The sequence below is a fragment of the Gadus morhua genome, chromosome 8 (assembly GCF_902167405.1).
Source record: "Gadus morhua chromosome 8, gadMor3.0, whole genome shotgun sequence".
NCBI lineage: Eukaryota > Metazoa > Chordata > Actinopteri > Gadiformes > Gadidae > Gadus > Gadus morhua.
In genome coordinates this window covers 22,679,708-22,823,886 of record NC_044055.1, presented here as the reverse complement: position 1 = coordinate 22,823,886, position 144,179 = coordinate 22,679,708, and the positions used below count along the sequence as shown (strand labels likewise).

Sequence of the window (144,179 nt, the reverse complement as noted above, 5' to 3'; positions counted from 1 at the left end):
CTCCATTGACACCCATTCATATTTTTCGATCTCATAGGTCCCATGAGCTCTACCGGAAGAGGCGTGACTTCGCCACTCTATATCGGCTCGGCTCGGGGTCCGTCGTCTGCTGATTACGTTACACAATATCATTGGCTGTACGCTTGAATGGGCGTACATTGTGATTGCCTGTACGTCGGACAGTTGTGATTGGCTGTTTTGTGCTGTAGCTCTGGCTGTAGTCATAGCAACCACGAGGCAACAGCGAGCACATGTGTGAGCGCGAGTAGGTCTATGTCTAGTTTCGGTTTGTGTTGCCAGATTGGGCATATGTCCCGTTTTTCCAGCCTACCGTGATTCAAAGAAGCCAAATCCGGCTGAAAATGTGCCCAATCTGGCAACACGGACGGCTTATCTTAACAGCCAAGATGATTCCAAGGGATGTTTTGTTTTTAGAAGAAAACTATCCATACAGATAGGTTGGGAATGGTCTATGTTCAAAATGAAAGATCATTACAGGCTCTTTAATTTAAGCCATAAAATACCTTATTGCTGTAGATAGCTATTGTGTGATGTAATCAGCAGACGACGGACCCCGAGCCGATCTGAAAGCCGAGCCGATATGGTACTTACACCGGTTTCCAAGCAGTTTAAAGTGGAAAGGAAGCAATCAAATAAAACACGTCTATAGCACTAGTTAAATATTTAAATATACCATAAATACAAATAAAGTCGGAAATATGTCCCGTTATTCAGAATGAAGCACAAACACGTTGCATTAATTACAATGTTTTCAGCCTGTGCGCCGCCATCTCTGTTTTCAGAATACGATGACGTCACGAGAATGGTTGGTATTAACATTCTATGTTGTTTACATAGCGGCTCATAGCCTCACAGGTAGCTTACTGCCTCAACAAAATGGATATGGACGAATTGGATAGACCCACCAATGAGGGCAGGCATCCAATTGCCTATGCTTTTGAGCCAGTAAGAGAAGTCGGAGTTTTAGTGCCCCCAACAGAGCCTGACTATGGAGGAGAAATAGATGAAGGAGAGAGAGATGTATCTGAGCGCACAGGAAACAATCGGTGGTGCTTGTGTGGGGTTTGGGTCCCTATGTCCACTGACATGGAGAGTGTCTGCTGCCATGAAATGAACCTGTAGTAATGCAGTGTAAGATATGTATATATATTGCACATTATATATTATTACATTATTATATTTTTATATATATATATATATATATATAATAATTATTATAATATAATAAGATAAGAAAAGTAAAGTACACGGGTGCAGCAGCTGGGCTCCACGCTGCCTTACAGTTCGTTAATTTCATGATACAAGTAATTGTCGTGCCATTTGGGTGTGCACGTGAATATGCGAAAATAGTGCAACCGACGGTGTTTGCAAATGGATTATTTCCGATAACAATGGATTATTTTGGCGATGGATTAGAAATTATCAAGAGCATGGAGCGAGCTAGTCTGCAAACAAGACAATCTTCAAACAGTGAGTGTACTTGTACTAATTTATCTGTTTCTCTAGTAGTAGAAGCTAAGTGTACCTCTCGTTCCTCTGCCTGGCAAGCACGTTTCTGCGCTCTTTCGCTGCGCATAAGAGCAGCGCCCGGGTCCGATCTGACGGGTATGTCCGTATCTCCAGCACTATATCCACTACAATTAAAAATAGTTGGCACAGCATCTGGCGATTGGTGGGACGGCGAACAAATCTCCCATCTTCAGAAAAAGCTCCCTCTTCGATGTAATCAGCCTCTATAAAGTGGTCGCTACATACTCTCTGCCCTGGTCCCATTGGGGGGCTGAGGCGTTTCAATGCAGCTAACCATCTTCGGAGCACTTCAGGCTTCTTGACGGGAATTACATGGAAATTAACTATTCTACCGCTCTCCTTTAACCGATAAAATTCGTTTGAACAGCCAGGGGCAATACAAAAGGACCCCCCTGTTCTTCTTCCAATATCCGACATGTTTATTTTAAAGAGCCAACCATTCTGATGACGTAGCGCCTGCGTTTTTAAAACATGGCTGCGCCCTAGAGGCGAAAGTCGTTATAAACATGTCATTTTACGGTGAAACTACTTGAATTTCAGTATTGATGAAAATCCATGTGTTTCCAAAAATGAAAAAACAAACAAAAAGTTGACACAGTTCTCAGTGCTTCATTTCCACTTTAAACCGAGTCAGCTAGGAATCAGCTGATCCTCTACGAGTCGTTACACAGCAATCAGGTTCAACCTCTTGCGCAGCTGCGTGTTAAACTCCAAAACCTCTGTTTTAAGGAATACGGTTTTAAAGCGCAGCAATGCTAACTGACAGAGCAATTGGCCCATTATGTTTGTGAGTGTTAGGCATTCTTCACTGCTTATACCACCATTTCATGAAGAGAGAATGTTTGGAATAATGTAAACAATTAAAATGATGAGTGTTGGCCATCCTTCACTGCTTATATTGCCACTTCCTGAAGAGAAAAGAGAATCAATTTAGAAAAAATGCAAAGTTTTAAAGATTGTTAAAACAATTAATGTTGGTTAATCAAAAACACAGTAATTATAATTTATTCCAAATACATGCGTGCTCTGCAGATATTAACTAGGGAATGGCTCCCCTTATCTCAGCACTCACACAGTCACTGAAACACACAAACAAATACAAAAACTGACAATCTGGTCCTAACACATAGCTAGGTGTTTAGGGTGGAAGGGAGTGAGGGGAAGAGAGAACAATAGGATAAAACCTTCAACTTGACTAACAATAGAAAGGGGTTCGGCCTCCTTCTTTCAACTAAATGAATACTACTATTATCATTTACATTTACATTTAGGGCATTTAGCAGACGCTTTTATCCAAAGCGACTTACAATAAGTACATTTGTCATAAGAAGTGCATCAATATATCGCTGTCGGTACAGAAAGGATGTTCATAGAACCAAGTGCAAGTACAACAATCGCTAGGCTAACCAATTCCCCGTGTTGCAGCAATGATAGCTGCTACTGCAGTTGCTACACAGTTAAGTACTATAATACAATACAATACAATACAATACAACACAATACAATAGAGTGTACAATGGTGGCCAGAAGGGGGAGGGTGTCTATGCGGTGTCGAGGTGGACTCTTAACAGGTGAGTCTTGAGCCTTTTCCGGAAGATAGTGAGCGACTCTGCGGTCCTGAGAGCGGCAGGGAGCTCGTTCCACCACTGAGGTCCCAAAACCGAGAAAAGTTGTGACTTTGCTGAACGGCCTTTGCTAGCTCTTAGCGATGGCGGTACCAGACGTCCAGCTGAGGTAGTTGAGCGGAGGGATCGAGCTGGGGTGTGTGGCTTTAGCAATGCTTGGAAGTAGGCAGGGGCAGTTCCATCGACTGCCTTGTATGCCATTACCATCGTCTTAAATTTGATGCGAGCTACTACAGGGAGCCAGTGGAGGTCCCGGAAGAGGGGGGTCACATGGGAGGTTGAACACGAGGCGCATTGCTGCATTCTGGATGCGCTGCAAAGGTTTAATCGCAGTAGTAGTCGAGGTGGGAGATGACCAGTGATTGGACTAGAAGCTGAGCTGCTTCCCTTGTGAGGAAGGGCCGGATTCTGCAGATGTTGTAAACTGCAAATCTACAGGATCGAAGTGATGTTTGCGGTGCAGCATAACTGATTGTCCAATACCACACCAAGGTTTCTGGCAGTTGGAGAGGAAGATACAGTGATGTTCTCAACGGTGACTGGTAAATCCATATGTGGGCAATCTTTCCCTGGGATTAGGAGGAGGTCGGTTTTGTTAAGGTTAAGCCTCAGTTGATGGGCAGTTGTCCTGGTGCTGACGTCTGCCAGACATTCCGATATGCGTGTTGCAATCAGGGCTTTATCAGATGAGGGGAAAGAGAGAAATAGCTGAGTGTCGTAAGCATAGCAGTGATAGGAAAAGCTGTGTGATTCAATTACCGAGCCCAGAGATCTGGTATAGAGGGAGAACAGAAGAGGCCCCAGTATCAAGAGAGTGGTTTAGGGTACAGACTAGGTGTGTATGGGTGGTGCTCCCTAAGTCGCAGGCCAGTGTGATCTGCAGGGAACCCATCAGGTCCCTGCCTAATAGGTTGATGGGGAATGGGGGGCGGATAGGAAGGAATGAGATCCTCAGTGTTCCAGTATGTATGTTAAAGTCAAGTGGGTTTTTGACCGGCTGTTCCATGGGTGACCCTATTGTTGTAAGGCGAACTTGGGCTCGCCTGGTGGGGGCAGACACTTGAGGGGATTCTGGGGCTGGGTGTGGGGAAAGCAGTAATAATTCGCTTCTTGGAAAGCAGGGAGTCGCCTAGTTGGATTTATAACAGTCCTCTTCTTGTGGTACAGGGGGAGAGGTTGAGATAGAACTTGGAATATTTCTCTTCTCAACGAGCAGGGGGAGGCGTTGAGATAGAACCGGGAATAGTTCTCTTCTCAACGAGCAGGGAGGTGTTGAGATGGGGGGGGGGAGGGGGGGGGGGCTTGGCTACAGAGACTACGAAGAGCGGTGGGGGAGACTACACACGTATCAATCGATAAAAGAAACTCCTCTGAGTTCCATCTGTCCGGCTGAAATATGTGGTACCTTATGGCCTTAAGGCCGCCACTTAACCACAATTTACACTCTCAACACACTCTATCTGCTCTCTGCGCTGTGTGTATATTTATTGTGGGATCCCGCTTCCCAGTGGGACAGATTCCCGGAATAAATCACTTAGTCGCGGAGGGGTGAAGCCGTACTCGGAGGTAGAACCTCAGCTTGTCGAGGCTCCACTTAATGGCCAGGGCCTCCTTTTCTACCATCGAGTAGTTCCGCTCGTTCGGCAGTAGTTTCCGGCTGACGTACATGATGGGGTGCTCTTCTCCCGCCCGGACCTGGGACAGGACTCCCCCCAACCCGACCTCAGAGGCGTCCGTGTGCACTATCAGAGGGGAAGCAAAGTCAGGGGTTATGAGTAACGGCTCCGCGCATAAGGCTTTGCGGAGCGTCCCAAAGGCCTGGCCAGCAGCCTCGGACCAGGTGATCCGATCCGGCAGGGCCTTCCGGGTCAGGTCGTTCAGGGGGCTGGCCAGAGTGGCGAACCCGGGTATAAAGCGCTGGTAGTACCCAACCAGCCCTAGAAACGACTTCACCTGTTTCTTGGTGCGGGGCTGGGGCCAGTCCCTGATGGCGGCCACCTTGCTCTCCTGGGGTCGGATGATCCCACGCCCCACCTGGTACCCCAGGTACGCCGTCTCCTCCTGTCCGAGCCTGCACTTGGCCGGGTTGGCCGTGAGGCCTGCCTTCCGCAGCTCCCCTAGCACCGCCCTCAGCTGGCGGAGGTGGACATCCCAGCTGTGGCTATATATGATGATGTCGTCTATGTAGGCCGCCGCGTAGGCCTGGTGGGGCCTCAGGAGCTGGTCCATCATGCGTTGGAAGGTGGCCGGCGCCCCATGTACTCCAAAGGGGAGGACGGTGTACTGGTAGAGCCCCCCTGGAGTTGAGAACGCCGTTTCCTCCCGGGCCGCCCGGGTCAACGGTACCTGCCAATATCCCTTGGTTAGGTCCAAGGTCGAAAGATAACGGGCCGGTCCCAGGCGTTTAATCAACTCGTCCACCCGGGGCATGGGGTAGGCGTCGAACTCGGACGCCTCATTCAGCCTCCGGAAGTCGTTGCAGAACCGGAAAGATCCATCTGGCTTTGGTACGAGGACCACCGGGCTGGACCAGGCACTGCGCGACTCTTCGATGACCAGGAGCTGTAGCATCCGGCGGACTTCGGCATGGACGGCCTCTCTCCGGGCCTCCGGGATCCTGTAGGGTGGAACTCTCACCTTCACTCCCGGCGCCGTCCGGATTTCATGATGGGCGACCGTGGTCCTCCCCGGAAGTTCGGAAAACACATCCCGATGCTGCATGATAAGGTCGTCCAAGTCTCGCTTTTGGGATGGTCTGAGGTCCTCGCCCACCGGAACCTCCGGGATCTATTGTCGGGCCGCCAGCGCCAGGGGGGCAGGGTCAGGGGGTTCCCTTCCCCCTCGCCACTGTTTCAAGATGTTAATGTGATAGACCTGGGTGGGCTTCCGCCTCCCTGATTGTCTAACCCGGTAGTTTACTTCTCCCACCCATTCAACCACCTCATAAGGTCCCTGCCACTTGGCCAGGAATTTGCACTCTGCCGTGGGGACCAGGACCAGGACCAGCTCCCCAGGATGGAGGGTTCGCAGCTGGGCTCCCCAGTTGTAGACCCTCGCTTGGACCTGCTGGGCTTGCCGGAGGTGTTCTCGGACGATGGGCCACACTCGGGCCATGCGGTCCCTCACCTGCTCTACGTGGTCCAGGGTGGTGCGGTGGGGTGACGGCTGGCTCTCCCATGCTTCCTTGGCGATGTCCAAGATGCCGCGGGGAGAAGCCGGTGGACGCCTGGGGCACCTCCCGGACTGCGAAAAGCACATGGGGTAACAGCTGGTCCCAGTTCTTACCATCTGCAGCCATGGCCTTCTTCCGCATCTGTTTCAATGTCCGGTTAAAACGTTCCACCAGGCCATTGGTCTGGGGGTGGCAGACGGAGGTCCGGAGCTGCTTCACCTGCAGGAAGCTGAGTAGTTCCTTCATTACCCGGGACATGAAGCACGAGCCTTGATCGGTTAACACCTCCTTGGCTATCCCCACCCGGCTAAATAGGAGCATCAGCTCCCGGGCGACCGCCTTTGCGGTGGCTGCGCGCAGGGGTAGGGCCTCGGGGTACCGGGTGGCGTAGTCCACCAGGACCAGGATATATCGGTGCCCCCGGCTGGTCTTGGGGAGGGGCCCCACAATGTCCAGAGCTATCCGCTCGAAAGGAGTCTCTATAATTGGCATGGGGATAAGGGGGTTTCTGACTGTGGCCCTAGGCGCTACCCTCTGGCACTCGGGGCACCCCTGACAATGGCGCTCCACGTCCCTTTTTACCCCCGGCCAATAAAATCGCGCGAGGACCCGCTCTCGGGTCTTGTCCATGCCCAAGTGGGCTCCCAGGAGGTGGGTGTGGGCCATAAACAGCACCTTGCTTACGTACGCCCGGGGAACTACCAATTGTTCCCTTATTCCCTCCTCTCCTTCCACCACTCTATATAACAGCCCCCCCCTCGTGCTGTTAAGTGTGGGTGCGACGTGCAACTCACCGAGTCCCGGGTTTGACCGTCGTGGGCCACCACATGGCTCCAAGCGTGTTTCAGGGCTTCGTCCTGGAGCTGGGCGCTGGCGAACTGTCCCGGTCGGGCCGAGCCTACCTCCCTCTCGGAAATCGGAAAACTCGGTGAGGGGGGAGCTCTCCGGGTCTTCTGGGGGGTCGGGTTGCTCGGACGCTGTGAGGGTGTCCGGGGTGTCGGGATGGGGTCCCGGCGATCCGGGTTGGGAGGGTCCGTCCCCCTCGGACTCCTGGTCCTCTGCCGTCGATTCCCTGGGGGACGACGGGCGCCATGTGACCCCGTACGCCTGCTGAGCTCTCCTTGTCCCCCGGCGAGAAGGTTCTCTCCTGTCCCGGAGTTCGAGGTTATGCCCGTAGTACGCCAGGATTGCTTGTTTGAGGGCGGTACCACTATATAGAGTGGTACTGCCTGGCGGTCTCCACTGGCAGATCTTGGTACGCCTGCTGGGCAGGACCGGTGAGAAACGGGGCCACGATGTGGGCCCACTGCTCCACTGGCCAGTTCTCCCTCTGGGCGGTCCGCTCAAAGGTCTCGAGATACGCCTCCACGTCATCGTCGGGCCCGAGCTTGGTGAGTCGGCTGGTCGGGGCGTCTCGGACTGCGTATTCGTGAGCCATAACACAGCTTCGCGGAGCAGGGCGATGTTCTCCGCCGTCTCCCGCTGCGTGGCCGCGGCAGCCGGCGCGGTCCCATCCGGGTTCTGCATGCCGGTTGGGTAGTTCGTCTTACCGGGGGTTCGTAGTGGGTTCTTCCTAAGCTTGCATTCTCCACCATATGTGGGATCCCGCTTCCCCGTGGGACAGATTCCCGGAATAAATCACTTAGTCGCGGAGGGGTGAAGCCGTACTCGGCATTTAATGAGTAACACAAAGGAAAAAAACTCATGTAACACGACTATAGGGTCTCCGTGAGCCTGTACGTAGCGCCCTGGTTCGGCCGTCCTCTCCAGGTCGCTGTCGCTCGTTTTCTCCCCCCGTTTGCAGCATGCCGGCCCCTTATACCGTGGCTTCCTGGTCTCCTCCCGCCGGCCAGCTGTTCGTACTCTCGTTCATTAGCGGCACCTACGGGAGGCTCTTTGTCGCCAATTAGTGGATGGCGGCGGTATATGCCGTCTAACACAAACCCTCGGGCCCGGCCGGGCCGAGGTTTAAGGGGCGGGATGCCACATTATATATACACAGATAGCCCTATGAGATCCTCGGATGAAAAGGGGTACTACAAACAGAATTTATTGTTAATAAAACCAGCCCCAGAGAGAGAGATAGAGAGAGTGGTGTAGAGATTCACGAAGAGGGTATGGAGGGGGGAGGGGGGAAAGGTGGGGAGGAGATTTACGGCCGGGTCTGGATTAAGAGGAGAGGGAAAGGTGGGGAGGAGATTTACGATCTTGGCCTGGATTGCGACGAGAGGGGAGTGGGTTCACGAAAAGAGAGTATGGAGTGAGGCGGGGGGGATGGTGAAGATGAGTTTTACGGGGTAAGGGGTCAGGAGGGGGGAGACTTGTACCTAAATAATTCATCGTCTTTAAAGTGCGTATTGGAAGTTAGATACTGCAGTGAAGAATCATATAGGAAAAAAATTCGAATACACGATTATTTAGTTTTTATTAATAAATCTACACTACAAGTGGCATCTTGAGCCGTTTTTGTGATACAATTTTACTTCCGCATCTCAAACGCTCGTTTCCGAGCGTGACGTAGGAATTGGTAGACGGACGTTCAAATCATCATCAACTACATAGGCAACATAACAACAATGGATAACAGTTTCGGACCACTTCCGTACAATTTTGAGCCAGCTAGCCGTGAGGGAGAACAGCAACCACCTAAAAGGGGGAGACACCATGGCAATAGGAGGGAGATAGAGTTGTGGTGTCAGGAGAATTATGGTGAACCAGGAGCGGCTGAACATCAACACGGCCACGGAGGAAGAGCTCATGACCCTGCCCGGTGTCAACCGCCCCGTGGCGCGGAGCATCGTGGAGTACCGGGACTGCATCGGGGCTTCAAGAAGGTGGAGGACCTAGCGCTGGTGAGTGGGATAGGCGCCACCAAACTGGAGATTATTAAAGTGGAGATCTGCGTGTCGAGTAGGACCAGTTCGTCGCAGCACTCCCTGTCCTCCCTGCGGAGAGACCCGGAGCATATGTCCTCCTGCAGCGGCATGAACATCAACACCGCCACCCCGCCGCAGCTCATGAGCATCCGCGGCATCACGGAGAAAATCGCCCGGAACATTGTCGCCTATCGGACCCAACACGGTCCGTTCAAGAGCATCGAGGACCTGGTTCGGGTCGATCACATAAAATGCTCCCTGATGGACAAGATCCGTTTCCAGGTGTTTGTGGAGCGCTCAAGAACTCCGTCCACCAATACCAACGGCGGGCTGACCTACACGGGTCGGTCCCATCCGAGCCCAACCTCGTTCAGCCTCCGGAGCGACGACCTCGACCTCCCGCCGGGAGGACCCACGCAGATGGTGTCCCTGCGGCCCCGCGTGGCACCGGGCCCGCGGGACGGCCGGGCCGCGGTGCGCCTGGCCACCTGGGAACTTCAGCGCTGCTCCAGTGAAAAGGCCAACAACCCTGGCGTCAAAGAGGTTGTGTGTATGCCCCTACTGGAGAACGAGTGAGTACAACTAACGTGAGAGTTTGCAGGCTCGAAAGCCTGCTCCATCCTTTCTCCGATCGGGGAAACTGTGAAATCGGAGATGGTCGGACAGGAGGTCGGAGTTGGAACAACCCCCACAGATACAAAACCTCATCTCGTAGATTAGAAAAACCCAAAAACCACAGGGCGGGGAATACAAGACCCCTCACCGCGGTAACTACTCACAACTACGCATAGAGCTGAGGCAGCAACAGCGACCGCGTCTACCAATTCCTACGTAATATGACGCGTTTGACGTATCACATAAAAAAACAACGGTTTTTGAAGCCTTGCTCAAAATAGTCACTTTAAAACTGGATTTTTCGCTGATATACTTTTTTGAACTGATAAAATCCTGCATTTTAATTTCAAAGAGCAATTTCAGAGAATGTTATGTATAAATATTTTTAAAAACATTAACTTCCAATACGCACTTTAATAACAAAATCCCAATAGACCTGAATGTAAAATGTAAGCATGCAGTCTAGTGTGGTATCAGCGGATTTGCAGATAAGATAATAGCCACTCTGAATGTCAGCTATGGAGCTACTAGGAATACAGACCGTGCCGGCCTCAGGAAAGGACAGAAGAATGTCGGAAATGAAAGATAGAAAAAGTGCAAAGAACGCCTTGTTATTTTTCTATTGTGACCCGATCTACACAGAGACCTACAGTAAAGGCTCGCACTCGGTCCGAAGTACAATCGTGCGCGATGAGTACTCAAAAGAATGTCCAGAGTGGAGCATGAAAGAAAAGAACTATGCGCCAGTGGCGGATGTTCAGGATGTTCAGACGCATTTAAATGGTTGCTGGCAGTGACAAGTATATCACACAATTAATCAAGGATAAACGCTATGTATTTTTGTTGATTTATTTCGTATTGATAATAGTTGATTAATAGTTGGCAGATATATTCAAGTGAATATTTCACGGAGGGGCGGCGCCCTAGCACCCTCTATTGACCCACCGCCACTACTATGCGCTCAGAAATGTGTTACATTATCGAATGGGGTTTCCAAATTAATGCTATGGGTTTAATTAAAACTAGAGGTTGAGTGCGCACAATGCGTGTGCGGAAACTCTAGTTTCATTGAACTTTGTAAGAGTTGCCGTAAACTATGAGTCTCACAAGGTCTTAGTTGTGATGGGGGAGTGGGGGGAACACTAACAAAGTCCAGCCATGTCATTAATCCGGTCCTCAAAAGGGTGGTGGTCTGGGTAATGTCATACAACCGACCTTTAACAAACACATAAAAGTAGGGAACCAGGTATCTGGTAACATTGGCACAAAAAATCTGAAATGAATGAAATATACAAATTAAATATGATAGTTCACCTGCTGATTTGTCAAAATTTGTCAGTTACTATGGCTTGAAACTGCAATGGATCTTTAAGGAGAGAGAGAGAGAGAGAGAGAGAGAGAGAGAGAGAGAGAGAGAGAGAGAGAGAGAGAGAGAGAGAGAGAGACTATGCAGTCTTTACAGAAAACATTATGGCGCCTATGGACAAAACCGCATACTTTGCAGATCGTTTCTAGTTAGTACTTAGATAAACACATTGTGTTGAATTCCTGTGGGAAAAATCCGGTCAGTATCCACAGAGCGTCAGTGAGCCCTGTACTGCAACCATAGCCTGCAACTGCAGGAAAAAGATTACGTACAGCCTTCAACACTGCCTGGGGAAATAAGGTTATTTACAAAAGGGTGTTGTGATTCATGCACATTGGCTTTCACCCTTGGTGTTAGAGGTATATTATATTGCATTTGTACTCAATTAGTCAAGTTGACATCAGAACCGCTAGGAGATTAAAACCAGCCAGGGAAATGTTCTCCAGGTTAAGAGTTAGAAGTATGTTTGTGACTAAAGCATGAGTCACTACCCCCAGAGATATGAATCTCCAGCGAATGTCAGAAGATGCAACCGGGGATACAACGGGGAAGGCAATAGCCTATTTATTCTAGACCGGAGGCACTCGCGGTCTGCCGCATCGTTTGGTAGCGGCGTTTAACTTAAATGTTCTGAGCAATGATGTATTCTCGTCGATATATATATAGTGAGTATTCTCCTCACGGTACAAACATTCGTGATTATTATGTCTCTTCACGATTCGTGATTATTATGTCTCATCACGATACACAAAACCATAAGTGTTATGTCTCCTCACAGTACAAACATTCATGAGTATTATGTCTCCTCATGATTCGTGATTATTGTGTCTCATCACGATACAAACAATCGTGAGTATTATGTCTCCTCAGGATTCGTGATTATTATGTCTCATCACGATACAAAAATTAGGCCTATATTGGATGGACACAGTCAATCAACATTCCCATTAATATAATTCTGGCCCTTTGCTTCTTCAATATGATTATTTTAATTAAATCTCCTACAGAGTTCTCCGCGACCGTCCAACTACACGTCTGTTATGATTTGTTATCCCAGGGCCGGGACTGCGGAGCGCCGCGACCGGACGGTGGCTCAAACAACTCTTACACCTAAATATTCCTATAACTAATCCTATGCAGATTCAGTCTTTACGACAATAGGTTTGCTTCCCTGATATGTGTGGCCTGCGGAAGAGTCTCCGAGCCTCGGCCCTTTCTCAGAATCACTTACGGGGTCACCAAATTGTCGTGTTCTTGAAGAAAGTAGTCTAAACCGGATCGCTTTTAACTCACTTTATTTGTTAAAGTATTTCGGTATGGTAACTATGAAGCAAAAGGAGGGGAATTGTATTGAACATGCATGTGAGCGACAAACAGCAGAGCCTCTTCTAGCCCCGGGCCCCGGGGCTCACGACGGGGCTGCCATGGGTTTCTGACCTGATCTCACCCCCGCTCCGCGGTTGTATCAAGTAGGCGTGGGCAGTGCTTAATTTGAGGGGGAGCAAGGGGGAGCGCGCTCCGGAAGCTCTGACGTGCGCTCCGGAACCTCTGACCCCCCCCCCCCCCCCCCCCCCGTCCTCAGCGCTCCGGGAGCTCCCACTGGACAAATTAAGCACTGGGCGTGGGCTATGTGACGTATTGGCTCCGGCTTCCGCGTCTGCTTAAAGATGCTGCCTTCTGTGGTTGGAGTAGTTATTACAGCTTGTATGTTGGTCCTGCTCCCCTTGTGGCTATGTATAGTAATTACAGCTTATGTTTGATCCTGCTTCCATGTGACTATGTGGAGGTAATGCAGCTTGTGTGTTCGATCCTGCCACACACCTGGTGAACACCCGTGGGGAAAGGGAGAGGCCAAATGGGAGCACCCTGAACTGAAAACGTTGCCCCTGGAAACAAACTGCAGAAACTGTCTGTGGTGTGGTGCTATGGGAACGTGAAAGTAGGCATCCTTTAGGTCTACCGATGTAAACCACTCCCCTCTGGCAACAGTACGCAGAACCTCTGCAGTGCTTAGCATGTGGAACCTCAGGACCTTCAGGAACCTGTTGAGACCCCTCAAGTCGAGGATAGGACGGAGTCCGCCATCTTTCTTTGTTACCTGAAAGTAAGTTGAGTAGAACTCCCCGGGTTGCAACAGGGGATCAACTTGCTCGATGGCACCCTTGTCCAGTAGGGCGGACAACTCCTGGGTGAGGGCTTGGGTTTTTGCCGGGTCGTGTATGATGGTCATCTTTGTGGTATTATGGAATAATAGTGTAAGGAATGCCTTTATTTTGTAGTAACCTGATGACGTCTGTACCGGGGGCGGGGTTAGCTGGAGTCCCGTGCATGCGCACACTAGTGTACGGTTACGGCTGGAGAGGAAGCTTAATAAAGACACACTCCAATAACATCGTTGTACGAGCCTTATTATAAGAATAACCCGACATGGTGTCAGAACTGGGCGACTTGTAAGCGGAGTGAAAGAAAGAAAAAAAAAAATAGAATAGAAAGACGACGAAGAGGAAAGTATATGGTTTACGCGGGAATGGGAGATGAGCCGGCAGCTATGGCGTAACCTACACCAACTGCTACGTTCACAATACAACCTCCAGAGCCATTCGATTTTACAAAGGCTCAAGATTGGGAGCGTTGGATAAGGAGATTCGACCGCTTTCGGCTTGCAAGCAACTTAAACGCGACGTCGGGAGAAAACCAGGTGAACACGTTAGTGTATTGCATGGGCGATGAAGCTGAAGATGTGCTAAAAGGGCTAACGCTAACTGTGGATGAGAGGAAGGGGTACACGGATGTCAAGGCGGGCTTGGATGCATTTTTTGTGCCTAAAAAGAATGTAATCTACGAAAGAGCCAAGTTCAATCAGCGTGTGCAACTGCCAGGAGAAAAGGTGGATTCCTTCATCACTGCTCTATACGGATTAGCTGAACACTGTAAATATGGACAGTTAAGGAACGAGCTGATCCGCGACAGGTTAGTGGTCAGGCTGAGGAACGTCTCATTGTCAGAAAAACTACAGCTAGACAGAGACCTTACCCTTGAAACTGCTATAACTAAGACAAACTAAGACAACTAAGACAGCAGTCTGACTTAAGAGGAGAAAATGGCGGTGCAAGCAGGTGCTCTAATGCTGTGCATGCTAAAATATACAGAAAATTTCCCTCAAAGCCTCAGGCACAATCACCAGGCAAAGATAAACCTAATGCATGGCCACAGTCAGGCTCAAAGGCCTGTTATAGATGTGGAAAAATGCCCTCGCATGGAATAATGGAATGCCCTGCTAAAGATGCTGTGTGTCACAACTGTGGCAAAAATTGACATTATGGCAAGGTGTGCAGAAACAGTGCGAAATCTCTGAATGCTGTCACTACAGAGGAAGAAGAGTGCTTTTTCCTGGGGGCCGTGGATTCTGGAAAAGACCCGCGGACGGTGCAGCAACAAGTGAGACAAAAAACATTGTGCTTTAAAATAGACACTGGTGCTGATGTCACCGCCCTGCCAGCGGAGGTGTACCATGAGATTACAGGGGGGCATGATGTGAAGCACCTGGCAGTGTCGACATGCCCATTGTTTGGGCCAGGTGGCAATGTACTCTCTGTCCTAGGTGTAGCCAGAGAAACACTGCGCGGTGGCAAAAAGACAGCCATAGGGGACATTTATGTCGTAAAACACCTGCACACTGCACTGTTGGGAAGGCCTGCCATAGAAAAGCTTCAGCTTGTGTGCAGGGTTGACGGCATCACCATGGAATCGTTGAAACAACAGTATCCGAAGCTGTGTAGCGGCTTGGGTCTTGTTCAGAGGCCCTACTCAATTAAATTACAGCCAGAGGCTGTGCCCTTCTCTCTCCACACACCACGCAGAGTACCTCTACCGCTTATGGGAAAAGTGAAGGAGGAGATAGACCGTATGGAGAAGATGGGCGTAATCACCAAGATTGAGGAGCCGACTGATTGGTGTGCCGGGATGGTGGTGGTGCCGAAAAAAGCAGGTCCTGTCCGCATTTGTGTGGATTTCACAAAAATTAATGAATCAATATGCAGAGAAAAGTTTATCCTGCCTTCTGTCGAACACACTCTGGGCATGCTAGCTGGCGCAACAGTATTCAGCAAACTAGATGCCAACATGGGCTTTTGGCAAGTACCATTGACAAAAGAGTCGGCCAAATACACCACCTTCATCACGCCTTTTGGGCGCTACTATTTTAACCGTCTACCATTCGGCATAGCATCAGCTCCCGAGCACTTCCAAAGGATGATGGTGACAGAAGTGACCGGTGGCCTGGAGGGGGTACTGTGTCACATGGATGACATCCTGGTCTGGGGACAGACACAGGAGGTGCATGATGTGCGGCTACATGCGGTGCTAGAGAAGGCACAAAAGGCCGGCATTACGCTCAACATGGAAAAATGTGAGCTCACACGCCACACAATCAGATTCCTGGTTCATGTGATTTCAGCAGATCGAGTGAAGCCAGATCCAGAGAAGACGAGAGCAGTACAAGAGCTGGATGCACCCAAAAATGTCAGCAAACTCAGGAGTTTTCTGGGCATGGTCAATCAGCTGGGCCGCTTCTTGCCTAACCTGGCTGAAAAAGACAAAGTGCTACGAGACCTGCTGTCCAAGAAGAACCACTGGTACTGGGTGATAGAGCAGCAGACCGCCATCGATCGGTTAAAAACAGAGCTGTCATCCACACCGGTGCTCACACTATACAACCCAAACAGTGCACTAAAAATCTCTGCTGATGCCTCTTCCTTTGGCCTGGGGGCAGTCCTGCTGCAGAAGAGCAATGCCATGTGGTCACCTGTGGCATATGCGTCCAGGTCAATGTCACCGACAGAGCAGCGCTGTGCTCAAGTGGAGAAGGAGGCCTTGGCTGCAACGTGGGCGTGTGAAAGGTTCAGCTGTTTCATCCTAGGAAGACCATTCGAGCTGGAAACTGACCATAAGCCGTTGGTGAGTCTGCTGGGAGGGAAAGCTTTGGATGACCTCCCACCAAGAATCCAAAGGTTTAGGATGAGACTCATGAGGTACAGCTATATACTCAATCATGTCCCTGGAAAAAGCCTGTGGACGGCCGACACCTTATCTCGTGCTCCTCTGAGAGCCGCAAGAGCGAACACAGATACAAGCCTACTAGAGGACACCAACATCTATGTAGACTCTGTCATCAGCAACATTCCTGTCAGTGGAGATTATCTGAGCAGCCTACGGGACCACCTGAAGGCTGACAGCACATGCTCTGCACTGATGGAGTACTGCACAGACGGCTGGCCTGACAAAAGCCAACTGCAGGGAGTGCTGAGACATTACTGGGCTGATAAAGCAGTGCTGACTGTGCACGATGGACTGCTGCTGCGGGGCACACGGCTCGTCATCCCATCGGCCTTACAAGGTGATGTGCTGGAGAGACTACATGAGGGACACCTGGGGGTGACAAAGTGCAGGGGCCGGGCCAAACAGACGGTATGGTGGCCAGGACTCAGCAGCCAGCTGAATGACATGGTGCTGAAATGTAGGACCTGCATTCAGGAGAGAAGGAACGTCACAGAGCCGCTGATGCCAACGGAGATGCCAGACAGGCCTTGGCAAACCTTGGGAGCTGACCTTTTCACGCTGAAAGGCAAGACCTATCTACTGGTAGTAGATTATTTCTCGAGGTACGTGGAAGTTGCGCTGCTGTCACCCACAAGGTCCACAGATGTGGTGGTGCACCTGAAATCCATGTTTGCTTGTCATGGAATTTGTGAATTTCTTAAAAGTGACAATGGGCCCCAGTTCTCCGGTAGCCAATTCAAATCCTTTGCAGCCGAGTATGGCTTTGAGCACATCACGAGCAGCCCCAGGTTTCCTCAGAACAATGGGGAGGCGGAGCGCGCTGTACAAACCGTGAAAAACCTGATAACAAAGGCGTCAGACCCATATCTTGCATTGCTGGTCTACAGAGCAACCCCTCTACAGAACGGTTATAGCCCAGCCGAGCTGTTGATGGGGCGCCGTCTCCGCACTACAGTTCCTGCCCTTCCAACCCTGCTTAATCCAGTGTTGCCTGACTACAATGCGCTGGAGGCCAAAGAAAAGGAGAAGAGGAGGAATGACGCAAGATCCTTCGACAAGAGACACGGAGCGAGAAACCTGGAGCCACTCGTACCTGGGGAGGATGTGTGGATCACCGATGCACGAGTCCAGGGCAAAGTGCTATCTACACACAACACCCCTCGCTCTTATATCTTCCAGGTGCCTCAGGGCACACTGAGGAGGAACCGGCGTCACTTGGTGCCACTGCAGACCAATGGTGGGGTAGTCAACGCTGATGAGGGAGGAGAATCATCTGCACCAGAGCCAGCTCCACCAGTGACAACATCACCCAGCAGAGAGGGCTCCACCACAGAGACTGTGTGGACCAGGTGTGGGAGAGAGGTTAAAAAGCCACAGAGACTTGAATTGTGATTTAATGATTTGTTTTCCAAAGGTAAAAAAAAGAAGAAAAAAAAAAGAAAAAGAGAGTGACATGTGATTGTTAAATTGTTCTGCTTCACTGTTTACAATTACCTGAAACCTGAGAGTTTAAGTTTTGAGAACACAGCCTGCTAAAGTAATAGTTCACAGTATGGTAATGTGTAAGTTATTTTATTTATATTTTGCATGCTTCAAACAGGGACAGGTCTTCCAGCAAAAGGGCAGAATAAACCCCTTAAGACCTGCAGAGACAAAGGTAGTCCACCCTTTGTTCTCAAAGAAAGGGAGATGTGGTATTATGGAATAATATTGTAAGGAATGCCTTTATTTTGTAGTAACCTGATGACGTCTGTACCGGGGGCGGGGTTAGCTGGAGTCCCGTGCATGCGCACACTAGTGTACGGTTACGGCTGGAGAGGAAGCTTAATAAAGACACAATCCGATTACGTCGTTGTACGAGCCTTATTATAAGAATAACCCGACAATCTTGAGCCGGCCACAGGCTGGGGGGCGGCGTCGGAACTGAAGTTTCAAGGTGGCAGCAGCCAAATAGCTGAGCTGCGGCTGGGAAAAGCATCCGACGACCGGCCCCTGACCCTCAGCGTCGGGTTCCCCGGCCTCTAAAGACTCTGGGGGAACGACGGGCAGCATATGAATTAAATTGTTTACTTGATCCACAATCAGCTCTCGCATACACAGACGAGTGCTGTTCTTCCTGAGGTCAAAAATTCCAAATTGCATATCCAATTTTACATACAATCATGCATTCACACAGCATACAACAAGAACAAAACATTGAACAAAAAGAGAAAATGAAAATCATTACTTGATTTAAGTTGGTTAATATTATTCTGAGAAAGAAAAAAATCTTTTAACACCTTGTATCAACAAATACAATTTCAATTTGATTTTAAAGGCCATTTTACTTGTTTCATTTACCAAAAAACGTGGTAGAGAATTCCAAGCTACCATTGCTCTGTAGTGTAGTGTTCTCTGTCCGGCCCCTGTTTTATAAACAGGCAGTATAAATCTCCTCTCAGATGTCTGCCGTGTAGAGTAATTGTGCATATTGTGCACACAACAAAACATCAAGCTATTAAACAGGCTTACAGGACTCTTTGCTGTTATTATATTTCTTAAAGGTTTCTTTAAAGCTGACTAGACAGTAGTGTAACCTAAGTTTAACTGGTAGCCAGTTCAACTTATTCAGCATCTCACATACTCTAGTTCTGTATGAGCAGTTGAGCACTATACGGGCAGCTTTGAGCACTATACCTGTAGCTTATTACGATTATTTTCTGATGTGTTGGACCATATGACTGTACAGTAATTAAGCTCAGATAGGACTAAAGCTTGCATTAATTGTTTAATTAGGCATCCTGGTAAATATGTCCTACAATATCTAATTGCACCCATCCCTCTACCCATTTTCTTCAACATTTCATCTATCTGACTTGTCCAGGTCATTTGGCTGTCAATCAGCACACCAATAGCTTAACTTCGGTGACCTGTTTGATTTCTTTATTATCTTGTTTTAGATGCAGTTTCGGCTCAACTCTCCGTCCCCGTTTAGAGTGTAATACTATGCATTTTGTTTTTTTTATGTTAAGTACCATTTTATGTATATTAACCCATTTCCTTATCAGCACTAGCTCTTCATTTAGAACCTTTTCAAGATCTCTTGGTGTCAGCGCTGATGAATAAATGGTTGAGTCATCTGCGTACAGAGCAATAGATGCATTGTTTAGAATTAAAGGTAAATCATTTGTAAATATTGAAAATAAAAGTGGCCCTGAACAACTCCCTTGCGGCACTCCACAGCTCATAACCCTCATTTCTGAAAACCCACCATTAAAGTACACACAGTATTTTATATTTGTACGATAACTATTGATCCAGGCAATAGAACCCTTATCAAAACCATAACAGCACAGTTTATTCACTAATAATCTATGGTCAAGAATATCAAAAGTGGCACTGAAGTCTAATAAAACAGAACCAACTATCTTACCTGCGTCTATTTCTTTCAGCCAGTCGTCAGTCATTTGGGTTAGCACTGTAGCTGTGGAGTGCCCCTTTCTGTATGCATGTTGATGAGCTGTGTTCAAGTCATTTATACAGAAATAATTTTGCATTTGGTCATATACTATTCTTTCCATGATCTTGCTCATGGTGGGTAGAATGCTTATTGGTCTACTATTCTTCCCTGAGATTTTTTTTTTATTATTCTTTGGCAGTGGGATAATTTTAGCAATCTTCCAGCCTGCTATGAGACCTGAGATTGCCCCGAGGGCAGTCGCTCAGGGGCCCGAGAGGCCTGTGCCTGCTGCTGAACAGGCTGTGGACGGGGGCGCTGAGGCCTGAGGTAGCCACTGGGGTGAGCCTGTGGTCGAGAGCTGGGCTGTGGGGCAGCTGAAGAACCTATAGGCCTGCTAGGAGGAGGCACAGATAGCTGCTGGCGAGTCTTTCTGGCTTGGACTGTTTGCTCAAGCGCCTCTAGAGCTGCAGAGCCAAACAGCTCCCCAGGTTCCACTGGAACACTGCGGAGGGTTCTCCTGCACACCTCAGTGAGAGGAGACCTGCGCTCTTCCACCAAACCTGGCGGCGAGCCTTGACGAGAGTGGACATCGCCCCAACTCTCTGGACATCAGCGCAAATTCCTGCAGAGAAGCGTCGCTGAAATCAGCATCCATTGCAACCTCCTTCAGGGATGCTGACAGAGCGAGCCTCAGGTGGGACATAGAATTGCCCATGCATTCCATGCGTGCCGCTGCGTCATAGGCTTTGGAGAGCAGGTCATCAGTAACCCGAGACTGGGGACGAGGACACCTCACTTCCGCTCTTAGAGCCTCATCAGGCGAGACAATTAGAGCAGCTTTAGTCGGCTCAACTGCTGGCATGCGGTCCAAGCCAAACTTGGGTGCATCCTGCATGGCTGCCAGGGTCCGACCGTCGGATGTTGCATGAGAGAGGGCTCTAGGATCCCTCCAGCATGCAGGGAACTCCCTCAGATACTCCTCCGATGGAGGAACGGTATAGCTGGTGGGGGCTGGGCCATGCCTGAAGCAAGCACTGGCCGGAGCCGGCTGCGCTTTCGGCTCGTCTAGCTGCAGACGGGCCAGGGCCATTCGAATGATGGCTCCCATTGAGTTGTCCTCAGAAGCACCAGTAGAGCTGCGGGTCGAAGGACGGGAGCACACTGCGGAGGCCCGGGAGGCTACGTCCTGTAGGACCCCATCCGGCTCGTACTCGGCAAACTCTGCAGCTGACGCTGCCACAGAAAGCACATCTTCCTCCGACTCCAAGGCAGCTGCCGGAGGAGCAAGAGCACCTGGCTCCCCTGCACCAGTCCCAGCCTGAAAGGCCAGGAAGAGGGACTTCATGCTTTCGAGCTCCGCCGTTAATTGGTCCACCTTGGAGGCAAGCCCGGACTCCCCAACCTTCTTCCTAGAAGTGGGGCCTGCGGTCTCCACAGCCCGACGTTTAGAGCGACCATCCTGAGCTGCATTACGTCGCTGGGCTGGGGGCAACTTTACGGCGAATGAAACGAGGCCCAACCGTTGTTCCACCTCAGCCAGTCTAGCAACTCTCACTGCCCGAGGCATAAAACTGCAGTTCATGCAGGGATCATCTGAAAGACACTCCTTCAGATGCCCGAGGCCAAGGCATGAGGGACACAAATCATGGCCATCCTCAAGCTGCAGTGAAGCCATACAGGCCGAGCATGAGTGGTCACCAACCATGTTGAGAACCAGCAAAATCACACAGGATAAAAAGCAAGAAACCACAGACACTGGGAGAGGGGGCGAAAACACAACCTTCACCAACGAATGTATGGAAAGAATCCCAGACAAGTTAGCCTCAGCGGGAACTCTGTTGGGAGCGGGAGCGAGAGCACTGCCTTCACCAGTTGACGGAAAGCGGTCAGAACTAAATGAATGATAAGAAGTGCAGTATAAATGCCGGGAGAGGGAGCGAAAGCACAGCCTTCGCCGACAAAGGTTGAAGGGATAATAGCCGAGGCAGTTAGCTTCAGTGGGAACACTGCTACCAACTACAAAGCTGACTATAACTATAAATGCAGAGAGCGGGAGCGAAAACACTGCCTTCACCAGTTAACACAAAGCATTTACAACCGAGTTGGCACCAAAGTAAAACGTACCTAAGCCGGGAGTGGGAGTACACACATTCCTTTCACCAATAGCAACGAAAAAAGGGGACACCACGGCGCACCGACACAAATTTGAAATTAAATAAGCGTGGTAAAAACGCCGGGAGAGGGAGCGGGTACATTGCCTTCACCGAAACACGAAAAAATAACCACAAAGTAAACTTAACCAGCCGAGGATGATGCATTCCATGGCAATCCAAACCTCTCGGCGGTCCGTTGCGGCCTTTGGAGGGCGAGCAGCTCGCAGCTCCGACAAGACGTCACAAGGCCACCAGCAACGAACGATCAAAATAATAATAGCCACTTAGCTTTAGCTAGCGTGCTGATACATAGATACCTGCGAAGCAAGAAGATGAAAAGGGACAGATGGGTCACAGGTGACTTTGTTGGTACTAACACTCAACCTGTGCATGCGCGAGATGGATCATTCAGTGCTTGAAGCACTGGTCAGTAAGGATGAAATAGAACCGGACCAAGTGAAAGGGAAAGAAAAAGGTGTACTTCTCTGTAGGCACTAGGGTTACCTTGCAGCCCATTTTCGCAGATACCTAAATAATGCCTCATTTTGGGATTTAGATAAGATGCATGGTTATCATAACCATCGTAATGGTTAGACTTCTTGGTAAACAGAATTTTGTACGGTGAAAGGTGGTTAGGTTGTAACATTAAGATGTACAATTTGAATGGTAAGTGGATTCAAAACATTATGTATAATATTCCTATGGTTTAGCATTACAAAAATAAGCGCGCACTACAGCTGTGGTTTAAGCAAATCTTCAGTGTAGATATTACAGCAGATCAGGGACAGAAAATTGAACTCATAAATGAAAGTTGGAAAAAGTGTTGGGTTCAGTAATGTGTCTACAAATGTCATTCAATCTTATTTACAGATAGAAAAGCAAAACTAATTTTTATAAATCAAGCAAATTAAGGAGATTTGGTTATCTTTTTTAGTACTGTTGAATCAAATTTGTCAGTTTGATTTGCAATTTGTGACTGGGAGAACTCAAAAGTCACCTTTTTTTTTTACTTGCTCTTTATCAACCCAGTCCGCCAGTTGCACAATCCAGAGTTAATTACAGGTCAAGGCTACGTCAGATTTTCCTGCCAAGAGATAATCCATATCCAGTCCAAGGGAGAAAATCACCAACTGATCTGTCTACAGTATATCCTATCAAACAAACCTCAACAGCAAACCTGCACTATAGTTTACTCTTTCATATCAAGATTATATCTATATATATATATATATATATATATATATATATATATATATATATATTTTACTTGACTAGTGTTGCACTTCAACCTAACTAAATATAAATTATTCCCAAAGTACACAGAACCGTAGTTACATTTATTTGGTACTTTACCAAGGTAATAAACAATTATTATAAGTATACTTTTTCAAAGTATACTTTTAGGAAATACATGCGTTTTCGTACTAAGTCAAACCTAAGGAAAACTTTATTTCTCTGGTCATATTGAGATAACTAAAATGGGATACTTTTTAAAAAATGTTTTTTTTATATTTAATATATTTATAACTATACAATATAAATACAAAACTATACAGACTGTTTTAATGTGATCTTTAAGCACATTTCTAGTGCATGCCATGTCCCTTAAAGGTTAATTTTGCATTTGTCATACATTAAAACATTAATGAACTTTTCTCATAGGCGGCCTATAAAGTCTAAATACTTACTACCATGGCAAACACACCCACACAAACACAAGAGAGCAGCTTTTTCTGACTTTTGGTCTTGACTTTGGTTTCCCCGGCAGATAAAATTTGTGGCCAATAGAAATGCAACCTCACAAGGTAGAGGGTACGATCTATGCCAATGTGGCCCATATCATTGTGGAGAATTCTCAACACAAGAACAACTCTAGACTATTCCATTTACACAAGAAGAGTACATTCTTGGAGTTCAGCTCTAACAGTAGGGCATACGCTCTTGCTCCTTCAAGGTTGATTTTGATTAACACCGTGATACTGAAGATTGAACAAAAAAGTTGACAAAAACGTAAGCTTCTGAGCTGGTTATCAATATTCACTCTGTGACAACCATCACGTTGCGTTGTAGGCCAACGCAATGACTTGCATCCTCTCCTCCTGTTCTTGGTGCAAGGCTTATCCTAGCACGGTTGTACTTGCACCGGTGTGAAGATGTGAGGCAGCTTAGGATCAGTGAAAAACAGAACGGGAGCCGAAGTGAGCTTCTCAATGATGGTTTGGAAAGCTTACTGGTGGGTGGCAGGCAGAAATGGACAAGGCATACTGAAACGTTCAGGAATCAATGTTTAAGGTTTCCGGTTGAGAAATCCTGATGGCCTGGGGGTTGAAACTGTTTGTGAGTCTGGTAGTCCGTGCCTGTATGCTTCAGTAGCATCTCACAGACAGCAGCAGCGGGAAAAGTGTATAGCCTGAGTGGCTGTAGTCATTTATATTATTCTGTGCCAAGCAACATGTTGAATGCTGAGCTGTAATCTACGAACAGCATTCACACGTATGTATTGCCATTCTCCAGGTGAGAGAGGGCGGTGTGTACTGTCAGGGCTATGGCGTTGTCTGTAGATCTGTTGGGGCGGTATGCAAATGTAAGGGGGTCCAAGGTGTCAGGGAGGAGGGAGCAGATGAGGTTTCTGAATAGCCGCTGAAGCACTTCATGAAGATGGAGGTCGGGGGTACGGGGCAGTAGTCATTCAGGCAGCCGATGGAAGGTTTTTTTGGGTACACAGACAAAAGTTGCACACTGTTTCAGGGAGAGGTTGAATATGGAGGTGAAAACCCACGCTAGCTGGTCGGCACACCCTCTGAGGACACGGCCTGGAAGGCCATCTGGCCCTGGAGACTTCCTAGGTTTAATCTCTTAAAAGCTCTCATCACGTTGTCTATAGTTAGGGACAGAGTAGAGTCGTCCTGGTCCTCAGCTAGCCTCACAGTAGGGATGGTGTTGCTCGCCATAAACCATAGTGGATGTTGAGCTCATCTGGGAGTGAGGCAGCAGGCTGGGTGACATTGCTGTTTTTCTTTTTGTAATCCCTGATTGCTTGTAGTCCACACCACATACTTCTTGGGTCAGAGCTGTGGTAGTTAGACTCCAGTTTGACCCTGTAGTCTCTTTGAGCATCTCTTATGGTTCTCCGCAGGTCATACCTAGACTTCCTCAGGTTCTCTTGGTCCAAAGCGCTTAAGGCAGAGGAGAGTGCTCTAAGTCTGTCCCTTTCACTACCGTTAACCCAGGGCTTCTGGTTAGGTAATGTCTTAACAGTGATCATTTGCAGAGTTGTTGGTTTTAGCTGAGTGGTTCACTCAGTGCGAAAAAATACTTAAAGTCATTGAGTTTTGATCCAACTTTTGATGGTCCTATTGCGCCCACAAGGCCATACGTTGATAATAGCCACTGTCAATCTATCTAATCTTGTGCTTACATCAGTGTTTCCGCTAGAAGAAATTGGTGCCGGTCATGTGACCGGGAAGGTTTAATTGTACCGGTCAAATTGGAAAAAAATCGGTCTGATATTATCCGTGTTTATTGCACTAAAAAAATTGATAGGCAGGCTATATAAAGAAGAAGAAGTGTGTGATCATATTTTGATTCGCCATGGTTGTTAAATACCGGTAGTCCGCAAAGCTTGCCGCCGGCTTTCCCTAGCTTGCCGCCGTTTAGTTCATAAACCTACGGTAGTCTATAGCGATCAATTTGAGCGAGTGCACGAAATGTAACATCTTATTTATTTTATCACACAGGCTACCCTACAATCAAAACCCTCATTGTTTTACATGAATTGGCTAAACAAATGACCACTGCAGCATATTTTTAAACACAATTCAAATGAATACATTCTAAAATATTTCTGCTCAATTTAAAAGGTTGAATCTCCTCGTGACTTAATGTTTGTATACAGCGTGCATGCTGTATGCGCGCAGGGTTGATGCGCTCCACTTCTGTGGAGAACCAGCGCCTTGAATGTTCCGCATAAAACTAAACCGGGTCGTTTTCGCCCGTTTCGGCTCCGTGTGGACGGGGCATTATTTCCAATCGGTCAGGTCATTGAATTTGCCTCTACATCAGAGCAGGCCGCCAGTTCCCAACTCCTCCAAACGGACCTGCGACAAAGCATGTCAGTGGGCACACAGACGGGGGAATCCCCTAAGACGGTCTTGGTCCGCACACAGCTGTCCAGGGGTACACTGAGGACACTAAGCCTAACACTGCATGAGAAGCAAAGGGATATACCTCAGGTATTAATGTGTTTTGGCTTTAGTATTTGAGAGTACCACTTAAGTTAGTATTTTTACTACTAAACACAAGATAAAAGTTACAGGTAGGTAAAACATGAAACTTCAAGCGTACAAGCCATTTTCCTGAAGAGAATTTAACAGGTTATATTGTTGGTTAACAAGGCAAAGTATATGTAGCCCGTGAAAATAGATGCCACACATGACACAATGACTTTTGGGGTTTTTGTAGCATTCATTTATTGTGGAACACATCGCTTCAGTCCTTTTGACTGAGTAACAGACTATAGCTTGTATGCTTATTGTGAGCAACAGTTGCACCTCAATTTCCAGAAAAACAAATTATATAATAAACAAATATACGGCAAATACGGCATTGGTATTGACTGTAAACAGGATATATAAAATAACATGTTGCACACACATTTCACCACATAAACATTGACGATAATGACTCAGTTCACACATTAAATTACTTATAACTCTAGCATTTCAGCAAACTTGAACTAAGCCAGGTGGACCCTCCTGTAGTTTCCAGCTGGCTTATTTTGCCCAAGTCGTTATCTCTAAAATAGATGATACTGCAGTTCTCAAACACACCACGTGGTGCAATACATCTCAATACAAACGAACGCCCACGTTGGTGACTGACACCCTAAATCCCCGGACATCCAACGCAAACACGGCCATCCACCAGAAATACTCACTGGTATCGCCATATGTGCTCCATGCAGCAACAACCGGCAGCATATTTCCACAGGCCACTCCATAACGCACACAACGGAGCCACACCACGTCTTCTCGGCCAAGGCCAATGAGTTGTCCACTGGGTAACAGGAGGAAGAAGGTCCATTGCAAACCACCCATTCCCATGCAAGTGTTATATTCATAACGAAAACTACAAACAACATGTACATCAAACATAACAATAACAATAAAAATAATACATTTTATTTTAAAAGCGCCTTTCAAGGTACCCAAGGGCACTGTACAAATAAGATACATAAAGCCATTACAAAGTACATATAATCAAGCAATCAGACACTGACAGTATAGACATAAAACACTGGGGACAGGCAGAGAGCAAGGGTACAGTATGGAGATGACAAAGGATGGACATGGATGCAAGGCACAAAGGGAAAAACACACATAAAGACCCTCAGAGGTGAAACAAACAATACATAGGGCATAAAGTGTACACCAGATGTTGGGATGATAACAAGTAAAAACAGGGAAAATAAACGTGGCAGTGCAAGTACAAATCAGGAGGCGGAAAGGAAAGCAGAACAAAAAATACGTGTTTTTACCTGTGTTTTTAAAGTAGATAAGGTTGTGCATTGGCGCATCACGAATGGCAGGGCATTCCATCGCTTTGGGCCTGCCACTCTGAAAGCCCCGTCACCAATGGTGCGAAGCAGAGATGTGGGGACTGCTAAGTAACAGGCATCTAAAAAGCGAAGGGAGCAGGATTTTCGGTATGGAGTAGGGAGGGTTGAAAGATAGGATCGGGCCAGATTATAAAGAGATTTATAGACAAGGAGAAGAACTTTGAATTTAATGCGGTTGTGGATGCAACTGTTGGAAGATGGAATGCCATGCAGTAGAGCATTGCATTAGTCAAGCCTCGATGTATTGAATGCATGAATAAGTGTTTCGGCTGCAGATGAGTTTAGTTAGGGGTGGAGGTTCGAAATGCTTTTTAGATGAAAGAAAGACGTTTTGGTGATATTTTTGATATGTGAATCGAGTCCAATATTACTCGCAGATTTCTTACTTTAGCAGAGGTGGTGGTGAAACAGCCGGGGATAGATAACTGAATGTGTTCTATTTTTTTCAAAATGTTAGATGAGAATATACTAATAATAGAATTTAAGTTTTGTCTTGATTGAGTTTGAGGAAGTTTTGAGTCATCCAATTGTTACTGGCGTTTAAGCAGCACACCAGGTTAGATAAAGATAATATCTGAGCAGGCTTGGTGTGAATGTAAATCTGAGTGTCATCTGCAACAGTGGAAATTCCGCACATAGTGTTGTATTATATTGCAGAGAGGAAGGATGTAGATTATGAACAGTAAGGGACCCAGGACAGAGCCCTGTAGGACAACATGTGGGAGGGGTGAAGTAGATGATCTGAAGGCTAAATGGAAACAAACTGTTCTCTCTCGGTGAGGTATGATTTGAACCAGGACAGTGGAACACCATTGATACCCAGCAGGGTTTCTAACCGGGTTAGCAGGTGGCTGTGGGTACCTCATTGGTTTAGATTTATAACACGCTAAGTGGGAACTAAATCCAACTGTACCGGATGGTTACATGTACTCAAAGTAAAAAACCAGCAAGCAGGTAAAAAACATTTTGAACAATGACATTTGATTTATATATACTGTATATATGTGTATGATATTTATGCATATCTTACATGCAATCTGTTCATGTCTGTTAAAGATGTGGCATTCGTCGTGACCCATTGCCACACTATGTGTCTGTGTGACACCTTGGTATAAGGAAGTATCACATCATTCAATGCATCAGGCTTTATAGAAGAGATATACATTCCAAACAAACCCAATGCATCCCCATGAAACGGTTGCGTCGATTAGGTAGACTTATTTAGACTTGGTTTTTAATCCAAGAGCATATTCTGAAAGGAAAACATCTGGCAGGCCGATCTTTCATACATGATAAATTCTTAGGAAAGATGAATGAACTTTGTCTTCAAAGACATACATTGACCACAAACAAAACGGGTGTGCTAACAAAGGAAACATCCTACGCATGTTCTTGGAGCCAAGTGGGCGCGGCCTCCTGCTGCTGACGTACAATCCCTGTGACTCGACAGACAGGTTGTCGGCCCGTCATGGTGGAGGGCCCCGGGTAGGTCTCCCTGAGTTGCGACGACCTCCAGTTCCATTAATGGACACGGGCCTGGTTGCTCCAGGGCCCAGGATCACAACAAAACCCAGGCAACGGGGGCTTGTCTGAGCGTAGGCACCCAAACCTTGTTACCTAGATCTCCTTCTGGGATAAACCCCCTGCAGGGTTTTGGACCCAGCAAGAGACTAAGGGCGCACTCACACTAGCCAAGTTTGCCTGTTCCGTGCTGCAGGAAGATTCAGCACGATTCTCCCCCCCGTCTCCCAATCACGTCTACTAGAGGGCGTATTCTTCAACGCCAGGGCCCAAGATACAGTACCTTTACAACAGCAAAACATACCAAACCATGTAAATAACTATTGCCAAAGGTTACATAGGTATTCTGCCGTTGGAATAATCTGAAATAAATTCAGCATCATTTTAAAACACCTAAGACAAGGTTTCATATTGTTGAACAAATAAACGCTGTAATCTGAATCATTTTCATCTGCGCTGTAGGCCTATGCTATTATGGTCTGTGACCCTCCAATCAGTGCCTTGCGGCTGCGGCAGCGACACCAATCAGGATCCAGGAAAATATGTAAACAGGAAGTATGTAAACAGGAAGTATGTAAACACATGGCCCTGCGCGTTGTGGATTATCATGCCTGCCTACCTGTCATTAATTAGCCATGGATATCAGGCGATTTTTGAAGAGACCTTCGAGTGCTCCCACTCCAACAGATGCCCGAATAAGGCCTCAAGTACAAAGTAAGACTGAAGATGATCAGTTCACATGAGTTGTTTTTGTGATTTATAAATCAATTTTACTTGACGAACTATTAAGTGACTACGAGCATTCAGATTGGCCAATGCGTAGTCATGCTATCCGTGTACTGCCCACGTCAAAATGAGTGAAAGTCAGTCAAGAGTTTTACTATCCATATTAAACTCCGGTTTCGGCGTATCAACTTCGCTCTAGCTTGGTCGCTATGTTAAAGCCTCAATTTGGAGATGCGAGGTTGGCGGTTGCAGCCGTGGACTCCGCGGCTGAACCGTGGATCGGGCGGATGACGCGACAAAAAACTATATTTTAATTAAATTCGGGCGGTTGGCGGTTAAACCAATACAAATATAAATATTCATAAATATTTGTATTTTAATATATTATAAATATTTTTATTTTATTATTTATTTTCTTTAAAGTTATTTTCCCAGCAAACTGGCCTGTTCCCTAGAGGAGCAGTATGGGGAATCCAAGTAGAAACAACTTGCCCAAAGGTTCAGACTTGAGACAGAAAAATTCTTGAAGGCTATAGGGATTTTAAGGATAACTCAAGCATCATTCCAGAAAACCTTGCACCACTCCTGAATATCGACCATCTCATTCCAGTTAGCACTGCTGAGTGTGAGAGGGGGTTCAGCTTAATGAACATCATAGTGTACCCCCTGAGATGCAGTCTGCACTTGGTCACAGTGTCGTCCTTGATGTTTATTCAACTGAATGGCCCACCACTAAGCCACCACAAAGTTCAATCCAACACGTATGTGAAGTCCTGGCTGGTGAAGCACAGGGGAGCCATGAACTCCAGAACACGCCCCTGCAAGGCAGGACCTGACGTGGAGGACAAGGAGGCCCTCTGGGTACTACTGTGAAAAGCATGCATACTAATACACACACATACACACATGCCATAGATAGATAGTTCTTAATCTACACATATTTTTCTTTACTGTTGAAATTTGAATAACTTGAATAAACTACAAACACATTCATTGACTGTCATTGATTGATTTAATATGACTTTAATTGATAACATAATGGAATATAGCCAGGCTAGCCTTACAGAGTCGCAACACTTTGCGTTGCGTTGTGTCGAGGTCGGTCTGATCAAAAAATTCATAGTTTACCCACCTCTAATTTGACCACTACAGCCCTGGGTACATGGTACTAAAACACAAAGTGACAAATAAACTGAAATGTTTTGCAGTCTATGTGGATGACCTGCTGAGCCTTTGATGAGTTGTTTCAGGACCAATCACCATTTGTTGAAGGGTTGAGGAAGATCCCAATACCAACCGACCTGTCGTCCCAGTATGAGGGACCCCAAAAGGAGGAAGTTGCCAGCCGTGTCTCCCGCTTTAGTCCAGGGGGAACCCTACATACTGTCCAGCCGGATCAGGAAACGCTTGGAGTATCCAGAGCACAACACACAACGGGATGACCTCCCTGACCTTCTGTCCCAAGTTACTGCGTGTATGCAGGGAACGTTCTGTGAAGTGTTTGTACATTCAGCAAAACAATTATTTACATTGTTTCGATTTTGTAGACACTCAAAGACGCCTACAGTGAAGGGGGGGACCTCACTAACCACCACCAGTGTGTAGCACCCACTTGGGTGATGCACGGCAGCCAATCGGCGCCAGAACGCTCACCACACACCAGCTTGAGGTGGAGAGTGAGGGATGAGGTGGAGAGTGAGGGAAAAGAACATTTAAACACTATCGACCATATTTAAACACTATCGATCACATTTAAACAATATCGACCACATGTAAACACTATCGACCACATTTAAACACTATCGACCATATTTTAACACTGTGGACCACATGTAAACCCTATCGACCACATGTAAACACTATCGCCCACATTTAAACACTATCGCCCACATTTAAACACTATGGACCACATGTAAACCCTATGGACCACATTTAAACACTATCGCCCACATTTAAACACTATCGCCCACATTTAAACACTATGGACCACATGTAAACCCTATCGACCACATGTAAACCCTATCGACCATATTTAAACCAACCTGGTCTCACAGGAATCCGTGTAATGACTACAGACGCTTAACTCGAAATCCGTAGCCACATCACGGAAACACGCCGATTTCCGTGATGTGGCCACGGAATTCGCTCCAATGTAAGTTAATGACACTGATGTTCCGTGGCTCACACACGGATCCACGTTTCAACGAGCGAGTCGACCACGGGGATTAATTCAAAACCCGTGGTGGTCTCACTGAAACACTTAAATTGTCCTTGATGTGTCCACGGAAGTTGCTCCAATGCAAGTAAATGACACTGATATTCCAACCCGGTCTCACGAAAAGACGTGACACTGTCACGTTATTTAATCTATTTAAACGTGATCAGGATCACGTATTTTCAAATTTTTCGTGTTAAAAAGCACAAATTTCAAACCCATGTATTTCAATTGGAAGTATTTGTCGTGTCACCAGCACGACTTCCAAACTAAGGTTCTGTGCGGGAGCGTTCTCCCCAATGTCCCTTAAGGAGCTCCGTACAGAACATTTATTGTTAAAAATTGTCTGTGATGATAACTAACAATATGACAGCTTTTGGCCACCCATTTCTACTTAAACTTGTCTGTGAACAATATGACAGCTTTAGGCCACCCGTTTCTACTTTCACCTTTGATTCTGAGAAATTGTGACAATTCACGGATATATTAAATGCAAGTGCGCTGTATGTCTTGATGTTTATTTTATCTAGCCATCTACTGTCTTGTTTTTGGTTATGTGAATGAAAGTCCGCGTCGACGCCTCGCAAGTCCAGTGTCGCGAGCGGACGTTGCCATGACATCTAGAAATCATATCGTATTTAATGGGTTGTCACTAATATTGATGTGTTGGGCTTGATTATAACTCTTGAATAATATTGTTTGCACCACGGCCTGGGGGAATACTCGTATTCTGATACCTGCTGAGTAGTTCCAGTCAGCGTTTAGATTCTCTGCCCGAACCCGAGCCCGACCAGACCCGAGCCGCGGGCCGGGTCTGGCCGATATTTCCCACCACTATCCTCGGGCCGGGCCTTTGATCGAGCTTTTTTATTTTTATTTTATCATTGGTTTATTGGCCTAATCTGAGGAGTAACCTATGCCATAAACAGGAACGTTATAGGCCTTTATTACACGGGTCTTCTCAATGCCGTGGCCCGTGGAACACTCCGTTCACTTGCATGGGTAGTAGTCCGGTGACTCGTCAACCCCAGCATCTTCCGTTGCTAAGCGACGTCACCGTCTTTGCGGACAAATTATTTCTCTGTTGATCAACACTACGAATGCTAGAAACGAATAAATTGTAAAAAATAAATAAAAAAAAGACACAGCATGTGAAGTTATTTTTTCGTTTTGGCAAGTTCCAGTCAAATTGTCTTTTCAGCCTTCCAAACGAGAGCTGGTCAATTGTGAAAAATGCATTAAACTGTAATCAGAAAACGTGGATATATGCTATTGCAACACAGTCTCACTCCGAGAACGTCAAATACCGACTGTTGGCAAAGGCCCTTTAGCGTCGGTGACTGACGGGAAAGGTACCCTTTGCCGTCAATCTTTATTAATCTTTATTATCTGAATGGGAAATGCAGCTCACGTGTTTCCTGCTTTTGTGTTATTAAACCGTTACTTTATGTAACTTTTAATGATATCATCTTGTTAGAAACACAAACACGTATATCTGAGAGCCAACCCAGTCGCCAAAAGCATACGTTGACAGTGTACGTTTTCGTGAACACTGGATTACGTCGCATTTCAACATAAAATAGCGTGTTATACACACACACACACACACACACACACACACACACACACACACACACACACACTGCATTTCGCTGCCAAATAAATAAATACTAAGGCAGAATAAAGAATAAATTAATTCATTATCATTCAACTTCAACATGCGTTATTACAGTATTGTAGCGCCGACCAGGAAGAACAGGGAGACAGGCTTTTGTCAACTAAGGGGTCTGTGCCTCATACACCGCTCGACTACAGAACACCCTCTTTTATTGACACCTTGGTATAAGGAAGTATCACATCATTCAATGCATCAGGCTTTATAGAAGAGATATACATTCCAAACAAACCCAATGCATCCCCATGAAACGGTTGCGTCGATTAGGTAGACTTATTTAGACTTGGTTTTTAATCCAAGAGCATATTCTGAAAGGAAAACATCTGGCAGGCTGATCTTTCATACAGGATAAATTCTTAGGAAAGATGAATGAACTTTGTCTTCAAAGACATACATTGACCGCAAACAAAACGGGTGTGCTAACAAAGGAAACATCCTACGCATGTTCTTGGAGCCAAGTGGGCGCGGCCTCCTGCTGCTGACGTAGAATCCCTGTGACTCGACAGACAGGTTGTCGGCCCGTCATGGTGGAGGGCCCCGGGTAGGTCTCCCTGAGTTGCGACGACCTCCAGTTCCATTAATGGACACGGGCCTGGTTGCTCCAGGGCCCAGGATCACAACAAAACCCAGGCAACGGGGGCTTGTCTGAGCGTAGGCACCCAAACCTTGTTACCTAGATCTCCTTCTGGGATAAACCCCCTGCAGGGTTTCGGACCCAGCAAGAGACTAAGGGCGCACTCACACTAGGCAAGTTTGCCTGTTCCGTGCTGCAGGAAGATTCAGCACGATTCTCCCCCCCGTCTCCAAATCACGTCTACTAGAGGGCGTATTCTTCAACGCCAGGGCCCAAGATACAGTACCTTTACAACAGCAAAACATACCAAACCATGTAAATAACTATTGCCAAAGGTTACATAGGTACATGGTACTAAAACACAAAGTGACAAATAAACTGAAATGTTTTGCAGTCTATGTGGATGACCTGCTGGGCCTTTGATGAGTTGTTTCAGGACCAATCACCATTTGTTGAAGGGTTGAGGAAGATCCCAATACCAACCGACCTGTCGTCCCAGTATGAGGGACCCCAAAAGGAGGAAGTTGCCAGCCGTGTCTCCCGCTTTAGTCCAGGGGGAACCCTACATACTGTCCAGCCGGATCAGGAAACGCTTGGAGTATCCAGAGCACAACACACAACGGGATGACCTCCCTGACCTTCTGTCCCAAGTTACTGCGTGTATGCAGGGAACGTTCTGTGAAGTGTTTGTACATTCAGCAAAACAATTATTTATATTGTTTCGATTTTGTTTGAGAGAGTTGTATCTCCTTACATTTAATAACAAATGACTCTATCCTAAGCCTCAAAGGTCCATAGTCCGCTCTGAGGATGTTGTTTATGTTCTGCAGGCTATATACGGATTCAAGCAGTGCACCATGCATGTAGGGTGGACTGGAAACTGCTTAATTCGTACCACAAACTAATAAAATCAAAAAGTCCTGATGAACAGCAAAAGTGTTTTATAATGCAGCAAATAACTCCTGAGGCAACATCTTTGCAAAGGGCATATTCAATAGGATTTTGGATTCTTATACTTTCTCGGTTGTATCTTCATCATTGAATGCACTATTGCTAGACGCTTTGGACGTAAGCATAAGCTATTTTATGTAATGTATACAATTGAAAACTGTCTCTTATTCCTATTAAGGCTCTTTTTTCCTGCTGCTGCAACACCCAAATTCCTCCCTCTGTTGATTTGTACTGTTCCATCGTTCCTTTCTTTCATCTATCCATTTATGTGATTTCTTTGTGAAAGGTTTTCTAATTGTAGATAAACAAATGTCAAATCAGTATTTTTCATACAGATTACCAATGTATGCATGAGTTTTAAATATATTCACACAGATTACAAATGTACACACAGATATCAAATGTTTGAGGGGGAGGGGGGTAGTGGGTATGTCGACCACAATAAAATAATTGATAGCGAAACATTCCCTGGATGGAATGATTCATTTTATTGTTGAATAACTCAAAATTAATGTGGAGTTGGTATTCATGCACCGTGAGCAGCTTGACAGCGAGTTACGCCACATCCATCGCTGCAGGGAAGGCTTTCTGCTGCTTTACTCTGTGTACTTGTTGTTGTTATTGTTGACAGTTGACCAGTTTCACTGGACTTTTTGTTTTTGTTTCATGCTAAAAGCCGAAGTCCGTTTCGGGACAAATGAAAAATATAAGTCTCGGTCCAACATAATAATAATTAATAATTTAATAATAATAAATAATAATAATTCATTGAATTTATTTAGCGCTTTTCTAGACACTCAAAGACGCCTACAGTGAAGGGGGGGACCTCACTAACCACCACCAGTGTGTAGCACCCACTTGGGTGATGCACGGCAGCCAATCGGCGCCAGAACGCTCACCACACACCAGCTTGAGGTGGAGAGTGAGGGATGAGGTGGAGAGTGAGGGAAAAGAAAATTTAAACACTATCGACCATATTTAAACACTATCGATCACATTTAAACACTATCGACCACATGTAAACACTATCGACCACATTTAAACACTATCGACCATATTTAAACACTATGGACCACATGTAAACCCTATCGACCACATGTAAACACTATCGCCCACATTTAAACACTATCGCCCACATTTAAACACTATGGACCACATGTAAACCCTATCGACCACATTTAAACACTATCGCCCACATTTAAACACTATCGCCCACATTTAAACACTATGGACCACATGTAAACCCTATCGACCACATGTAAACCCTATCGACCATATTTAAACACTATCGACCACATTTAAACATGTAAACCCTATCGACCACATTTAAACATGTCTATTTACATGTCTATTTACATATTTACATAGACTTGAGTTATATTAGACGTAAGCAAATACATTGCCAAATTGGAACAATATGTCCTGTGCTCAGTTAAACCATTCAAATCCTTTTTCGGTTTTCACCACAGATAAGAAACGATATTTTCTATCCATGTGCATTGGGATTAACTCAAATTTGGCATTCCAAAAGTTTCCTGAAAATTTGTTCTGTTTCAAGCACATACGGTTCTCCAATAATACCCCAGTATAGGTCTGACTTTTTGTTTTGTTTACATGTGTATCATTAAGATTATAGTGTAATATACAACATTGTTTAAATTTGCTACTTTTGTATTTGTTCTCCGGGGGATGGCCTAATGTCTGTCAACAATCTCCATGTACCCTGGGGTTACCTGACACCCAACGAACACTCAAGGTTACTGGAGTGTGAGCTGGACAGCCACTGACTTACCAAAGAAGGTTAGAAGACAAAGTAGACCGAGTAGACTCAGGCAGTGGTTTCACTTGTCTTTTCAATGCAACTTTTGCGGCTAGTTATGTTATCGGATCTTTTGTCCCTGTAAATTATTATTAAAATACCTGGAAAAATGTTGTTGAATACAAAGGTTGAGGTGTCTTTTTCGTCGCTGCTTAAAATAGTTTTCTGAGTAGGCCTATAGGCATTAATTCATGGTCAAGTCAAGAATAGTGGATGTGCCTAGTTAAAGTTGAATATCAACCTTAATTTGATGTTGCATTTTTAAATATAAAATTAACTTAATTGAACTTTGGTTAGTTGAACAAAAGTTAGTTGAAACCAACACACTGCAAATACATTAAATTTAATGCAATTGCAGTTTATTATTTTTTTATCATTTTAATATATTATATTAAGTATTTCTGATGGGTCATGGCCAGATTGAACCCAATCAGAATGCGACCCTGACCTATCTACAATGAGATAAAAATCTGATTGTGGAGTGTCAACAGTTGACAGTGAATGTGTCCTTCCGTGAATTGATCAAAAATGTCACATTGAAAGGATGAGGAACTGAGGCCTTGCAGTCCATTTATTTGGTCATAACTGGCAAAGAAGAGATAATGGAAAAAACCAAAAAACAGATATTCTACAAAAAAGTATGTGTACAACAGCAACATGAATGACATGCAAGTTTATCAATTTACAAGTTTGGCCTTGACCTTATCAGCAAGCATTGAAGTGTCACGGGTATCCCCATGAGGATGGAGTGTATGTATACAAATATCTCCCTCAGCCTGCTGCTGTATATGGATGTGTGTGTGTAGATATTCAAATATAATATAAGATATTTATCTCCATGTACACTATATATATATATATATATATATATATATATATATATATATATATATATATATATATATATATATGTATATGCGTAATATGAATCCACGAACTGCACAGTCATAAATACATACATGCGGTTCAGACACACTGATAGATAACCTTGAATCTATTTGCCAACCAAGCAGTGCTATCATAGTACAGTTCTCTGTCCTTCAGGTAAGGTTGCTCATGGACAACAGTCAAGGCCATTGTACCTAAGCACACACACGCACGGCCACACACACATACACAGGGTACATATTTTGATAGTGTTTTGAAACAAGGCTTCCTAGAGAGAGTCCAACAGTACTTACCAAGAGATACCAGACATGAACAGGAGGTAGGGGCGGGTTTTGAAGCCGTCAGCTACTCCTCCATTGGTGACATCATCAACTCTCCTCTGGTTCTGGCCTGAAGAGAGAAAAGTATAAAAACCTGAACCACAGTGACACTTGAAGGACATTGGAAATGATAGCGTTGAGTGTAGAGAGTCAGGCATTGGAATACATTTTTTAACCCATCATTCAAATTTAATTGTAATATGATTAGATGGCAATCACTCCGTCAGTCAACCTTCACATTTTGATTAAGTGATTGAAATATCAGTTACACCTTTCTTCCAAAAATATAATCTAAGTTCAGCAAGTAAACTAAGAAACAGATCATCAGTCTTTTGCTGGAGCACGTTCACATCTCCATAAAGATGATGCTGAGCATAGCTCTGATCTGGGCAGTCCTCGTGGGGTTCTGCTGTCTCCTCTGGCTGGCTGTAGGGATACGACGGAGGTAAGACACCTTTTATGTTTTTCTTGTAGTGACTGCAATGGGATGTTTCACCCCTGATAATAACGTGTGCAAAAGGTTGAAGTCAGTGAGCAACAATGTAGTTTAAGCACTTTATCACTGCACTGTAGTTGCAAGCACTGTCGTAGATTTCTATTAACGACTTATCTAATTCACTTCAACTAGCTATACGCAAGAGGAATCGGAGAGTCCGGGTCAAGTATAGATGGAGAGTTTATTGTAACCCGCAAACGAGAGACAACAAAACTGAGTGGTATTTGAGTGGTAAAGACACTGCAGAATGACTCTCGTCCTGCTCCTTATCATTACACAACACAAAGTTGGACTTTCATCAAATATTGATGTGCATAGCATGTTTATTTGCGTCATACTGTGTGGATGTCAGCCTATTCTTATGTTTTCTAGGTCACAACTGTGCCTTTTATACCATATATTATCTCTATGCACACAGAGATGATGCACATGTGTGAATGTCAGCATTGTCTTCAGAGAGTACATCAGATAGGAATAGAGGGAACCCACTCACTGGCGCCACATAACACCTAACATCTAGCGGAAAGGTGATCAGCTATTTTCCACTATTAAAGTATCTATATGATATGTAGGCCTTATAATAATCATAGTTTAACATAAAATGTAAGGTTAATTTCTACCATAGCACCTATTGTTATTTTATTTATGTTCAAAGTAATTTCTAAATGATTCACCAATCTGTTGTGAATAAATAAAACATATTTATTATTGTTATACTATGTGAGCGTCCCTCCACCTGTTCAGGCGTAGGGAGGCTGTCTGAGGAGGCTTTCAGGTGGTGTGAGAAGTTTATTACGAGGGCAGGAGATGAGAGGAGACTAGTGAAAGGCAATCTTTTTGCTGTTCTGTCTCACCGCTGAAGTCCCTTTACTGAGAGATAAACATCAGACAGTAGCGTAGCGATTCACAGATGGAAGATGGAACACATAGTAAATGGGTTTACATTGATTTGTATCATTTGCCAGTGCCACGGTCTTTATTATAAAAAGGCCCATTGAGTCCATCTTGCCCCCTTGTGATGAAACCTTTCCTCCACCTCTAACCTTTAGCCTCATCAGCGGTACTTAAAGCATCTTCATGAGCAACACTTTTTGTGGGGCTGCTACGAGTGTCTGCCGGTTTTAGCTGCTTGACAATGAAGCGCAAACATACACATACACTCCCTAAACCAACAACTGAACTTACAGAACATTTGATGCATCATCACCTACCAGCGCCTGTACGGGAGAACTGAACGGTAAAACAAAGATTGTACATGTTATTGAATATGTTCCATTTTGCCTACTTTACAGGAATCCTGGAGAACCACCGGTTGAGAACGGCCTCATTCCCTACCTGGGCTGTGCCCTACAGTTTGGTGCCAACCCACTTCAGTTTCTACGCAGCCGTCAGAAAAAATATGGCCATATATTCACCTGCAAAATTGCTGGACAGTACTTCCACTTCCTCTGCGACCCTTTCTCCTACCATGCCGTCATCCGTCAGGGCAGACATCTGGATTGGATGAAATTTCACTTTGCTACCTCTGTCAAAGTAAGGGGATACTCTCTGTTATACTCTCTGTACATAATTAGTCTGTCAAATTGTGCTCAATTGGTTCACAATCTTTTTGCATGATCCTGATTGCTGAAGTTGTATAATTGGTTCTTCAGGCCTTTGGACATGACAGCTTTGATCCTCGCCATGGCCACACCACAGAGAACCTGCACCAGACCTTCCTGAAGACGTTGCAGGGAGAGGCCCTGCCCTCCCTGATTGACGCCATGATGGGCCACCTGCAGGACATCATGCTGGATTCAGACACGGTCCGGCCCTGCGCTGAACGCTGGCAGGTGGACGGCATCTTTGTCTTCTGTTATAAGGTCAGTAATATAGAAGGTGTACAGTCTGACTCATATTCCAACATGACTTAGGGCACAGGAGGAAGCCACTGGTAGTGGTTTATAATGGATCGTATGTAAGGTTGGATAACAATATGACAGGAGGACTGAAATTCTTGATTTGTGAGTGATTTGTGAGATTTGTCAGTTAAAACCGGCGTAATGTTTTTTTTATATGTACGTATATCTGAATGCTTCGGGCCAAGTCATCCAGGGAAATGGTCCACTGTTGCCCACCACCCCCCTCCCCTACCCACCTTTATTGATCTTATACATGTAGTATGTAACACGAAAATTCAAATGAAGTCATGTCGGGTTTCCTTCGTAACAACAACATCATTCAACACTTTCAGAAAACAGTAACGGAACTCAAACTGCTGGCGGTTGCATACTTTGTTTGTATGTCATTGTTCATTCTCTCACTGCCTCCTTATCTCCTAGGTCATGTTTGAGTCTGGCTACCTGACTCTCTTTGGCAAGGAGCTGGGCAGGGATAAGCCTCAGGCCCGGCAGGCCGCTCAGAGGGCCCTTGTCCTCAACGCTTTGGAAAACTTCAAGGAGTTTGACAAGATTTTCCCGGCATTAGTGGCCGGTCTGCCCATACATGTGTTCAAGAGTGCCCACAGTGCTAGAGAGGTCAGTAGACATTTTCTATTCAGTGCTGCACAGGAAACACAATCTATAAGACCAATTACCAGTGTGTGTGGATGTTCCCGACATTCATTGTAGTGGTTACTTATTTGACCTGTTATTTTACAAGTTACATGTTCAAATTGCAGGCATGCACATATAACATAAAAAAAACTTATCTTAACCATCACATAATTTGCAGTCAGTTGATCATCACTATCTTCATTTTCAGAATCTCGCCAAAACCATGCATGCTGACAACCTGTCCAAGAGAGAAAATGTCTCGGACCTCATCTCAATGAGAATGATCCTCAATGACTCCCTATCCACATTCAATGACATCAGCAAGGCCCGGACACACGTGGCCTTACTCTGGGCCTCCCAGGCCAACACCCTGCCTGCCACCTTCTGGAGCCTGTTCTACCTCATCAGGTAACTGGTCCGCTGGGACACCTGTGGTCTATCCCACGGCTTGGAAGTTAGCAGCTTGAGACAATATGGGATCGCTGGTTGTATCTCCATGCAGCCATGGTTTTGTAGTGTATACCGTAATCATACGGTTTTGCAAGTCTCCATAAAAACCCCACTATGTTCGACTCTGATGATGTCATGACCTAGGGACAAAGGCGAGCGGAGGGGTGTGTGGATGTGTAGCGCTCTGTCTGGCCAGCGGTTGACTGCAGCATCGAGAGAGGCTTAGGCTTCTCCACACACCTATATTCATATTCTAGGACCGGTTGTGTGTGGAGGGAGAAGCTCCATCTGAGCAGTGGTTTATTTTGATGCCAACAGGAGTGAGGGTTAAGGGTACTAAAGACACTTCAACTCCACAAGTTTTTATAATTGGCCACAATATTAATGACATGCATTTTCAGGAGTCCAGATGCAATGAAAGCAGCCCGTGAAGAGGTTCAGAAAGTTTTACAGAGCACCGGTCAAAAGGCGGAACCCAATGGGCCAAGGCTGACCCTCACCAGAGAAGAGCTGGACAACATGCATGTTTTAGGTACGTTTAGAACACATATATGCTCTGTGCCCCAGATCTGCTCCTATGTACACCCAGTGCAGAGACTTCACTTTACCATACAAATATCTCATGTTTAAAACCCTTACCAAATATCTCATGTTTAAAAAAATCTATACCTTGTTTCCTTCCATTCCAGACAGCGTCATTAAAGAAGCCATGCGTCTATCCAGTGCTTCCATGAACGTCCGCGTTGCAAAGGACAACTTCCTGCTTCACCTTGACAACCAGGAAGCATATCATATAAGAAAGGACGATGTCATCGCCCTGTACCCCCCCATGCTGCACTTTGACCCGGAGATCTTTGAAGACCCTTATGTAAGCCTCTGTCATGATCAGACCCACGAGCGATATTATAAATGAACAATTACAAGATATGGCCACATGTGTTTCTGTTAAAAATATGTATTTGAATAGATTTAAATAAATAAATAAATAAATGTTAACATACAATCTATATTCCTCACTCTATAATACAATTTTCAATCATACTTTGAGTTAAAATGCTGTCTTTAGTAGATTTTATTGAAATTAATAATTACCTTTTTTATTTATTTCTTGTGCCTCCCTGAAGGAGTATAAATACGACCGGTTCCTGGATGAAGACGGTCAAGAAAAAAACACCTTCTTCCGTGGGGGGCGACGACTGCGCTACTACTACATGCCCTTTGGCTCCGGGGTCACCAAATGCCCAGGTCGCTTCTTTGCCATCCACGAGATCAAGCAGTTTCTGACTCTGGCACTGTCCTACTTTGAGATGGAGCTACTGGACCCACTCGTCAAAGTTCCTCCTCTTGACCAATCACGTGCCGGCCTTGGCATCCTTCAGCCAACCTATGACGTAGACTTCAGGTACAAGCTGAAATCTCACCCATGAGGGTGAGGGGAAATATTTAGAAAACTGCACATCGTTGGAGAAGAGTCTCATTCTGAATGTGATCCTGGATAATCTCCAGTACCACCGGATTACCTCTCTTCTTAACTTTGTATATAACTTCCACATTGTAAATATAACACCCATAAAAACAAGAAAGACATTTAACTCCCCTACATTTTTAACTAATAAGACTTGGCAAGTAACTACCTCCGGATGTTGGTCAATGATTCGCACTGTTAGAATGTAAATTAACTCAACACTTCTAGGCATCAAGGCCCTACTTTTCTTACCACATGAACTCTTGTCTAATAACTCCTCCTAGTCTTCTACCTTTACTATACCTTTCCCCCTCATATATTTTCTTATTTCTGATCTCAAACTGCGACAGATAGGAATGAGGTATATTAACATTACTGGCTGAAGACTCCCATTCTCTATTGCTGTTGATGCAAATGTTGCGTCGGGGGATGAAAGCATTGCTGTGCTATAAGTTCATAAACTAATACACCAATGGATTGACTTAAGGCCTATTCCACCAAGTGCCATTCAAGCCAATCAGAAGGATCCTCTATATTGTCAGGCAAAGGTCAAGCACAAAATGCTTTGTCGCTCCTTCAGATTGCTGCGACCAGTGAACGTTTCTTCATTCCCTCACGTTTCTTCCAACTCATCCAGATGGGTTTTTATTGGCATGTATATACTGTATATTTATATTAATAAAAGCCATTACAGATACCTATCTGTGTATGAACGAATAGCTGTATATAAATTAACTTATATAAAATATGTAGATAAATAAGCTTGTATCTGTTAGTGTATTTATCTTTACTGATGATTTCTAGAATTGTGCCTCAATGCCACTCAGCATGACTTTAATATTTACACATAAATGGTCATCAACATATTTTTCATTGTTTAATGATTGTGAGATCCTTTTTATATAATCCATTGGTTCGAAAAAAAGTTTGAAAGAAGAAGGACGTATGAAAGAAGTACTGCACACACATATTTGTTGTTCTTATCTATGGGACTTGATAACTTAAGCTCCTGATTACAGCACTGTACAAAGGTCTCATTAAGCACAGATTAAAGATTGTATCAGTCGTCCGTTGTTGTCCTTCATTATTTCCAGAGGATGAGGATCAATGTATGGGTGAAAGTTTACTGCTCTGTCGCTGTGTTGCATGGATAATTGGTCTATGACACCATAGAAAGAGCCTTTTCATAAAATTGTTAGGGATTTAGATTATTAGATATAATCTAAATCACTGATGATGCGTCCAGAGGCATCACTAGATGTATGTCTGTGTTGCATACCAACACAACCTGGCCCTTGGCTAGTGACAGGACAAACATTCAATGATTTGTATTTAGAGTATACACATTTTTTTGTCTACTTTATTGTTTAAAAATCAATCTTATACTGGAAGGCCACATATTCACAAACATACAGTATACGCTAACATTAATTTAAAGTACATTCAAGTTTTTATTTGGTTAGAATATATTCCAAATACAAAAATCAATACAATCCTTTTTGTTAGCACTAACATTTGAGACGGGAAAACTGTATTTTTAGATTTTATTAGCACCCTTTTTACACCCTTTTTTATTAAGGGTTTAACAATTGTAGCAAAAAGAGAAAGGAAATACATATTTTGACATAAACTAGTAACATATAAATAACGGCCTGCATGTTGGTGATCTTCATGTGCCTGATAACCCTTGAACATTTCAAGGTCACACAGATTCAGAAAGGTAGAACTCAGTGCGTGGCTGATTGGTGCTATCTGACGTAAAGGGCAATCCAACAATATTTAACTACTGCAGCTGCAAGAGTTTAAGTGAGTTCAGCTGTAGTAACCGACCATATTCCTGTCCCTTGATAACTTCTTGTACAGATGCAAAAGACTAACCACAAACTGAAATAATTCATTAAATTACGATTGCTGTATTTTTTACGTGATATTTAGAAGTGCACATATTCTGGCCTGCCTTGATTAGCGAATAAACAGCGACTTTCATATATTAGGATACAATTCTAAAGAGAGATTAAGACATAATTTTATAAACATTGTACATTCCAGGTTAAAACAACAAAAACATGAGTCCAACTTTTTCAGTTACAGTGTTTACGCATGTCAAATGTGTTGGTTGCAGCAGGAACCAGGGAAGACAAGTTCCTACATAAAACAATGCAAGGATCAGAAATAATTAGAAGCACAGCTGTTCGTTAACAAGGAGTCCATTTAACAGTAACGGTAGCCCCAACTTTTCTTAATGCACTACTTGGGAATCAAAAATGTAATGATACAACAAAGTATCAGTGTGTATTTCATGGGGACACACGTGTGTGTAGGGCCTACTTCTGTCACAATTTTGTGTCACACGCCCGCCAGGCGTGGTTCACATGCTCGCTAGGCGGTGGTCCTCCGCTAGGTGGCAGTAGGCCCGCCAGGTGGCGGTCCACAGCTAGGCGGCGGTAGTGTGCTCCAACAGCCAGGAGACGACACTCTACTTTCCGCAGAGAAATTATTTTCCGCTGTGTTGTGATTGGTCAAGTCTGAGTTGGATTCAAAATAAGACCGCGACTGTTTTAGCTCCGCGGTGATAGCCTTTCCAAAGGTATGTTGAATTTATTTGGTAATAAGGAATAGTTTGACGTGTATTTTCTTTGAGGGAAGTGAGTGGACGCATCTATGAATAAAACAAGGCGTTGACGGTCTTCTAGTCCAGAGACTGGATGTCACTGTCGTGTACCAGCGGCTAGGAAATCGGTGCTACAACCCCCCGTTCCCTCCAGAGCTCTTTTCAGGAGGTCTAATCCCATGTATGATGGATTGACCGACCAGTATTTCCCCTTTTGGGATCATCTTTGTATCGCATGCCTTTGGTTACCAAATCAACTATTTGCAGGATAAGGAACTCTGTCAGTCTGTGACTCCATGTTTCTGTTTTCTAGTTGAAGGTAACCAGGGTGGGTAGTTGAAGGTAGCCAGGCTGGTTCGTTGAAGGTAACCAGGGTGAGTAGTTGAAGGTAACCAGGGTGGGAGGTTGAATGTAACCAGGGTGGGTAGTTGGAGGTAACCAGGGTGTTTGACTGAAGTATGCTCCCGGTCTCCCAGGTTGATGATGGAGTCTTGCTTCAACACCAGGCGTGAGCAGGTGGAGCCCTTAGGGGTGGAGGACCTGAAGAAGGACCTGTCCATGGAGTTCAGCACCCTCCCATACTCTGAGGTACGGCCCTCCTGCTTGAATAATACAAAGGAAGAGAAAAATGGGGGGGGGTAAATTAGGGTGATTCCAGGGGAACAGCACTGACGGGGGCGCCCCAGAGGACACTGGTGGTATTATTAAAACTATGCAAAAAAAAAAAAATCGGATTAAATCATCAAATAAAGGTAGTTTGTTTTGTTGTGGTTTGTGATTCCATTGTACAAAATCATTAGAAAGTCTTCACCCTATTATCAACCCTCTCATTTGTCATTATTTGGTACAGCCCAAGTCTTACGCTACTGCAGAGCATTACTGATGATAATGACTACCCAATTATGACCTAGCATTACCCAATATTTAATGATTATAACTGAATTCTGTCAGGGGGCCCAGAATTCCTTGGGACGTCCCTGACTGTCATCACCAGTGTGTCAGACCATGTCTGACAATCTCTTGATGGATGGTGTATGTCATGGTCTAGGGGTTTCCTGTATATAAATGTAGGTGTTGGGTGGGGTTCTAGGTGGTGTATGTTCTAGGATGTGTTGTGTGTACTAGGGGTTGTTCGTCCTTGGTGTATTTTCTAGGTGGGGTATGTTACACGAGGTGTATGTACTATGTTATCAAGGTAATGTATCTTGGATGTTGTAGGTCGTTTACTAGGTGGTGTATATTCTAGGAGGTGTATGTGCTAAGAGCAGTGCTTAATTTGAGGGGGAGCAAGGGGGAGCGCGCTCCGGAAGCTCTGACGTGCGCTCCGCCAGCTCCGCCATGAGCAGTATAAAAAAAAAATGCGCTGCGTAGCGGTAATCAATGAAGTACGACATAACATTGCGTGAGGAATAGGTACTTTGGCGCCCCGTGCTGCAGGCGTACACCCGTGTATAGATGGAATGAAACCCTCAATGAAGTTGAGGGTTTACACCTCCCTTTGGAGGTGTATATTCTAGGTGGTGTATATTCTAGGAGTTCTATGTAGTTCTAGTTCTATGTTCATACAGTGTTTTCCCCAGTAAATGTCTTAGTCGATGTGGTCAAGGAGCGAGGGGTTGTCTCCGTTTCAATTCAATTCAAAAAGCTTTATGACACGACCATTGTTGTGAACAGTATTACCGATGCATTATTGATCTTTATTTTTTACACCTGATGGAAGTATGTTTTCTTTCCCTACGAGATTTTTCTACCTTGTTAATGCATAATAATTTTAAAAAAAATATTAAAGTTATATATTTTTTAGTGCTGTCAGTTAAACGCGTTATTAATAGTTTTTTTTCTTTGGCTCAAAACAAAGAAGCAGTAGCCTGACTGCTATGTTCAAGGCAGTATGTTTGTATGTTCATTGTTTAATTGCACTATTGGCTTTTTTTTGTATCGTCCTGTTTTGATCAGTATATGCCAATGTTGTTATCAATAAAAAAACATTTGCACAAGGCAAGCCGATGCACTTCTCCATGTTGATAAGAGCATTAAAATGAGAAATTAATGGGACAAAGAAATGAAGGGATATTTATCATAAAAGAAATTGAGCGTGAGTTAACTATGACATTAATGCGATTAATCGCTTGACAGCACTAATTTTTTTATATACATTGGTAGTCAAGGTGGGGCCCTGTTGTTGTCAAGGCGGCCGCCTTAACAACACAGTGCTGGGGGAAACACTGATGTATCTTGGGCGGTGTACTCCAGCAGGATGCGGTGGTGGACGTGAAGGAACATCTGGAGGTCTACCTGAGGATCAGACCTTTCACCACAGCAGAGAGCGACAGCACTGAGTCCCAGGTACTACAATATGTACCAATAAGTACTACTATGACCAGGTACTCCTACTACTGCATGTACCAATAAGTACTACTATGACCAGGTACTCCTACTGCATGTACCAATAAGTACTACTCTGACCTAGGGCTGCTCGATTATGGGAAAAATCATACTCACGATTATTTTGGTCAATATTGAAATCACGATTATTCAAGCGATTATTTTAGAGTTTGAAAACATGATGTATTTATTCAGCATGTCTCTCCCAGATTGTTTTTTTTTACTGAGAACTTAGAAATTTAGACAAAAAAAAAATACACAAAATGGTCTAAAGGAAAATGCTCAAATCTAAAATAATGTACAGATATGTATCCAGCTGTTCATTAATCGCCCAGCACTACTCTGACCGGGTACTACTGTGTGTGTGTGTGTGTGTATGTGTGTGTGTGTGTGTGTGTGTGTGTGTGTGTGTGTGTGTGTGTGTGTGTGTGTGTGTGTGTGTGTGTGTGTGGGGGCTTCTCCAGTGAGGAGAGGGAGGAGGATCCTGCTTAACATTGTTGAGAATAAAAATGGAGATTTCCCAGACTACTGTAATGAATTAATGCCCTTAAATATGACTACTGTAATGCCTTTGTATCTGTTATGTTCGTTTTCCTGGGTAAAGGGTCCTTATCACCCCCTAACACCTATTGAAAATGACTACTTGAGGAAGTTCCTCCCTCAGCCTCCACTGACTCCCATTCATTTCCCGGCAGTGTTGGCGGCAGGTGTATAACATGGGGTTCAATGGGGGAGAGGAGGAAAGTCCTCCTGTGTGGGTGTGACTAGCTATGGGGTTTGAATCGCGCCGAAATCTTTTCACCAATAGGCTGGAGCCCTGGCTGCTCTATGAACCAATAAAAAGGAGCCCTGGATGCGCTATGAACCAATAAGAAGGAGCCCTGGCTGCGCTATGAACCAATAAGCAGGAGCCCTGGCTGTGGAGCAGGCCGGAGGGAGGGGTTATCCCCTCAAGTCTAGGCTAAGAGAACCAACGAACCCTGCACTCAGTCTTATGCCTCGTTTCCACCGAGCGGTGCGGTACTGTTTGTTGCGGTACGGTGCGACCCTGTTCGCTTATATTGGTACTTCCACCACCAAAAGTTAGGCAAGGTCCGAAATAAACACGCCGAGTGCCACGCTTATTTTTCGGCACTCCTCTGTTGGGTTACCAAGGCGTCTGTAAGGTTGCCGAAAACGTTGAGCTAAACACGCTGTTATTCTGAAATCGCTTAAAAAAGATCCAATTTGGTATGAACAGGTCACTGATATCTTGATATCAGTGAATATACATGAAGATTGAGTCCCTCAATCTTAATTGGCTTGACACCATGGCCAACATTCTGAAACATCCATTAACATCCACATTTGCCTCAAACAATGTTAGGCTTACAGCTCATGTAAATAGTTGTGAAATAATGTTTTGTTTTTTAATTGTTCGTTACGGTGACCATTCTGTTTGACATTGTGGAAAGGATGCTAGCCAACGACCTGTGTGTGTGTGTGTGTGTAGGACTGTGTGACCATGGAGTCTCCTGAAACGGTGCTGTTGAAGCCTCCCAGGAACTCGTCTAGACTCAGCGACAAGTCTGTCCCTCAAACCGGCCAACACTTCCACTTCTCAAAGGTCAGTACCCCCTCCTACACAGAGGTCTGTACCCCCTACACACAGGTCATTACCTCCAACACACAGGTCAGTACCTCCAACACACAGGTCTGTACCCCTACACACAGGTCAATACCCCCGACACACAGGTCAGTACCCCCTACACACAGGTCTGTACCCCCTACACACAGGTCTGTACCCCCTACACACAGGTCTGTACCCCCTACACACAGGTCAGTACCTCCTACACACAGGTCAGTACCCCCTACACACAGGTCAGTACCCCCTACACACAGGTCTGTACCCCCTACACACAGGTCAGTACCTCCTACATTAGGGTTTTGACTCCGAACTTCGTTATTTGAATATAATTAGAATATCTAAAAATAAATCAATATTCGAATCAATATTAGGCAGCCCTTAATATTCAAACCTGTTATGGGAATTGTTTTTTGTGAATGTCTTTGCTTGAACGTTGTTTTCAATTCAGATTCCGAAACTTTTTCACGGCTGGTGAAGTTGTGAATTGCGAGCTCATTAGCAAAGCTATTATTGGTCATCTGGGCTCCTGTAGGTGGGGTTGCGTCCTGGATTGCGCCACTTTTGTATTTTATAGCAAAAAAATGGCCGCGTCAACACAGACAACAGCCCCCGAGGGGGAGAAAGAAATTGACCCTCCTGACCATTTCAAAAGCAAAGTGGGGCGCTACTTTGGGTTCGAAAGAATACAGGGGAAAATAACCGGTAAGGATAAAGTAATATGTAGGACCAAACTCTCATACCACGGGACAACCAGCAACTTGAGAGCCCACCTGTCTACACTACATCCCGGCAAGCTGACTGATGCACTGCCCTCTGGTGGACAAAACATTATGCAACTTAAGTTTTATACCATATAGGTCTTACTGAAGGCATTCAATGGTCAAAATATCCTTATAAATATTCGAATATATATTTGAATATTAATAAACAAACAAACTTTGAATATGATTTTTGGGCAAAAGTCAAAGCCCTACCCTACATACAGGTCTGTAGCCCCTACATATAGGTCTGTAGCCCCTACACACAGGTCTGTAGCCCCTACACACAGGTCTGTAGCCCCTACACACAGGTCTGTAGCCCCTACACACAGGTCTGTAGCCCCTACACACAGGTCTGTAGCCCCTACACACAGGTCTGTAGCCCCTACATACAGTCCAGCTCTGTTCTGGCCTGGAGGTCTTATGTGCCTGACTGTTTGATAAATGGAAGTGCTATTGTAGTGGGTTTCTGTATTATTCGGTGGGCAGACTGACTGTGTGTATCTGGTTCCTGGGGCAGGTGTACGGTCCTGAGACCAGCCAGCTGGACCTGTTTGATGGCACGGTGAAGGATCTGGTCAGACATGTTCTGGAAGGAGGAAACTCTCTGGTGTTCACGTACGGTGTCACCAACGCTGGCAAAACCTTCACCTTCCTGGGTCTGTTACATCACTCCCTCACCACACCTTAAACCCTTGTTGTTCTACCGGAGCAGCCACAAAGTTAATTTATCTGATCAATATATTTCAGATAATGCATATTTTTTGCAGCTATTTTGAAGGATTCAGTAAATCCAACGTTCATATTGTAATCAATGCATATTACATCGTTCCTAATCGTAAAGGCTCACAGGACAACAGGTTTCAGTCTGCTAGGCGGTGGGGGTGAATTACTCTATTGACACCCTCTGCTGATGTTTTCATAATCATATTACAACAATTAAACATGCTATAGTTTCAGTGGGTTTTTCTAGTCTGAGGTTTGCTACTTCGCATACATGTGCTATGTCACATCCATAACATTATCTTATTTCTCAACAGCCTATTCATGAAAAAATCTAATATATGCAGCTAAGACTGCTTTACTTTGTACACATCATTCTCTGTGCATCTACTATAAGAATTCAGTTTTGAAAAAAAAAATTGGTCCTCAGAAAAGCCATTTTATGTCACATCGATAACGCGACCTATTTGCAATGCTGTTCTGCGATCCAAATATATTTCAGAATTTTTTTTGGGGGTATGCAATCTACCTTTAAAATAACCTAAAAGTTAATGTGACTGGTTTAATTTATGCTGAACCGATGGTTTCTCTGAAACATTTTGTTGTTCAATTTGAGTACAAATGTCGCATCCATAACGCTGGAATCCCTCATGGAAGCTGCGTTTGAGGCATACAGGTGTTTTAAAGGTGTTTGAGGTATGCAGGTAGTTTCATTGTGTGTATAACCGTGAAGGGTATAAAGGTATATTAAAGGGTTATTCTGAGGAAGTGGAAGTGCGTAATAGTGTTTGTCTGGTCGCCAGGTCCCGACGGGGATGCAGGCCTCCTGCCCCGCTCCCTACAGCTGGTGTTCCGTAGTGTGGAGGAACGCCTCTCCCCGCACATGGCCGTGAAGCCACACCGCTGCAGAGAGTTCAGTAGACTGACCCGGGAACAGCAGGCTGAGGAGGCCCTGGCCAAGAACACCCTCCTCAAACAGCTCAAAGAGGTGGCCATTCTTTCCCTGTCTCTGGTACCTGTCTCTGGTACCTGTCTCACTGTGTCTGAAACCGGCCTCACTGCTTCTGAGACTGCTCATGGCTCAGTCTGCTGTCTCCGTACCGGTCTCACTGCGGCCTGTTTCTCTGCTCGGACAGCTCCAAGTGGGGAAGCACCTGTCTCACCCATCTGTCTGTCTGCTCATCTGTATGTCTAGAGTGAAAAGGCCAGTGCCAGCCAGCTGTGTTCCACCAGTCAAAACTCTTCAGAAGGTAAATCCAATGGTCTGGTTTATTATAATTGTATATCTATTATTCAATAGTTGCAGATGGTCGGTACGATGGGTTGTGTGTGTGTTGTCTGAAGGCCCCAGTGTTCTTGGCTCCCTGCTGGAGGACCCAGTGGTGCTGGATGTTGCCCCAGACACCAGCTTCTCCATCTGGGTGTCCTTCTGTGAAATCTACAACGAAAACATCCATGACCTGCTGGACGCCGGGCCCCCAGGGGCCCCCCGCCGGGCGGCGCTGCGTCTCTCACAGGACATCAAGGGGAACTCTTTTGTCAAAGGTCAGCTGTGTGTGTGTGTGCAGGTGTAAGTGTGTGTGCAGGTGTAAGTGTGTGTTCAGGTGTAAGTGTGTGTGCAGGTGTTACGTGTGTGTGTGGTTGCAGATGTATCGTTGCATGTGTGTGCAGGTACACGCCGTGTGTGCAGGTGTAACGTGTGAGGGCAGTTGTAAAGGTGTGGGAGGGTAGTTGTAAAAGTGTATGTGCAGGTGTAATGATGTGTGTGTGTGTTTGTGTGCAGGTATAACATTGTGTGAGGGCAGATACTCTGCCCTCTATGAAACTCAAACTTTTGCTAATGTAAGTGAATCTCGCCTTGGCCTACTCGCATGTTAAAACAATATGTTTTTCTCTTGTCACTCCTGGGGCCATATTCAAAAAGAGTTGTAGCGCTAAAAGTAGGTCATAAGTGGTGAATTTAGGAGAAACTCCTAAAAGATAATTGGCATGTCACTCTTAAATTTAGGACTCCTAATAGAATTTTCTAAGCAATTCACAAAATATTTTAGGCCTAAAAGTAGCACCTAATTCTAGGAGAGCTTAAAAGTCCTCGAGAGGACTCCTATCTCAGTAAGATCTATTCACAAAGAATCTGAAAATGGCTGCAGTGAGACGAAATGCTTTGTAGACAATGGAGGACTGCTAATTGATAAAGAGATATAGGGTAATTCGTGAGGGTATCAAATTTGTGGTTGAATTAGTACAGGATGCAATACCGTCCCCAACAAACGGGAATGACCAAACCTCTCTGGAGATAAAATGGTGGCAACACTTCGATATTTAACAACAGGGAAAATGCAACTTTGAAATGCTGACGATTTAAGAATATCGCAAACATCAGTGATGGTTAAAACACAATGTTAATTATGCAATATATAAATATAAATTAATATTCACTTTAATCATTATTTATTGAAAAAAATTCTATGAAAAAAATGACTAATGAAATTAATGATCCTTATTGAGTTAAAAAAGAAAACAACCTAATTCTTACACGGCTACTTGCAAAAACGAAAAAAATCCACTTTCCTTGACAGCGGTAATTATATGTTTAGCAACGGTGAATTATCAAATAACTCACCGTCGGAAGTTGTGAAGGCCCATGCAAGTGAACGTAGCGCTTCACAGCATTGAGAAGAGCTGTGTAATAAATATATATAAGTACTCTTACTTATGATTACTATCCATCATTTATCATAAGATGATTAATTGTATTAAGTTTAGAAAAGCTCAGTAGAAATTTGTCCTGGGACCAGTTGGGCTTTCGCATGCGTTTCACGTCTTTTTTTTCGCTTTCAATCATCATGATAGAAGGACTTGAACAGAGGTAAGGGCTGATATTTAAAGTGTTTAAGTACTGAAAATATGCTCAATAGTTTGCAGGGTGCTTCAAATTACCTTCTTGATAAATGCAATTTACGTATTTTTATTGTTTGCTTTCTCTCTCTTTTTAACGTGCATACAACGTCATTACTGTTGTCTGCGCAAACTTGTCATCATGTGTGTATTATGCTAACGGCACTGTCCATAAATATTTGGTAGGTCTTTATTTGTAGCCTATGTTGCGGGGATGTTGCAGATGAGTTTTCACGAGACCGCCTGGACTCAACAACCAATTCCGCACTGACCGCTTCTAAACTCGTGCACGTCAGTTAATTCACTCTTAGTGATTTATCCTTGCTATGAGTACGTCTCATTAGCTTTGTCAATTACTTTTAAGAAAAAACTCCTGCGTAAAAACGTTTAGCGCGAGTTAGGAGCACTCCTAGCGGTAAGATAAAAAGCTTTGTGAATACGGCCCCGGATGAGTAAGTCTACACGCACGTTAACAATTTACAACAGCCGAGATGCGAGTATGCGGGGTATTACTATAATCAGGGTATTACTAATAACCTAAAAGGGAAAAAGAAGAATGGAATACTCAACCCCTATGGCCGTTTGCTAACCTCTAAAAAAACTGTTTCGATACAACTGCACACCTTAATGCCATCAAAATAAATAGAGATGCACCGATATGAAAATTTTGACCGATACCGATATCCGATATTAAAATTGCTGTTACGCCCGATAACCGATATTTACCGATATCGATATTGGTATACGTATCCGCTTCCGGTTCCGGTTTCCGGTTCAATGGGATTACGGAACGCCAAATAAAACGCAACAGAAACTGTATTTCGCTACGATAATGTATATAATGATTAGACACGGCATCCTCCGCGCATTACTTCGGCTTTGCAAGTAGTGCATATTGCAATTCGAGTACCTTCATTTGAGACCGTAAAAAACCGCCGACATTGATTATTTTCAGTTAAGGTGACAAACACTCCTGTACTGCCTCTCCGTGCGTCTCTGGCTGCGTCACTGACAATGTCACATGACCAAACAAGCTGCCCATGGGCAAAAAACACACACAACGGCAACTAGACTAGGAAATAAATATCGACTGTTAATATCGGACCAGTTTTACTTATCGGGCCGATGCTGATATGTTAAAAAATGACTAACATCGGCCGATAACGATATCACTGCCGATATATCGTGCATCCCTAAAAATAAACTTATGTTCACGTACCGCAGAGCCAGTAAACATTGGCTTGTAGCACTAACCGCTATGTAAATAAACGAACAATACAAATAACAGTGATAATCATAGGTCTTTGAATGTAATTCGCCCAACACGCCTGGCCTCGCACAACACGCCTGGCCACGCCCAACACGCCTGGCCACGCCCAACACGCCTGGCCACGCCCAACACACCTGGCCACGCCCAACACGGCTGGCCACGCCCAACACGCCTGGCAACACCCCGACACTCCTGGCCACGTCGCAACACACCTGGCCACGCCCCAAAACACCTGGCCACGCCCCAACACCTTTGGCCATGTCCCAACAAAGCTGGCAACCCTCCAACGTGTGTGTGTGCTTGTGTACAGACCTGCGCTGGGTGCAGGTGAACAGTGCTGAAGAGGCATTGAAGGTGATGAAGTTGGGCCGGAGGAACCAGAGCTTCGCATTCACCAAACTGAACCAGTCGTCCAGTCGCAGGTACTCACACTCTATGGACCTCCAGCCCCTAGCGGCCATCTTGGTTCTAAATAATAGCTATCTGGACCTTAATGCGTTCCAAGATGGCTGCTAGGTGAATAATGCTACCTTTCTGCACCTGGCCTTTATCCGGACAGCATGTTCTGGGACAAGGCGTATATTAAGAGATCACTATGTGGGGTGGCTCAGCCCATTACTGCTAACCATGTAGGCAGCATGCCTCGTAGCTCTGTGGCTCTACCCGCTGACTCTCTCTGTATCTGTGTCTGTGTGCAGTCACAGCATCTTCTCCATCCGCATCCTGAGGACGGACCAGGCTGGTGTCCCCAGGGTCGACGGCATCAGCGAGTCAGTACTACACTAGAGTCCCTTACTAGTTAATATGTGGTGTGGTTGTGTTTGTGTGAAGAAGTAAGGTTACTACACATTAAGGGCCCTATTTTAACGGTCTGAAACGCAAGTGAGAAGCGCCAAGCGCAAGTAGCTTTGTGGGCGGTTCTATGGCGATGTCGCTAGTTTACCGGCGCGAATAATGACTCTTGCACCCGGCGCTAATCTAAAAAGGTTGATTACCTGTAGGTGTGGTTTGGACGTAACACGCAATAAACCAATGACGGTGCCATCTCCCATCCCCTTTAAGAGCCATGAGCGAATTTGAATCTGACGAGTTGATATTTTGCAGCACGTCTTCAGTCTCCGATGAGACAGATGCACATGAATTTCAAACTTCATATGGCTCAGTTTATGGCCAAATAATATGGCCTAAGTCATACATGGGATAAGGTTTTCTTCCACAACTTCAAATACTGAGTCCTATTTAATGTGGTTCTATTTAGTGATATTTAATGATATACACAATACATTATAAACATTGTTTCTTATCAGTATTGTATGCATTATCGTTATCGACCTGTGTTCCTAATATGCATGTGTCCCCCCGTTAATATACATTGCCATGGACTGTATTATGCGTTACGTGTTTAGTTTGCGCGTGTTAAAACAGATGGACGCGCACCCGCGCGCGTGTGTGCGCGCCCGTATTCATTCATTCTTTTTTTTTAACACTCACTCGTGGTAAAAAAATGTTTGCTCACGAGCAAATACTCATCAATCCTAAACGTTATGGGCATGTACACAATGTCTGTGTCAAGAAAATATGCGTTTGCTGTACGTTGTTTGCAGATGCATTGATTTAAAAGTACAACTTATTACCGCTGTTCTTTCCCAAAGAATATACCGAGAATGTGTGGCTAGGTAGATGAGAGAAGCAAAGTGTATGTGCGAGGTGCACAAGCAACATTATGCATGCGCCCTTAAAGTAGCATCTGAACAACGCGCCACTGACTTTACAGTAAACCAGGTATTTCCTGGTTTGTGGCGCAAGTGGTTTCTGAAACGTCAAAATAGCACCAGGGAACGTTTGCGCCAGAACATGCCTCCTCCTTTCGCCGAGCCACCCCTTGGGGCGCAAGATCATTCCCTAATTTACCGACACGTGGCGCAGGAGGGAAAATAACCTTCTGCTTCAGTTGCAAACTAGCAACGACACATGCGCCAGTGATTAAGTCAATTGCGCCGGATGCAAGATAGGGCCCTGAGAGTCCCCTACTTGTTCATATGTGGATGAAGTTCTTTGATTACTCTGCTATTATATTGTGATATGTAGTATGTGGATTAGGTTATAGAGGGAGGTGATACATAAGTCTTCTCTACGGGCTGTTTGTATGTACCCCAGGTTCTCTGTGTTACCTGGCTTGTTGTGTTCTCTGTGTCTGATTGGCTGTTTGTGTTCTCCAGGTTGTGTCTCTGATTGGCTGCTTGTGTTCTCCTGGTTTTGTCTGATGGGCTGCTTTTGTACTCCAGGTTGTCTCTATGTGACCTGGCGGGGTCAGAGAGGTGTGCTAAGACTCAGAACCGTGGGGAGCGTCTGAAGGAAGCAGGTAACATCAACACCTCCCTGCTGACGCTGGGGAAGTGCATCAACGCTCTGCGACACAACCAGCAGTCCAAGTAAGACCACCAACTAGGTATACAGCAGGCTAGCTTCCCGCCATCTAGCAGACTAGCTTCCCGCCGGCTTGCAGACTAGCTTCCCGCCGGCTGGCAGACTAGCTTCCCGCTGGCTTGCAGACTAGCCTCCCGCCGGCTTGCAGACTCGCTTCCCGCCGCTTGCATACTAGCTTCCCGCCGGCTAGCATACTAGCTCACCGTTGGCTAGCAGGATAGCTCAACACAAACTAACACGCTAGCAGCTTAGCCCACCACCAGCTAACAAGCTAGCAGGCTAGCTCACCACCAGCTAACAAGCTAGCAGCCTAGCCCACCGCCAGCTAACAAGCTAGCATCCTAGCCCACCGCCACCTAACAAACTAGCAGCCAAGCTCACCATCAGCTATCAAGCTTTCTACCTACAAGCTAGCAGCCTTGCTCACCACCAGTTAACAGGCTAGCTACCTACCAGCTAACAGGCTAGCTCACCACCAGCAGGGAAGGTCAGACCTGCTCAATACCAGCTAACAAGCCAGCAAACTAGCTCACCTCCAGTTATCAGGCTAGCTCAACAGCAGAAGGCCAATTCAGAACATGCTTGCTCCCCACCAGCTTACAGGATAGTTCACTGACAGCTAACAGGCTAGCTCACCACCAGATAACCAGCTAGCTCACCACCAGCTAACAGGCTAGCTATCCTCCAGGTTACAGGCTAGCTCACCACCAACAAACAGTCTAGCTCAGCACCTGCAGGCCAAGATTAGCTAACTAGTAGCTAACAGGGCAGCTGGCATAAGGAAGGCCAAATAAGACTTCTAAATGGTCTGACCCCCTACTGAATGATCTGACCCCTACTGAATGGTCTGACCCCCTACTAAATGGACTTACCCTACCCCACAGGCTGCTAAGACACATCCCGTTCAGGGAGAGCAAGCTGACCCACTACCTGCAGAGCTTCTTCTGTGGTCGAGGCAGAGCCTGCATGATCGTCAACGTCAACCAGTGTGCCTCCATGTACGACGAGACACTCAACGTACTCAAGTTCTCTGCTGTCGCTCAAAAGGTGCTCCTCTCTCCATCCCTCTTTCAACTCTTCATGCCTTTCCCACGTTACAAGGCTTGGTCGGTGTCCGGTACGGTTGCTCAGGGTATTAAGAAATCCCCAAACACATTCCTCTGTCTCTTACATCTGTTTCCGTCATTTTATGAATTATTTTTCATAAGGTAACCAATAGATCGAGAAAGTATGTATAATGGAATAGTCAAAATAGTATTGAGCTTTGCTCACGTCACGGATGATGGCTCACGACGGCAAGCAGCCAATTGCTTACAGAGTCATTTGAACTTGGCCCATTGATCACGCCTCTTGTGCTGAAGCAAAAGAGAGCAGCTTCCCCAGACCAACGTGCAATCTACGATTGAGCTTGGTCTGGCAATAGCCAGGCTACCGCGATGCAATTATACGGCAAATTCCTAGGATAATCATGCCGTTAAAAGACTGATGTAATACTCATCCTATAGCCTGATGAAGACGAGCTGATGCTCCGTTAATCCACCAACACATCCTATGTATTTAGAGGATTCAATTAACAGGAATTTTTATTTTTAAGTTGGTGTGTTTTGCAGACGTTAGTTTCCCTGTTTACTAACTAAAATTGTCTATCTCCCTTTTCATAGAAACTTGGTATCCAAATCTAAACTGTTATACAACTGCACAACTTCATGTTCTCAAAAGCTATTTGTATTTCAGGTACCACAGTGCAAATAAACATTGACGCGCTAACCGCTATCTACAATTACAATTAGGGCATTTAGCAGACGCTTTTATCTAATTATTATCTGGTTAATACACACATTGACACACCGACGGCAGAATCAACCATGCAAGGATACAGCCAGCTCGTCAGAAGCAGGTAGAGTTAAGCGTCTTGCTCAGGGACACATCAACACTCAACTAGGACGAGCTGGGGATCGTACTAGCAACCTTTTGGTTAGAACACAACTGCTCTACCTCCTGAGCTAAGCCGACCCCGACCTAACTAGTTGAATGATCAATGATTATAGGTCTAGGATTGTAGTCTACCATGATGGATGTTCAATACATATAACAGATAGTGATAATTATAGCTCTCGGATTGTAGTTTACCATGGATGATCAATACATATTACATGATAATGTGATAATTCTAGGTCTATGGTCGTTCACCTCTAGGGATGCAGTCAGAACACTGTGTTGAGAATCCTAAATAGTCTGTTTCCTCCACCATGACCTGTAACTTGTTCAGTGGCCATGGTTACTGTGACAAATATACCTGAATGGGATTGGTTAAATGGATATATACGTTGGGGCAGCAGGGCAGGGCTCCGGCGGGAGACAATCGCGGTCAACAATCATGGGCAACAATCCCTTTCTCCATTTCGCGGTTCAGTCTACTTCAGATTGATGTGGAAGTGGAAGAACCAGAGACGTCTGAGAACCTGACACAGTCGTTTGAGATTCATACTATCGTCTGGAGGCGCACACAGCTTTTGGACGTGATAATATATATTTTATGATATAGATATCTATGTATAATATGAAATTATTTAGGTATAGAGCTCCAGGACTCCCGCCGAGGCACCAGGAGTGTTCTGGTGGTACCGGTCTATGGTACCGTGGCAGCAAGCTGTTCAGGGCCACACCCCCACCCTCCTCCTTGACCCGCCTCTCTCCTCCTCATTTGCATTAAAGCTACAGACACCGAAACGGGGCGTTAGGGGAAAGCTCAATGTGCGACTGGCTCGTAGTGGCTGTAATTCTGCACCACGGCGGAATTTTGAGAACGTCTTCGAATACTGTGTTAGGGGCCCACTAATATCTATATTAAAGCATCCATAAAGTAGCATGCCATGGGACCTTTAAGGTGTGTGTGTGTGTGTGTGTGTGTGTGTGTGTGTGTGTGTGTGTGTGTGTGTGTGTGAGAGAGATATATAGGGTATTTGCATCTTTTGTGTTCCTGGAATACGTTTAAGATGATTACCCATCGACATAAAGCTATAGTTTGTGTGTTATTCTTTGTCTACAGGTTGTTGTGTTGAACTCCAAAACCCTCCAAATCAAGTCCCAGAGGGCTGCAAGGGATGTCTCCTTCCTCATCAACAACACCGACCAGAAGAGCCTGACTCAACGGAGGAGCTCTCTGATGGGCTGGGACTCTAGCCTGGAGGATGTGCAGGTAGGGGTCCCTTCATCTGACCCGGGGGGTCCCTTCAGATGACCCTGGGGGTCCCTTCATCTGACCCTGAGGGTCCCTTCATCTGACCCTGAGGGTGCCTTCATCTGACCCTGGGGGTCCCTTCAGATGACCCTGGGGGTCCCTTCAGCTGACCCTGGAGGCCCATGTGCTAACTGTGTTTTGTATCTAGGAGGAGGAGGACGATGATGAAGAGGAAGAGAGCCTAATGGAGGACACGATGGAAGAGGGCAGTAATGGTGAAGATGATGAGGAAGAAGACAAGGTTGTTGTGTGTAAAAAGATCTACCAGGTTAGTCTGACCAAGAGCTAGGTGTGGTCCGTGTCAGTATCGGATACCATTGCGTCAAATTAGTACCATTTCACACACAAGAAACAGGCTAGTATAGATGTACTTAAGGTTACCTTTACACTACCGGTACTACAGCCGTACTTAAGGTTACCTTTCACAATACTATAGCTGTAGTTAAGGTTAACTTTACACTACCGGTACTACAGCCGTACTTAAGGTTACCTTACACAATACTATAGCTGTAGTTAAGGTTACCTTACACACTACAATAGCTGAACTTAAGGTTACCTTTACACTACAATAGCTGTACTTAAGGTTACCTTTTACACTACAATAGCTGTACTTAAGGTTACTTTTACAAAATACTATAGCATTACTTAAGGTTACCTTTACACAATACTATAGCTGTAGTTAAGGTTAAATTTACACAATACTATAGCATTACTTAAGCTTACCTTTACACAATACTATAGTAGTACTTAGGGTTTCCTTTACACAATACTATAGCATTACTTAAGGTTACCTTTACACAATACTATAGTCGTACTTAGGGTTACCTTTACACAATACTATAGCATTACTTAAGGTTACCTTTACACAATACTATAGCTGTAGTTAAGGTTACCTTTACACAATACTATAGCATTACTTAAGGTTACCTTTACACAATACTCTAGTAGTATTTAGGGTTACCTTTACACAATACTATAGCATTACTTAAGGTTACCTTTACACAATACTATAGTCGTACTAAGGGTTACCTTACACAATACTATTGCTGTAGTTAAGGTTACCTTACACACTACAATAGCTGAACTTAAGGTTACCTTTACACTACAATAGCTGTACTTAAGGTTACCTTTTACACTACAATAGCTGTACTTAAGGTTACTTTTACAAAATACTATAGCATTACTTAAGGTTACCTTTACACAATACTATAGCTGTAGTTAAGGTTAAATTTACACAATACTATAGCATTACTTAAGGTTACCTTTACACAATACTATAGTAGTACTTAGGGTTTCCTTTACACAATACTATAGCATTACTTAAGGTTATCTTTACACAATACTATAGTCGTACTTAGGGTTACCTTTACACAATACTATAGCTGTAGTTAAGGTTACCTTTACACAATACTATAGCATTACTTAAGGTTACCTTTACACAATACTATAGTAGTATTTAGGGTTACCTTTACACAATACTATAGCATTACTTAAGGTTACCTTTACACAATACTATAGTCGTACTTAGGGTTACCTTTACACAATACTAGTAGTTAAGGGAAACTTGACATGGAAAGGCCACCATGGGATCCCCTGTAGCGCCGGCTGGTAGGCAGGTCTGGGCTAAATGGCCGACTGTGCTCCTCAGAGGCAGGTGGCTCAGCTGAAGGAGATGCATGCGTGGCGGGAGGAGCAGCAGAAGCAGAGCCTTCAGCTGGAGCAGCGCATCAGGGAGGATGTCAGCTCGGAGTACTCAGCTCTCTTCTATGAGATGGAGGGAGACTACAAGTAAAAGCTTCTTGTACTAACGTTATCCTTCTAGCTTTGATGCAGTCCCACTAGAGACCTGGCTCACCTCTCTCCTAGAGACCTGTCTCACCTCTCTCATAGAGACCCTGTCTCACCTCTCTCCTAGAGTCCCTTTCTCACCTCTCTCCTAGAGACCTGGCTCACCTCTCTCCTAGAGACCCTGTCTCACCTCTTCTAGAGACCCTGGCTCACCTCTTCCCTAGAGACCCTGTCTCACCTCCTCTCCTATAGACCCTATCTCACCTCTTCTAGAGACCCTGTCTCACCTCTCTCCTAGAGACCTGGCTCACCTCTTCCCTAGAGACCTGGCTCACCTCTTCCATAGAGATCTGGCTCACCTCTTCCCTAGAGACCCTGTCTCACCTCTCTCCTAGAGACCTGGCTCACCACTTCCCTAGAGACCTTGCTCACCTCTTCCCTAGAGACCTGGCTCACCTCTTCTCCTAGAGACCTGGCTCACCTCTTCTCCTAGAGACCTGGCTCACCTCATCTCCTAGAGACCTGGCTCACCTCTTCTCCTAGAGACCTGGCTCACCTCTTCTCCGAGAGACCTGTCTCACCCCTTCCCTAGAGACCCTGGCTCACCTTAGAGACCCTGTCTCACTTCTTCTCCTAGAGACCCTGTCTCACCTCTTCTCTTGTTCTTCAGAGATCGTTTGGAGAGGCAAAAGGATATCTTGGAGGAGAAAACTGAGAAGCGGTTGGAGATCTTTAAGAACCTGGTGAAGGAGCTGAGCAGCACTGGACCCGGCCCAAAGAAGCAGGTCTCTCCTTGTTTCACACTACAACCCGCTACATGCAGAACCCTAATCTGTGACCCAGCAGTCCTACCAAGTTGTAGCAGAACTCCTTGGGGTAGACGGAACAGAGCCAGGGTCAAAGTAGCATTTTGTTTCGTGGTTTGCTAGTGTTAAGTTCCTTTTACAATGAACGCGATTATTCGCAATCAAATAATTACAAATGGGAGGTGAATGGGACTGTAAACAGACAACGCAACTTTGCTTTTGAAAACATAACTGTGTGCAGATGTATCACTACAGCTTCGTATGGATACCAACCTTCTCCCAAAGAGTGCCGAAATGTAGTTCTCGAACAGGGAACAAAAAAAGGCTGTTGATGAATGAACATCATTATCACCCTCTTCAGCAAAGTATCATTCGCTAGACTTTTCTAAGCTTGGATTGAAAAGCACAACTCAAGCATCATTTTCTTATAGAATTTATTTAATCAGATATAATTTTTCATGAAAGGACAGAGCATAAACTCTCCTTAAGTTGAATAGTCCATCTGTCATTTTCGCCAGCCTGATTATTATTAGAAGTTGCCGCTTATTTGCGTTGCTGCTGAAGTTTTGAAGCGACTATTCCGTCCGTGTATTTGCATTTATTCGCTACACGGCAGGTGGAGAAGGATCTTACTCCAGCAGTGGCCAGTCTACAGGTGTTGATTTTAAACCTTGACAGACACTTTTTATAAGAACTTTAGAGTCTGATATGACAGGATGTTTGAGGCCCCTCTCAAACTGAGGGCTTTACCTCTGGAAGTGGCTGTTGTGTGGTTATCCATTGGAACAAGGTGCTTTGCTCACTGCTTTTGCGTGTCTGAGCACCTACATTTTTGGCTAGCCCTGAAACTCACATTTTTGGATGCTCAGAGTTAAACAAATATAAACTCCGGAAAAACACACCCAACATCGTAGGTATAAATGTAGTTGTGCACTCGCAGTGTGCCTCACGTTTTACAGGCTACTTAAGTGCTCAGTGTGACGGGCACCATAGCTTGTATTCCCACCAGGGAAAGTTTACTAGTGATGGCTAAGTTTGTGTTTCTTTTAGCTAATTATGCGCTTACAGATCTCCGCCTCCAGCTAAATTATTGGTGGAAACTAAAATCGGTAAAAATTGGTTTTATCTACCACCAGCCTTGAGATTCTAAGGTCGGCCTCCCCACAGAGGTTTTGCTACAGTATGCTAGGATAAGCATGGATTAATTGAACCCACACACTGTAGAATCATGCTGCCTGTTACATCAGGGTTTTACCTAGTTGGACAGTTGGACCGAGACACATTCTACATCCATCTTAGGCTGACTGGGCTGCCTGTATGCTTCAGGACTTGGCCGGGATAAAGCAGGACACCCAGGCCACCCAGACCGCGCTCAGCTGCCTGGGAGAACCAAGCCCTGAGCGGCTGGAGCTGAAGGTGCAGTCAATGGAGCAACAGCTCAAGAAGTCTCAGGAGCTGTTGGACTCCAAGACAGCTGGTAAGACCCAAATCTCCTCCGTCATGGAGATTACCTTTCTCATGGAGATGCACCTCCTCCATTATAGAGATACACCTCCTCTTTTATAGAAATACACCTCCTCTATAATAGAGATATACCTCTCTGATAGAGATAAACCCTCTTTGATAGACATACACCTCCTCTATTTTGGAGACACACTCCCTTATTTTAGAGATGCACCTCTATTTTAGAGATACACCTCCGCTATTATAGACACCCCTGTTATTGATACGCCGCCTCTATGATAGAGATACACCACCTCTATGATAGAGATACACTTCCTCTATGATAGAGATACACCACCTCTATGATAGAGATGCACCACCTCTACGATAGAGATGCACCACCTCTACGATAGAGATGCACCACCTCTACGATAGAGATGCACCACCTCTACGATAGAGATACACCACCTCTACGATAGAGATACACCACCTCTACGATAGAGATACACCACCTCTACGATAGAGATACACCACCTCTACGATAGAGATACACCACCTCTATGATAGAGATACACCACCTCTATGATAGTGATAGACCACCTCCTACGATAGAGATACACCACCTCAGGGGTTTTTCTAGAAAAAATACACAAGGGGGAAAACATCAATGGCGAGGGAGCAAAGCGACCGAGCGGGGGGGAAGGTGTGGAAGGGGGGCTTTTGAAAATTTGAGGTAGAAATGGATCATTCTGAGGCTTGTAAAGGACCAGTATGTTGACTCGTATAGTAAGGCCAAATTACTCAAAATGGCTAAGTTACCATAGATGCAGAACATTACATACAGTAATGTATATAGAAAAAAACCCACTATATTTTCTTTCTTCTCAGACACTCTCAGATTCACTGAACTGATAAATTTGGGGAGAAGAGATAAAAGCCCGCCTACACTGTAAACTGATTGGTTGACTTACCGATCCAGGCCAATCAGGAGGCGCCTGAGGCTCACGTGCACACTGCCTCATGCACAGTTTCTAGATCCCTCTCTGTTGTGCTGCGCGCTCGCTACACAGATGCGAACGCAGTTAGGAGTACGTCTGTCTCCTTTGCGCGGTCTTGCTCGCTCGCTCTCCATTCCGGGAGATTTTAAGTAATTTAAAATCGACAAGGAGGCGCTGGGTTGAAACAAGGAGGCGCAGTGCCCCTCTTTCCCGGTTTAGATTAACCCCTGCCACCTCTATGATAGAGATACACCTCCTCTACGATAGAGATACACCACCTCTATGATAGAGATACTGAGCTATTTTAGAGATACACCTCCGCTTTTTTTAGAGATACACCTCCGTTATTATAGACACCCCTCTCTTATGGATACAGCGCCTCTATTATAGATACACCTCCAGTCTAGACATCGCTCTATTATAGAAGTGGTGTATCTATGCAACTCTTGTTGTTTGTCTCTGAACTCTTTTTTTTTTTTTTTATCTCTGACCTCGTTTGTGTTAGACCTGCTCCAGCAAACCCAAATCTCCGAACAGGTAAGACACACCTTCCACATTGAATGAATGATTTGAATATGACAGTTTGTGAGAGTGAGAGTGTGTGGATATAGCCCTTGAAATTAGTCCTCATATGTTCTGGGGGTCCAAACCAGCCCAAACCTATTCTATTTCAGTATATAGGTTTGTATGTGTGTATGTAGCTCTAACATGTAGGGATGAGTCGGTCGCGACCGATTCGTTCACAACGAACGAATCCCGAAGGTGAACGACAAGAACTGGTTCCCCAAAACAAGAGAATTGGTTCTTTGATTCTTTTTTTTTAACATAAAACAAAAATATGGTCACGTAAATAAAAAATACAAACGAACAAAGCTTTGTCTCCCCGCGACCTTATATTGATTGAGTCTACAACATTCTCAAAGATTCAGCCAATGAGAGGTAGCAATGGTGTTGCCATGGCACCTGGGTAAACAAATGACAAGGTGGTACCGTCGAATTTGAGTCAGACGTATCTTGGGTCATGCCATTCGACCTGGGGCCACTCGTATATCCCCCTACATTTCCGAAAATAGACTTGACCTCCATCTGTTTATTGGATAAACGCATTTCCCAATCCCAGGAGTCTTTGCTCCATCAATTCAAGAACAAACAGAGAAATTAAGCTGCAGTTCGTGTATTTTATTTATGACCATGAAAGTTCTGTAATGCCTGAATAATGAAGAATTAAATGTAAAGTTAAAAAAAATGGTGTGGTAAGTGGTATAAATATTGGTGGAACGTTTGGCTAACCCAAACTAAATAGAATATCTTGTGGATTTTCACAGAGGGTAGAGCCTAGAAGTCGTTTAATCTGACTTAACGAACAAATCAAGACGAACGAATCAAACAAACGAATCGTTATAGTGAACTGAACTGAAAGAACTGATTCCCGGAAAAGAATAATTTTGCCCATCCCTACTAACATGTAATGGGGTTGTTCCCAGGCCCTGGAGTCCCATGAGCTGAGGCTGTCCCAGCTGATGGAGATGTGTCGGGAGAAGGATGACATCATCTCCAGACTCCAGAAGGTCCTAGACGAGCAGCTGCAGGATACCAACGTAAAACACCCAGACTCGTTAAAGCCACCAGACTCGTTAAAGCCACCGGACTCGTTAAAGCCACCGGACTGGTTAAAGCCACCGGACTGGTTAAAGCCACCGGACTGGTTAAAGCCACCGGACTGGTTAAAGCCACCGGACTAGTGAAAGCCACCAGACTAGTTAAAGCCACCCGACTAGTTAAAGCCACCAGACTGGTTTGAGGGTGCACTCACACTAGGCCATCTGGCCGTGGCCGTTTTCACACCTAACCTTGCTCAAATCTGCCAGTGTGAGTGTGGCTAGTCAGGCCAGGCCAACTTGGCCACTTGGGAGAGGTGTGCTGCTACAGTACGGGCCGCCACGGTACAGATGCTAATGAACCGACACACGCACGGCTACGCAACCTGAGCTGGATGACGTATAGTCCATGCGACGACCATGGACATAATAAAGGCGACGAGCCTTCTTTCCCATTAAACGGTAAACATGGCGTCAAGCGGTTCAACTGTTGGTTGACGTTGGTCGCATAGAGAAGTCGACTGCCATTTGGGCAGACGATGCTATTCAGGCACAGTTGGAGAAGACCCACAAGAATTCTGATGTATTTGGGAGAATCCGCGACCACAGACTCGGCAAAGTGCGAACTGTGTTCTCTGTGTTGTTGTCCATTGTTGTTAAAACTCTGACTGGCGGCAGACTTTATTATGGTCCATGCAACGGACGCTTGGTGATGACATGTTACGACGTGATGACGTATGTACTAGGGATGGGCACGAGTAGTAAATTCCGAACTCGAGTGATCGAAGGAATTCCTTGAGGATCAATCGAGTACTCGTTTAATCAAATCTATTTTTAGAATGCAACGCATCTGCAGCAGGAATAGGCCTGATGATGAACGGCAATATTACCAACCAAGTTATCAGAGTATTCATTATTTATTTTTGCAAACGTTCAAAACACATTTTCCTTACAAAAATAAATATATGCGTCTCACAATTTAAATCACGTCGAACCAAGGCCTGTAACAGTTTGAAAAAACCAACAACGAAACAAGTAGCCTAACCTTTGCAAATAATTTAAAGCTGCAAATAAAACGGCAGCAAATGGACTATGGAAATACTCAGCGTTGTGATCTTCTCTACACGGCCGGGATTAGAGCTGCGTCTTGCGGCGGTGAAAATAGCCGACACACTTGGTTGCTGCGGGTCTGCTTTCCCGAACTCACCGTTGTGTTTCAGGAGCATATGTTGCCGCATAGTACTTTCTGGTAGCTCGATTTCGCTTGGCAAATTTTACATTTTAGCTTATGATCTCCTATTTCTTTAAAGTTTTTCAATTCTTCGCTGCGCTTTGCTTTAACCACCATCTCTTAACTTTTTTAATTCTGGCGTGCCTGCACACGGCACGGAACGCGCCACACAGAAATGGATACATTTCATTTGCTTTGTGCCCACGGCATGCGTTAGTGGCGCCGACAGAAAATTGATACATTTGCTTCAGAAAACTTTGTTTGTGTGTATATGCAAACTCGAGTTTGCCTATCCACCAACCAAGTTCATTTGTAACGAGGAGTACTCGAGTAATCGATTCCTCACGCCCATCCCTAGTATGTACACGAGCCTACCGTGGCCAGGCCACAGTTGCGACGGCCAACGGCCACGGCCAGATAGCCTAGTGTGAATGCAGGCCAGAGAACAATGGGGCCAGTTGAGCACCGTTAGGTGTGAAAACGGCCAACGACCACGGCCAGATGGCCTAGTGCAGTTCTTTTCAAACTGTGGGGCGCGCTCCCCCTGGGGGGCGCCAGAGTTCTTCAGGGGGGGGGCGCGACGTGAGAAAAAAATAAACCCGAAAAAAAAACTGAAAGTCGATGATTCAAATCATCAGTCGTACTTCAACTGTAGAAGTAACATAACTAAATTTATTTTCAACCGTTTATCTTCGTGCAAACCATTTAACAAATCTACACACTTGTATCTTCAATAATATCTAAACAGAATTTCGATATCATTTAAAATTTCTTCAGAATCACAGTTTTAGTCTCATACCGCTTCGTTTTCAGCTGTTTTCATTGAAGACGTCAGCCCAATCTGGATACTACTTCTAGACATCGTAACTCATTCATTTTTCAACCGTTTACCATCGTTCAAAACATTAAACAAATTTACGCACTTGTATCTTCAATACTATCTCAACGGAATTATGATATAATTTATACTTTTTTCAGAATCACAGTTTTAGTTTCAAACCGGCATCGTTTTCAGTTGCTTATAATAATTTAGGTCACCATAGCAACGCCGGTAAACAAACCCCGCCGAAGAGTCGAATCTCTGGACTGAAAAGGCAGATCTGATTCGACTCAGAGTCGCGGACCCTGAATGAATCTGTGTAAACTGGCAGTTTACACAGATTAAGATGTTCAAATGTATTGAAAAAAGGTTAAGCTAAAACATGCTTAGATAAAGTTGTTAAATTTTGTTAAGAAAAGTGATTAAAAACGCACAAAGATGTTGTAATGTTTCAGAAATATGTTTAAAATGTTCTGACGTGTTGCTGAAAAAATATGTTTCAAATGTTTTAAAATTATGATCAGAGATGTTTAAAATGTGTAAAATAATTAAGATAGCTTTCAAAACACAGGTATTTAGAAAAAATAAATTGGGGGGTGGGGGGCTCAGCTGAAATTTTTTCTCTGAGGGGGGGCTCACTCTCTCACACTTTGAAAACCCCTGGCCTAGTGTGGGTGCACCCTAAGTCCCCAGACTGGTTTAAGTCCCCAGACTGGTTTAAGTCCCCAGACTGGTTTAAGTCCCCAGACTAGTTTAAGCACCTATACAAGGTTAACTGAAGCCAACAGCCTTGGTTGACCTAAGCCCCTAGTCGGGGTTGACCTAAGCCCCTAGTCGGGGTTGACCTAAGCCCCCAGACTGGGTGGACCTAAGCCCCCAGTCGGGGTGGACCTAAGCCCCCAGACGGTGTTAACTAGGGCCACCAGATCAGTTTAACTCTAGTGTTTTTGTGTGGCAGGTCGCTGGTTCCAGGAAGCGACCGGTGGAGGGAGAGCCGGAAGGGGACTGCCAGCCCCCGTCTAAGAAAGGTACGGCCCCGTCTGGGACATCCAGCAGACCACCAGGCCGGGAGAACACCCGAGCCAACCTCCGCATCCGCCGCCGCATCTCTTCCCGCAGGAAGTGACCTCACCTCCTCTTTTACCTCTTCAACTATTAATAAAGACCGTTCCATTCTTCTTGGGTCAATCAACTGATGTTTCACTGGGTGTGTCGCTGCTTGGGTCATATGTAAAGTGCCTGAATAAAATCCTTTATTCAACCTAACAACAAGAACATATAATATCAAAGATATTATATATCTAGAGATACCCTACTCTATAAACCTCTTGTCTAGTTTGAGATGACATGGTATCTATAGTGGGCCCCGTCCACACGAAGCCGAAACGGGCGAAACCGTTAAAGGCCCATTCACACCCTACGGTAAATACGGATACGGACCGTTTCGTCCGGTCCCGGAGGTGTTTCGTCCGTCAATGGGTCCGTCGTCTCTGAGCTTACGAATCCGGAGTGAAACGGAGCAATACCACCATTCGATATACGACCATTCGCGAAAAATAGATAGAGTTGTATAATATCTGATATGTACTATATATATTATATTTAACGTTTTATACTTATATTTAAGCAATAGATCACGACAGGCTGTGGTATGTTAATATATATATCTATGGGTGGGACTCCGCGGGCTTAACAGTCATTGGCTAGACGGTCGAGGGGTGGGGTGATGACGTCATGGTTTACGATTTCAGTTCGGTTTCAGGCGTCCACAGTCCACACGAATCCAAAACGAAACCGGGTAGATTTGAAACCACCTCCGAGGGTGGTTTCAGAAGTTTACGGTTTCGATCAGCGGATTCGCTGTCTTCGTGTGGACGGAAGGCCGAACCGTACAAGACCTTTGCGGTTTCGCCATGAAATCGGCTTCGTGTGGACGGGGCCACAAGAATTTGAATTAATTTCTGACTTTTCACCTCTCTGACCTTTGACCTGTAACCCTAGTGGATAAACCAACATTTGACTTGTCCGATAACCTCTTGGAACTTGCCAGAATATTCAGATATTAGTTTGTAAGGAAGGTATTTGAATCTCAATTCAATATTCAGATATTTCAGTTTTTTTAACATCAATGCATATTTGCGGACTGCGGGTAGAAGGCTGGGTTATTTCCTCTGAATATCCCAGTGATTAAAATATATATGAAGGTCAACGCTTCAGCTGATGTTGCGGCAGTCATCAGAAAGGCCAAATGTTTGAGGACCGAATTATCGTTAGTTAGGTAACAATTAGAAGAATTGTTCTACCTACATATAATGTGTTGGTTATTTAGTAATCATAAAAAGAACAGGCAGCGATGTTTTTTCTTATAGATCTGTCCCGCACAATTGCACCTTAACAAACATCCAAAGCTGGAAATTATGTTTTCGGGCCATCCCTAATAACCTCTGTCCTGTGGCCCTAGTGCAGTTAACACACACATCCTCCCCTACACACTTTCAAATAAGTGTTTTTTTAATTGGAAAATGAGTGTGTTGTGTATCCAATGGGACCGCGTTCAGCCACACCATCACTTCCAGCATTGCTGAGTCATTTCCTGTGCTGCTCATTCACTGCCTGGGCTGCTCATTCACTTCCTGTGCTGCTCGTCCACCTCCTGTGCTGCTCGTTCACTTCCTGCTGCTCGTTCATTTCCTGTGCTGCTCGGTCACTTCCTGTGCTTCTCGGTCACTTCCTATGCTACTCGGTCACTTCCTGTGGCACTCGGTCACTTCTAGCGCTGCTCGGTGACTTCCGTCACTTCCTGTGCTGCTCATTCACTTCCTGTGCTGCTCATTCACTACCAGCAGGGCCTTGTTGACATTTTGTTTTGTTCCAATGTATGTTTGTTCGCAGCACTCATGTGCAACACATTTCTAGTATTTAATGTTGCTTGCGTTTTTTTTATCCAAATTCCATGACTTTCCCCTCACTATAATCCCCCCGCAGTACCCCTTCACCTCTGACCTCTGACCTGTCCCCCTAGCAGGGAGCCGTGGAGGTGCCGAAGGGAACCCTGAGCGGCAGGCGAGGTCACCCAAGGAGGGGAGTGCTGAGCCCCGGGTGGAGGTGAGAGAGGAAGGGACATGGGAGGAGGTGAAGCTGCGGGGCCACGATGTACAATGCCTCCTCATTGGCTGCTCAGAACCCCACTATCACTAGCTAACCTAGTGCTGTCAGAACCACAATAGCACTAGCGAACCTATTTCTACTAACCAGAATAGCACTAGCAAACCTAGCAAGGTCAAAGCCCCATTATCAGAAGCTAACCAACCACTTATAGCAAAACAATAGCACCTACTAACTTGCTTACCTAGCGTTCTCAATACAATAATATCTCAGCTAACCATCTAACCTATTGTTGTCGGAATCACAACATCGCTATCTAATTCTGCATATTGGTTCTCATAATTTACTCTACGACCACTAAAACAACATTGCTACTACTTTTTGTGTTAACCGTCCTGTCTGACAGGAGGTGCTGTATGAACAAACCTTAACCGTCCTGTCTGACAGGAGGTGCTGTATGAACAAACCTTAACCGTCCTGTCTGACAGGAGGTGCTGTGTGAGCTCCGGGGGGAGAGGAGGACCAGAGAGGTGGTATACACTGCCCTGGAGGAGCAGATGATGTTAAAACAGGAGGAGAAAAAAAGAAGAGGAAGAGAGGGATCCCAGAGGAGCAAAGAGGAGGTAAGCAGAGGTTTCCTTTTTGATAGATTTACCAACAACTAGGCGACAGATGTCTTCACCATGTGGCCTTCACAGTAAAGACGTAGTGTGTGCTCTGAGGGTTCAGTGTGTTGTGCAGGTGCGACCCACCTCCCAACTGGAGGCCGGTCCATAGTTTGAGGAACGCTTTTCTAGATGGTTGATTGCGGTTCTTTCTGACCCCGGTTCAGCAGGACGAAAACGAGGAGCAGATCCAGGAGAGAAAGCTCCACATTCATAGGCTTGAAATAGAAGTCGTGGGCCTGAAACAGGAAGTTCTGGGCTTGAAACAGGAAGCAAAGATTGCTTCAGTTGCTGCACGAGCCGAGGGTGGCTGTGATCAATTGAGAGAAGAGATACTAGAGCTCAAGAAGAATCTGCTGCGAGAGGGAGAGGAGAAGAAGAAAACGATGAGGCAGATGGAGGATCTGGAGCAGGAGACGTCCCAGGCCACGGAAAGGCTGGTCCAGAGCCAGCGGGAGCAGCAGGCGCGGCGCAGGGAGCTGCTGGCTGCGGCGGAGCACGCCATCACAGAGAAGGACGCTGAGCTGGAACGCAGAGGCCTCGATCTCCAAAGGTACCCTAAGAGGAGCCACTGTCTCGTCCCTACCACTGGTCATTAAAGGCCCACACATCCTTGTGACTATATCCTACCCTGTCCTAGTGACTACAGTTTTCCCCCCAGCACTGTATGGTTAAGGCGGCCGCCTTAACAACAATAGGGCCCCGCCTTGAATACCAATGAGGAAAATAAATATTTTTTAATAAGTATGCATTAACAAAGTATAAAACTCTCGTAGGGAAAGAAAACATACTGCCATTAGGTATAAAATATAAAGTTAAACAATGCATCAGGAATACTGTTTCCAACAATGGTCATGCCATGGAATTAAAACGGAGACTCCCCAACCCCCCCCGCTCCTTGACCACCTTGACTAAGAAATTTTCTGAGGGAAACACTGGACTATATCCTACCCTGTCCAAGTGACTGTCCTACCCTGTACTCGTGAAAGGTTGAACCTGAAGGTTGCTGGTTCGATGGTGTCCTTGAGCAAGGCACCTAACCCTAACTGCTCCAGACGAGCTGGCTGTCGCCTTGCATGGCTGTCTCCGCTGTCGGTGTGTGAATGTGTGCGTGAATGGTGAATGTGAGGCAATATTGTAAAGCACTTTGGGTGGCCAATGGTTAGAAAAGCCCTACATAAATGCAGTTTATTTACATTTACACATATATCCTACCCTGTACTAGTGACTATATCCTACCCTGTCCTGGTGACTAGATCCAACCCCTTCCTAGTGACTATAGTACCCTGTCCTAGTGACTAGATCCTACCCTGTACTAGTGACTAGATCCTACCCTGTACTGGTAACTAGATCCTACCCTGTACTAGTGACTAGATCCTACCCTGTACTAGTGACTAGATCCTACCCTGTACTAGTGACTATATCCTACCCTGTCCTGGTGACTAGATCCTGCCCTGTCCTAGTGACTATAGTACCCTGTCCTAGTGACTAGATCCTACCCTGTACTAGTGACTAGATCCTACCCTGTCCTAGCGTCTATAGTACCCTGTCCTAGTGACTATAGTACCCTGTCCTAGTGACTAGATCCTACCCTGTCCTAGCGTCTATAGTACCCTGTCCTAGCGACTATATTCTAATCCTAGTGAGTATATCCTACCCTGTCAAAGACAGTGTGTTTGACAGATTATGTGCCATTATGCAAATACTTAGTAGTAGAGTTCTAATACTACAGGCAAGCAACCGTGTGTATGAATGTGTTGTGTGCATGTGTTGTGTGTCGGTTTTAGGCTAAAGCAGCAGTCCACCCTGGATTCTGACAGAGTGAAGAGTCTAGAAGTGGACCTCCAGAGAAGAGACGAGGAGACGGCCGACCTCCGTGAGAAGCTGGCCGACTCTAAGAGACAGATCCAGCAGGTCCACAAAGAGGTACAGCCTCCTCCTCCACCTGCTCCCTGCTCTCTGATGGGTTCAGTCTCCTCCTCCCTGCTCTCTGGTGGGTTCATGGTGCGTTTTATTATCCATCCGTCCCGGAGGTCCGAGGACGTTGCCTAGCGACACGCATGAACACGCCCCTTTTCCTCGGACGGTAAACTTGCTTGCTCGGATGAACTCAGAGTAGGCCGAGCAAGGATTTCGAGACAGAATTCAAGAGGGCAACACCCAGTGTGACTTGAAGTATTAACTGTTTTCATCGGTTTGGACCGCTTTGGTGGTTTAAATGGCAATTTCAATCACTCGCATTACTGCAATACCTAACTGCGTCCGTATCTCTGCCTATGGCCTATAGCCTACTTATTTTGGAGCGCCTGGTACTCTGCCAATGCTACCGCGACAACAGCTTTCCGGGTGGCGTCCATGTTTTCCTCCAACGACCGAGGGAAACATAATAAAAACGCTTGAAGTGTGGGAGTGACGTCACATCCGAGGTCCGAGTCGGTGCGCAGAGAATAATAAAACGCACCCTCATTCCCCTCCTGCTCCCTGCTCTCTGGTGGGTTCAGTCTCCTCCCTGCTCTCTGGTGGGTTGTGCTGACTGGGGTCTTCTCTCCCCGTGTCCAGGTGGCATCGCTGCGCCCGGAGGCGAAGGCTTTGACTCAGAAGCTGACCGATGCTGATAAGTTGGTGAAACAGCTGCAGTCCAAAGTGTCGGCCAGCGACCGCTCCATCCTGCTGCTCACCAAGGTTGGTAGATTTAGAAAGTGTTATAGATTTGAAATGTATTCTGTTTTTAAGTATTGGGAAACTATGAACTTATTGGTGAATAAAGACTGAGGTGGCGGACCAGTAGGAAGTCTTTGCTTATCTAGCTTTAGTATTCGATAATTTGGTAGCATTTATTTTATTGTATACAGACTAACCAGCCATTCTATGTTCCAGGATCACTCCCAACAGACCGCCCTGTACCAACAGGCCTGCCAAGGTACCCTGTGTTTGTGTGTTTGTGTGTGCTTATGTACTGTGTTTATGTTGTGTGTTTGTGTATGTTTAGACCTGGAGTCTTAGCAGTGAGTCATTGTGTGTGTGTGTGTGTGTGTGTGTGTGTGTGTGTGTGTGTTTAGACCTGGAGTCTTGGCAGCGAATCATTGTGTGTGTGTGTGTGACTCAAGACTCACTTGTTCAGAGTTCATCTAGACTCTGCGTAGCCACCCCCTCCCACCCCTCCTATGTACTTATTGTATGATGTACTTCCTGGCACTTAGCTTTGGAAAAGAACGTCTGCCAAATGCCCTAAATGTAGATGTGTGTGTGTGTGTGTGTGTGTGTAGACCTGGAGGCCCAGCGCCGGGTCGTGGGGGACATGCGCGTGGCTCTCTCGGAGCAGGAGGAGACGCAGCAGCAGCAGGAGCAGCTGATCCAGGAACTCACACAAGGCAGGATATTAATCCTCACACATTTATTTATACCTCCTGTTGAACCCTTGATTCTTATTGGTGGACTGATTACAAGGGTTCGTTCGTACACCTCTTGCTTTTTAACATTTATGAATCAATGCTCGACAAATCCAACATTGACAACAGCTGTCCAATACAACTATCCAGTCTGTTTCCCTGACAACGAAGAAACAATACGCCCAAAGCACTGCAGGAGTATAAGAATACATATGATATATAAATTAGAGCTGTCAGTTAAACGCGTTATTAACGGCGTTAACGCAAACCAAATTTAACGGCGTTAAATTTTTTAACGCGCGATTAACGCAATTATTTTATATAAAAAAAAAAAAAAAACTTTTTTTTTTTTTTTTTCTTTGGCTCAAAACAAAGAAGCAGTAGCCTGACTGCTATGTTCAAATGACATTTGTTCAAAGCAGTCGTTTAATTGCACTATAGGCTCTTTTTTTGTATCGTCCTGTTTTGATCAGTGTATATGCCAATGTTGTTATCAATAAAAAGTAATTTGCACAAGGCAAGCCGATGCACTTCACCATGTTGATAAGAGATTTAAAATGAGAAGAATTATGGGACAAAAAAATCAAGGGATATTTAGCATAGAATTTTTTTTTTGCGATTAATTAGAGTTAACTATGACATTAATGCGAATAATCACGATTAAATATTTTAATCGCTTGACAGCTCTAATATAAATATATCATATGTTAAAGTTAAAGTTAATGTTTTATATTCTCCAAAATATATTTTCTATCGTTCCAAAATGTTTTTTATCCGTGCAAATGTTTTCTATTCGTCCAAAAAGTATCCAATGGTCCAACATTGTTTCTTTCTGCTCCATTCAGAGCTTGATCATCTTAAAGGCTTGTCTGAGAACCATGGCAACACAAAAGACACGCCCACTCAGAGACTCAGCCAATTCGAACTCCAACAGGCCAGACAGGAAGTAGTTCAGGCCCAGGAGAGTCTGAAGGTGAGAAGTTTCCATATTTCCCCTGCATTCTGTGAAAATCTAAAGCAGATTATAACGAAACCATTTTATATTTGAACCAAGTCCTACTCTGAAGTCTAAACCAGATTCAATCTAAAACAGAGTATATCAACAACAGATCCTATTCTACTAGCCTCAACCAGATATATCTATACGATAAACTATTCCACTCATCTAAACCTGATTAAATCTCATCCAGATTATATCTACACCAGATCCTACTCAGTAAACCTAAACCAGATTCAATCTAAACCAAATTATATCGAATCGGATCACATTATACTTGTATGAACCAGATTCAATCTACACCAGTTTATAGGTACAGCAGGTCATACTCTACTGGTCTGAACCAGATAAAATCTAAACCAGATTATTTCTACGCCAGATCCTATTAGACTTGTCTAAACCAGATAATATCTAAACCCGATTATATCTATACCAGTTTATATCAACACCAGATCCTACTCTATTGGTCTTAACCAGATTAAATCTAAACCAAATTATATCTACACCAGATCCTTTTCTACTAGTCTAAACCAGATAATATCTAAACCCGATTATATCTATACCAGTTTATATCAACACCAGATCCTACTCTATTGGTCTTAACCAGATTAAATCTAAACCAGATTATATCTACACCAGATCCTATTCTAGTCTAAACCAGATTGTGTGTGTGTGTGTGTGTGTGTGTGTGTGTGTGTGTGTGTGTGTGTGTGTGTGTGTGTGTGTGTGTGTGTGTGTGTGTGTGTGTGTGTGTGTGTGTGTGTGTGTGTGTGTGTGTGTGTGTGTAGCTGTGTACTGATAGACAGCAGACGGACCGGAAGAGATGGCTGGAGGAGAAGATGCTTCTGATTGGTCAGGCTAAGGAAGCAGAAGAGAAGAGGAACCAAGAGATGAGGAAGTTTGCCGAGGACAGAGAGCGACACGCTAGGGAACACATCCAACTGGTACCCGCAAACTTTACTCTCTTCAGTGTAACCTGTATCACTAGCTCTCTCTCTCTCTCCAGTGTAACACTAGCTCTCTCTCTCAGCAAAAACATCAACATATTCTTTATTTTGCTGACCACTTGTTTTTTATCTCGACAAAAGCCTCCTAAGGAACGTTCCGGGTGCATATTTCTCATAGATCGCACCATCTTTCCCTGTTAGATGAGACTGCATCCCCTCACATGATGGTTAGCAGCTCACGGATTCCAGCGTCTCTCAAGTTAGAACTACTTACTTTGATATCGCTGCGTTGTCTCTGTTGTAGAGACAACGCAGTAGCACCTCTACCCGCCCCTGGAACCTCAGAGCCGTCTCATTGCATTTACATGAAAATGAAACCGCCAATATGTGAAGGGTCCGGGAGGGTAAATTGAGGTCCGAAATCAAGCCGGTATATTTACTCAGTCTGTGTAAACGCACGGAACATGTGAACTGTGTAACACTAGGGCTCTCTCTCCAGTGTACCACCAGCTCTCTCTAGTGTATCACTAGCTCTCTCTCTCTCTAGTGTAACACTAGGGCTCTCTCTCCAGCGTACCACTAGCTCTCTCTAGTGTAGCACTAGCTCTCTCTCTCTCTAGTGTAGCACTATCTATCTCTCTCTCTCTAGTGTAACACTAGGTCTCTCTAGTGTAGCACTAGCTCTCTCTCTCTCTCTAGTATAACACTAGGTCTCTCCCTCTCTGGTGTAACACCAGCTCTCTCTAGTGTAACACTAGGGGCCCTATCTTGCATCCGGCGCAAGTGACTTAGTCACTGGCGCATGTGTCCTTGCTAGTTTACAACTGGCGCAGAGCGTTCTTTTCCCACCACCGCCACTCGCCGGTAAATTAGGGATTGATCATGCGCCCCAAGGGGCGGTTCGGCGGAAGGAGGAGGCGTGTTCTGGCGCAAACGGTATTTTGCCGTTTCTGAATACCATTGCGCTACTGACCAGGAAATACCTGGTTTAAAGTCAGTGGCGCGTTGTTCAGATGCTATTTTAAGGGCGCATGCATACATGCGCATGCGATGCATACGGATTGCTTGTGCACCTCGCGCATACACTTTGCTTCTCCCATCTACCTAGCCGCACATTCTTGGTAAATTATTTGGGAAAGAACAGCTGATGCAGCGGTAATAAGTTGTACTTTTAAATCAATGCATCTGCAAACACCGTACAGCAAACGCATATTTTCTTGACAGAGACATCGTGTAGGCCTACATGCCCATAACTTTTAGGATTGATGAGTATTTGATCTTGAAAAACATTGTTTTACCGCGAGTGAGTGTTAAAAAGAATGAATGAATGCGGGCGCGTGTGTGTGCTCTGTTTAAACACACGCAAACTAAACACGTAACGCATAAAAGTCTAAAAGTAGGTCCTAACTGGCGAATTTAGGAGTAACTCCTAAAAATAATGGGCGTGTCACTCTTAAATGTAGGACTCCTAACTTTTTTCACTAAGAGCAATTCATAAAGTATTTTAGGCCTAAAAGTAGCACCTAAGTCTAGGAGAGCTTAAAAGTCCTCAAGAGGACTCCTAACTCAGTAAGACCTATTCACAAAGAATCGTAAAATGCCTGCGAGACGAAATGTTAGGGTATTAAACTTGTTGTGGAGTAGTGCGCGATGCATTAACATCCCCGACTAACAGGAATAATCCGATTAGTCCCGAAATAAAATGTTTGGCCACACTACGTTATTTAGCAACAGGGGAAATGCAACTTTGCAATGCCGACGATTTAAAAATATTGCAACCATCAGTCAGCCGTGCCATAAACTTTCCTTTGGACATTCAACAATTACACAGGATCAAAGCCAACTTCATGGCACTTGTAGGTATGCCCGGTGTGGTCGGTGCTATTGACGGGACGCACATAAAAATTATTGCGCCATCAAAAGACGAGGACGTGTTCGTCTATAGGAAGAAAGTGCATTCCATCAACACGCAGGTTGTTTTTGATACAAATTTTAACATAGCCTACTGGATGTTGATGCAAAGTGGCCTGGAGCTTCAGCTACCCATGATTCGCGCATTTTAATGGTGTGCGGTCTGAGGCAGCTTTTTGAGATGCACCAGGTGTCACTTGCTGGGTGACAGTGACTATCCATGCAAGACGCGGCTCTAGACACCGTGGCTCTAGACACCCTACCTCAATCCACAACCGGTCGTGTATGTTTGTGTGCTCTAGCATATATGGAAGAAATCAGTAAACAATAATAAATATGGATTCAACAAATAAAAGGCATCAAAGAGCCAATACGATGTGTTTTACGCATAGGACTAAGCGTAATCTGCGTAATCACTTACATGTTATACTTTAATGTTGTGGAGAGAGGAATTGGGCTGATGAAACGTCGGTTTCATGCCCTCCATGGCGACCTACGCCTCACCCCAGAGAGGGCAAGCACAGTAATCACTGTATGTGCCATTCTACACAACCTCTGCAAGCGGAGGAACATTCCACAGCGAGACGATGATGATGATGATGATGATGATGGCGATCAACATGACAAGGAATTTGGCCGTGTGGTACCGAGTGGACAGGCATTTAGGGATCACTTTGAAAACACATTTTAGGTAAACACCTTGGCACAAATCAGTCAACACTTAGGTAGTTCATAACATTTATTTTCTTTTAAATTTTACGTATTTTTATTGTTTGCTTTCTCTCTCTCTTGAACGTGCAGGCTACAACGTCATTATTGTGGTCTGCACAAAATTGTCATCATGCGTGTATTCTGCTAACTGCACTATAACTACTTCATAGGAATTCATTTCTAGCCTACGCTATTTCCTTGTTTTTCGGTGATTCAGTGGTCTCTCGCTCTCGCTCTCTCGTGTACCACTAGGTCTCTCTCTCTCTCTCTCTCTCTCTCTCTCGTGTACCACTAGGTCTCTCGCTCTCTCGCTCTCGCTCTCGTATCTCGCTCTCGCTCTCTCGCTCTCTCTCTCGTGTATCTCTCTCTCTCTCTCTCTCTCTCTCTCTCTCTCTCTCTCTCTCTCCCTCTCTCTCTCTCTCTCTCTCTCTCTCTCTCATATCAGCATCATCCTCATCGTCATCCGCTTATCCGGGGTCGGCTCGCAGGGGGAGCAGCTCAAGCAGGGGGCCCCAGACTTCCCTTTCCCGGGCCACATTGACCAGCTCTGACGGGGGGATCCCGAGGCGTTCCCAGGCCAGTGTTGAGATATAATCTCTCCACCTAGTCCTGGGTCTTCTCCCCACTGGACGTGCCTGAAACACCTCCCAAGAGAGGTGTTGAATTTTGCATTCAATACTAAGATATTCAATTAATACACAGGTTCATATATTCATGTTTTCATTTTAAACATGTGCAAATTACAGTGAGCAGGGTGGCCTTGCCACTGCCATTCATAAACACAACATAACATAATAAACTGATACCTGCCAAGGTCAACAATGTCTGGCAATTGCATGTAATCATGCATAAAAGCTATTCAAATGGACATTTTTAAAACATAAACGTGGGAACGAAAATTAGTGATGTTTGTAAGTGTCTTTCTTATTACTCCGCAAGTAGTCCGGTAATTTAGCAACCCCAGCATGTCCGGTTGCTAAGCGACGTCAACGTCTTTGGCGGCTATTTCTCTGCTGACCAGCGTTCTGTACATTATCCCTAACATAACAGCACTCTTTCTCTCCCAACAGTCTTGGCTGCGCACTCTCATCCAAATGCATATTGTTTGCGGCGGAGGAGGGGGTAGATATAAAGACCGGACGGGAAACTGCCGTTGCTGTGCTGTCCTTAATTAAAGGAGCAGGCAGAGAAAAGCTCTCTCCTGCTGGGCTTTCATTAAAATCAAATGCATAAAAATGTCGCAGCCTGTCCAGATGTGTCAGGTGTGCACGAGAGACATACGAACGTACGCTTACCACTTTTGTAAATGCCATATATAGTACATTCGGATCGCATAATAGAAATAGATCTATTCCGATTAGAAATCGGATCAAAAGTGTCCATGTAAACACGGCTAGTGTGTTGGATTGTGTTGGATGTTAATGTGTATTTAAAGACATTTCAATTTGTGGAAAGAATTGTGGGGAATATAAAAAAATGTCTAATCAACCAAAACCCCCCCCCCTGCAGTACCTCCGTGGACCCTCTAGGGGTCGCGGTCCCCCTGTTGGAGACCGGTGCTCTAGTGTAACACTATCTCTCTGTCTCTCTGTAGGAGAGTGTTTGTGCTGAGCTGGCGGTGAAGGAGCAGGAGATGGGCCAGTGGAGGAGGGAGAGGGACTCCCTGGTGTCTGCTCTGGAGGTCCAGCTGCTGAAGCTCCTCTCCTGCAACAAAGAGCAGGAGCAGCTGATCAAGCAGCTCCGCGCTGACCCCGGCCCGCCACCAGAGGTCAGGCTAATACACCTGGTACTACTGCAGTACTGGACCTCGTACTACTGCAGTACTGGACCTCGTACTACTGGATCTGGTACTACTGCAGTACTGGACCTGGTACTACTGCGGTACTAGACCTGGTACTACTGCGGTACTAGACCTGGTACTACTGCGGTACTAGACCTGGTACTACTGCAGTACTAGACCTGGTACTACTGCGGTACTGGACCTGGTACTACTGCGGTACTACACCTGGTACTACTGCGGTACTGGACCTGGTACTACTGCGGTACTACACCTGGTACTACTGCGGTACTAGACCTGGTACTACTGCGGTACTAGACCTGGTACTACTGCGGTACTGGACCTGGTACTACTGCGGTACTGGACCTGGTACTACTGCGGTACTACACCTGGTACTACTGCGGTACTACACCTGGTACTACTGCGGTACTGCACCTGGTACTACTGTGGTACTACACCTGGTTCTACTGCGGTACTGGACCTGGTACTACTGCGGTACTGGACCTGGTACTACTGCGGTACTGGACCTGGTACTACTGCGGTACTACACCTGGTACTACTGCGGTACTGCACCTGGTACTACTGTGGTACTGCACCTGGTACTGCTGCGGTGGTACTTGTCCTCATGTCTCCTGTGTTGTGTTACAGACTACCCTGGACTCCACCAGCAGAAGCTCAGCAGAGAGGACCAGTTCGGTGAGCAGGGCCTGGGGTCAGAGGTCGCCATGGAGAGCCCAATATGTGTGCCCTGGTTGGTAACGTCTGGAGGTCTGTGTGTGTGTGTGTTTGTTTCCCAGGGTTCGGCGGGGTTCCCCTCGGTCCTGGAGTCTTCTCAGATCTCCACTGAGAATGGGCGGAGGAGCCGGTTCCCCCGGCCTGAGATGGAGATCTCCTTCAGCCCCCTGCAGCCCAACCGCCTGGCTCTGAGAAGGCAGGGGGAGCAGGACTCGGTCACCGTCAAGATCAGCCGCCCCCGCAAGAGGAGGAGCAACGACATGGACAGGGTGAGGAGGCAGAAATGGAGCCTAGGACACATAGTGGAGCTCAGAGATGGAGGCTAGGACACATAGCTCAGAGATAGTGCCTAGGACACATAGCTCAGAGATGGAGTGTAGGAAACATAGCTCAGAGATAGTGCCTAGGACACATAGCTCAGAGATGGAGGCTAGGACACATAGTGGAGCTCAGAGATAGTGCCTGGGACACATAGCTCAGAGATGGAGGCTAGGACACATAGCTCAGAGATAGTGCCTAGGACACATAGCTCAGAGATGGAGTGTAGGACACATAGCTCAGAGATAGTGCCTAGGACACATAGCTCAGAGATGGAGGCTAGGACACATAGCTCAGAGATAGTGCCTAGGACACATAGCTCAGAGATAGTGCCTAGGACACATAGCTCAGAGATAGTGCCTAGGACACATAGCTCAGAGATAGTGCCTAGGACACATAGCTCAGAGATGGAGGCTAGGACACATAGCTCAGAGATAGTGCCTAGGACACATAGCTCAGAGATAGTGCCTAGGACACATAGCTCAGAGATAGTGCCTAGGACACATAGCTCAGAGATGGTGCCTAGGACACATAGCTCAGAGATGGAGGCTAGGACACATAGCTCAGAGATAGTGCCTAGGACACATAGCTCAGAGATGGAGTGTAGGACACATAGCTCAGAGATAGTGCCTAGGACACATAGCTCAGAGATGGAGGCTAGGACACATAGCTCAGAGATAGAGAGAAGGACAAATAGTGCAGCTCAGAGATAGAGGCTAGGACACATAGTGGAGCTCAGAGATAGAGTCTAGGACACATAGTAGAGCTCAGAGATAGAGAGAAGGACAAATAGTGCAGCTCAGAGATGGTTTTGGTTGAGCTCCTGTTAGTTCTCAGCTCAGTGATTAACAGTAGGGGGACGCCATGAGTGCTGGCGTTGAGAGTATCCTGCTAATGTTTCTCACCTTGTTTGTTTGTTGGGTCAGACTTTGGTTCTCATGAGGAGTAAGAGAAAGGCTCCTCAGCAGGTATGACAGTTAGATAGTCCCCATCCTCATCACATGCATCAGTTCAGTCATATTAAGGTTGGGCTAAATAGTAGGTAACCAGCAGTAGTGACAGTAGCAGCATGAAACACCACAGAAGACCTGTCCTCACAGCTCCAACTAGACTGATGAGTGGACACTAACCCAGACACAGTGATGAGTGGACACTAACCCAAACACAGTGATGAGTGGACACTAACCCAGACACAGTGATGAGTGGACACTAACCCAGACACAGTGATGAGTGGACACTAACCCAAACACACAGTGATGAGTGGACACTAACCCAAACCCAGTGATGAGTGGACACTAACCCAGACACAGTGATGAGTGGACACTAACCCAGACACAGTGATGAGTGGACACTAACCTAAACACAGTGATGAATGGACACTAACCTAAACACACAGTGATGAGTGGACACTAACCTAAACACACAGTCATGAGTGGACACTAACCCAAACACAGTGATGAGTGGACACTAACCCAAACACAGTGATGAGTGGACACTAACCCAAACACGGTGATGAGTGGACACTAACCTAAACACAGTGATGAGTGGACACTAACCTAAACACAGTGATGAGTGGACACTAACCTAAACACACAGTGATGAGTGGACACTAACCTAAACAAACAGTGATGTGTGGACACTAACCCAAACACAGTGATGAGTGGACACTAACCCAAACACAGTGATGAGTGGACACTAACCCAGACACAGTGATGAGTGGACACTAACCCAGACACAGTGATGAGTGGACACTAACCGAAGAGTAATTTCTCCCTTCACCCCACCACACCTCATCTCACCCTACCTTACCTCACCATAACCCACCACACCAAGCTATACCTCACCACAGCTTACCTCACCTTACTGTCCTGATTGGCGTGTTTGTGTGTTTCCAGGATGAGGCAGAGGTTGAAAACAAAATAAATACCAAGACCAAACTGACCCCCAAACAGGAGGAGGTAAAACACACACACACACACACACACACACACACACACACACACACACACACACACACACACACACACACACACACACACACACACACACACACACACACACACACACACACACACACACCAGTGGTGAAGGCTGACTTGCGGTCCTTCAGGGCCCCTCTCCTGGCGGGGGAAGCGTTACGCGCAGCAGGAAGGACGGAGCGCTGCTGAGGATCGGAGACTTCCTGCAGAGCTCCCCCACGCTGTTCACCTCCGGAGGTACTGAGCGCTCTCACTCTGTTCGCCTCCAGTGGCCTGTACTACGAATCTCGATTAGTGGGTTAGCGGGATATGTTGAGCTCAAAGCCTGGGTTAGCTGGGACACGAAGGTCGATCTCTTTTAGCGTCGCTGTATCACCATGGTGACTTATGCTCTCAACCAAACCTGGTCGGGAGCAGGTTTTCAGCTTAGTCTATCGGGAGATCGGCTACTTAAAGCGACACGCAGCTTCCTCGTCCCTCCTCTGACAATTGCGTTACCATTACTGGGTGTTCCCGTGGACCTCGGAGCCCGTATCGTACAGGGGTCTCTCCGACAGAGGCTCTTTCGGGACCGACCCCTTGGCATTGCCTGAGAATATTCTTTATGAGAGATACAGAAATTCTGCCCGGGGGGTTCTACTCCCAAGTGACGCGCATTTATGTGAAGCTTAAAAAGTCCCATTTCTCATGCATATGGATACTTATTCACTAAAGGTTATAGAATTATACTTTTGAGCTTATTTCGAACTTCAACCCATATTTTCAAGGCCGCGCTGGCACCACATCTATGGGGGTAAAGGTATGATGATAAACCGGCGAGATTTGAACCCCGGTCGCTGGCGTTCGGGTCTTATACTAATCCACTACGCCACCGCCGCTACCTCCTCAGTGGTTGAAAACATATGCAATACATTTCTTACATAGGGTGTATTTAATGTGAATTCCCTGAATTATAGAATAAGACAGGTTGGACGTTGCTTCTGCATTTTTAAATCATCATTCTATTGGCATTAATGGCGAACAATTCTGCATTTGGCATAGTTATTTTCATAGACAATATGCAGATTTTTTTCACTTACACGCATTTATATAGGCTGCTTGATCTATCCAGTTTGTAAAGGTGAGTAAAATGACACGATAAACGCCCCTTTCACGTGAACGCGCATTGAACCTAAAGCGGAAAACCTGGCTCGACTAATCGAATCCTAAGTGAGCTTCTTAGTACCATTTAACTCTGGTCGAGAGTTGCGTCGCTGTTGATCCAGGCTTTCCCAAGAGAGCCTGGGTATGTTCAGCCCTCAGTATGTTCAGGTTCGTAGTACACCCCACAGAGGTATCTCTCTCTCTCTCTCTCTGCCTCTGCCTCTCTCTCTCTCTCTCTCTCTCTCTCTGTCTCTGTCTCTGTCTCTGTCTCTCTCTGTCTCTGTTCACCCCTGTAGGTACACACAAACTAACTCTAACTTGTCTTTCTAGCTAAGAAGGTGATGAGTCTGGTTAGCAGCTCTTCCTCTTCCTCTGTGAGGGTGAAGAAAAGCAAGAAGAAACTCTACCAGCCACACATCTCCTCCCCCATGGACCTTCCCTCCAACCCGGTACGCACACACACACTTCATGCCAACTGGCTTTATCCGGGCCGGTCCCGAAAGAGGAGTCAGGGAGCTGATGTTGAGTTTATTGATAGGTCTGAAGCCCAACCTGGTGCTCCATGCTGCAATGCAGGAGATCTCCCTGACTGTGTGTGTGTGTGTGTGTGTGTGTGCTGATGGCTGGTTTGACCTGTGTGCATTGATCAGTGTCATTAGCAGCGATGCCTCAACCAGCACCAATCAATCAGACCTGGGCCAGGTGAGGCTGCTGAATCCTGCCTTCTCTCACACACACTCTGCATGGATATTGGGTCATATATGAATGTGTGTTACAGATCATCCCTGAGGAGAAGGACAGCGACCACCTCATCATCAAGAGGCGCCTCCGAAGCCGGACAGCCAAGTAGCTGCCCCTACTCTCCTCCCCTCTCCCCCAACCCTCCACCCTGAAGTGCAACAGAAGGAGTCTTGGAGGAGTCCATTCATCGCGTACTGCTTGGGGAGTACTAATACGCCATAATGCTGTACTATATATATATACATATCTATACACAGATCAATATTTGGGCATGGGATGCTGCTGTAGGCCGTCTGGGGCAAACATTATTATCATGATTATCATTTTATTCTGTTATCTTCTAACGTCTTCTTCCAAGTCTTGGACCTCAGACCGTCTGCCCGGTCATGGATGAACCAAGACTGGATCTAGTGCGCTAGTGAGGGTCCTGGTTAGAGAGTTAAGGCCCAATCCCATTTCTACCCCTTACCCCTTCCCCTTACCCCTCCTCCTTGTTTTGAAGGGGTAAGGCGAAGGGGTAGAAATGGGATTGGGCCTTAGTGTCACCCACCCTCTAGGGGTCCTGATGTTTAGGATTATATTAGGACATTATATAATGTTATGATTCATGACATATATGATTATATTTAATCATATATGGGTCTATATCTGATCATACATAATCATATTTGAATGGTGCCCTTCTGTCAAATAAAAGCATAAGGATTCCAGACCATTTTGATTCTGATAAAAAAAGTCTCCATTATTATCGCATATACATAAGTTAATCAGAATGTGTACTCTGAACCTTTGTGAATGGCATGCTTTAAGTTGACTTTAATTTCTTTTAATTTACTGTATAGACATGTTCACTTAAGACACGTAGCTGGCGTGGTGCAAGGGAAATGTTTGCGGCTGCGGGAGTCAATACCTCCAACATGTTTAATAATTTGTTTGTATATTGATTTGACGGCTCTACGACTCTGAAAACGAGGTCATCTTGGTTCGAAAGAACTGTTATAAAGACACCAGCATCTAGTTCCTCTTCTCAAACCTTGATATTTTATTGGATGTCACTATGTGGACCTTGAGTCGGATGATTAAATGTGATGGGATGTAAATAACATAGCCCATGTATAGGTCAATAACATGTAGAACATGTAGCCCAAGCTTAACAACATCATGATAGTTCAACGTCATGTGGTCAGGAGAAATAAAAGGTTTAGCCTAACCCACCAACTATACTGTATCCTGGGGATGATTCGGAAATTAAATTGCTATAATAAACTGACCTATAAATGGTTTTGACTCAGCGAGGGTAGCATTAAAGCTAATGCAGCATCCTCGGCACATCTGTTTCCTTCACGTGAGCTTTGAGGGACTAGCCTGTTGCTAATAGGGCAGCAGTAGCTCAGGTGGTGGAGCGGGTTGTAACTGGAAAGTTGGTAGAAAACCCTGAGTAACAGGCACAGAAAGGAGAGAAGGTGGTGAGGGAGGAGAGGGAAAGAAATGGCAGTATTGCTCCATTTAGGGGTTCCTGGACCCTTATTTGCAGTGTAGAGTAACGAGTGGAAACGTTGGGGAAGAGGATTTTGTTGTCCAGCTCCCTGCCCAGATACTGCAGCACAACCCACCCCTCATGTTCAGCAGCCACGCCTACACTCCCTCAGCCTCCCAGCACACCTCTCCAACCCCATGGCTCCACTGGGGGAAAAACAAGAAGAGCTCATCCCAATCCGGACGGGTTGAAGAGAGCCTCATGTCTACTGAATGAGCAGCATGACCCAGAGGAGCTCCTCCTCTTGATCCTCGCCCCAATGCTCAGAGGTCAAATGATGGAAAGAAGACGGGAAACCCAGATAGAAACGTTGTTGTATGGTTACCTGTTACCTGTTCTGTATTTATCATAAAGTTATGTTACTTTTTATAGATGTTATATTTAGAAAACTTCTTGCTGTGAACAATAAAATGTGGATGTGCCTTGTTACAGATTTTGCGTGTACTGTAAGGATTTATATTATATATATATATACACAATTTTTTTTCTCCAGGCTAAAAATGAGGCAGAGATGGTAGCCATTTCAGAGTAGCCAATAAGTGGAGAGGGTTCCTCTTGTCCCTGAAGACATTCATTCATTCACTCATAAACATTGATCTAGTCATTTTTTTATGTTGGCTATATGTTTTCTTTATTCATGCAAACACGATCAAATTGAAGTGTATTGGTTATGAAGGTGTAGTTTCGGTGCTAGGTTCTCCAGGTCGTTATGTAGGAGGATGGCATGTGTTCCTGTGGCATAACTGGCCTACTTAGCTTTCCTCCAACCCTTAACAATCCATCTTCCATGACTGGATCTAGCCTGACTTCTGCTCAAGGTTCTTAGCTCCTAGTGTTCTTCTGAACTTGTTCATGAAAGAAATAAAATAAAAAAGGGGGTCAGTCTAGCTTAACCAAAGAAAATTAATAAATGATAGCCTACGCTCTCGAGGAGCTGTATCTCTAGCTTGAGTTTATATATCTCCAGATTTTTTTTCACATTATCCAACTGAAGGTTGCGCTTATACAGCGCCCTCTGTTCCAACCTAAAGAAATGATGGGTTAAAATTGTAATTTATTTACCATGATCAAAGCCTTGTGGCGCAACTTACAAAATAATACCTGAATAAAAATCTTGTCCATCCCATGAAAAGGCCTTGATGTGGAGGTGGAGGGCTCATCTAAGGTCTCATCCCTCTTTAATATAAACTAGACTTTTCGCGCGCATTGTGCACGCTAAACCTCTAGTTTTAATTAACAGGAGTAATTGCTCAATGGAAAGTGTAGTATACTATGCATGCAAATAAAAAGCTTTTACTGTTATTCAGGGCTGAAAAGTGCATTGACATTTTAAAATGCAAGACAACTACTATTGGTTAGTTTAAAATAATAATCATCATTGAGAGTAAACATCTTTTCCAGTGTCCTGGGCCCCGTTTCCCGAAAGCATCGTTAGCCTAAGAGTGGATCGTGAAGTGCGTCGTACGAGCATCGTACAGTTTTCACACCGTTTCCCGATTGCATCGTTGGTAACGAACGTTGTGAAAACGCTCATACAGTAGCTAACGAGGACTCCAGGGGTACTCGTAGGATGCTAAGAGCATCGTTAGCCTACTATAGCCTCAGTGGCGTCACCAGCGGACATTCCGTGTATTGGATGCGTTTTATTAAAACACATTCAATACCATTGAATGCCCATATGGCTCAATTTCGCAACCTGGCTGAGATTTTGAAGGACCTAGAGGGTGTGGCTACATACATAGATGACATCCTAATCTATGCAGAGACCACCAAGCTTCATGAGGAGAGGCTCCAGAACACCCTTGACACGTTGAAAAGAGCCGGATTAAAGCTGAACAACGAAGTGCCTGCTACGTCAGCGACGGCTCAACTACCTGGGCAACTGCATCGATGAAGATGGAATCCGACTGGACGAGACCAAAGTTCAAGCCATCACCCAGCTGCAACAACCCAACAACGTGCCCGAGCTCCGGAGAATCGTGGGCATGATTCACTACCTTGACAGGTACCTCCCAAACCTGTCAGAAGTCACCAAGCCACTAACAGAAGAAAGATGTAATGTGGGGTTCGGGTGCTGCACAACAGGAGGCCTTTAAGAGGGTGAAACAGTTAGTCACTGAGGCTCCTGTTTTAGCATTCTTTGATTTAAAGAAAGACACAGTAGTCAGTGCTGATGCAAGCAGTTATGGGCTGGGTGGGGTCTTACTGCAGTTACATGATGAACAATTGAAGCCAGTAGCTTACTGCTCCAGGACAATGACTGATGCTGAAAAGCGCTATGCACAGATTGAAAAAGAATGTCTTGCTGCAGTCTGGGCATGTGAAAAGTTCTCTAGGTACTTGTATGGCCTGGACACATTCACTTTACAGAGTGACCACAAACCACTCATTAACAGTAAAGATATAGACTCAGTACCACCCAAAAGCTGAGTTTGTTCCAGGGAAGCAGTTGGTCATTGCAGACACCCTGTCTAGACATCCTCAGCCGGAACTTACGCAGGACATCGCAGAGTTGACCAGTGACCTGGAGGCGTACGAGGAGGTTGTTTGTGAGGCATGGCCTATCTCTCCCAGCAAGCTTGACATGGTCAAACAGCAAACGCTACAGGATGATGAGCTATAGTTGGTGCAACGCTACGAACTGGGTGGGTGGCCACAGTATTCAGCCAACGTGCCCCTGAAGGTAAAAGCTTACTATACACATCGTGACCAAGGGCTAGTGTTGTGCAATAACAGAATTGTGATACCCCAGAACATAAGAACTGAAATACTGGAACGCATACACGATGGCCACCAAGGGATTTTTAAGTGCCGTGAGCGAGCTAAATGTAGTGTGTGGTGGCCTGGCATAAGCAAACATGTACAAGAGACTCAGCACATGCCAAGAGATCAAGCCTACTCAGAGGAGGGAACCTCTGATCTGTACACCACTCCCAGGCCGCCCATGGGAGAAAGTGGCAGCAGACAAGGATAAAGCGGAAAAAGGATAACTTTCTAGTAGTGGTTGATTATTTTTCAAGGTACATTGAAATTGCCCACCTAACTAACATGTCAGCCGCTACAACCATAGCCAGCCTGAAGAACATCTTTGCCAGGTGGGGCTGGACAAAGGAACTCATAACTGATAATGGGCCCCAATTCTCATGGACTGTTTTTGCCCAGTTTGCCAAAATGTTTGATTTCAGACACACAACTAAAAGCCCTCACTATGCACAGGCCAACGGGGAGGCAGAAGCTGCGCTACTGTCAAAGGCCAGACCATTACCTGAACTTCAGCCCGGAACCCGTGTTTCAGTAAAGCTGGACAATGAGAGGGGATGGACTAAATGTGCTGCAGTGGTGAGGAAGTGCCACACTCGACATCGTACATTGTACAGACCGAGCAGGGAGAGCTGCGGAGAAACGGACACCACCTCAGACCCATCTGTGGGGGCCCACAGATTACTCAACGGGAAGAGGTTCCGTTGGGTCATAATACACACACAAACAAGGACAGCAACACATTGGTGACTGACCCAAGACCTGACATACTTACCCAAGGTCCAGTCACTCCCATTTCCACTGTGCTTGTGTTTCCAGAGACTCAGAGAAGCAGTGTAAGAGCAGTGAAACCACCAGACAGTTCTATTTCATCCTTACTGACCGGTGCTTAAAGCACTGGATCTCCACCTCGCGCATGCGCATTTCGAGTACCTAATAACAACATAGTCACCTGTGACCCCCACGTGACACCGGGAAGGCTATGGGCCCTATTTTAACGGTCTGAAACGCAAGTGGGAAGCGCAAAGCACAAGTAGCTTTGTGGGCGGTTCTACGGCGCTATCGCTATTTTACAGGCGGATAAATGACGCTTGCGCCGCGGCGCAAGTGTCAAAAGGGTTGGTCTGAAGCAGCCTAATTACCCGTAGGTGTGGTTTGGGCGTAACATGCAACAAACCAATGAGAGTGCCAGCTCCCATCCCCTTTAAGAGCCACGAGCGCATTTGAATCGGACGAGTTGATATTTTGACAGAGCGTCTGCAGTCTCCGATGAGACAGATGCACATGAATTTCAAACTGCAAATGGCTTAGTTTATTGCCAAATAATATGGCCTAATTCACACATGGAATAAGGGGGTTTCTTCCACAACTTCAGAAATACTGAGTCCTCAAATAAATTTCGGCAAAGAAAACGTATGATAGGCTATATGATATGCGGTAACTGTGGTTCTATTTAATGATATACGCAATACATTATAAACATTGTCAGTATTGTATGCTATCCTAATATGCATGTGTCCCCGCGGTAATAGACATTGCCATTGATTGTATTATGCGTTACGTGTTTAGTTTGCCCAAGTGAAGGAGTTCAAGTACCTCGGGGTCTTGTTCGCGAGTGAGGGAACTATGGAGCGTGAGATTGGCCGGAGAATCGGAGCAGCGGGGGCGGTATTGCGTTCGCTTTACCGCACCGTTGTTACGAAAAGAGAGCTGAGCCGCAAGGCAAAGCTCTCGATCTACCGGTCGATCTTCGTTCCTATCCTCACCTATGGTCATGAGGGTTGGGTGATGACCGAAAGGACGAGATCGCGGGTACAAGCGAGATGAGTTTTCTCAGAAGGGTGGCTGGCGTCTCCCTTAGGGATAGGGTGAGAAGCTCAGCCATCCGTGAGGAACTCGGATTAGAGCCGCTGCTCCTTTACTTAGAAAGGAGTAAGCTGAGGTGGTTCGGGCATCTGGTAACGATGCCCACTGGGCGCCTCCCTTGGGAGGTGTTTCAGGCACGTCCAGTGGGGAGGAGACCTCGGGGAAGACCCAGGACTAGGTGGAGAGATTATATCTCAACACTGGCCTGGGAACGCCTCGGGATCCCCCCGTCAGAGCTGGTCAATGTGGCCCGGGAAAGGGAAGTCTGGGGCCCCCTGCTTGAGCTGCTCCCCCCGCGACCCGACCCCGGATAAGCGAACGAAGATGAGATGATGATGAGAGTGTTTAGTTTGCGTGTGTTTAAACAGAGCACACACGCGCGCCCGCATTCATTCATTCTTTTTAACACTCACTCGCGGTAAAACAATGTTTTTCACGATCAAATAGGCCTACTCATCAATCCTAAAAGTTATGGGCATGTAGGCCTACACGATGTCTGTGTCAAGAAAATATGTGTTTGCTGTACGGTGTTTGCAGATGCATTGATTTAAAAGTACAACTTATTACCGCTGCTCTCAGCTGTTCTTTCACAAATAATTTACCAAGAATGTGCGGCTAGGTAGATGAGAGAAGCAAAGTGTATTCGCGAGGTGCACAAGCAATCCGTATGCATCGCATGCGCATATATGCATGCGCCCTTAAAATAGCATCTGAACAACGCGCCACTGACTTTAAACCAGGTATTTCCTGGTCAGTAGCGCAATGGTATTCAGAGACGGCAAAATACCGTTTGCGCCAGAACACGCCTCCTCCTTCCGCCGAACCGCCCCTTGGGGCGCATGATCAATCCCTAATTTACCGGCGAGTGGCGCTGGTGGGAAAAGAACGCTCTGCGCCAGTTGTAAACTAGCAACGACACATGCGCCAGTGACTAAGTCACTTGCGCCGGATGCAAGATAGGGCCCTATATCTTCCGGTGTCATTAGAGGATCTGTTCCTTACATCTTCTCGCTGCGCAGGTACCGTATTGAACCTTTGTTTGAGAAAGGAAGGAAGCTGTTACAACTGGCTACGTGCAGCCTCGTGACCAAGGTCGGAGCTGCGGGTAACCCGTCCTCCAGAGGCTGTGGCTAGTTCATACAGATACTTAGTGAAAGTAACTATAAGAAGAGTGGCCGGCGTTTGTTTGGGAGGGCAGTGTGCTTGCTCCCTCTCCCAGCACTCGTTCGCCTCTTGCTCTGTTATTGTTTGTTGTGTTAGCCGTTAGCTTTGCTCTGTTCTAACCATCAATTTATTTAGCCCTTACAACTTACCGGTGAAGGCAGTGCTCTCGCTCCCGCTCCCAGTAACGTTTTTGTTTGGTTTCTCCCTTGTCTAGCAGCAGCGCTTACGCTCAAGCTAATTAATATCGGCCGACTTAATTTTCTGGTGAAGGCAGTGTTCTCGCTCCCGCTCTCGTTAACGCCGCAATTACCCCTTGTTTGGTTGATAATTAGTAGCAGCGATCACGCTCAGGCTAATTAGTTTCGGTTTTTCATTTTTTCTGACGAGGGAAGTGCTCTCGCTTCCGCTCCCAGTACGCTGCCGGTGGCTACCTCTATAATGGCCCACCTGTGTGTCGCCTGTGCGGCTCCTCTTGAGCCTGAGGACGGCCACAACAGTTGCCCTCCTTGCCTCGGTCTCGGGCATCTGAGGGAGAGCCTCACGGACAGCGCCTGCATGAACTGCAGCCTCCTGCCTTGGGTGCTCAGAGTGGCTAGGCTAGCAGAGCTGGAGAATCGGGCAGCAGCCAACGACCCCTCTGCTTTAATGAGCCTCCCTCCCGATCAGCCCGGTCGTTCGAGAGGGCGGCAGCGGCATGATGGGGCTGCGGCTATGGGTGCCCCCCCCAAAAAGAAGGCAAGGGGCGGCCTTGCTGCTAGGGTGGACGGATTGGCGTCTGACATGGAGCAAATCCGGTCCCTCCTCCTGGCCCTTCAGCCTGGGCTGGTCAGGGGCTGGCGGGGCTACAGCCCGGCCCTCCCTCCTCCCAATTTGAAAGCGATGCCCTCTCTCTGGCGGCTTCGGCTAACCTCTTTAATGAGACTATGACCGAGGGCGATGCCTCCCACACGTTGGATGAGGCCTCCTGCTCCTCGGCACAAGGCTCCCTGCAGGGTGCAGCAGACACCTCCATGGCGGCCGTCCTGCGGAAAGCTCTGGCTCGCCTGCAGCTTGACGCGGCGCAAACGGAGTCAGCCCAGGCCAGCGCCTTCTTCAGGCGCAACCCTGTCCCGGCCACATTCTCCGTCCCTCCTTCAGAGGAGTATCTGAAGGAGCTCCATGCTTGCTGGAGGGACACTAGGGCCCTGTCCCACTCGACGTCGGACGCCCGGACCTTGGCTGCCATGCAGAATGCGGCACAGGTTGGGCTGGGCCGCATGCCAGCAGTCGAGCCTGCCATCGCCTCCCTAATTCTGGCTCCTGATGAGGCTCTGAGGCCAAATGCCAGGTGCCCTCGGCCACAGTGCAGGGTCACAGATGACCTCCTATCAAAGGCCTACGACGCAGCGGCGCGCATGGGTCGTATTGGGAACTCCCTTTCCCACCTGCTGCTGGGTCTTTCGACCTCTCTGCAGCAGGCCCAGGTCGAGCCGCCGCTGCAGAGTCTGAGTGACGCCTCGTTAGAGGCTTTTGCCCTCATGTCGAGGGAGTTAGGGCGCACTATGTCCACCCTCGTGCAGACTCGCCGCCAGGTGTGGCTTGCGCAGTCGCCCTTGACGGAGACATGTAGGAGGGTCCTTCGTACGCCTACCTTCCTGGCAGCCCCGTGACCCACAACCCAACCGACGCCCCCCCAGAGCTTCAGGAGGCCGGGGGGGTAGGCGCTAGGCCCTCGGGGCCGGTCGTCGGGAGTTTTTCCCATCAGCAGCTTAGCTACTGGGCTGCCTGAACTTCAGACCCTTGGGTGGTTTCCACCTTGACCCAAGGGTACGAGTTACAGTTCCGACGTCGGCCCCTAGCCTTCAGCCGGGTCAAAATGACTGTCGTCAACGACCCGGCAGAGGCCTTAGCTCTGGACCAGGAGTTGTCCACCCTCCTGGCCAAAGGGGCAATCGAGCCAGTGGATCCTCTGCTGCACCCCAGAGGGTTCTACTCGAGATATTTTCTCGTGAAAAAGAAAGATGGCAGGTTTCGCCCAATTCTCGACCTCAGGGGACTCATCCGGTTCCTGAAGGTCCTGCCATTCCACATGCTCACCGCTTCCGACACGCTGCGGGTGGTCGCAAGGGGAGAATGGTTCACCACGTTGGACCTAAGGGACGCATACTTCCACGTCCCAATTGCACCGCGCCATCAGCACTTCCTCCGGTTCGCCTTTCGCGGCCGGCACTTTCAATTCAGGGTACTTCCCTTTGGTCTCTCCCTCTCTCCGAGGGTATTCACCAGGGTGGTGGCGGCAGCTCTCGCACCCCTGCAGAAGCAGGGCACGAAGGTCCTGCCTTATTTGGATGACTGGCTGATCTGTGCACCTTCCCAGTCTCAGGCGGCCCGGGACACGGCTCGGCTGCTCTTGCACGTGGCCCGGCTTGGCCTGACGGTGAATTTTGTGAAGAGTCGCCTGGACCCATCCCAACGGGTCGCATACCTGGGGATGGTCCTAGACTCGGACGCTGTGAGGGCCTATCTGTCACCTCAGCGTGTGACCGACATCCTCCTCTGCCTACCCCGCTTTGGGTATGGCAGGATGGTACCATTCATTTTTTGCCTGCAGCTCTTGGGCAAGCTGACAGCTGCCTCAGCTGTGGTGCCCCTCGGCTTGCTGTCTCTGCGCCCTATGCAGATGTGGCTGAACAGCCTCCACTTGGACCCCAAGTGGCACAGGCACCGAAAGGTCAGAGTGTCTCGGCAGTGCCTCTTCTCTCTGTCCCCATGGAGAAAGAGGTTGTATATGTCTGTGGGTGTACCCATGGGCACCATTCCATCCCGTCGGGAGCTGGTCACAACAGACGCCTGCCTATCAGGATGGGGCGCGGTTTGGCAGGGCAGGACTGCCCAAGGGCAGTGGCCGGCCCAGAACCACGCTCACATCAATGTGCTAGAGCTCAGGGCGGTACAGCTAGCACTCAATCATTTTCTGCCTCATTTGAGAGGCAAGCATGTGCTGGTTCGATCCGACAAAATGTCAGCTGTTGCCCAGATCAACCACCAAGGGGGGACCCGGTCTTCACGGCTACTCCGGGTATCTCGGAACTTGTTGGCCTGGGCATATCCCCGCCTGGCCAGCGTACGGGCGGTCTTCATACCGGGGCAAAGGAACCAGGTCGCAGATTTTCTAACGCGGCAGAAGCCCCCACCGGGGGAGTGGCGGCTTCATCCGGAGGTGGTGGAGACGTTGTGGGGTCTCTTTGGCAGGGCGGAGGTAGACCTCTTTGCATCAGAGGAATCCGCACATTGCCCCCTCTGGTTCTCCTGGACGGAGGTGACCGGCCCCCTCGGACAGGATGCCTTAGCTCACGACTGGCCACAGAGTCCTCTGTATGCCTTCCCACCGCAGCCCCTGATTCTCCCCACACTCCAGAGGGTATTTCTGCAGGGCCACAGGTTACTTCTGGTGGCCCCCTACTGGCCAGGGAGACTCTGGTTTCCACTGCTGCGCAGGCTCTGCTGCAGCTCTCCATGGCGCCTCCCCTGCAGGAAGGACCTCCTTTCGCAGCTGGGGGGCCAGATTTGGCACCCAGATCCCCGTCGCCTCCAGCTCTGGGCCTGGCCGCTGCAGGGCCCGACTCACTGCTGAATGTTTGCACTGAAACCGTCAGGAATACCATTCTGAGTGCCAGGGCACCATCTACCAGAGCACAGTATGCTAACAGATGGAGGTTATTCTGCCCAAGGTGCTTTCACGCACCTATTTTAACCAGCTGGCACGTTTTAACTCCCCATCTGAGGGGAATGAGTCCGAGATGCTATGCCCGGTGCGGTGCTTAGGGCTTACATTGCTGCTACGGCCGGTATACGGCAGTCCGAGGAACTGTTTGTATGTCACGGTGGCCCTAACAGAGGTTCTGCCTTGTCTAAACAGAGGCTATCCCACTGGGTCGTCGACGCCATTAAACACGCCTATGTGGCCAGTGGCCGCCCCCCGCCATCCGGGTTGAGGTGCCACTCCACCAGAAGCGTGTCGACATCGTGGGCCGCACTAAGAGGTGTACCCCTGGAGTCGATCTGTGCCGCGGCATCATGGACGTCACCGGGCACCTTTACAAGGTTTTACCGAGTCAACGTCGCCAGTCCCCACCCGATGAGTGTGGTCCTGCTGCCAAGCTCTCTTACCTCCAATGAGTGAGGTGGGTTTTGGATTCTTTGTGACCTTTTTGGTATGGGTCATCCAGTGCTTTAAGCACCGCCTCTGGCGGTCAGTAAGGATGAAATAGAACGATAGTTACGAATGTAACTACGGTTCTATGAATCCTGGATGACCGCCAGAGCGTTCAGTCACTCAGAATCCTTGTGTTCTCGCAAGAAGATTCTAGGAACAGATCCTCTAATGACACCGGAAGATATAGCCTTCCCGGTGTCACGTGGGGGTCACAGGTGACTATGTTGTTATTAGGTACTCGAAATGCGCATGCGCGAGGTGGAGATCCAGTGCTTTAAGCACCGCCTCTGGCGGTCATCCAGGATTCATAGAACCGTAGTTACATTCGTAACTATCGATATGTGGAATATGTTTAGATTAACTTCCAATTGTTCATGTTGAATTTAGCTGTTGAAGTACTAGAGGGTGAAAGAAAGAAAGAAAAAAAGATTAATGAAAAGAATGTTCTTTTGAAATGAATGCAGAATGCGTTATGGAATAAGTAAGGTTAAAATGAAATGTTGCAGTAGTGTGAGAATATTGCCAAGATTACTTTCAACTGTTTAAGAATCATTAATGTTCTGCATGTCTTAACAGACTCAAAGAAAGGAAGATGTGTTGTAATGGCACTAGTTTATGTGCAGCGCGGAGCGTGCAGGAATACATTTAGGTTATATCTATGTGTGTGGGGAATGGGAGGGGGTTCGGAAAGTGACGGCGAGTGGAAGGTGCTCTCGCTTGATGCTCTCACATCTTAAACAATAATGAGTTAATAAACCTTTGGAATTAACATCTGATTCACGCTCGGTAATTCTACACAGGTTATCAACATCAGATTAGACTAGCCAATTGAAAATCATAGGCTACATTCACCTGAAATTATTCAAACTGATGCTTAAAGCTTACCACATTGAATTATATCTTTGTGCTTATTCCGAACTTGACCCATATTCTCAAGGTCATGCTGGCACCACATCTAGATGGGGATAAAAGGCATGATGATGGACAGGTGAGATTTAAACCCTGGTTGCTGGCGTTCGGGTTATATACTGATCCAATATGCCACCACTACTATCTCTCAGCAATTGAAAACAAATGCTATGCATTTCTTACATAGTTGTTTTTTTAAAGTGAATTCCCTAAATGATAGATTAAAGCAGATTGGACGTTGCCTTTGCATTTTGAAGACAATATGCAGAATCTTTTGACTTACGAATTTACACGATCTGCTATTTTTTGCCAGCATGCCTCCCTATACTTATGTGCAACTGTGTTGCCCCAAGCTGTAGTCTCATTCTTGAACTCCATAGGATTTCATTATGACAATATGTTCCTCTTGTGTGAAATTCACTGCTCTGGATCTATCCATTTTGTAAAGGTGAGTAAAATAACGCGGTAAACGCCCATTTATGGGAACACACATTGAAACTAAAGCGGTATCCACGGAGTAAGTGAGCTTCAGGGTACTATTTATCTCTGATTGCGAATTTTGTCTTTGTCTATCCAAGTTATCCAAAGAAAGCCCGGTAATGTTACATAGTGCGCTTCATAGTAAACCCTACTGGTTTGACACAATCTACTCATGGATTTGTTGTGCGATGTAGCGCAAGACTGATGTGCTGCCAGTCCAGAAGAAAGGTTATTCTAGTTCCATCCTAATCACAGTTGGATTTACATAGCTCTTGGAGTATGCTCATACTGTCAGGATAAAAGGTGCAAGGAATCCTAGAGGTACATATAGAGCAGACTACCGAAAGAATACCTCATCTGGTGTTTATTCTACACAGTTACTTGGAATAGGAGGGCGTCTCTGCATTCCACTGGCCTCCCAGTGCTTTCTCCAAAGGCAAGGTCTCCCTGTCCAAATCCTTCACCTTTTGGCCTTTTCCTCTGAGGGTAGAGACTCCACAACAACACTCCTGTTGCTGTCAACGTTGTGAGCCTGAATCCTCCTTCCAAACAGAAGGACCTGAGGTCTTTGACCAAGGTAATCACTTCGGTCTCTGTGGGAACTGACCCAATCATCTACGAAAAAGTAATTTCTGATTGCATCGAGAGGCTTACGTCATACTTTCTCAGGTTATCCTCTGCTGTTGTCTTCCGCGCAAACGTTGAATGATCATCCTGTATTCTGCCAGGGGATGTCATGACCTGACTTTGTCCATTAGTTGTTTAGTGTTTGTTCTCGACGTCCATCAGGTGTCCTTTGACTTGTCCAATCACTTAATTTCCCTCACCTGTGCGTCCTTGTTAATCTTGCCCCCTGCACCTCATTCCCTCATCAGTGGCTGTTCCCCAAAGTGCAGGCTGCAGCCTTGCTAGAACACTTCCTTGCTAGTCGCGTCCTATGGAGATGAGGCTAGAGTACTGCGTGTTTGTAACGTTCAGAGTTTGGAACGACTTGCTAGTGTGGAAGCGCTTCCGCTTCCGCTTTTTAAATATTGCTCCAGTGTTATATATTTCATATTTGAATTGTTGAAATTGTTATTGGCGATAGTAGTTTGTTTAAACACCACCTACTTTCACATTAGAACAAATCAATCCATGCAAAATATAGCCTATCATTACGTTGCAAAAACTTTTGAAAGAAATCGCACAGGTTATTTTTTTGCATTTAATCTATAAAAGGCAATACGGCACAAAATATTTCTGAAACGTTCAAATTACTTCACTTGTGTAAGGCAATGTGTATTTCTTTCTATACGCAATTTTTAAATATCCCGCGCAGCGTGTGAACGCAAAGGATTGTGGGTGTTTGGCTCGTTGAGGATGGATCGATGCATCCTTGAAAAATTTAGGAATTCTCAAAAATAAAGGACGCGAAAAGGGCCTGAATTTCCGAGTTTTCTCAACATTGGAACAGAGCTTGTCGGCGTTCTATGACGACGCGTCCTTAGAAGGGCAGCCGTTGAGCATCCTTCACATTGGGAACAGCCAATGTATCCCCTTATTCTTCACTTCAATTTTTTTCCTCACTTCTTTAGTTCCCTTGTTGGATTGGCATTTTCGTTGTGGTCTCACTGTCTGCCAGTTCACGGCTATATTCACAGAGAATATATCAGATATTTTGTTTCTTTATTAAAATTACTCAATATTACACCGTACCTACGGAGTAATTACGCACTACGTTGCTGGCCGTAATCTAAAGCCAATATTTTGTGGTGTAAAACTCATGTGACTTACTACTAATTCATTACAAGTATTATTGTAGTAAATTAAAATATCATATTGAAAAATATATATATTTATTTTTATATCCAGTTGTTATCCAGTAAAATGGGTGAGAAGCGCCCCTGCTAGCCAGTACCCTTCTCCTCTCATCTTTATGTTTCCAAAATAAGCATTAATCACTCCTGCAGATATTTTTGTAATGAGCCATGAACTTCAATATGCTGAACTTGGGCATACTTTTATTTTCTCTTTTTATTTTATTTCATTTTTTTTTTATGAATGGTCAGTGCTGACGTCCAAACCTGTAGGTGGCAGCGTTGTGCAAGACGCCCTTCTGCGGTCCGTTTATACCTAAAACTACTAGAAGAAGACCTCATCACAACAAATCCGCCTTGACTTTACCTAGCGCTTAACCATTCATCTATTTCAAATATACCGAAAAAATGCTATATTTAACCCTACTTCGAGGATTGCAGCGGTGTGTTGGCCCGCAATCTCTAAGAAATGTCAAATGTAAAGCTCAGTTTTCGGTAAAACCAGGCTGTATGAGCAGCGGGCTGTCGAGCCCTCACCAGAGGACGGATACCTCGTTTCTGAGGAGGTCGTTCCACTCCGGGAATGTCAAGGTATTTAGACAAGTAAGTTTAATAGTTAACCACGGATTTAGGATCTATTAATTAGTGTTATGTTCTTTACTGGAAACGGGAGAGCATCACTTGGTATTATAAAGTTATTGGACCATGTTTGTAATGCAAATGCCATTCATTCAGCAGAAAGACTTCGAATAAAACGTTGAATATGTGGGATTCCGTTTGGAAATGTTAGTATTTCTGTCATTCATACGAGGCCTTAACCCTGACTCCCAAAGTGACTTTAATTTGGAATGACAAGTGTAAAAAAAATTTCGAAAAGAAAAACAGCTAACGCTGTAAATTGTTATATATGAATACTACTAAGATGTATTGCTTCACGGAAGTCTTCCTCCCTTAAATAATATCATTAATATCATCGAATCATTTAGGGTTTATTAGATCGTGGTCAGCCAATGGGAGAATGAATATTCAGGGTATGGTCAATTGTAAATGCTAATTGTGATTGTCATTTTTTCGTATTTTGTTCTTAAGTACTGTGACTTATCTTATTCCTGTCTGAATGATTGGACAACAATGGTGTCTATGGTGGTGGGTTGATTGTGTTGACTGGCTTTATCATTTGGCCATCTTGTATGCTTTTCTGTGCACAGACGCAGTGCAAACCCCTTCAACCCCTGTGTCTCTCCTCAAAAAGTCTCTGCACCTCTGCGTCGGACTACTCTGAGACAGGGAGACTTGTTTACACAGGGAGCCTTGGTAGAGCTATAATTGGTAAGTCAGATGCTGTAACATTTGTTTTAAGATAAGTCACAATTAATACCATATCTGTGCAATAGAAATTTTATTTTCAATTCGATTAGATTTTTATTTTTTTAGTCATTCCCCAGTTGACAAACGTTATTTAAATGATAATTGACTTGTCAAGAATTCACCAACTATAGCCCTACGAGGGTGAAGGTAACAAGGTGGTCCTGTTATATATCTTTGACTTATACTAGTAATACATTGAGGGAACCCATGAGAGGATCCCCAGTAGGGCTGGGTAAAAAATCGATTTAATCGATTTTGGATCGATTTCATTTATATTTTGCAATATCGATTCATAGGGCATGAGATCCATTTATTTATTCACTTTAATAAACAATGCCTTAATGCAATTTGCAGTGATTGAATGTTGTAGTTCAAGTTCATTTTCACTTGCAATTCCTTTCTAATTTCAAAATTGCACTTTTGAGACTTGAGACAGTTTTGTTTACAGCTCAAGTTTAAACTGTCCAATTTACAAGTTTGCACTTAAAACCTGTTGTTTAAGATGAAGAGAAAAATAGTTTGTAAAAGAGTTGAGCCATTTTCATTATTTAAGAGCAGATTGAATCGAATCGAAACGTGATTAATCGATCCAGAACCTTATGAATCGAAATCGAATCGATTTAGGAAATTGGCCGCGATACCCAGCCCTAATCCCCACAGTCGAAAAGTTAGGAATTGCTGGACGGGAGACAATCTATCCTAGGTTTGTTGATGATGTTTTCATTATATACATAATGATAATATCTTACAACTATAATTGCATGCCTGTCGCGCCAGTTACTCAAGTCACTCAAGTGCGCACGAACAAACACGGAAACGCGCACACACTAAAGCACGCGCACAGCGGACGTCAACACAAAGGCAGTGACACATACACGGAAGCACACACACAGAGCACGCACACACACACACACACACACACACACACACACACACACACGCTCACAGGTAAGACGTTTACTGGCTCCGCCATCGGCACACGCGCAGGTAAGAACACACACGCAAGCTCCGCCGTCGACAAACTCCAAGGTAAAATGTTCTGTCTATAAACTATTTTTTAACTAAATTGCGATAACATAAGGGAAGAGACAATTTCTCACCTCGACAAGCAACGGCAGGTTGTTCATTTTGTCATATAAAAACCGTTAAATTCAAACATAGCGCAGACCGGCATATTAACACACAAGTGAGGTGATCTTAAAGAGACTGTCTCCCTATAACATAACGAAACATGTCAATGACATAGTAGGCTATGGTGAATTATGTCTATAAAGTCCACCACAGGACTACACTTCCTCCTTTAGCCTCCCGAAATGTATTTACACTTTTTTGCTCAAACTTAATATTACTCTACTCCTTGAGCCTCCCGAAATGTCTTGCGATATTGATATCCCCCTTTCCCCCCTGCAGACTGTTTTAGTAGTTTTATTTTTCTTAGGTTTTGTGTGTATGCTATGTGTGACTGTAGGCTACTGCTGCCTGTCTCGGCTAGGACACTGGAAGAGATGTTTAATCTCAATGATGATTATCATTTTCAACTAACCAATAGTAGTTGCCTTGCATTTTTAAATGTCATTGCACTCATCAGCCCTGAGTAACAATAAAAGCTTTTTTAATAATATATCTGCTTGTGTAGTATACTTCACATTCCATTGAACAATTACCCCTATTAATTACAACTATAGGTTGAACGCACTCGTAAAAACTCTAGTATCATTAATTATTTCTACATGTGTCTCTCCTCAGGAGTGAAGATGTTCTCCTACACCAGCAGTGGCACCAGTCTGTGTCTAATGCCACACGTCCTCTTCAAGACCGGGCTGGCCACACAGAGTTTGGCTGTGCAGGCGTCCTTCATCGCGATCATCAGCCTCTTCACGTTCGTCACCCCCGTCCTCCTCCACCTGCTCACCAAGGGCTACGTTATCCGACTGTACCACAACGCCGATCAGGACGCCTACACGGCCGTCACCTGCAACATCTTCCTGATGGAGAAGAGGACTGTGTTTAAACAGGGGGAGGTCAGCATTCCAGCCGTCGCAAAGATGTTCACCTCGTTCTACGCTGGCCGGAGGAGCATGTTGGTGAACCCCGACCTCTTCCAGCTCCCCAGTGACTACAATCATCTGATGGGTTATGACCAGCCGTTCACATTCAGTGAGGAGGACTTGGAGAGGCATGACAAAGGCTGAGTGGGTGGGTCGGGTTCCCTGAAAATAATAAGGCCCTAATTCCAAAGAACAATCAAATACTGTAATAAATCCAGAAATGGTTTGATCTTTGGTCATGTTGTTCTTATTTTCCATTTAATTATATCACGTAAGTTCAATAGATCAGCCAATGGTACTATAAAGAAGGTAAGTCTTAAAGGAGACATATTGTGGTGTTTTCAAAACAAGTAAACATAGTATTTGAAATCCGGGTAAATCCGTCTATGGTTCTTTCTTTGAATATTCCGATTTAAAACAAAATCAGAAAAACCAAATAACATTTGTTTTTTGGTTTTTCTGATTTGGTTTTGAAACGGAAAAAGGGCAAAAGGAATAAACAAATAAACGGCAGTTGCTTGTTTTGTTTTTGTGATATTTAGATAAAACCACAATGAATGCCGGGAAAAGGGCGCGTGGTTTCAAACTTTCCATTGGGTCAAGCAATTCTACGATGGCCAGCTTTATTGTTTTCCGTGGGCGCCGGCGACTTAGTCTGCAAGTGGACGATATGACCGTGGAGAAGATCGCCATGATATTCCAGGTGGCTGTTTACTAAGAAACCTAGCTGGTCATAAAACATTAAAATACATCTAAATGACAAGTAGCCAACATATTGTACAATAGGCTACATACATTAGAGGCTATGATATATCACATAGGCCTATTGTCATGAAGACACAATTATAATGTTCATGGTCTCATGACAGCCAATCTCAAAATCAACCACATATGGTTAATAATATGTGGTTAATGTTTGAATAGTTAATTGTGGTTTGTAATTCATTGTGATTAATGTTTTTATTGATTAGGCCTAATGTTAACATAAAGCTCGAGCTTCTTTAAGTTTGATAATTAGGACTGCTATGTGACGTTACATGACAGGTCATGCTGTCTTGTTTAATGACAAAGTGGAATGTATGAATGCAGTCACTTATGTTGACTGAATTGTTATAACAATTATTAAAACTTAAAACAGTTATTAACATTCATGAAGACTGCTTCAGGTTCATGACAGGTTTCATGTCATTCTTATGCATATGCCTTCAAATAAAGTTTGATCAAAAATGTTTATTTTCAGGTCCATCCACACTCTCTGTATTTTACTGACGACAGCATCAGAGGGATACTCCCTGGACCAGAAGGAGCTTTCAGTCTCACAGACCTCAAAGACGGTGGCCACTACGAGGTACACGGGGAGAGCACAGCTGATGAAGGCTCTCAAGGTCAAAACCCTGCTGCTCGCTTTGCCTTTCGCCGCCCATCCAGCAGTGCTCTCCCCGTTGCCTCAGGAGCTCTGCCTGCTCCCAGAGCTGTGGGTCCAAAGCTAAACACAAGGTGAATACAAGTACACTGAACATTTTTCTTTTTCAATATCACTTTCAAACATTTTGTGTTTGAACGTCTGTGAGTATAATTCATTTTGGAACAGGGTGTATTGGGCATTATAAATGGGCTTAAGTGTTTTGTTTATGTTTATACTCAGGAATGTCTTTATAGCGGAGTTGGTGGATGGAAGGCCAGTGACTCGGAAAACGGTGGCAGTACGATTTTCTGAGTTTGAGGCATCTGTTAATAGCATAAGTGTGAAAGTGGTGGAGGCTCTGGGCGACGACGAGCCTATTGTGCTTGTGGACAGCCATGCAAATGAGATCCTGGACTGTGAGGGAAACAGAGGTACAGTCAATCATTGCATACATCTGTTAGACTGTCTTAATCCATGGCCCTTATTAGTGTTATAAATGTTTATTACACAGCTCTTCTCAATGCTGTGGAACGCTCCGTTCACTCCTATCACACTTTTCGCATGATAGGAATAGATCTATTCTGATTAGAAATCGAATTGGATCAGAAGTGTCCATACTACAGAGTGTCTGTCCGGCTACTGTCTTTTCAAATTGGGTCCTTTCAAGTGTTGTTGTTTTTACCACAATTGCTCTGTGTTGTCAATAGACACTAATGCTAAAACAACCATACAATACAGGATCTGCATTCTGGAAGCAGCATGCAAGAAAGATCTTTGCTGTTCCCCAAGACCAGATGCAGAGAACCGGGGGGGGGGGAAGAATAATAAAAGAAGGAGAGAAAGTTAAGCTGTCTGTGATAAATTGCATACCAAAGGTCACTGAATAAATAAAAAACAACACAAATACAGAACAACTATCCTTCCCTAATATAAAAAAAGAAAGTCCAAGTTAATACACACTTAACAATATGTTCTGTATATTTTTCAGTCAACATGAGGACACAGACCTTCCCTTGGTCGTTGACCAAATAGAGGAGGTCATCCTCGCTTCTCAGGGTCTAAAAGATGTATCCAAGACGCTCCAAGACCTTGCAAATTTTGCACAGGCAAACCGAAGGACATCAATAAGTCTGAGTAACAGCCAGGCGGCAGCTGTGAAGGCAGCATTTGCCTGTATCATATGTGGAGGTTTGTATTGTTGTTATTATTTACCATGAAAGTTTTTAAAAAGTATTCTTCAAAAAAGTCTAAGAGCCTCCTTAAAGTCACTAATCTAAAAATTCTCTATTTAAACTGCAGATCCTATGAAGGAGCCCATATTTGCCAGCTGCTGCAGAACCATCCTGGGCTGCAGCAGCTGTGTGGAGCAATGGCAGGTTAGCCACACCTACTGCCCTAAATGCAGAGGTGTGGACTTTTACGGAGGCAACACGCAGCCAGTGGTGGGGCTGGACGAGGCACTGGCTGTACTGCATAATATAATTTCTTAAGTTATTAGGGGTCCAAGCCAACAGGTTGGATCCCTATTGTTTTTGTAAGGATTTTTCTTATTATTATTATTATTATTCCCGGCTAGAAGTGGTACCACAGCCCAGACCGTAAATGGTGCCGACAAGCCAATTGCATGACTAGATCCAGGTCCGTGAGGTGACGGGAGACGACAAAATCCAGACACGCCGGCCACTAGGTGGCGCTATACCAAGGGAAAACGCGTTTGGGGCTATAACTCCCACACCGAACCTCCCACAGTCAAAAACTTGTACGCACATATTCACTGGAGTCTGCTGCATCTTTTGGCATAGGCCACGCCCATTTGCGTCCATAATTTTTTTTCGCAAAATCGCGAAAACCGCAAAACTGTTTTTTCGCTACTCCTCCCACATTTCTTGACCAATCAACACCAAACTTTGCACACGGCATCTTCAGACGCACACGCAAAGAAATGATAGACACTTTTTTGATCCGACCCTCGCCGACGAAACGGTAGCGTTTTGAATATTTGTTTATTAGCTAAATTAGACGTGGAAAATTAAAAATCCAAAAAAATCCAAAATTAGACATCGGATCGAGTCCAAATTTTACACACATGTTGGTGTTAACCTTAACGTCGTTCGATAAAAATTTCGCCATTAGGGGGCGCAATAAACGAGGAAATTGTATATCGTCTACAAAATTTCGCCGCGAAAACGCTACACTGACTTCTCGCTACTCCTACCACAGTCAAATCCTTTGTATCCACAGGTTCAGGGTAGCGTTTTGAACACATACTTCACGTTGTGCCGGCGAAACGCACATTTCTTGTCGCGTTGTGCCGGCGAAATGCACACTTCTTGGACCCCTGCATAACTGCTTGCAGTTCTAGTTGTTTTTGTTCACCAAATGTTCATGTTTTGTTAGTTATCAATATACCTTTCATTTTTATTAGGGGTCCAAGCCAACAGGTTGGATCCCTATTGTTTTTGTAAGGATTTTTAGGGGTCCAAGCCAACAGGTTGGATCCCTATTGTTTTTGTAAGGATTTTTCTTCCTATTATTATTATTCCCAGCTAGAAGTGGTACCACAGCCCAAACCGTAAATGGTGCCGACACGCCAATTGCATGACTAGATCCAGGTCGGTGAGGTGACGGCAGACGACAAAATCCAGACATGCCGGCCACTAGGTGGCGCTATACCAAGAAATACGCGTTTGGGGCTATAACTCCCACACCGAACCTTCCACAGTCAAAAACTTGTACCCACATATTCACTGGAGTCTGCTGCATCTTTTGACATAGGCCACGCCCATTTGCGTCTATAATTTTTTTTCGCAAAATCGCGAAAACCGCAAAAATGTTTTTTCCCTACTCCTCCCACATTTCTCGACCAATCAACACCAAACTTTGCACACGACATCGTCAGACGCAAACGAAAAGAAAAACTCAAACACTTTTTGATCCGACCTTCGATTACGAAACGGTAGCATTTTGAATATTTGTTTATTAGCTACGTTTTACGTCGAAACGCAAAAATTCAAAAAATACCAAAATTAGACATCGGATCAAGTCCAAATTTTAGACACATGTCGGTGCTACCCTTAATGCCGTTCAATAAAGATTTCGGAATATTTCGCCATTAGGGGGCGCAATAAACGAGGAAATTGTATATCTTCTAATTGGCTAAAGGAATGTTCTTCAAACTCAAGGGAAACCATCAAGGGGCAAACCCGATTCTATATAGAAAATATGGCCAAGAATTATTAATGTGGGCGGGAGTTTTTGGCAAAGGAAAATTGTCTTGGGAAAATTTCGCCAACAGGGCGGCGCCAAAAAACGACGACATTGTCTATCTCCTATTTGGCCAATGGAATGTTCTGAAAACGCGTTTTAGGCTATAACTCCCACACCGAAGCTCCCACAGTCAAAACCTTTATATCCACATGTTTTTCACGGTAACGTTTTGAATACTTGCTTCGCGTTGTGCCGGCGAAATGCACATTTCTTGTCGCGTTGTGCCGGCGAAATGCACACTTCTTGTTCTTTTTATTATTATTCCCAGCTAGAAGTGGTACCACACCCCAAACCGTAAATGGTGCCGACACGCCAATTGCATGACTAGATCCAGGTCTGTGATGTGTACGCAGACGACAAAATCCAGACACGCCGAACACTAGGTGGCGCTATACCAAGGAATACGCGTTTGGGGCTATAACTCCCACACCGAACCTCCCCCATTCAAAACCTTGTACACACAGATTCACTGGAGTCTGCTGCATCTTTTGGCATAGGCCACGCCCAGTTGCGTCTATAATTTTTTTTCGCAAAATCGCGAAAACCGCAAAACTGTTTTTTCCCTACTCCTCCCACATTTCTTGACCAATCGACACCAAACTTTGCACACGACATCTTCAGACGCACACGCAAAGGAATCGTGAGACAGTTTTTTGATCCGACCTTCGACGACGAAACGGTAGCGTTTTGAATATTGGTTTATGAGCTAAATTAGACGTGGAAAATCAAAAATCCAAAGAGATCCAAAATTAGACATCGGAACGAGTCCAAATTGTACACACATGTTGGTGCCAACCTTAATGTCGTACGATAAAAATTTCGGATAATTTCGCCATTAGGGGGCGCAATAAACGAGGAAATTGTATATCTTCTAATTGGCCAAAGGAATGTTCTTCAAACTCAAGGGAAACCATCAAGGGGCAAACCCGAGTCTATATAGAAAATATGGCCAAGAATTATTAATATGGGCGGGAGTTATTTGGCAAAGGAAAATTGTCTTTGGGAAATTTCGCCACAGGGCGGCGCCAAAAAACGACGACATTGTCTATCTCCTATTTGGCCAATGGAATGTTCTGAAAACGCGTTTTAGGCTATAACTCCCACACCGAAGCTCCCACAGTCAAAACCTTTATATCCACATGTTGTTCACGGTAGCGTTTTGAATACTTGCTTCGCGTTGTGCCGGCGAAATGCACATTTCTTGTCGCGTTGTGCCGGCGAAATGCACACTTCTTGGACCCCTGCATAACTGCTTGCAGTTCTAGTTTTTTATTCTATTTTAAATTAGTTATTACTATTATTATGTGTTAAAATGTTATGTTAAATTGTTATTTGCCCATTAAATTGTAGTTCTTTCTGAAAATCGTTCTATTGTCATTCATTTTACATACTATTTTGTTTGGTTACAAAATAGTGATTCACATGTAAATGGACAAATGTAAAATATTTAGCAGCTGTCCGGTTATGACAGTTCTATAAATCCCTCTCAAGCATTTGCAGACACAAGTGGTTTCCTTGCAACAGGTTTTATTGAAGTCTTTTCTTCAAACTCCACTGTGAAAACGGCAGATAAACACATACATTATTAACAGCATCATTAAGAACATTTACAGTTAATCACACTTAACACTTAACAATATACACAGGCAGTCACACATCCATCAAAACATTTCACACATTCCTCTCCGTGGCATTCAGCAGGCAGAAAAGGGCTTCATGAAATGCACTATGGTCATTGTTGACCACATTGTCAAAAATGACAGAGGGATCAGGGTAGGCCACCGCAAAGTCCCTTTGTGCCTGGCTCCTGTCTGCCTCAGTGTGAAAGGGGTCCACACCAAAGGCTGCCTCCCTGCTGAGAGAGCTTCCAAACTCCTGCTCATATCTGTCAGCAGCAACAGAAGCACTGGGTAGCAGGTCCTCCGATATCTGTGCTGGGCATCCTGCTGCAGCTAGTTCATTAGGTATTCCTCTACCTTGTAAAGGAAACCTTGTGTAGGACGCACCTGTATACCTGCTCATAAATAATCAGATTGTTTTTCACAGGCATGGTGGCATTTGCAACAATTTTGCTGCTGTTGCCGTCAACTGCCACCACATAGGCCTATGTGACACCGAACATGCCGAGCTTCTCATTTTGATCCATATGCAGTTTATGGCCCATATATTCTGCATGGTAGGGAATGGGGTTCAGATTACGAGCACCCTTTAAAAGGAAGAGAAGTATAATTAAAGTTATTTTTGCTCCAGTGTTTCATCATGAATATTTACTTTTCACTGTTTACTTACTCTAAGTTACTTACATGTCTTCGCAAATCGTGGTATGGCTGATGAACGTCTCGTAAGACTCTCCCAACTGCTTTCCCCAGCATGCACACCGATCGATGATAGGTATCCCGTCATAAATGTTCGACCATAGGTCGGTCCCGTCTGTTAAAACATATCGATTATGTATATCTATAGGCCTACTTAAAAGTTTAAATACTTAAAGATTAAATACACACATAGGCCTACCTTGTTGATGGAAGAAACCACTGCCATTTCCAAATCCGTGTCGGAAACTAGATTTCTTCTTCGCAGGTTGTGCTCCACACAGAACACCGTCATAACGGAGCACTTCGGTGCACCAGATTGCCTAACGCCCCGTGCCCACTACGGGCACGTGCCCACTACATGCGTCCGTTGACTGATGTGGGAAGGCGTGGCTGACTGATGGGGGAGTAGTCTTTGCAGAGGCATTTTTCAACTTCTTGACTGAGCCGAAGGCTCCAACGGAACGGACGGATCCACAATGCATTGCGCGTCCGTCCCCATTAAAGTCAATGGGGATCACGCAACGGACGCATGTAGTGGGCACGGGGCGTAACTCCTTCAGTCAACGGACGTGGGAAGGCGTGGCTGACTGATGGGGGAGTAGACTTTGCAGAGGCATCCGTCAGCCAATCAAATCGCTTCGCCGGGTTCTTCCCGCTACTTCCTGCTTGTTGCGATGCAAGATGACCCGCTTTCCTGCTTTCCAGTATTGTCAGAGCCCGAGTCGCGTCACAGTGCTTAAATTTGCATACGCGATCTGATTGGATGACGGATCCGTCGCTGCTGAAAAAGTTGAACATATTTCAACTTTCTGACGGCGCCGAAGGCTCCAACGGAACGGACGGATCCACAATGCATTGCGCGTCAAAACCTTTGCTGCGCCGCAAAACTTGATTTGCCGCGCCGCAAAACTTGATTTACCGCGCCGCAAAACCTCGGCGTCAACGCGTTCGGGCAGCAAATGCATCTTTTGGTGTGAACGCAGTATTAGAGCGGTACTGATCACGTCGTGTGTCTTTCCATTGTGAAATAGTTCACGAATATAATCCTCATATGGTTCAAGTGCGGCCATAACTAAGGCTAAATGCTCTTCTTTTCTTCGCTCGCTGCGTTCTGCCTTCTGGTGTAGCCTTCAAATGTATCTATTTTAGTTTTTCTGTTTCGGGTTTAAAAAAACCAAAACACAAACACAAATGAAATGCCGTTTATTTGTTTATTCCTTTTGCCCTTTTTCCGTTTCAAAACCAAATCAGAAAAACCAAAAAACTACTGTTATTTGGTTTTTCTGATTTTGGTTTAAATCGGAATATTCAAAGAACGAACCATACACGAATCCGTGTATAACCATACACGAATCCGTGTATGGTTCGTTCTTTGAATATTCCGATTTTTTATTTTTATCTTATCGGTATCAAACCGAACTCCAAGGGTAAGTTCAAGAGGCTCAACAGTTCCCCATTTCTCTCTGAAATATTTTACTCTTTTTGACTCTGTATAATGTTTAAATTTCAAATGGGATATCAACGCCTGACTGGTTACATGCAATTCTTGGCATTTAAAACATTTCATCATCGTTAAGGTTCAGCAAATTCCAATAATAAAAAAAAAAACTTAATTCAATAGCTTTGCACGGAATTCTCTAACCCTTGGTGATTCTTTAGTTTTTCCAATGTCAATTTTGTATACAGTAGTCTGGGCAAATGTGTAGAAGTTGTGAAGTGCATGATCATATGCCAAATTGAAAACAAAGTGCAATTTAAAAAGATCATCAAATGCACCCACTGCACTTGCTGCCTCACAAGGAATCATCTTTTTGTCCAAGACAATGTAGAACTGGTCGATCCGATTTTGGTTTCTTCCAACAGCAAGGAGGTGTGGATGATGGTGATCACGTTTGCTGAGAGCCTCTTCAAAACTGCAACAGGACTGAACACGAAAAACAAAAAGGAAGACCAAAGTTACAAATTCATTATAATCCAGTATAAAGTGTAGTATTCAATAAAACCACTGAGCCAGAACCATTTAGTTAAACACAGCTAAAACAGCACTTGCTTTCCTAAAATTCAAGACAAAATATCAACAGTTTGTGCCAAATAGAACAGGAAATGATTGATGATTAATGCAGTTATTTTAAAATAAACAAACTTATCATTGTTAAAATGTAGTGCTAATGTTATGGTTAGTCAAGGTTTTACCTTGTGATAAACAATGAGCCTTTCAGATGCAGCATCTGATCTTCACAGCCTTCTTGCCGACAGGTTGTGGTGGGAGGAGGTGTATTAAGAGCAGTAGAGTAGCTACATCCGTGTCCCATTCTAAGGAGAAAGATAATTAAGTCTGTTGTCTTCAACAATTAACCCAACAAACTTTAGACATTGTGTAAAACATCTATGGCCGAGAGCAGTATCGCAGGGTGAGGGCCATGAGAGGGTGCCACATACAGACATTTTGTGCTTTATAGATAGAAGATAGATACTTCAAATTTGATTCCACATCTCAGAAAAGTTAGGACCAGGGTAACAAAGAGCAACACATGCTGAATAATGCTTAAGTCAAGACAAGTAAATACATTTCACAGATTTGAAAGGTCAACTGGCTACCTAATTGTGTATGAACTCAGGACAACAGAAGGGCTGGTGTGCATTTGTGACATTAGCATGGGCACCTTAAACATCTGGGTTGGGCAGCTTTTGGGCTGAAAGGATATTATTTTCTATACACAATTACCTTGCTGGTTAACCCAATTGGTTGTTTACCCAACTTGTCTTGCGCGTGATTTCCCCTGTCCCATCTTTTCTGAGATGTGTTGCTCCCATGAATTTGAAATTAATGCATACAATGATTTATCCCCCAAAAGAATGAAACTGTTCTTTTTCAATAACTTAAATATTGTCTTTGTACTATTACACATTAACTGTGTGGCTTGTATGTTCTAAATCTCATTTAATTTTGTTTTTATTTACGATTTGCTCAATGTCCCAACTTTTTTTGAATTGCTGTTGTACAGTTTTGTTTGAAACTACAATGAAATATACTGTAAATCTGCTTACCAGCGCTTGGTTCAGCGTCTTGGTTCTCTGCAGACATCAGAAGGTGGCGTACAGTGTGAGTCTGAGTCAAGCATCTTGCTTCTTCAATGATTTTGCATTTGAAGGTGGAGTCCCACTTCTCTAATAACTTGGAGGAGGTTTCCGCTCCAAACAGGAGTGTGAAATCTTGATTTATCTGAGGGGAATCAAACAAATAATTTCAGTCATGAGGTAATTAGCGTCTGTTTGTCCGTCTGTCACCTGTGTCTGTGGCTCGCATATCGCGCTGACTGTTTGTCAGATCGACCTACAATTTTGGATATGGGTTGAGTATGGCACAATGGTGTGCATCCTTGATTTTGAAGTTTTTTGGATGGTAATGGTAATTTTACTTTTCGCTGCATTTTCACGCTACAGCAAGCACACGCTACAGGCAAGCATACGCTACGGGCAACCACTAGTATATCCAAAAGCAAAAGAAAAACATATTATGTGCACATATTAGCAGATACACGTACCAATCCCTTCACATCCAAAAATCTTGGATACATTTTTAGGACTTCAGTGGTCATCTCTGGATTATGGACAAGCTGATGACGATGCTGAAACGTCTCCCTCATCTTGCTGCGGATCACTGAATCATCACTGGGATGTAGAAGTAACGATATGGCTTCTCTGACTGCATCACCATCTGCCTGTTGCTCTGCTGTGAAACTCCTCTTCAGGCTGGGTCCTCCCTGCAAGGCACCTTGAGGGCTGTTCTCCGACCTTTTTGTAACTTTTCTCTGCACAGTTTTTAGGCGCCATGCCAGGTAGCCAGTTCCACTTGCACCATCATAGAAGTGTTCCTGTGAAATCATATAGATCAGATCTATGTCTATCAAAATCAATTGTTAATCATACCTCTGATCATTATACTAGATGAAAAAGAGAAATCTTACATAGCCTTTGGTGGAGAAAGGATCCCTGAGATTTGGAAACAGGGTCACAATGCCAAGTCCGTATTTTTCTCTTTGCATTCGAACTGGGATTCTGCTATGGGGAGTTGGAAAATGCATACAGACAAACATTAGTAACAAAATAGAAGAGCATTTACACAGCCTGAATGCACAGCCTTTACAAAGCGTGACCACGTTATACATAGGAATGTTCAACCATAAAATCTTGTTGAAAATTTTAACTCATAATCTCAACAATATTACTTCCGCCATATTGAGCGAGGGCCTAACAGACTATTTTCATTTAAGGAGAACATTCAACCAAATCCATTCACTTAATTTCATAACTCATGGCGTAACAAATCTTATCCAGTATCATCTCATTCAACCAGGCCTAGCTGTTGGCCTAATGTAATGATTTTAGTTATAGGCTAAAATCATTACATTAGGTTATAGGCTAAGTTATAGGCTACAAACTAGAGGACCCTACAATGTACCCACCTCCTCTGAACGATACCAACTTTTTTTTTTTTAAGGCTTGGCCATGTTGAACATAAATTTTAATGTTAACATTGGACATTTTGGGATGCATGACCCGTTCTAGACCCATGAATAGAAACATGTAGGGCCCTATCTTGCATCCGGCGCAAGTGACTTAGTCACTGGCGCATGTGTCGTTGCTAGTTTACAACTGGCGCAGAGCGCTCTTTTGCCACCTGCGCCGCTCGCCGGTAAATTAGGGAATGATCTTGCGCCCCAAGGGGCGGTTCGGCGGAAGGAGGAGGCGTGTTCTGGCGCAAACGGTATTTTGCCGTCTCTGAATACCATTGCGCTACTGACCAGGAAATACCTGGTTTAAAGTCAGTGGCGCGTTGTTCAGATGCTATTTTAAGGGCGCAAGCATACATGCGCATGCGATGCTTACGGATTGCTTGTGCACCTCGCGCATACACTTTGCTTCTCTCATCTACCTAGCCGCACATTCTTGGTAAATTATTTGGGAAAGAACAGCTGATGCAGCGGTAATAAGTTGTAGGCTACTTTTTAATCAATGCATCTGCAAACACCGTACAGCAAACACATATTTTCTTGACACAGACATCGTGTAGGCCTACATGCCCATAACTTTTAGGATTGATGAGTAGGCCTATTTGATCGTGAAAAACATTGTTTTACCGCGAGTGAGTGTTAAAAAGAATTAATGAATGCGGGCGCGCGTGTGTGCTCTGTTTAAACACACGCAAACTAAACACTCTCATCATCATCTCATCTTCGTCCGCTTATCGGGGGTCGGGTCGCGGGGGGAGCAGCTCAAGCAGGGGGCCCCAGACTTCCCTTTCCCGGGCCACATTGACCAGCTCTGACGGGGGGATCCCGAGGCGTTCCCAAGCCAGTGTTGAGATATAATCTCTCCACCTAGTCCTGGGTCTTCCCCGAGGTCTCCTCCCCACTGGACGTGCCTGAAACACCTCCCAAGGAAGGCGCCCAGTGGGCATCGTTACCAGATGCCCGAACCACCTCAGCTGACTCCTTTCTAAGTAAAGGAGCAGCGGCTCTAATCCGAGTTCCTCACGGATGGCTGAGCTTCTCACCCTATCCCTAAGGGAGACGCCAGCCACCCTTCTGAGAAAACTCATCTCGGCCGCTTGTACCCGCGATCTCGTCCTTTCGGTCATCACCCAACCCTCATGACCATAGGTGAGGATAGGAACGAAGATCGACCGGTAGATCGAGAGCTTTGCCTTGCGGCTCAGCTCTCTTTTCGTAACAACGGTGCGGTAAAGCGAACGCAATACCGCCCCCGCTGCTCCGATTCTCCGGCCAATCTCACGCTCCATAGTTCCCTCACTCGCGAACAAGACCCCGAGGTACTTGAACTCCTTCACTTGGGCAAACTAAACACGTAACGCATAATACAATCAATGGCAATGTCTATTACCGCGGGGACACATGCATATTAGGATAGCATACAATACTGATAAGAAACAATGTTTATAATGTATTGCGTAGGCTATATCATTAAATAGAACCACAGTTGCCGCATATCATATGTTATAGCCTATCATACGTTTTCTTTGCCGAAATTTATTTGAGGACTCAGTATTTCTGAAGTTGTGGAAGAAAACCCCTTATTCCATGTGTGAATTAGGCCACATTATTTGGCAATAAACTAAGCCATTTGCAAATTCATGTGCATCTGTCTCATCGGAGACTGCAGACGCGCTGTCAAAATATCAACTCGTCCGATTCAAATGCGCTCATGGCTCTTAAAGGGGATGGGAGCTGGCACTCTCATTGGTTTGTTGCACGTTACGCCCAAACCACACCTACGGGTAATTAGGCTGCTTCAGACCAACCCTTTTGACGCTTGCGCCGCGGCGCAAGCGTCATTTATCCGCCTGTAAAATAGCGATAGCGCCGTAGAACCGCCCACAAAGCTACTTGCGCTTTGCGCTTTCCCACTTGCGTTTCAGACCGTTAAAATAGGGCCCGTAATGTTTTGGGCTAGTTTAGTCTAGTTTTTGGCCTATTATGCTTTATTCAAAGAAAAACATACCCATGTTTTTCAACCATGTGGCTGACAAGGATATTCACAAGATGTCTTCTTGTGTTGTGCGTCAAGGTCTTGGATCTTCTATACTCCTCTATTACATCTTCCCGCCAGCATTCTTCTCCAGAGCCTCCTGGACTATCTATAATTGAAAGTTAAACAAGCAAAATGATGAGCATGTAAACACAGAACACAATACAACTTCTTCATACAGACTCACATGCGAACCATCATACTGAGAGGGTCAAATTATAAGATGTTCACTGATGTATATATGACAGTACCATGTACTACAAACTGTGCAGTGGTCCGTTTACCAAAAGCATAGTTGCTAACTACCATGCATACCATACCAAATGGGTGCTACATACTGGTGGTGGTTAGTGAGGTTCCCCCCCCCCCCCCCCCCCCCCCCCTTCACTGTAGGCGTCTTTGAGTGTCTAGAAAAGCGCTAAATAAATTCAATGAATTATTATTATTATGCATCTTCCATAAATACATCACTACCAAATCTGAGTCTGTATGAAACGTATACCGTATGAGTGTTTGTGCATGCACAACTCAAATCTATGGACTCACTTTGGGCAGTGACGCTACAAAGGAAGTTGCTATCATAGTATGCAACTATGCTTTTAGAAAAGACCCCAGACTGGACAGTTGAAGATTTAGATTAGTAATGAGGGCAATTTTAAATCCCACCTTTTTGGCCATTTCTGCAGCATCATCTGCGGCAAAAGTGTGGGCGCCCTCTGCAACACTGGACTGATGTGCCTGGCTCAAAGATGACATTTCTACATCAAGCGACTGAGCATCTCTTGAAGAGTTTGGTGTAGAAGAACCTGTTGGTGTAAATTCTGAAGAAAACAATTCCTATTTAATTTTCAATTATATATGGATGCAGAAATATATCTCAGTTCATCACACAGACTACCCTTATATTCTCCAACACTTGCGACAAATAACAGGCAACCTGGCAGAAGGTTCCCAGGCTTTCATATCATGCAGAAAAAAAAAGCAGGAACTTTTGTACAACATAGTACAGAACGATACCTAACGACACTACACGGTTCTTCACGGCACACAGAATAGGGCCACATCTACCATCTTAGCACAGCCTAGGATAGACTTGGAAACACTTAATAACCCTTAAAGTACTTTCAAAATCTTTGGCCAACAGACATATGTTTGGGTTGGCTTCAAGGATGTCATGGATTACTTCTTCATCCACCACAGTATCAGAGTCATCAAGGAACAGCAACTCAATTGATTGAGGGATCCCAAATTTGTTCTTGACTGAAAAAGACACGATGACATTTGATCCCCATCAACTCATAATTGTGAACATTAAGAGAGGTGCATAAACCTAAAAGCAGAAGTGTGCGAGCAACAGGAGCTCTCCTTACAACAGAATTCTTATATCACACAATTGTAGATATCATACTTAAGCTTTTGGCTGGATACCAATGCAATGCACAAAATGGGCTATTGTTTGCACTTAATGTTCCTCGTATATGCCCCTGCAATACCGCTCTCTACTACAAGCTCTACAAGGTCACATAAAGGCTCACCTTCTTCAATGAAACTTCCATATGAAAATCCAGGCTGTAGTTTTAGGTACTTTCTAAGTCCATGGTATTCCACTTTGAGGAGCATTATGCATAACCTGTTGATAAATCAAACCAAATCTAGGATTTCATTGGTGCAGGAGTCCACATTACTTGCAATACTGTTCATTATTCAATAAGACACTAATTGAGCAAACTAATAGTTTGCAATTTACTTAAAACATGGTCAAACATTAATTCGACATGCTTATCATTAACAAATGCATACACAGAGTTTAGAGAAAATAACATCTACTACCAACCGTCTCCTCGCTGGTCTTAAAAGTTGCTAACTTAACAGCTAAGGCACATGGTTACTAAAGCCAGGGAAATGTGGCGGCACGGTCAACTAGCCTAGCTTTTTTGCTTAAAGTTCGTCCAGCAAAAGCAAATTATGCTACCGTTAGCCTCGCTGGTAAAACGATTGTTCAATTCATAACTACCATTTACGTAAAGTTCACACCAATCCCAGACGAAGTTCTAGTACTAACACTAGCCACCACTTATGCTAGCAATGTCTAACGTTAGCTTCGTGGCAGCTAGAACCATAGACATATAGAATTATGTCTATGGCTAGAACTAGCTAGCCAGTCATTGAGTTGGGTGAAATTCAATGTGGTAAAAAAATAAGTTATTATTCCAAATTCAAGAAGGTTTAAGATGTTGCTGACTCGTAGTTTATATGTATAGCGGTTTTCTACATTAAAATACATAAATCTGATCATACCGAATAATTTACAATATCAGATAGCCGACGAAGTCTATACCGTTAGTGACGTTAGCGACCTAGAAGCTAGCGTTAGCTAGTTAGCAAGCTACAGAGTTTGACGGCTAACAACTCGAATATATGTCTAAGTGGGTAAAATACGTTATAATGAAAATACACAAAATGATATTAAACGATACTTATTGTGTTGGGTGGTTTATATTCTAGCCTTCAACAAATTAATTTTACCTTCAAACTTGCGCTGCCGGCCTTCAACAATGGCGTCCGTCTCTCGGCGTCAACGGTCCTCTTCTTCACCACGCATGCAGAAACCGGATGAGGTGATTACTCCGCCCAAGCGTTTTAATATTTACACCCACATAGAATGCTAGGCTGAACGTTTAAATTACACTATGGGTGAATGTTTTTGGTCAAACAACTCTAAACTGTACACTAATCAACACTAATCAACTATGAAAATTGTAACACCAAATAATTAACACTGGCCATTTTACTGTGTAGGCGGGGTACTTTCAGAAATGCTCACTCAAAAACTCATGTACAGACTTTTTTGAAAGTTTGTGTGCGTGCGGGAGGACCAGAGGCCCAAAACAACACCCCAGGGAAAGTGTTGTATTCATAATATGTCCCCTTTAAACGAGCACCGAATCCTTACTCAACTTGGGCCATGTTGATGGGAGTCTATGAAGTGCAGATGACTCTACACACGACAATATGACAATATGATAATCTAGACAAGCATGTTACATAAAATCTCAATTCAAACCATTGGCTACTTACAGCTCAGTAATTGCTTTATTATTTTTTATCTACAGTAGGCAGCACAGAACATTATTTGGTTTCATAATAAGATAATAATCACAATAACAAGCAAAATAATTGCAATTATCAGTTTTGTTGCACAATGGACATAGAGCTACTAACTAACCGTGACCTTGAATGTTAACCAAACCCTAAAACAACTTTTTACTTATCATCCTATGTTATTGTAATGATTGCATGCTTAACAAAACACTACTACTGACCAAAGTATGTTTAATGCACCACCAGAGCTAATAACACAATTATACCTCTGTTAGGGTACTCTGAAGAGCACGTAAAAATTCAGTGGACCATGACGCTTTACATCCCTATTGATATTATTGGCTAACTGGTTTTGACTGTAGAGACTGGGAGGGGATAACTGGTTTTGACAGTAGAGACTGGGAGGGGCTTACTGGTTTTGTCTAGAGACTGGGAGGGGGTACTGAGGTTGTTACTCACTACATCATCTGGTGTGAAGAGACTCTGGCGGATCTAGAACATTTGACAAGGGGTGGCTTTAGGTCTTGGCAGGCGGGCTTGGAACGACAGTACGTGGGAAGAATCAAGGTAAGTATATTTTACAAAAAAAGAACACGAAAAGTACTCACTGGCAAAAACAATATAAATGTTGTACAGGCGGCGAAATAATTGGCAATATCCCCAATTTAAGCTTTTCATTTGGTATGCTGCTTGTCATTGTCCAGCTACTCTGGCCTGCAAGAGTGAAGATGTAAAAAGTTCTGCTTAAAATCATTACATTAAAATGCACTGTAGGGTGATGTACTACTTAATTTATGGTCGTAACTAACTTTGGAAAAATTCATACATAATACAGATTATACCGTTACAATTGTATAGGGTTAGAGCCAATTGACATGAATATTATATATGAACAATATGAACAATATATTTCATGTAATTTGATCATGTATAATGGGTTATATTTAACAACAGCAAGGGTTATTTTATTTTCCTTAAATGACAGTGAACAGTATGATATGAATGCAGCGCTCTCAGATCTCCCATGGTAGAGGTTTAATCAGGAAACAAGATTAGTTGTTTTGGTGGTTTTATTTTATTATCAAACAAAGTCCTAGTCTGTTTGATTGACAGGTGAGATGATCAGTGGGGCAGAGTTTATGCCCTCATAATTATAGAGACCTGGGCAGAGGAATGGATAGAGAGGCCCAGTGAAGGTGCAGCCAGTAGCAGAGTAGATATGAACCCTGGCTTCCACATCATAGAAGGAGACCACACCCTCATCATAATCACCAAACACCCCCACCTTCTGGAGCTCAGCTCTCAGAGGGAGACGGACCACAGGGTTATTATTAAATACCAACCCGTCCTTGTTAAATGCAATACTCAGGTAGCCATTCTCAGGCGTGAATTTGATCACACCTTTTCTGTTGATGGACTCTCTGGCCACTCCTAAACACCATCCAGTCTTGTTTTTAACCTGGACCTCAAAGTAAAATCTCCCTGATGAGAAGTTCTTCCTCGTGAGAGTACACAAACTCCATATAAATCTCTTAGGGTTGTCTGGGAGTTTCTGCCAAACAATGCCATCATGGACCTGTTTCCCATCCTCAGACAGGATGAGACGGGGGTCAGCTGTATCAGGATCCAGAGTCACATCTACTTCATACTGCTGGACCTTCTTCAGTTCAACGTCACGAAGCTTCTTCATCTCCATGTTCAGTGTCTCCTCCAGCTGATCCAGGGATCTCCTCAAGGTCCCTACGTATGACGGAGGATGGACCTCCACCGTCGTCCAGTCCCTGGTGTGTGGAGGATCCTTCAGGGATCTGAAGGTCTGGAGGAAGTTGAAGTGGTCTTCGATGTGTGAGAGTGGCTTCAGCTCTTTGCTCCTTTTGATCAAATCTTCTATTTCCTTCTCCAGCTCTTGGATGCGGTCTTCAGCTTGTTTATTTGTGGTTTTCAGTTTCTCTTTAACCGTTTGGTGGAATTCATCCCGGCATTTTTCCACGCGGCGCTTCAGAGCAGTGAGGACCTGCACACCATCAGCTATCTCTCTGTCTGCGTCTGCTTTGCTGCGGACCCTTGTTTCTCTGATGTCTTTAATCTTTTGTTGTCTCTCCTGGATCATCTGCTGAACTTCAGACTCCATCTTCCCCAGCTTGGCCGTCTTCAATTCATATACCTCCTTTAGTGGTACAACAGGATGTGACTTGTGGTTTGTCTCTGTGCAGAACTGACACACAAACACCTGTTCATTCTTGCAGAAATGCTCCAGTAGTTGATTGTGTTTCTTACACATCCTGTCTTCCAGACAGACCATAGGCTCAACCAGCAGATGTCTCCTCAGGCCTGCCGCTCTATCATGTGGCTCCAGGTGGGTTTGGCAGTAAGAGGTGAAACACACTAGGCATGACTTCACGGCCTTCAGCTGGGTCCCAGTACAGACGTCACATGGAACTTTTCCTGGTTCAACACAAGGCTGCTCCTTTACTTGTACGGTCATTCTAAACTGAGCAGCCATCTCCGATACGAGCATATTGACACGTAGATCAGGTCTAGTGTGAAAAATCTCATTGCAAGCAGGACATTTGTACCGGACTTGTTCATCCCAGAAATTAGAAATACAGGCTCTGCAGAAGTTGTGTCCACATGGTGTGGAAACTGGGTTGCTGAATACATCCAGACAGATGGAACATGAAAAGTTATCTTCAGACCAGGAAATCTTAGCAGAGGCCATTCCTATACACAGAAGACAAGTTTGATACATTAATGATTTTACTTGATTCCTATATTTTTCTAATTACATAACGGGAAGAAAAGGTTTTAACTTCTCTTAAAGTTGTGCTGTTTGACTCACCTTGCTATGGCTTGTCAGACTATTTGTTCCAAAATGTGTTTTATTGTTCTACTCGAAGAGAGAACTGCTCACACGTCGGTTGGCTTTTGGTTTCTATGAACTTTTAGTTTCGTTTCTTCAAATAGACGTCCTCTCCCATCCGCTCTAACAGTATGACATCCTCCCTATGGCTCCGCCCCCATGGACGCAGTTCACTGACGTTTCATTTTTTGAAACGTTTTTTTTTAATACTATGATAAACGTTATCACATTGTATTTTATTTTTCAATTTTTTACACTAAAGGATATGACTAATCTGTGCAGCCTCATCGCTGTGATATGAGAGACTAAGTAGGCCTAAATTGTCTAGGCCAGGTAGATGCAGGCTGCTAATCAAATAAAAATGCTTTATCTCCGAGATTGAATTGAGTAGTGTTGCAACTTCGACCCCGAAAAGGAAACCCCCTGTTCAACGTTATGAAGTGGGTTCAAATGTCAGTTTTAATCATTTGTATCAAGCTTCGCTTAGGACAGAGTAAAATCTAAAATAATCGGGTAAAATGCTTCTACACACCATGAGAGAGCATCTCAATCGCCTTTAGCATACATTAAATTAATTAGAAGTTGAATTGGTGTGGATAAACTTTACCTGGAGAATGGGGAAACACACATTACCTTCAAATGCTCAGGACAGGCGAGGAATTCCATTCCGCGGGCTAGGATGCAGTGCACGGCACTCACTAGCCGCGTTTACATGGACACATCTGTTCCGCATAGATTTCTATGCGGAACAGAAAATGATCATGTATACGCCTCACTCGGAATACAATTATCTGTTCGGCATAGATTCTATTCCGAATAGAAGAGGTGGTGTAGTCCGTTTTAATCGCAATGTATACACTTATTACGAATAGATTGGGGTTTAATTTAGAGCAGCCGCAGTAGTTTGCAATTGGTCCACTGAGCTCCGTCGGTACTTTTAAACACACCGAATTTCACCGCTGTCAAGGAAAGTGGATTTATTGCCTGATTCACGTCTTTGTTATCACTCCGTAAAAGTAGTCCGGTAAGCGTGTCCGGTTGCTAAGTATGGAAAGCCAAGAAGGCCACAATCCGGCCCTAGAATGGCGCGGTAAAAGTGCAAAACCGCACGGAATCCGTACGGATTCCGTACGGTTTGGCAAGAATTCCGTACGGAATCCGTACGGTTTTGAATGACTAATAGCCGCGGCTATTAGTCATTCACTCCGGCTATTAGTCATTCACTCCGGCTATTAGTTATTCACTCCGGCTATTAGGTATGCAGAACGAGCCCCTCCCTCTTCTTTGCTTGACCACTAAGTTTGAAGGCTGTCTAACCAATCAGAGCTGCAGTGCCTCCATGTTTCGCTGTAACTTAAAGCTGTGTTGTCTTTACTAGTTTCACTACAATGTAATGACCACGATTAGCTAGTGGAAAATACATTTGTGTCTAGTACAGTGATGTATTTGTATATGTTAGGCTATATATTGAGATGGCAGTGTGCGAAATACCCGACAATATTCGGGGATGTCCTCATCCCCAGATTGTTCTCGATATGCAGTAGCCAGCTAGGCCATAACATTACATAACATGAACATGAACTGAATAAATGCCAGGTAGCCTATATAGCATATCGGAGACGGGCACACAATCAGTGCATTTGCAAATGAGAGCATGCAGTATGACCGATCTTGTGACATGTGGTCGGAGAGAGTCGTGTGTGTGTGCAGGGCCGTAGCACCAAATCCTGGGCCCCTATACCATAGGTACTGATGGGCCCCCCTGCGCCAGGTTGTTGACGGGGGGGGGGGGGGGGGTCCGAAGCGATTGTTGACGGGGGGGGGGGGGGGGGGGGGTCCGGAGCGATTGTTGGGGTCCGGAGCGATTGTTGACGGGGGGGGGGGCGGACTGGCCGAAGGGTTAAAAATATATATATATATTTTTTTGGGCCCCCCCTCTGCCTTGGGCCCCCCCACAACTGTCCCCTTTGTCACCGCAGTCCGACGGCCCTGTGTGTGTGTGTGTGTGTGTGTGTGTGTGTGTGTGTGTGTGTGTGTGTGTGTAGAGCAAGTCGTTGAAGGAAGTGTTTTGACGTTACAATATTTCATGGATGCAAGCAAGCCAAGACAATCAATCTATATCTATAGCCTACATGACAACACACACACACACGCACACACGCACACACTTTAAACACACTGGTAAAGCAATAGGAGCCTGCATTGGCTAAAGTTGTTGCGATGCACGTTATTTTATATCAGGGAGGGGCAAAGTTGTGCATTAGGCCTACAATGCAAACACGACAATAATTGGCACCGTTCTTGCGCACTCAGAAGAACATGAACTGAATAAATGCCAGGTAGGCCTATATAGCATATCGGAGACGGGCACACAATCAGTGCTTTTGCAAATGAGAGCCTGCAGTATGACCGATCTTGTGACATTATTTAACCCTCCATCTACAGCTAATACGATCAGACAGATACATCATTGATCACGCCCATTACAAGCCCAACATCACCACAGCAGGTGCGCTCTCCCTGGCACATTCACACAATCACTCCAACTTCTCCAACTCCAAGGCAAGGTTTCACTAAGACCACAAACAACCACAACTAAACAGCCTACATATCCACAACAATGCACAACAATCAGTCATTGCGTCTATCTTCTGTTTGGCGCACATGGCCAATTTGCATACTTGCACGTGACTGTCGGCTCCGCTTGTCAAAAAAATAGAACGTATTTGTGAATAAATGCTTTTCATTCTGAATACTGGACATGGTGAGCTTAAATAGGCTACATTTAAGTGACCTTTAGTGAGATGGCCTAAAACGGAATACAAATTAATTATTCTAGGACATAGGCTTTCAGGATCAATTCAGAGGTTCAACTTTTCGGGATTCATTTTGCTTAGCCAGTGAAAGTGATCAGCTGTAGATTCCACACACTGTTAAAAATACTTCACTACAAGTAGGCTATAAGTCCTCCAAATAATTCAGCAGAATTGCAATGCACAACTTTGCCCCTCCCTGTTATAAAATAACGTGCATCGCAACAACTTTAGCCAATGCAGGCTCCTATTGCTTTACCAGTGTGTTTAAAGTGTGTGCGTGTGTGTGCGTGTGTGTGTGTGTGTGTGTGTGTGTGTGTGTGTGTGTGTTGTCATGTAGGCTATAGATTGATTGTCTTGGCTTGCTTGCATCCATGAAATATTGTAACGTCAAGTAGAAACACTTCCTTCAACAACTTGCTCTACACACACACACACACACACACACACACACACACACACACACACACACACACGACTCTCTCCGACCACATGTCACAAGATCGGTCATACTGCATGCTCTCATTTGCAAATGCACTGATTGTGTGCCCGTCTCCGATATGCTATATACCTGGCATTTATTCAGTTCATGTTCATGTTATGTAATGTTATGGCCTATGGCTACTGCATATCGAGAACAATCTGGGGATGAGGACATCCCCGAATATTGTCGGGTATTTCGCACACTGCCATCTCAATATAGGCCTATAGCCTAACATATACAAATATATCACTGTACTAGACACAAATGTATTTTCCACTAGCTAATCGTGGTCATTACATTGTAGTGAAACTAGTAAAGACAACACAGCTTTATGTTACAGCGAAACATGGAGGCACTGCAGCTCTGATTGGTTAGACAGCCTTCAAACTTAGTGGTCAAGCAAAGAAGAGGGAGGGGCTCGTTCTGCATACCTAATAGCCGGAGTGAATAACTAATAGCCGGAGTAAATGACTAATAGCCGGAGTGAATGACTAATAGCCGCGGCTATTAGTCATTCCGTACGGAATTCTTGCCAAACCGTACGGATTCCGTGCGGTTTTGCACTTTTACCGCGCCATTCTAGGGCCGGATTGTGGCCTTCTTGGCTTTCCGTACTCTGGCGCCGAGCTCACCCCGCCGGAGCTGCCACCGAAGGGAAGTCGGGAGGAGTGGACATGGAGTAGAAAGGGATTGTACTCCTGGAGCTGAGCTGCCGGACTGCCGCCGAGCTACCCCAGCCGGAGCTGCTAGTCCGCTGGAGCTGCCTAGCTTCGGCACCAGTTCAGCTCCCGGAGTACACTGCTGGACTGCGGCCGGACGGCTTCGACGGCGGCTGGCAGCTCCGGCGCGAGGAGCTGGGCTGCAGTCCGGCAGCTCAGCTCCCGGAGTACAATCCTTTTCTTCTCCATGTCGCGGTTCATGGAGAGTCAATGCCAAAGTTCCTTCCCCCCAATTCTTCTCAACCATGGCCGAAATATCCCCCACTACGAGTCTTTACTTTTGGAAGTACCAGAGATGTCAGACAGTCTTTATCATTCGAGGCGCACATAGCTTTGGGCCGTGATATTATATAGATTATATAAATACCCGTGTATAATATTATTATTATGTTATATTTAGTGCTGTCAGTTCAACGTGTTATTAACGTCGTTAACACAAACCAATTTTAACGGCGTTGATTTTTTAATAGCGCGATTAACGCTTTCTTTTTTTTTTGGGCTCAAAACAAATCGCTTGACAGCACTATTACTATAGTGACACTATTACTTGACAACTATATTATATAGATATAGAGCTCCAGGAGTCAGCAAACGGCAACAATCCCTTCTCCTCCATGCTGTGGTTCAGTCTGACAGCTCATTGGTCAATGGGCAGCAGCTCATTTGCATCAATTCTACAGACACCAGAAACAGCGCATTCTAAAGGGACTGAAACAGAGGGGAATAGCGGTAGACAATATTTTTTTTCCTTAAAGCTATTTCCAGCAAACAGCTTCAAAAACATGTTTTCTGGAACTCAAATACTATGTTTACTTGTTGGGAAAACTCCATAATATGTCTCCTTTAATGTTTTACACTTTGACTGTTTTATTGTTCACCTGCTTTGGCAATGCAAATGTATATTTCTCACGCCAATAAAGCTTTTTTGAATTGAAATTGTATTGAATTGAATAGAGAGAGAGAGAGAGAGAGAGAGAGAGAGAGAGAGAGAGAGAGAGAGAGAGAGAGAGAGAGAGAGAGAGAGAGAGAGAGAGAGACACGGAAAGAGTAAGAGGGGCATAGAGAGAGAGAGAGAGAGAGAGAGAGAGAGAGAGAGAGAGAGAGAGAGAGAGAGAGAGAGAGAGAGAGAGACACGGAAAGAGTAAGAGGGGCATAGAGAGAGAGAGAGAGAGAGAGAGAGAGAGAGAGAGAGAGAGAGAGAGAGAGATACGGAAAGAGTAAGAGGGGCATAGAGAGAGAGAGAGAGAGATACGGAAAGAGTAAGAGGGGCATAGAGAGAGAGAGAGAGATACGGAAAGAGTAAGAGGGGCATAGAGAGAGAGAGAGAGAGAGAGAGAGAGAGAGAGAGAGAGAGAGAGAGAGAGAGAGAGAGAGAGAGAGAGAGAGAGAGAGAGAGAGAGATACGGAAAGAGTAAGAGGGGCATAGAGAGAGAGAGAGAGAGAGAGAGAGAGAGAGAGAGAGAGAGAGAGAGAGAGAGAGAGAGAGAGAGAGAGAGAGAGATACGGAAAGAGTAAGAGGGGCATAGAGAGAGAGAGAGAGAGAGAGAGAGAGAGAGAGAGAGAGAGAGAGAGAGAGAGAGAGAGAGAGAGAGAGAGAGAGAGATACGGAAAGAGTAAGAGGGGCATAGAGAGAGAGAGAGAGAGAGAGAGAGAGAGAGAGAGAGAGAGAGAGAGAGAGAGAGAGAGAGAGAGAGAGAGAGATACGGAAAGAGTAAGAGGGGCATAGAGAGAGAGAGAGAAAGAGAGAAAGAGAGAGAGAGAGAGAGAGAGAGAGAGAGAGAGAGAGAGAGAGAGAGAGAGAGAGAGAGAGATACGGAAAGAGTAAGAGGGGCATAGAGAGAGAGAGAGAGAGAGAGAGAGAGAGAGAGAGAGAGAGAGAGAGAGAGAGAGAGAGAGAGAGAGAGAGAGAGAGAGAGATACGGAAAGAGTAAGAGGGGCATAGAGAGAGAGAGAGAGAGATACGGAAAGAGTAAGAGGGGCATAGAGAGAGAGAGAGAGAGAGAGAGAGAGAGAGAGAGAGAGAGAGATACGGAAAGAGTAAGAGGGGCATAGAGAGAGAGAGAGAGAGAGAGAGAGAGAGAGAGAGAGAGAGAGAGAGAGAGAGAGAGAGAGAGAGAGAGAGAGAGAGAGAGAGAGAGAGAGAGAGATACGGAAAGAGTTAGAGGGGCATAGAGAGAGAGAGAGAGAGAGAGAGAGAGAGAGAGAGAGAGAGAGAGAGATACGGAAAGAGTAAGAGGGGCATAGAGAGAGACAGGGAGAGAGAGAGGGAGAGATGGAGTGAAACATTGATCGAGAAAGAGTGAGATAGAGAAAAAGGAGATAGAATGAGTGACCAAGTGATGACTGTGTCAACCAAAAGGCGCCATCACTCTACAACTCACTTCTCCTGGTGCCTCATAGTCCTAGACGTGTGTATTATCCTATAGTTGATTTAAGGATTAGCCAGAAACAGGCTTGCTGGCAGACAGATCGGTCCAACATGCTTTGTATGCCATCACCAGCTGTCCTGAGATAGGAAGAACAGAAAAAGGATTATATATTTGATATGCTGCAGGCTATTATCTTCTCCAATAGAGCAGCTCTAAGAGGCTTAGGTGGGGGATGAGTGGGGTGGACTTTGGTGCGCTTCAACAAAATACTTAGCAAACACAAGGCATGGATGGCCTTTTCACAGTAGTCATCAGAAATGGTGAGAACATAAGTGTATATTCCAGCTGCTCATATCGCCCTCCCGCTTACTGCACAGCTTTACATGAAAGGAAAAATATTTTTTTTTTAAGATGCTTAACTAATTTTGTTAAATACGTCCATTAAATTTTCTTGAATTACACTTAAAAACTAAAAGGTGGAGTGACAATACTTGGAAAGAATATTAATTAGTATTTTCATGTGATAGTATTTTCCTGGAGGTCCACTGCATGGAAATAGAAACACGTTGACAAACAAATAATTCTGAATCAATAATTTAATGCTTTTCACAAAAACATTGGAGCAAGGGCTTATCTTAATCAACGCAACAATGCCCTTCTGTCATTCCTGTCATCTTGAGTCATAGAACAAACCAAAATATGTACATGTTAAAGTAAATGTCAAACTGTACAACCATACATGACTATTATTTAGGATAAAATAACCTTGAGCTATTGATCATATGATCAATAGCAAGTCAAGACAACTTTATTTCTATAGCACATTTAAAAACAACTGAGTTGACCCAAAGTGCTTACAAACAAACATAAAACAATGACAATAGTGCAACAACAATAATAATATAACATGGGGAAAAATAAATAATTAAAATAATAAACAAATTAGTCAAAAACTAAAATAAAGAATAAAGAGTGTGATATGAATCATTATATTAATCAAAACTGTTATTCTTAGAACCAAAAATAATGAGATTATTGCCTCTAGTTGTGGGTCAAATGGGAATTGATTCCGCCGTTGGACACAAATATGTTGACGGTGAAAACCTTTCCTTCTCAATTCTGCGACTAAACAATAAAAAATAAATTCTGTTGACCCTTCTACAAGCGTTTCAAAGTGCATTTTGCTTATGGTAGTGGTGGTGATGTTTGGACATGGAAGAGACAGCCACACACTGTCGAAATATCATTTTTTATAAATACAGGAACTCTTAAGGAAATACATATTAGCTTTCAAGCAGAGAATGCATTGATTTGTATCGGCCAATAAGGTTGATTCAAGGTTAATTTGCCAGTATGTTAGATCTGGGTAGTGGATTATTGATATATATATATATAGTTACCACGCAAATGTCATTAGATTAGAAGAGAGTAGAGACACATGTTCAAAGGGGCCGTAGGATAGGATTTCTCAACAAATGTTTACTTCTCTATTTAAGCAGAAGCTTCTTCTGTCTTCTGAATTTAAACAATCCATATATCAAAACAGTAGGTCTCAGTTGATAACCAAAGCCAAATGAAGCAGCGATATCAGACATGCCCTCATTAAATGGTTTATTAATTTTACTTCTCCACCTTTCCTTAAACCATTTGTTTCATATTTCTGCCAGTACTTTATCGTACTTTTTGATTTAGAGTATTTTTTCAGAGCCGTCCCTAGCTTAAATTAATATAATAATGGATTTAGACATGGAATAACTCCAATTACATTGCAATTTAAGGGAAACAATTTTGTAATCTTTTTTGCTTATGCTAGTAACATTGGTGCATCAATATTTAATTGAGTTGTTTTTATTTTTGGTTTAATTGAACAAACCCATTATCCCACTCAAAGTATAATTTGCAGGGTTATAATTATTTGAAGCCTTTTTGGGCACACAGGGGTCTTTTATGGAACAGTTTTCAATGGCGGAGCAATTCTTTCCTGTAGGCATACTAACATTCTCTGCGTTGTTTTTTCTCTTGTTGGCTCTATAGCCTAGCTTTATCGCATATCAATAAATTAATCAGCACAAACTATCCTGTAAGCGCAGGTTATTGACATTGTTATGGCAGTGCTTGAATGGAAATAGCTTACAGCTTTAGAATTTAAAATCAATACAGCTTGCCATTCAAGCCTGACACCCAGCACACATGAAGAGTGCAACAATGTGAAATATTTGTTGTGGGAGTGTGTGTGGATGATGGCTTGCACATTGAAGAGAGCACAGGTTAAACCAACCATCAATGCACACACTCAGCGAAAGATCTCCTGCATGGCAACATGGAGCACCATTGTCTGACTTTTTCAAGTCAGTTGCCAGTCAAGGCGGCAGCCCAGGCCTCCGGTCTCTAGGATGGAGGGGGAGGGGGGTTGGTGGGTCCCCCTGGGGAGGTGAGGGGAAAGAGGGGTTTGGGTTTTTATTTTAGGTATGCAATCCTGGAAAGAGGCAGACCGTTATTGTTGCATATGGTAACCCTGGTCAGTCCAGTTTATGCATTTAATTGTATGGATGGGTGTGTGTGTGTGTGGGGGGGGAGTAGGCTTCGGCTGGGGTTTCTTCTCAGCCTCAATTCGTTGTTATGGGGTGTCAAGGCCACTGGCCAAGGTGCAGAAAATGGACTGCATAGCAGAAAATAAATACTTGAACTAAAATATGGTTTTATTTTAAACAGAGGTATAGGCAACAGGCTCCAACGAGCACGGGCAAAGCAGCAGTGGGAGGACAACTAGGGAGCTTGGCAAGGCCCTGGTGCACCATGGGAAACGAAAACTACATTTACATTTAGGGCATTTAGCAGACGCTTTTATCCAAAGCGACTTACAATAAGTACATTTGTCATGAGAAGTGCATCAATATATCGCTGTCGGTACAGAAAGGATGTTCATAGAACCATGTGCAAGTACAACAATTGCTAGGCTAACCAATTCCCTGTTTTACAGCAATGATAGCAGCTACTGCAGTTGCTACACAGTTAAGTACTATAATACAATACAATACAATACAATACAATACAATACAATACAATACAATACAATACAATACAGTGTACAATGGTGGCCAGAAGGGGGAGGGTGGCTATGCAGTGTCGAGGTGGACTCTGAACAGGTGAGTCTTGAGTCTTTTTCGGAAGATAGTGAGCGACTCTGCGGTCCTGAGAGCGGCAGGGAACTCGTTACACCATTGAGGTCCCAAAACCCAGAGAAGTTGTGACTTTGCTGAACGGCCTTTGCTAGCTCTTAGCGATGGCGGTACCAGACGTCCAGCTGAGATGGGATTAGGAGGAGCTCGGTTTTGTTGAGGTTAAGCCTCAGGTGATGGGCAGTTGTCCAGGTGCTGATGTCCGCCAGACATTCCGATATGCGTGTTTTGCAATCAGGGCTTTATCAGATGAGGGGAAAGAGAGAAATAGCGATGCTGACGAGTGTCGTCAGCATAGCAGTGATAGGAAAAGCTGTGTGATGCATTTACCGAGCCCAGAGATCTGGTATGGAGAGAGAACAGAAGAGGCCCCAGTACAGAGCCTTGAGGGACACCAGTTTCAAGCGTGCAAGGTTTGGACAAGGAGCCATTCCATGTCACTTGATAGGTGCGGTTCGTCAGGTAGGATGTGAACCAGGAAAGAGCAGATTCAGCGATGCCAAGTTCGGCAAGAGTGGCAAGTAGTGGTGGATTCAATGATTCGTTTCCGTGACCCAGTTCGCGTGATTCAGTTCGCCACGAGGAGTCGTTCGCGAATCGTTCCTTCGTTCGTTTGTTCAGTCGAATTTCCGGTAGCACTAACTCCCCTGAGTCTGACTGACTCAGCTGAGAACCGTGCAATGGGGTACATTCCATGATGCGATTTACCGCTACCGGAAACCATTCTGAACGAACATACGATTCGTGAACGACTCCTCCACGTTCAGTCGAGTTTCCGGTGAATCTGTAAATATTCTAGAACACACGGGAGTCCTGGAGCTCTATATCTAAATATTTTCATATAGCCTACACAGATATCTATATCATATAATATATATTATCACGGCCAAAAGCTGTGTGAGCCGATATCATGAATCTCAAACGACCGCGTTGGGTTCTCCGACGTTCCTGGTTCTTCAACGTCCACATCAATGTGAATACACACACTGTTACGCAAGTGTTTCTTGTCGGTTCTTTGACGTGTCTTGTATTTCCACAACGAGACTGTCGTGGGGGTTATCTGAGCCATGGTTGGGAAGGAATTGGGGGAAAGGAACTTTGGTTTGACTCGCTGAAATACATGAACTGCGACATGCCGCCGGTTGCCGCGAGGCACCATCGCCCGGCAGCGGGCAGCCGGCAGCCGGCAGCCGGCAGCGCGCGGTTCAGTCGACTTCAGGTTGATGTGAAAGTGGAAGAACCAGAGACGTCGCAGAACCGCGCGGTTCAGTCGACTTCAGGTTGATGTGAAAGTGGAAGAACCAGAGACGTCGCAGAACCCGACAAAGTCGTTTGTGATTCATAATATCGTCTGGAGGCGCACACAATATGTTATATGATATAAATATCTATGATATTATTTAGATATAGAGCTCCAGGACTGTAACGCAAGTGTTGTACACTTCCTTGTTATTTGGATAACCGTTCTGCTGTTGGTGTGATGGCGCATAACACGTCGGACTCTGGTATTTCTACAACGAGACTCGTATTGGGGGTTATCTCAGCCAAGGTTGAGAATGAATTGGAGGGAAGGAACTTTGGCTTTGACTCCCTCAAGAACATGAACCACGACATGGAGGAGAAAGGGATAGTTGGCGGCGAATGTCTCCCGCTTGAGCCCCGCTGAGGGACCACCGCCGGAGGCGGAGGTGCATAAGCGCTGCCCGGCAAAGATCCCTTTCTCCTCCTTGTCGTGGTTCATGTTCTTGAGGGGGTCAAAGCCAAAGTTCCTTCCCCCCACTTCATTCTCAACCTTGGCTGAGATAACCCCCAATACGAGTCTCGTTGTAGAAATACCAGAGACGAGAGTCCGACGTGTTATGCGCCATCACACCAACAGCAGAACGGTTATCCAAATATCAAGGAAGTGTACAACACTTGCGTTACAGTCCTGGAGCTCTATATCTAAATAATATCATATAATACATAGATATCTATATCATATAACATATTGTGTGCGCCTCCAGACGATATTATGAATCACAAACGACTTTGTCGGGTTCTGCGACGTCTCTGGTTCTTCCACTTTCACATCAACCTGAAGTCGACTGAACTGCGCGCTGCCGGGCCGGCTGCCCGGAAACTCGACTGAACGTGAAGGAGTCGTTCGCGATTCAGCCTAGTTTCCAGTAACGGTGAATCGCATCATGGAATGCACGCCATTGCACAGTTCTCAGCTGAGTCAGTCAGACTCAGGGGAGTTAGTGCTACCGGAAACTCGTTTGTTCGTTCAGTCGAGTTTCCAGTGAATCGAATGGTGAACGAGACGACCGAACGAACGAGGGAGACAAACCGGTTCAGTTCGTTCGTCCTAAAGACTCGGTCATTCGAACCGGTTCGCGAACGAACGAGCCAACACTAGTGGCAAGGAGGATCTGGTGGTTCACCGTGTCAAATGCTGCGGACAGGTCGAGGAGAATGAGAACCGATGAGAGGGACGAAGCTCTGGCAGCACGGAGGGACTCAGTCACCGCGAGGAGAGCCGTCTCAGTGGAGTGTGCCTTCTTCAAACATGACTGGTGAGGGTCAAAGAGGTTGTTAGATGAGAGATAGGAGGACAGTTGGTTAGCAACGGCACCTTCCAGTGTTTTAGACAAGAATGAAAGAAGAGATACCGGTCTGTAGTTCTGGATGTCGGTGGTATTAAGAGTTGTTTTTTTGAGGAGAGGCTTTATTCTGGCAGTCTTGAAAGATGCTGGAACAATGCCTGAAGTGAGGGAGGAGTTGATAATTGAGGTGAGAAATGGCAGGATCTAGCTTGAGACATCCTGGAGGAGAGAGGAGGGGATAGCGTCAAAGGGGCAGGTGGTGGCATGGTTAGATGTTATTATTCTGTTGACCTCGTCTGAGGTGAGAGGGCTAAATTGGGTAAAGACAGAGGAGGGGAAAATGGAGGCAGGGATAAAAGAGAAGCTAATGTCCTTCACTTTCTGGGTAAAATAAGTAACAGTCATCAGCAGTGAGGCAGGAAGGAGGTGGGGGCGAGGGACGGTCGAGGAGGGACGAGAACAGGGAGAACAGTTTCCTGGGGTTTGAGGCAGAGGAGTTGATTTTGTTCCGGTAGAAGGCAATTTTGGTTGTTGACACACGAGATGAAATCTGAGAGAAGGAAAAGATAGTGAGATAGCTCATTAGGACAGTCTGATCTCTTCCATTTACTCTCAGCTGCACGCAACTTTGTTCTATAAGTCTGCAGAGGATGGGACAGCCAAGGCAGGGGGGGGGTGAGGATCGCGCTGCTCTGGAGTGGAAGGGACAGAGGGAATCCAAGGAGGAGGAGAGGGAGGATAGCAGAGTGTCTGAAGATTCATCTGTAGATAGTTGAGAGAATCGTTCGATAGAAGGTAGTGAAGACAGAACAGTAGAGGAAAACGTAGATGGAGAGAGGGATTTGAGGTTACGGCGAGTGGTGACAATGTTGAAAAATCAACAAAGTGATGGTCAGACACGGGGAGCGGGGTAACGGAGAGAGCAGAGGTGCCGCAGGACCTGGTGAATATTAGGTCAAGCTGGTTCCCGGCCCTGTGTGTGGGAGGAGAAGGGGATAGTGTTAAGTCAAAGGCGGCGAAAAAGTTGGTTAGTTCAGGTGAGTGCAACTTCTCTGGCAGGATGTTGAAGTCGCCGAGGATAACGAGTGGGGTGCCATCCTCAGGAAAGCAGCTGAGGAGGGCATCCATCTCGTCGTAGAAGTCACGGAGGGGACTTGGAGGACGGTAGAACACCACAATGGGGAGCTTGATTGGAATGGTGACCGTGACAGCTTGGAGTTCAAACGCAGATCTGGCCAAGTATTCTAGTGGAAGGACCTGGTAGGACCACATGGGTGAGATGAGGAGTCCGGTCCCCCCTCCTCACCCGGATGGTCTAGGGGTGTGCGAGAATGAGTAGACGGTGGAGAGGGCAGCAGGAGTAGCAGAGTTCTCTGGAGTGATCCAGGTCTCTGTCAGGGCCAGGAAGTGAAGGGTCATGAGGGACGCTTAGGCTGAAATCGAGTCTGCCTTCTTGACCGCCGACTGGCAGTTCCAGAGTCCTCCCAACACCTCAAGGTCAGTGGAAGCAAGGGTAGGTGGATGGCACAGATTAGACGGGTTACTGCGCCGAGCAGAGGAGCCATGGTAACGCCGTCTACGGGTAGAAATCCTGACAATGAATGAAGTACGACACATAGCTACAATAGGGCAGGTGGCCTCCCCGGGCTTCCTCGACGGACTCCCGCAGAGAGAAAACTAGCAGTGGGCACACTGAAGGCAGGTAGCAGGAGGGAAAACCCGGCAGGACCGTGAAGAGCAGGCCCGGACTGTGACAGTACATCTGTTACCCCCTGTGGTTCCTCGTCTGTGGTTTTAGAATGTATGTTCTGGAGACTGCAAGTTAGAGTTAAGCCACAGACAAATAAAGTGGCATTGTTAACTATTACAAATGCATATTTTACTGTTTAAATTGATATTGCTTTCACAGGGCTCATATCTTGAACCCATGTAAGTCATGGTGATTTAAGATCAGGTTAATAAACAAGTTGTTGAATGGATTTGAATGAAAGACCCCTCTTCATATAACTAATGTATAATATGTAACTTCCTGTAAGTAATGTTTAATATGTACCCCTTTTGTACATGCTTGAATTACTGTATGGAATGTATTTTGGACATTGTTGTTGTGAACGTGAAGAGCCCGTAGTTTAGAGCTTTGTGATTGGCCAAGGACATCTTAGAGGAGGCCACACAATTAGGCTGAATCCAAATTCATTGCTTAATGCTCAACCCTACCCCTAACCCTAACTTTTAAGCCGACCCCCTACCCCTACCCTTCTTCGCCCTACCAAATGGGTCAACCCTACCCTGTGACTTCATCATTAGTGATCATTAGTCAACTCGAAATGCTTGACCCCCAACCTCCCCGTGACCCACTAGCAGATAACCAGACACTTGGTAATGCTACAAGGGACAGACTGGCTGCCATTGTCTCAGGCAATGAGCCAGCCCCATTGTAAAGATGTTTAACCTGAAATGGTATTTATATTATGTATTTTGTAATTGGCAAAAAAAAAAAAAGGATTTTTTTAATACTACAATCTGTCCCTCGTAATATACCATTTATTTTGTATGTCACTTAGCTACATGTTAAAGGTGGTATTAGATATGAATCGGTTAAGAACAAGAACACTTTAAAGAAGCAACACTTTATTTACATAAAGAAATAAATGTAAAAACCTACGATTCCATGGTCCCTATACCATATATATATTTGAAAGTAGGCAATGTCTCTTTTATAGAAGGCTTATGCTAATTATTAGAAATTTAATGCGTTAACGTTAAATGAATATTAACTGTATCTATCAGATTGATTCATATCTCATCAAATCACACCAGATCGTTAGCACACTGAATCGAATCGCATCGAATCGTTCCATATCAAAATGTATCGTCCCTGAATCGTATCGTAGCACATGTATCTAGATATGTATTGGATCGTCCTATAAAGGAGAGATGCACACCCCTAATAAATCCACTAGGTGCCGGGCCAGGGACGCGGGAAGTGGGGGTGCTTAGGGTGCTGCAGCACCCCCCCTGGCGGCCTCTGGCTGTAACTGCAATTGAGAAAGTTTTCTGAACAAATCAATACTTTTTTTTTTTTGTATAATTTTATCATGCAACATGATTTTTCATTAAATTATTGACATCCACCCTTTTTATGATATTTATCATTTCATTTTATTTAGAACATTGTCTGTGTAGGCTGACGTAGGCTATGACTCACAATGCAGAACTGTCCAAATATGGTAGTATGCTGATTTTACATATGCATGTTGTTGTTCAACATCTGTTGTGGTGCAAAACATTCTAAATTTGTTGTAAAATGTTGCCAGCCATATTAATAGACACGTTGAATGTTATCGTTTTGATTCTGGAATCCCGCACGTAAACTGGTTGGCAAAAAAGAGCAAAGACGGACGGTTCACTTGACGGAGGAACCATCACTTTCCTCATATCAGACAACTCGTAACTCTGGATGAAAATTAAGGCTTTCTTTTATTGTCACTTTCCTTTGTAAACCTTTAGAAATAACCTCCTGAATCCTTGTTATAACGCTGTGTATAATCCCGGCATGTTGATAGTGTGTGAAATTCAGCACAGTATCAGCCGAGTTGACTCTAATTTCCACATTGTTTACTTGCTAAAGTTTGTGAATAAGAGTGGCTAGTTGGCAGAGTTAGTCTTTTTACACACCAGTAGAGTGTTTATCAGAGCGGAGCCCTGAATGTGACGTCAACCGTCATCTCGTCTCTGTAAACAATGGATATTGCGCAGCATTTATTATGACGTCATTATATAGACTCTCCCTCAGCACCCCTCCCTCGGACTGACTTCCAGCGTCCCTGTGCCGGGCTCACCCCGTTAGCACTCTTCACCTCTGATTCTATTTGCCAGTAACCCCTCCTACCACACTGTTAAGTGGTAAGATATGTTCAGGTTCCTTGGCAGCAGGCTCAGAGTCATACAGACCCGACAGAGCATCAGGCTTGGTATTTTGAGACCCAGGTCTGTAAGAAAGTGAGAAGTTAAACTGATTGAAAAAGAGGGACCACCTGGCCTGGTGAGAATTAAGTCTCTTGACATTCTTTAAAGGTTGGGTAAGGGATTTGCGAAACGCCAGCAGATTTTGAAAATGCACAACTCAAATGGTCCTACCTCCTCTCCTTCAACGCTGACTCTGACTCCAACCATTCCAAGTACATGGACGCGCAATCATGCAGCGAGCCATTAGCTAGTTAGCTAGCTCCAGTAGCTACCGGAGGATAACAACAAACAAAAGCTTGCTCTGGGTCACCAGCTTGAGTACGTGCACGAAGGGGTCACGAGCGGGGGAGGGGGAGTGCAGTACGACCGTTTGATTGACGTACTTACTGTCCAATGCCACTCAGTGGGTCTGGAAATCATTGGCTGGAGTTTTTCAAGCCCGGCCCGTTCCACAGATGATTGACTTGTTTAATTTTCATTTCAGTACTTCTAACTCAGCGGCTGTAAGTGGGTTGTGATAACGATTTCAATTAATTTCCAAAAATGGCCCAAAAAGAGAATTCCATACCCAACCTTTAAGTACTCAATGTTTTTATGGTCCGTCCAGACCAAAAAAGGCTGCTCCGCCCCCTCCAACCAGTGCCTCCATTCCTCTAATGCAACTTTGACTGCTAAAAGTTCCTTGTTGCCTATGTCATAGTTCTTCTCAGCTGGATTCAATTTACGTGAGAAGAAGGCACAAGGGTGGAGTTTGTTGTCCTTGGCCGACTTCTGTGACAGAATGGCTCCAATGCCGACATTTGAGGCATCCACCTCCACCACAAACTGCCGTTGGGGGTCCGGAACCGTGAGTATGGGAGCCGCGGTGAACTTTTCCTTCAGCTGTTGGAAGGCTCGCTCCGCCTGAGGATTCCACCCAAACGGATCCTTGGAAGAGGTGAGAGCATGCAAAGGGGACGCAATGGCACCGACATTTCTGACAAACATCCGGTAAAAGTTAGCGAACCCTAAGAACTGTTGCAGCTTTTTGCAGCTGGTTGGAGTAGACCAATTGACCACAGCACTGACCTTGCTAGGGTCCATCTGGACCTTGTTCTCTGAGATGATGAACCCTAGGAATGAGGTAGTGTTCACATGAAATTTGCACTTCTCAGCTTTCACAAACAATTGATTTTCCAGAAGCTTCTGGAGGACCTGTCGGACGTGCTGGGCCTCTTCATCAGGGGAGAATATTAAAATGTCATGCAGATTTACAAACACAAATCTGTTTAAATAATCTCTAAGCACATCATTTACAAAAGCTTGGAAAACACCAAGTGCATTAGTTAAGCCGAAAGGTATCACAAGATACTCCTAATGTCCATGAGGTGTGTTAAAACCTGTTTTTGATTAGTCCCCCTCCCTGATTCGAACCAAATGGTAAGCATTACGGAGATCTAGCTTAGTGAATATTTTGGCGTCCTGTAAAAGTTCAAAAGCAGAGGAGATGAGTGGGAGGGGGTACCTGTTTTTAACAGTGATTTCATTCAATGGGGCATAGTCGATACAGGGCCTGAGAGACCCATCTTTCTTCCCTACAAAGAAGATTCCGGCTCCCGCCGGTGAGGAGGAAGGCCGAATCAATCCAGCCTTCAACGAGGAGTTGATGTAATCAGTCATGGCCTTCTTTTCTGGACCTGAGTGAGAGGACAGTCTGCCCTTGGGGATGGGAGCCCCAGGGAACTAGTCTATGGCACAGTCATAGGGCCTATGTGGGGGAAGTGATGTGGCCTTAGCCTTGTTGAACGCCTCTTTAAGATTCAGATAACATGGCGGTATCTTGGTGAAATCTGGGAAGTCAGAGACACAATCATGCTCGATTGGTTCAGTCTTGGTCTGGACATGATTGACAGTTAGACTAGTGTCGGTCTCGTGAACCTGGTCTATCTTACCAGCATTGTCTCTAAAACACAACTCGCAGCAATCGAATCCCCACTCCTTGATCCTGCCCGATCTCCAGTCTATTTGGGGATTATGTCTGGTCAGCCATGGGAAGCCTAATATGAGTGGCTACAGTAATGAGTTGAATAAATGGAACTTTATGTCTTCTGTGTGTTTATCGGCGAATGTAAGTGTGATGGGTTCTGTGACATGGGTGACATTGAATACGATTTTACCATCTAGAGCCCTGGCTGTGATGGGTTGAGGCAAGATCTCAGTCTTAATGTTAAGCCTTTTAACCATACTCCAGTCCAAGAGATCTGCATCCACTCCTGAGACTACCAGCACCCCCCGAGTGAGAGCCTGGTC

General features: G+C 45.2%; 6 protein-coding genes, 1 long non-coding RNA gene and 1 pseudogene across 24 annotated transcripts; 5 read left to right on the top strand and 3 right to left on the bottom strand.

The window, feature by feature from the left end:
- Positions 1-8,891: 8,891 nt before the first annotated feature.
- On the top strand, positions 8,892-9,800 carry LOC115548683 (endonuclease/exonuclease/phosphatase family domain-containing protein 1 pseudogene; annotated as a pseudogene).
- A 28,468-nt stretch (positions 9,801-38,268) lies between these two features.
- cyp7a1 (cytochrome P450, family 7, subfamily A, polypeptide 1) lies at positions 38,269-44,175 on the top strand. Its single transcript, XM_030362972.1, has 8 exons — positions 38,269-38,606; positions 39,950-40,190; positions 40,310-40,519; positions 40,979-41,173; positions 41,400-41,599; positions 42,043-42,173; positions 42,331-42,509; positions 42,766-44,175. Exons 1-8 carry the CDS (start codon positions 38,524-38,526, stop codon positions 43,066-43,068), a joined length of 1,542 nt encoding a protein of 513 aa, XP_030218832.1. The 5' UTR covers positions 38,269-38,523; the 3' UTR covers positions 43,069-44,175.
- A 1,418-nt stretch (positions 44,176-45,593) lies between these two features.
- Positions 45,594-90,119, top strand: kif20ba (kinesin family member 20Ba). Of its 12 annotated transcripts, XM_030362966.1 has the most exons (38): positions 45,594-45,693; positions 46,031-46,091; positions 46,194-46,305; positions 47,971-48,063; positions 49,595-49,708; positions 51,008-51,146; positions 52,014-52,198; positions 52,406-52,460; positions 52,555-52,755; positions 55,689-55,800; positions 56,077-56,148; positions 57,664-57,810; positions 58,690-58,852; positions 60,855-61,004; positions 61,195-61,314; positions 62,695-62,834; positions 63,505-63,619; positions 64,940-65,117; positions 66,587-66,618; positions 67,566-67,679; positions 70,689-70,758; positions 72,753-72,835; positions 73,324-73,458; positions 73,668-74,053; positions 75,288-75,426; positions 76,060-76,182; positions 76,378-76,420; positions 76,767-76,871; positions 77,735-77,862; positions 78,675-78,830; positions 83,050-83,223; positions 83,881-83,928; positions 84,030-84,236; positions 86,181-86,243; positions 86,396-86,501; positions 87,738-87,856; positions 88,058-88,109; positions 88,186-90,119. In XM_030362966.1, the coding sequence occupies exons 3-37, from the start codon at positions 46,198-46,200 to the stop codon at positions 88,064-88,066; spliced, it is 4,332 nt and encodes a 1,443-aa protein (XP_030218826.1). In that variant the 5' UTR covers positions 45,594-45,693; positions 46,031-46,091; positions 46,194-46,197; the 3' UTR covers positions 88,067-88,109; positions 88,186-90,119. The 12 variants fall into 12 exon arrangements, with proteins under 12 accessions (XP_030218826.1, XP_030218822.1, XP_030218825.1 ...); XM_030362962.1 differs by lacking the exon at positions 88,058-88,109 and having other exon boundaries at positions 47,974-48,063; XM_030362965.1 differs by lacking the exon at positions 88,058-88,109 and having other exon boundaries at positions 64,967-65,117.
- A 6,279-nt stretch (positions 90,120-96,398) lies between these two features.
- Positions 96,399-99,265, top strand: LOC115548682 (uncharacterized). The gene is made up of 2 exons (XM_030363443.1): positions 96,399-97,080; positions 97,251-99,265. The coding sequence occupies exons 1-2, from the start codon at positions 96,399-96,401 to the stop codon at positions 99,086-99,088; spliced, it is 2,520 nt and encodes an 839-aa protein (XP_030219303.1). The 3' UTR covers positions 99,089-99,265.
- Positions 99,266-103,163: 3,898 nt separating this feature from the next.
- On the top strand, positions 103,164-109,172 carry tmem70 (transmembrane protein 70). Of its 7 annotated transcripts, none has more exons than XM_030362976.1 (7): positions 103,164-103,446; positions 104,064-104,184; positions 105,970-106,419; positions 106,814-106,974; positions 107,512-107,768; positions 107,917-108,107; positions 108,415-108,501. In XM_030362976.1, the coding sequence occupies exons 1-3, from the start codon at positions 103,264-103,266 to the stop codon at positions 106,413-106,415; spliced, it is 750 nt and encodes a 249-aa protein (XP_030218836.1). In that variant the 5' UTR covers positions 103,164-103,263; the 3' UTR covers positions 106,416-106,419; positions 106,814-106,974; positions 107,512-107,768; positions 107,917-108,107; positions 108,415-108,501. The 7 variants fall into 7 exon arrangements, with proteins under 7 accessions (XP_030218836.1, XP_030218833.1, XP_030218835.1 ...); XM_030362973.1 differs by having other exon boundaries at positions 103,164-103,458; XM_030362975.1 differs by lacking the exon at positions 106,814-106,974 and having other exon boundaries at positions 103,164-103,458.
- A 3,044-nt stretch (positions 109,173-112,216) lies between these two features.
- LOC115548392 (uncharacterized) lies at positions 112,217-113,589 on the bottom strand. The gene is made up of 3 exons (XR_003977587.1): positions 113,458-113,589; positions 113,247-113,373; positions 112,217-113,149 (listed from the first exon to the last, which is right to left on the bottom strand). It is a non-coding gene; the product is annotated as an uncharacterized LOC115548392 (long non-coding RNA).
- A 2,536-nt stretch (positions 113,590-116,125) lies between these two features.
- Positions 116,126-119,822, bottom strand: LOC115548391 (uncharacterized). The gene is made up of 4 exons (XM_030362980.1): positions 119,781-119,822; positions 117,227-117,320; positions 116,804-117,133; positions 116,126-116,481 (listed from the first exon to the last, which is right to left on the bottom strand). Exons 1-4 carry the CDS (start codon positions 119,795-119,797, stop codon positions 116,227-116,229), a joined length of 696 nt encoding a protein of 231 aa, XP_030218840.1. The 5' UTR covers positions 119,798-119,822; the 3' UTR covers positions 116,126-116,226.
- A 3,056-nt stretch (positions 119,823-122,878) lies between these two features.
- LOC115548387 (E3 ubiquitin-protein ligase TRIM39) lies at positions 122,879-125,886 on the bottom strand. Its single transcript, XM_030362971.1, has 2 exons — positions 125,749-125,886; positions 122,879-125,630 (listed from the first exon to the last, which is right to left on the bottom strand). Exon 2 carries the CDS (start codon positions 125,626-125,628, stop codon positions 124,003-124,005), a length of 1,626 nt encoding a protein of 541 aa, XP_030218831.1. The 5' UTR covers positions 125,629-125,630; positions 125,749-125,886; the 3' UTR covers positions 122,879-124,002.
- Positions 125,887-144,179: the final 18,293 nt, after the last annotated feature.

Bases quoted from the DNA above. Each gene is read 5' to 3' on its own strand.
- cyp7a1 (XM_030362972.1), top strand. From the start codon at position 38,524: ATGATGCTGAGCATAGCTCTGATCTGGGCAGTCCTCGTGGGGTTCTGC. The intron at 38,607-39,949 runs GTAAGACACCTT...CCTACTTTACAG, and splicing joins GCTGTAGGGATACGACGGAG to GAATCCTGGAGAACCACCGG. The intron at 42,174-42,330 runs GTACGTTTAGAA...CTTCCATTCCAG, and splicing joins GGACAACATGCATGTTTTAG to ACAGCGTCATTAAAGAAGCC.
- kif20ba (XM_030362957.1), top strand. From the start codon at position 46,198: ATGATGGAGTCTTGCTTCAACACCAGGCGTGAGCAGGTGGAGCCCTTA. The intron at 61,315-62,694 runs GTTAGTCTGACC...TGTGCTCCTCAG, and splicing joins TGTGTAAAAAGATCTACCAG to AGGCAGGTGGCTCAGCTGAA. The intron at 66,619-67,565 runs GTAAGACACACC...GGTTGTTCCCAG, and splicing joins AAACCCAAATCTCCGAACAG to GCCCTGGAGTCCCATGAGCT.
- LOC115548682 (XM_030363443.1), top strand. From the start codon at position 96,399: ATGACCGAGGGCGATGCCTCCCACACGTTGGATGAGGCCTCCTGCTCC. The intron at 97,081-97,250 runs GTAGGAGGGTCC...CCTGAACTTCAG, and splicing joins GTCGCCCTTGACGGAGACAT to ACCCTTGGGTGGTTTCCACC.
- tmem70 (XM_030362975.1), top strand. From the start codon at position 103,264: ATGCTATATTTAACCCTACTTCGAGGATTGCAGCGGTGTGTTGGCCCG. The intron at 103,459-104,063 runs GTAAGTTTAATA...TTCTGTGCACAG, and splicing joins ATGTCAAGGTATTTAGACAA to ACGCAGTGCAAACCCCTTCA. The intron at 104,185-105,969 runs GTAAGTCAGATG...GTCTCTCCTCAG, and splicing joins CCTTGGTAGAGCTATAATTG to GAGTGAAGATGTTCTCCTAC.
- LOC115548391 (XM_030362980.1), bottom strand. The intron at 117,134-117,226 runs GTAAGATTTCTC...ATGATTTCACAG, and splicing joins CTTTCTCCACCAAAGGCTAT to GAACACTTCTATGATGGTGC. The intron at 116,482-116,803 runs GTACGTGTATCT...GATTCCCCTCAG, and splicing joins TTTTGGATGTGAAGGGATTG to ATAAATCAAGATTTCACACT.
- LOC115548387 (XM_030362971.1), bottom strand. From the start codon at position 125,628: ATGGCCTCTGCTAAGATTTCCTGGTCTGAAGATAACTTTTCATGTTCC.